At 26.5% G+C, this 132,944-nt stretch overlaps 22 protein-coding genes across 23 annotated transcripts; 16 read left to right on the forward strand and 6 right to left on the reverse strand.

The window, feature by feature from the left end:
- Positions 1-31,173: 31,173 nt before the first annotated feature.
- OCT59_011267 (uncharacterized protein) lies at positions 31,174-31,978 on the forward strand (the record flags this gene model as incomplete). The annotated part of the gene is made up of 3 exons (XM_025311213.2): positions 31,174-31,282; positions 31,369-31,570; positions 31,656-31,978. 3 exons carry the CDS (start codon positions 31,174-31,176, stop codon positions 31,690-31,692), a joined length of 348 nt encoding a protein of 115 aa, XP_025173752.1. The 3' UTR covers positions 31,693-31,978.
- Positions 31,979-33,488: 1,510 nt separating this feature from the next.
- OCT59_011268 (uncharacterized protein) lies at positions 33,489-36,024 on the forward strand. The gene has a single exon (XM_025319451.2). It carries the CDS (start codon positions 33,735-33,737, stop codon positions 35,478-35,480), a length of 1,746 nt encoding a protein of 581 aa, XP_025173753.1. The 5' UTR covers positions 33,489-33,734; the 3' UTR covers positions 35,481-36,024.
- A 5,690-nt stretch (positions 36,025-41,714) lies between these two features.
- Positions 41,715-43,710, forward strand: OCT59_011269 (uncharacterized protein; the record flags this gene model as incomplete). The annotated part of the gene is made up of 8 exons (XM_066136390.1): positions 41,715-41,959; positions 42,044-42,075; positions 42,455-42,832; positions 42,916-43,023; positions 43,098-43,148; positions 43,237-43,379; positions 43,453-43,474; positions 43,574-43,710. The coding sequence occupies 8 exons, from the start codon at positions 41,715-41,717 to the stop codon at positions 43,708-43,710; spliced, it is 1,116 nt and encodes a 371-aa protein (XP_066001014.1).
- A 6,763-nt stretch (positions 43,711-50,473) lies between these two features.
- On the forward strand, positions 50,474-51,602 carry OCT59_011270 (uncharacterized protein; the record flags this gene model as incomplete). The annotated part of the gene is made up of 3 exons (XM_066136391.1): positions 50,474-50,837; positions 51,054-51,298; positions 51,375-51,602. The coding sequence occupies 3 exons, from the start codon at positions 50,474-50,476 to the stop codon at positions 51,600-51,602; spliced, it is 837 nt and encodes a 278-aa protein (XP_066001015.1).
- A 1,055-nt stretch (positions 51,603-52,657) lies between these two features.
- On the forward strand, positions 52,658-54,994 carry OCT59_011271 (uncharacterized protein). 2 transcript variants are annotated; one of them, XM_066136392.1, is made up of 6 exons: positions 52,658-53,101; positions 53,189-53,316; positions 53,413-53,642; positions 53,707-54,206; positions 54,282-54,618; positions 54,687-54,990. In XM_066136392.1, exons 3-6 carry the CDS (start codon positions 53,453-53,455, stop codon positions 54,884-54,886), a joined length of 1,227 nt encoding a protein of 408 aa, XP_066001016.1. In that variant the 5' UTR covers positions 52,658-53,101; positions 53,189-53,316; positions 53,413-53,452; the 3' UTR covers positions 54,887-54,990. The 2 variants fall into 2 exon arrangements, with proteins under 2 accessions (XP_066001016.1, XP_025173757.1); XM_025319453.2 differs by having other exon boundaries at positions 52,662-53,101; positions 53,390-53,642; positions 54,267-54,618; positions 54,687-54,994.
- Positions 54,995-55,999: 1,005 nt separating this feature from the next.
- Positions 56,000-61,441, forward strand: OCT59_011272 (uncharacterized protein; the record flags this gene model as incomplete). Its single annotated transcript, XM_025309441.2, has 7 exons — positions 56,000-56,218; positions 56,321-56,396; positions 56,476-56,657; positions 56,742-57,090; positions 57,171-58,697; positions 59,160-60,005; positions 60,402-61,441. The coding sequence occupies 7 exons, from the start codon at positions 56,000-56,002 to the stop codon at positions 61,439-61,441; spliced, it is 4,239 nt and encodes a 1,412-aa protein (XP_025173758.2).
- A 3,789-nt stretch (positions 61,442-65,230) lies between these two features.
- Positions 65,231-67,168, forward strand: OCT59_011273 (uncharacterized protein; the record flags this gene model as incomplete). Its single annotated transcript, XM_025326915.1, has 6 exons — positions 65,231-65,885; positions 65,956-65,996; positions 66,087-66,128; positions 66,200-66,251; positions 66,325-66,525; positions 66,591-67,168. 6 exons carry the CDS (start codon positions 65,231-65,233, stop codon positions 67,166-67,168), a joined length of 1,569 nt encoding a protein of 522 aa, XP_025173759.1.
- A 5,917-nt stretch (positions 67,169-73,085) lies between these two features.
- OCT59_011274 (uncharacterized protein) lies at positions 73,086-74,254 on the reverse strand (the record flags this gene model as incomplete). The annotated part of the gene is made up of 3 exons (XM_066136393.1): positions 73,086-73,466; positions 73,925-74,166; positions 74,236-74,254. 3 exons carry the CDS (start codon positions 74,252-74,254, stop codon positions 73,086-73,088), a joined length of 642 nt encoding a protein of 213 aa, XP_066001017.1.
- Positions 74,255-75,178: 924 nt separating this feature from the next.
- Positions 75,179-76,329, reverse strand: OCT59_011275 (uncharacterized protein; the record flags this gene model as incomplete). Its single annotated transcript, XM_066136394.1, has 4 exons — positions 75,179-75,462; positions 75,910-75,931; positions 76,005-76,240; positions 76,311-76,329. The coding sequence occupies 4 exons, from the start codon at positions 76,327-76,329 to the stop codon at positions 75,179-75,181; spliced, it is 561 nt and encodes a 186-aa protein (XP_066001018.1).
- A 705-nt stretch (positions 76,330-77,034) lies between these two features.
- OCT59_011276 (uncharacterized protein) lies at positions 77,035-77,706 on the forward strand (the record flags this gene model as incomplete). Its single annotated transcript, XM_066136395.1, has 6 exons — positions 77,035-77,045; positions 77,111-77,132; positions 77,218-77,249; positions 77,332-77,437; positions 77,518-77,549; positions 77,685-77,706. The coding sequence occupies 6 exons, from the start codon at positions 77,035-77,037 to the stop codon at positions 77,704-77,706; spliced, it is 225 nt and encodes a 74-aa protein (XP_066001019.1).
- Positions 77,707-79,414: 1,708 nt separating this feature from the next.
- On the forward strand, positions 79,415-80,515 carry OCT59_011277 (uncharacterized protein; the record flags this gene model as incomplete). The annotated part of the gene is made up of 4 exons (XM_066136396.1): positions 79,415-79,517; positions 80,007-80,020; positions 80,105-80,153; positions 80,466-80,515. The coding sequence occupies 4 exons, from the start codon at positions 79,415-79,417 to the stop codon at positions 80,513-80,515; spliced, it is 216 nt and encodes a 71-aa protein (XP_066001020.1).
- Positions 80,516-86,201: 5,686 nt separating this feature from the next.
- OCT59_011278 (uncharacterized protein) lies at positions 86,202-87,429 on the forward strand (the record flags this gene model as incomplete). The annotated part of the gene is made up of 7 exons (XM_025330552.2): positions 86,202-86,253; positions 86,330-86,459; positions 86,528-86,635; positions 86,724-86,831; positions 86,897-87,001; positions 87,070-87,157; positions 87,244-87,429. The coding sequence occupies 7 exons, from the start codon at positions 86,202-86,204 to the stop codon at positions 87,427-87,429; spliced, it is 777 nt and encodes a 258-aa protein (XP_025173765.1).
- Positions 87,430-88,023: 594 nt separating this feature from the next.
- OCT59_011279 (uncharacterized protein) lies at positions 88,024-89,484 on the forward strand (the record flags this gene model as incomplete). The annotated part of the gene is made up of 1 exon (XM_066136397.1): positions 88,024-89,484. One exon carries the CDS (start codon positions 88,024-88,026, stop codon positions 89,482-89,484), a length of 1,461 nt encoding a protein of 486 aa, XP_066001021.1.
- A 4,566-nt stretch (positions 89,485-94,050) lies between these two features.
- Positions 94,051-94,822, forward strand: OCT59_011280 (uncharacterized protein; the record flags this gene model as incomplete). The annotated part of the gene is made up of 5 exons (XM_066136398.1): positions 94,051-94,092; positions 94,199-94,339; positions 94,403-94,423; positions 94,488-94,569; positions 94,710-94,822. The coding sequence occupies 5 exons, from the start codon at positions 94,051-94,053 to the stop codon at positions 94,820-94,822; spliced, it is 399 nt and encodes a 132-aa protein (XP_066001022.1).
- Positions 94,823-97,077: 2,255 nt separating this feature from the next.
- Positions 97,078-97,557, forward strand: OCT59_011281 (uncharacterized protein; the record flags this gene model as incomplete). Its single annotated transcript, XM_066136399.1, has 3 exons — positions 97,078-97,096; positions 97,271-97,293; positions 97,378-97,557. 3 exons carry the CDS (start codon positions 97,078-97,080, stop codon positions 97,555-97,557), a joined length of 222 nt encoding a protein of 73 aa, XP_066001023.1.
- Positions 97,558-98,687: 1,130 nt separating this feature from the next.
- Positions 98,688-99,554, reverse strand: OCT59_011282 (uncharacterized protein; the record flags this gene model as incomplete). The annotated part of the gene is made up of 4 exons (XM_066136400.1): positions 98,688-99,219; positions 99,291-99,315; positions 99,380-99,422; positions 99,486-99,554. 4 exons carry the CDS (start codon positions 99,552-99,554, stop codon positions 99,072-99,074), a joined length of 285 nt encoding a protein of 94 aa, XP_066001024.1. The 3' UTR covers positions 98,688-99,071.
- Positions 99,555-101,499: 1,945 nt separating this feature from the next.
- On the forward strand, positions 101,500-103,250 carry OCT59_011283 (uncharacterized protein; the record flags this gene model as incomplete). The annotated part of the gene is made up of 5 exons (XM_066136401.1): positions 101,500-101,590; positions 101,656-101,807; positions 102,399-102,471; positions 102,540-102,656; positions 102,922-103,250. 5 exons carry the CDS (start codon positions 101,500-101,502, stop codon positions 103,248-103,250), a joined length of 762 nt encoding a protein of 253 aa, XP_066001025.1.
- Positions 103,251-104,915: 1,665 nt separating this feature from the next.
- On the reverse strand, positions 104,916-105,378 carry OCT59_011284 (uncharacterized protein; the record flags this gene model as incomplete). The annotated part of the gene is made up of 3 exons (XM_066136402.1): positions 104,916-104,957; positions 105,031-105,249; positions 105,337-105,378. 3 exons carry the CDS (start codon positions 105,376-105,378, stop codon positions 104,916-104,918), a joined length of 303 nt encoding a protein of 100 aa, XP_066001026.1.
- Positions 105,379-106,509: 1,131 nt separating this feature from the next.
- Positions 106,510-106,999, reverse strand: OCT59_011285 (uncharacterized protein; the record flags this gene model as incomplete). The annotated part of the gene is made up of 3 exons (XM_066136403.1): positions 106,510-106,650; positions 106,734-106,741; positions 106,933-106,999. 3 exons carry the CDS (start codon positions 106,997-106,999, stop codon positions 106,510-106,512), a joined length of 216 nt encoding a protein of 71 aa, XP_066001027.1.
- Positions 107,000-112,154: 5,155 nt separating this feature from the next.
- Positions 112,155-113,280, forward strand: OCT59_011286 (uncharacterized protein; the record flags this gene model as incomplete). Its single annotated transcript, XM_025319455.2, has 2 exons — positions 112,155-112,495; positions 112,603-113,280. 2 exons carry the CDS (start codon positions 112,155-112,157, stop codon positions 112,919-112,921), a joined length of 660 nt encoding a protein of 219 aa, XP_025173767.1. The 3' UTR covers positions 112,922-113,280.
- Positions 113,281-114,652: 1,372 nt separating this feature from the next.
- Positions 114,653-115,952, reverse strand: OCT59_011287 (uncharacterized protein). Its single transcript, XM_025332313.2, has 2 exons — positions 115,359-115,952; positions 114,653-115,262 (listed from the first exon to the last, which is right to left on the reverse strand). Exons 1-2 carry the CDS (start codon positions 115,700-115,702, stop codon positions 114,947-114,949), a joined length of 660 nt encoding a protein of 219 aa, XP_025173768.1. The 5' UTR covers positions 115,703-115,952; the 3' UTR covers positions 114,653-114,946.
- A 5,329-nt stretch (positions 115,953-121,281) lies between these two features.
- OCT59_011288 (uncharacterized protein) lies at positions 121,282-123,857 on the forward strand (the record flags this gene model as incomplete). Its single annotated transcript, XM_066136404.1, has 6 exons — positions 121,282-121,966; positions 122,105-122,126; positions 122,202-122,227; positions 122,483-122,496; positions 122,575-122,634; positions 123,375-123,857. The coding sequence occupies 6 exons, from the start codon at positions 121,282-121,284 to the stop codon at positions 123,855-123,857; spliced, it is 1,290 nt and encodes a 429-aa protein (XP_066001028.1).
- Between the last annotated feature and the right edge of the window lie 9,087 nt (positions 123,858-132,944).

A 132,944-nucleotide genomic window follows, 5' to 3' on the forward strand; every position in this document is an offset into this window, starting at 1 on the left:
ATGGCAAAAATTTGGTTGTTTTATGTATCTAATATTAAAAATGAGCTTACTTATGTTGGTCAACAATATACAGTGGACAAAGTGCATGAAATGATTAATGATTCAACATTTTTACAATTTAAAGAGGAGGAAGATGAAATTGATAATAGAAGAAATATTCCTATTTCAGAAATTCCTAATCATGAAGTATGGGTTTTGATTATTGAAGAAATGTTTAATTTAAAAAATGCAGTAAAATGTTTGAATAATAATGGTGAAAATTCAGATAATAGTGATATTAATGATGATGTTAATAAAACTGATGGTGAAAATGAACTAGACGATAGTAAAAATGTAGAAATGGAAAGTAATTATGATGTTAAAGAATTAATTCAACAATATTCACTTGATAATGAATTAGAAGGAGACACTTTATAATCAATTTTATATTAGAAATCATATTTTTTTCACATGCTTATAACTTTTTTGATAATAATATGTTGAAAATTGTGTTACATTTTCTTTGAAATTTATTAAAATTATATATTTACTAAATGTAAAATAAAATAATTATACTATAATTGGCTAGTTTACTAAACCTTAAATACTATGTTGTACTATAAATATATTTCATTATTTCGGATATACATTTAAGTTTCAGAATAAGTTTAGGTTTTGGAATAAATTTATCCTTCAAAAAAAAAAGATGAAATATTTCAGATTGAAAAAAATAGTTTCGCCCGATATTACTACTATATAGGATAGATTTTAATAATAAAGTATTTTGAACATTCAACTGGTGTGACTATATAGTAGAATGTGACTATAACAGAAGTGACTATAGAGGGAGTTGACTGTATAATGTACAATAAAAATAAATATAGTAATAAACTAAAAAATATGTATATAATGTTTTGGTTAATTTTATTTGTTTAGGCTTATTAGGACCCCGGACATCACATATATAACTCACATTTGAGTTTTAGCAAATTCAATCAAAATTAGGTTAAACTCATAATTTTAGATAGAGCAAATTGATTGAAAATTAATTAATAGTCATAATTATGAGTTTTAGCAAATTGTGTTGATTTTACAAAGTCATATTTTATATTTGAGCAAATTGGTACCTTTTTTTGAATTTAACTTATCCTTTTTTTTTAACTATTATTGATAATATTTTTAAAAATATTAGTTTCGGGGTCCGGGTTATATTTTGGCCAAAATTAAGCATAATGCAGGCCAAAACCTGTCTGATTAGTTTCGCAACATTTTTTTTATTTTCAGTTTTTTGCGACTATCTCGGCATTTAGTGATCCGATTCATGCAGATTTTTTTTTAATTTGTAGAGCTCGATGAGGGCTACAAAACAAAAAACAAAAAAATGTTCGCATAAATTGGACCACTGGATGCCGAGATAATCACAAAAAACGTGATTTTTTTTTTGAAATTTAGGCCAATTTGCTAAAAAGTTACACTCATATTTTGAGTTTTAGCAAATTAGTATAGATTTAAAATGTGATAATTTGATTTTTAACAAATTAGGTTTATTTTAGCAGGAGCAAAAAGTGCTAAATTCATGCAGATCAGTTATTATGAGTTATATATGTGATGTCCGGGTTCTGGCTTATTACTAGAGAATTTAGTATCATTTTTTTAATTTGATAATTTTTTTTTATTTTTATTGTATCATTTTTCTATTTAGAATTTAACATAAATTTTTATAATAAATACTTATTTAATGGAAGTTTAAAATATAAAAATGCTTTTTTCATAAAATTAAGATGATTAATACCTTTTTTATTTTATTACTAATTTGCTATTTGTCTTCTAATATTTATTTTTGATTGATTTAATATTAATACTTTTTTTGTTTATCTCTATTTTATTTTATTAGTATTTTCTAGTTTTGCAATTTCTTATTTAAATTCAGCTATTTTTTGGATATTTCATTTTCTTTATATTTTTTTTAATTATCATTATATTATATTTTAAATATTATTATAGCAAATAATAAATATTAAATAATTTGATAATATAAACTTATATAATTATTATAATTATAAAATTATACTTAGGGGAGTTACATATATTACATAATATTCAGTTTAATATAAACTTACTTCCCTACTCCCCCTTGTCAGATTTAATAACCAATCAAATTATAATATTTATAAATTATATAATTTATTAAGTGTAACATAAGATTTTGGTTACTTCCTTCCTCTTTGATAATTACGTAATATCTGTAAGCTCCCTTAAACTATATATCAATTTTGATGATACAGTATTTATTAGTAATCCCGGGCGAAACCGAAATATTTAGTCATGTGACGAAACCGAAATTGTTTCGTCAATGCATTTCAAATTACAAAATTCCAAAATATTTCGTCACATGACTAAACCGAAATTATGACTAAACTGAAAAATATATTTTTAGTTTTTTTTTTTATTTTACAAATAAATTGACATGTTTTCAAACACAATTTAGTAAAATTTATTAAATATTATACATACAATATGATAAAATATTAACAAATAAACACAGCTTTATAACAATATTATTATATTATACACCATAAAATAATCACCCGTTCAGTACAAGACATCTCTCACGATACCATAATCTTTCATTCCATATGAATAAAATTGTACCAATCCTTTTATAGATTTCTATATATCGACACGATGCATTCCATATCTAACTTACCAAACTTACCATCCCTCATAAATTAACTAATCCATTAAATCTAACTATAATCTTTACAAGTAAGGTTGCTTGTCTAAACCTCTTCAAAATCCTACGATTGGTTTCGTCAAAATTTTACTATAGATTTATTATAGTTTTGGCAGAGTTTCGGCAGTTTCGCCATTCTCCAAAGTTTCGCCAGTTTTTTAATATAACTTTAATATAGTTTCAGCAGAATTTCGCTTTTTGGCGAAACGCCATCTTGCCTAAACCCCTAGGTTTCGGCAAGCAACCTTATTTACAAGTCACTCGGCGTACTTTAATGTCCTCGTAACTAAATCTATAATTACTCTAACTACAAAACCTTTCTGAGTAACAATTTCTGCCTTCAGCGTACTTTGAACGTCCTAAAGTTAAACTGTTGTTTAGTAACTGACTACTACTGCGAAATTGTCAGATTATTTCAACTTCCAAGTTAGATAGGTTTAAAAATAGACAAAGAGTTGAAAAAAATTGATCATCTGATCAATATTATATTGGATTATCATGTAGCACAGTTTTGATACGGACTGTAAAACTTTAATTATGATCAAATCAATGATAATCAATAACTGTTAAAATAGAAAAAAACCCACGAGGCACGACCGTACGAGATACCAAATGACTTTATATATTGCCAAAAGTCACGTCAATGTATTACTTTCGCTGTTTTGCTATATTCATAAATGTTCAATATTCTATAAAAAATGGACACTCCAACTGAACAACAAAAGAAGAAAGGTGGTCGTCCTCAAAGTGAAGTATGGAGACATTATGAGAAGAAACCGCTCAAGTCTGCTGGTCATTTTTCGGCCAAATGTAATTATTGTAGGACATATTGGCCTCGTGATCATCCAAATGAGCTAGAAGATCACTTAGCAAACAACTGTAGAAAAGTTCCAGAACTTGTTCATTCGTTCTACTTAGGTGTAGTTTCTGCGCAGAATTTTGGAAGGGAAGATACCTTTTCTTCGCCAGAAAATAGTAAAAAAAGAAAAACTCAGGTGGACCAGCGGGAGTTAACTCATTGGTTTAAGTCAACTAACATAAATTCTCAAAAAAAGGCTTCTATTACTCGTGCTCTTGTGCACACATTTATATGTTGCGGTATTCTGTTCTCAATTATTGAGAATCCATTTTTTATTGAATTTCTCCACGAAATGAGACCAGGATATGAGCCTCCAACAAGCGAATTGCTGAGTAGTTGACTTTTAAATCAAAAAACAGCAAGAATTAATGACAAGATTAAGGAAATCATTAAAAATTCTGAGAATTTAACACTTGGTAAGTTTTGTTATCAAATGAATTTTTAAAAATTTAAAAATTTTAAATTCTAATTGTTTAACTCTTTAAGCACTTGATGGCTGAACAAATCCGAATGGTGTTTCTGTTTATAACTATATAATCCTAACTCCTGATCGAGAACAATACCTTTATGCTCTTTATGACTATTTAGGTGATCATCATACAGGAGATTTTCTTGCAAGCCAAATTACGGATATTATCAAAAAAATTGGCCCTGAAAAAGTTTTTGCATTAGTTACTGATAATGCTGCGAATTGCGTTAAAGCAAGGGAAATTGTTACGAACCAATTTCCAAACATTATTAATTTTTGGTGCATTGTTCATTTCATCAATTTAGTAACCAAACAGATTATGGATATGTTTCAAATTCTATAAAATAATTATGAATTATTGTTAAAAATTCATTTTTTTAACCTTTTTTTTTTAATTTTAGAATATGATTTGGCTAAAATAACGATCAGTAGCTGTAATCAGATTACATCATTCTTTAAACGTTCTCATATAGTAGGAAAATTATTGTCTGATGCTACTACTACATTACAAATCGTAGGAGAAGGGCTTAAAACATACTGTGAAACAAAATGGACTTCTATGTATGAAGTTATAAGTTCCATGTCTCGTTTACGAATAGCACTAGAACATGTGAGTTTATTTCAATATCTATAAATTCTTATTTTGTTATTGTAATATTACTGATTATTAATAATATTTCGTAAAATATTTATAGGTTTTGAAGAATAATCCTAATGAAATCACAAATAAAAGTGTTAGACGAAATATTCGAAGTTCAGAATTTTTCTCAAACGTTGATAAATTAACCAAAGTTTTAAAGCCGATTAAAACTGCAATTATCTTACTTGAAAGTGCTAATGCAAACCTTGCTGATTGCTTTCTTCAATTGATTTTAATAGCAAATACTATTAAAAAATTACCATCTCGAGAAATGGTAGAATTTCATCAACATTGTATCGAATCATTTAACAAATATTGGGACAAGTTTGATTTAAAAATCTATATTTTGGCTTATTTTTTACATCCTGCCTATCGCAGTTAGTAAAATCCTAATTTTTTAATGAAATTATTCATTAAAAAAAATAAATTGATTTTTTTATAAATATTTAATAGCACGTAGATTAAAAGCAGTATATTAGAAAACTATCACTACTATCGCAGCTAAGATTTGGCAAAATAATGGTGGTGACAAGAGGTCATGTAATCGTCTTTTAGCACAAATACGTAATTATGAATTGCAAAAGAGTCTATATAATCAAGAGATTGATAGCCATCTTAAAACACCAATAAGTTGGTGGCTTAAAATCAAAGACAAGTATGATTATCTTCCTGCATTGGCTATAATAGTGTTTTCTATCACTCCACATAGTGCAGAATGCGAAAGAATTTTTTCCACTCTTGGCTGGTTATATGGTACACGACGGCAACGATTAGGACTTTTAAAGGTTGAGGCTATGGCAAAAATTCGGTCATTTTATGTATCTAATATTAAAAATGAGCTTGCTTATGTTGGTCAATAATATACAGAGGACGAAGTGCATGAAATGATTAATGATTCAACATTTTTACAATTTGAAGAGGAGGAAGATGAAATTGATAATAGAAGAAATATTCCTATTTCAGAAATTCCTAATCATGAAGTACGGGTTTTAATTATTGAAGAAATGTTTAATTTAAAAAATGCAGTAAAATGTTTGAATAATGATGGTGAAAATTCGGATGATAGTGATATTAATGATGATGTTAATGAAACTGATGGTGAAGATGAACTAGATGATAGTGAAAATGTAGAAATGGAAAGTAATTATGATGTTAAAGAATTAATTCAACAATATTCACTTGATAATGAATTAGAAGGAGACACTTTATAATCAATTTTATATTAGAAATCGTATTTTTTTCACATGCTTATAACTTTTTTGATAATAATATGTTGAAAATTGTGTTACATTTTCTTTGAAATTTATTAAAATTATACATTTACTAAACGTAAAATAAAATAATTATACTATAATTGGCTAGTTTACTAAACCTTAAATACTATGTTGTACTATAAATACATATTTCGTCATTTCGGATATACATTTAAGTTTCGGAATAAGTTTAGATTTCGGAATAAATTTATCCTTCAAAAAAAAAAGACGAAATATTTCAGATTGAAAAAAATAGTTTCGCCCGGTATCACTAGTATTTATGTAGGACTTAGGACAATTATAATAGAGGTCATATCTGTAATACTAATAAAAATTTGAAAAAAACATAAATTTAGTCATTTTATTATACATTTTTATCCTATAACCTTTATATAATACTAAAATATACTTTTTTATCATATAACATTAATATATATTTACGTTAAAATTTTATTTTTTTATTTATAGTATATCAATATCATATATGTTAATCATCTTTAAAATAAGGTAAATTTAGATATCACCTCTATATAATGTTTAAAATCTAGTAAATCAATAAAATACACACTGTTTTATCAGGTAAAATTTATGCTATATGATGATAACTATATTATTTACAAGATCAAAATCAACATCAATTTTACAACAAAAAAACTATGTGTAAAAATCCAAAAATTTCCAATATTAAAATAAAAATTACAAATCTATTACTAGAGATTAAAAGTAAAAATTGCCATCAAAAATCAAAAATAAGTTTGCTAAAAGATTAAGAATGAAGTTATACCACCAAAAAAGTACAAAATTATTACCAAGGTATGAAATCCAAGTACTTTCCAAGCTGAAATTTGAATTTTCCTAAAAAAAAGAAAGAAAAGAATATTAATAATTATTCAAAATCAAAAAAAAATAAAACAAAAAAAAAAGCTAATTACCAAAGTCTGAGGTTCTATGATTGCAAAATTCATGCCAATTGCCAAGGTCCATAAAAAAAAAAGTAAATTAATAATGTTTTAAAATCAAAAAATGCTAAAATGATAGACATTTATCGCAATTTTAAAATTAATACCAAAGTTCAAGTTAAAATATTCCTAAATAAAAGAAAGAAAATCCATTAATAATATTCTTAAATAAAAAAATAACGTTAAAACAAAAAAGAGAAAAAAACTCAATCCACTTGTAACTTTAAGGTTTTTTGAAGTTTAAGTTCACTCTAAAAAAAAAAGAACATTAGTAAGGTTTATAGACAAAAAAATGCAAAAATAGTAAAAAAAAATTGAGAAATAATACCTTCATACATTCTTCATACTTATAATTTCAAAAATCTGTACCAATATCCAGAATGTTTTGTCATAAAAAAAAGAAAAGGAGAAAGAATATTATATATTTCAAGTAACAAACGTAAAAATAATGAAACTCCCACTATTCCTATTTATGACTTTAGATTTTATACTATTAATACTGGAGGAGAGGAGAAAAAAAAATTTCAAAATAAAATTTTTTCTTCATACGTCACAAAATCAAGATCTCTACCAATGAAAACCCATAATGTAACAAGTAATATTATCACAAGTACGATAAAAAGCAAAATACTAACTGTTAAAATATACATTTTTATAATAAATCTATATATGACCTTGAATTTTTATCTGAAATTTTATACTTTTTTTTACTATAACCTATTTTTGTAATATACTATTTTTGCATATAACATTTTCTTAAAATACTTTACTAAAAATGGCCAATTTTTTGAAATATTTTTATAGATCTAAATACAATGGCTTTCAAAACAATTGTGCAATTATTTTGTAAAATTTTTAAAATATATCAAGATATATTTGAGGTATTTTTGAGATTAAAATATTAAAATAATATCAAAATTAATTATATTATAATAATAAAATAATAACAAAAACATTAAAAAATTATTGTGATATTATTTTGAGTTATTTTTATAGACCTAGATACAATATAATTACAAAATAATAACAAAAATATAATAAAAACATTTTGATGTATTAAATGTATTTTTGTGGTATTTTAAAATTATTACAAAATCATTTCAAAAAATTGGCCATTTTTAGTAAAGTATACATTTTTTTCATATAACCTACTCATTAAAAATACAAAATTTTATACTTATTTTACATATGACCCCTATTATAATTATCCAGGACCCTATTTATATAATAAACTTTTATCCTACTTTACTAAAAATGGCCAATTTTTTGAAATATTTTTATAGACCTAGATACAATGGCTTTCAAAACAATTGTGCAATTATTTTGTAAAATTTTTAAAATATATCAAGATATATTTAAGGTATTTTTGAAATTAAAATATTAAAATAATATCAAAGTTAATTATATTATAATAATAAAATAATAACAAAAACATTAAAAAATTATTGTGATATTATTTTGAGTTATTTTTATAGACCTAGATACAATACAATTACAAAGTAATAGCAAAAATATAATAAAAACATTTTGATGTATTAAATGTATTTTTGTAGTATTTTAAAATTATTACAAAATCATTTCAAAAAATTGGCCATTTTTAGTAAAGTATTATTAATATATTTATGCAATAATTTTCTTATCATTAAGAAATGTGATACAACCGGCAATTTTAACAAATATTGATTATTTCAAGATGTTATATAATTGTTTAATTAATAAATATTACATTTTTTACTTTACTTTTTTTTTTTTTTTTTGCAAGGTAGTGCAATTTGTGAGTTTATTAATTATATAAAAGACAGAAAGTTCAGTTACATGTATAATTAATTTGTTTAAAACTCCAAACCGGTCCCCCATCCATAAGATTGCTCCCGCCCTACCATACCATCACCTTATGAAATTCACCTATATCCTCCCATAGTAGCTATCAGATTATATAGGATCATCATCATCATATGGCTTTAGTAAATGCTTTCACTACCCTCTAAACAAAAAGAAGAACTATATTTGTATTTATATAATTTGAGATTGTTATATGCCTTCCAAATTACCCTATTTCCATTTTTAATAAATTGATTTATATATTGTCTTGTTTTTTCTAAAGCAACTGACCACTGTTCACCACATTTGAAAATTTTTCTTCCCTTCAGGTCCACGGAATAATCCATACAAGGCATAACCCCTGTGGTCAACAAAGTCATTAAGTGTCTGGAATTTACCCCGTCTGATTGGAAAGTTTGCATTCGATTGTTGAATACTCGGGTATAAACTTGTTGCGTCGTACTGTCTTCCATAGCCCTTCCACTCGTTATCTGCCCAGATTAATCATATGTACCATCTTCCACTTGCTGGGTATTTTTACTTTACTTTTTTCATAATTAGACTATTATAATAATATTATTATTTCTATACAAATGCTTAGAATTTTTGTTTTTTTATTATTTAAATTAAATCATTATATCATTTATAATCATTAAAATATTATCAAAATTATAATTTATATTAAAATAACAATAATAATTTTTTTTAAAAAAAATAATTACAAAAAATCATCAAGGAAAAAGAAAAGAAAAGTAGCAAAGAATTAAAAGTTTCTTGCAATTACTTAAAATACCAAAGGTATTTTTTAAGTTATAATTTAGTTTTAATTTTAACATATATACATCATTAAAAAATTACTTTTAAAGTAAATGATAAAAATATTAAAATTTTAAAATAAGAATCATCAAATAAAGATGAATAAAGAAAATAATAAAAATATTAAAAATTTTAAACTTAAAATTAAACTTAGAATTCCTTCTAATTATAAACTAATTTTTTAAAAGAATTTTAAGAAAATAGAAAAAAATATATTCAAATGCAAATTCAAAATAATCACTATAATATTAGTTCTATATGAAAAAGTAGATTTTGAAAGGATGAATTATAGGATTGCAGTAGTTATTTAAATTAAAATTTTTTTTTTTTTTAATAAAGTAAATCTAATTGAATGAACTTTTTAAACACAGATAAAAGTAAATAAATGGGTAATATTTAAAAATTATACTTCTTAAGAATTTTGTAGCCATGTAAAATATTATTTTGCTCACAAGCAATATATAAAATCTATTTGCAAAATTTGCAAAACGTAATTTATTTTTTAATTTCTGCAAATTATATATATAATTCTAGTTTGCATATAGCATAACTTATAATTTAAAATTTTATATTTAAAAACTTAAGATTTTGCAGATACAGTATTAGATATGCAAATTGGATTTATTTTGGCATAAATTGCATGTAACTTTTTGTTATACATTGTGTAAAAAGTATTTAACTTGAATTTCATATATTACTTTAAGTTCAATAATTATACACATTTACTTAATAGTATTTATATATATAATAGACTCAAAATATTGTTGAAGATGAATACAGTCAACTCTCTTTATAGTCACACATTTGGGACAGTCCATATTTGGTGATTATAAAGAGATGTGACTATATAAAAAATTTCTTATATTTGTATATCATAATTCCGGCCAAAAATTAACCTAATTTTAGCCAGAATTATACTTAAAACTTTATTGTATCGTAACTTCGCCAATATTAATCGTAGAGAGATGATCTTACCGCCATTCGATTCGTCTTGATGAGACGGTTCTAATGGTATAAAATACGTCGAAATCCAATCACTAGATTAATTTCCGAAATTAAAAAAATATTAATGGTTTTTGTGTAATAACTCTGTCAATATTGATCCTAGAAAGACGATCTTACTACCATTCGATTCGTCTTGATGAGACGAAACTAATGGTATAAGATACATCGAAATCCAATCACTAGATCAATTTCCGAAATTAAAAAATATTAAATGGTTTTTAAGTAATAACTCCGTCAATATTGATCACAAAGAGATGAGCTTACCACCATTCGATTCGTCTCGATGAGGCGATTCCAACGAGCTATAAATCGTCTTTTTACAATCACTAGGTACCGAGAAATCTAGCAAAATGTTAAATGGCGCAGTAAACGTAAATCAAGAAATATTATAATGCCGATGTTTAACATTTTGTTGAATAACTCGTTAGCCAGTGATCAGAAAAGGATAAAACTACCACCATTCGATTCATCTCAGTGAGACGATTCTAACAAGCTATGATACATCTTTGTACGATTATTAGATGCCAAGTTATTTAATATATTCTTTATATAACTGTGATTATAAACGGTTCTTTTTAATATAAGATTTTTGAGGATAGGTGTGATAGTGACTATAGATAGATTGTGACTATATAGGATAGATTTTAATAATAAAGTGTTTTGAACATTCAACTGGTGTGACTATATAGTAGAATGTGACTATAACGGGAGTGACTATAGAGGGAGTTGACTGTATAGACTTAAATTTTTTCAAAAATTTGAAATTGAGCAATTTATTACTTTACTAAAAATGGCCAATTTTTTGAAATGATTTTGTAATAATTTTAAAATACTACAAAAATACATTTAATACATCAAAATGTTTTTATTATATTTTTGCTATTATTTTGTAATTGTATTGTATCTAGGTCTATAAAAATAATTCAAAATAATATCACAATAATTTTTTAATGTTTTTGTTATTATTTTATTATTATAATATAATTAACTTTGATATTATTTTAATATTTTAATTTCAAAAATACCTTAAATATATCTTGATATATTTTAAAAATTTTACAAAATAATTGCACAATTGTTTTGAAAGCCATTGTATCTAGGTCTATAAAAATATTTCAAAAAATTGGCCATTTTTAGTAAAGTAATATGAGAGTAATTGATTAATATATAAGTTTCTTAAAATATGAAAATAATTTTTTTATTATTAATAAAAAAATTGATAATCCTGATAATAATTATATAGATTTAAATGGTAAAAGTTATATATGTTGCCAAAATTTTTTTTAATTTTGGTTGCAATTCAACTTTAAAATATAATTACTTGTAAATATATTAATAAATTTTTTTTAAATTTTAGATAATTTAAACAGATTTGCAGCAACTTTTAGCAGATTTTAGAAAATTTTGGCATAATCTGCAATCATATGGGTCGATTCAACGCATAAAATAGATTTGGCCAACATTATCAGATATTTTAAGGGAAATTTAGCTAAAATTACGGTATTTTCAGCCAAAATTATGGTATGTCTAATAGGTGGACAACAGGTTTTTAAGGAAACAATAGATGATTATTATTATAACTTTATACCATCTTACCAAAAATAATAATTTTGTATTTGTTACTCTTTACCTTTATTGTTATATAGAAAAAAATACTTCATTGAAATTTTATAACAAAAATTTTAATAAATAACAAATTTACTATTTAATGCATTAAATCAGCCTATATGAATTTTGAATCAGACTTTAAAATTTTAATTATATATTAAATATGAGTTATTCAAAATTCTAAAGTCCTACTGAAATTATATAAATTGATCAAAATTCCTTAAAAGTTCTTTCATAGGTTTTGTAGATCTGAATCAATTTATTTGAAATTAAATTTAGCCAGATCTATAAAATTAGAAGATTTTGTTTTGAAGCATTTATCATGTGATCAAAATAGCTAAAATATTTTAGCAAAATATATAGTGAAAGTGATTAGTAATTATACAAATTAAATAATTTCAAATAAATTTAAAAATTTATATTAAAATAATTGTATAATTTTCATTTAATAAATGTTAGAATTTTAATAATTTACAATAATCATATATTTAAGTTTACAAAATAAAATTTAATTAATTATATAAATATTAAATAAAAAATTATACAATTTGTTTATTAAATATCAAAATAAGATTCTGCTTATTTATAATAAAGGTTACTGTAAAAAATTGGATAATTTTTACTTTACTTTTTTTTTAAATTCTATTATGGGCCAGTGTAAAAAGATTCGTACCTCAACAAAATGCCAATAAAAAAATTTTTTATTATATAAATGTTTATTTATTTATTTAATTTGAATTGATATATATTTGAAAAATATAAAAATATAAGTGTAAGATTAAATTGAGTATTATCAATTTTTTTTTTTTTTAAATGTTGAATCATGTATCATTTTATTAGAATATATTTGGACTATATAATAATCACAACTATTCTGTAAATGATACTTCCACTCTTCCAGCACCTGGCCAGTCCGATCAAACATTAACTATTATATCACAAATAAATTAAGAATAAAATTAAATAATAAAAGTAAACCAAAATAATTAAACCAAAATACTATACTATAAACTAAAAATAAACTATAAAGAAAAATAAAGGAAAAATAAAAGTAAAGTAAAATAAATTTACTAATAAATAATTAATTAAAAAGTTTTTTTTTTTTTTTAAAAAAAATTTTACTCCAGTAATTTTTTGCTTATGTATAATGTAACCTTATTAAACTTCTTCTTTATTGGGATCCAATTCTCATATATGTATTTCTTTATAAAGGTATCCATTGATTTCTTTACCATTGGAATTGCCTTTTGTACTTGATCTACTTTTCTTGTTTGTATATCTTTTGCTTTATCTGAAGGTTAATTTAAGTGGTCTTTTGCTTTATCTGAAGGTTGATTTAAATTGTCTTTTATTTTTGGTTCAGAAGTAATTTTATCTGTTTGAGTAATGCCTTTTCTTTTTTTCCATAAAATGACTTGTTCACATCTTGGTTTCCATAATAAAATGTTAGCCATAAGTATCTGTGCCTCATTAAGAGTTATTTTAAAATCTTTTTGTAATTTTGTTGTTAAATGAGTTTTAACTTTCACTTCCAATGCCAAGTGTTAAAACTTTTGGAATTTTTCTGATTTTGCTGTAATTCCTAATATATCTTGTAATTAAGGTTGCTTGCCGAAACCTTCTTAATAACTGCCGAAACCTATACGGAAAATGCTGAAACTATATTAAATCATATTAAAAATCCTGCCAAAACTTTGCCGAAATGCCGAAACCCCCATTTGCCGAAACTGCCGAAACCCTGCTGAAACTATAGTAAACATATAGTAAAATCTTGCCAAAATTTATCACAGGATTTTGGAGAGGTTTTGGCAAGTAACCTTACTTGTAATACATTTCTAATAAAATCTTCACCTTGGCATTTAATTTGCTTTTGTTTTAAACATATAATTATAGATTCTTCTGTTGTAATCTCCAAAATTTTTTGCCAAATCAATTCATATGCTTGGCATTCAAATAAGTGATTCCAATTTTCCTTTTTGTTACAGTTCATAACACATTTCATCTCCTTATAAAGTTTTGGCTTTCTTAATGCTAGAATGGATCCTAAAGGAAGGATTTTATGAAATAGTTTTGCTATAAAAGTCCACAAATAGTTAGTTTGCATACTAGTGCAGTGAAACCCTTTGCAATAATGGAAAATAAGCCAAGTAATTTTCCAGTCTATCTGATTAACATCTCCATAACATAATTCCTGATTATTTTTTAACAATGACCATTCAGTAGCTTCACCTGTAGCTAATATTTTCAAAATAAATCGTCTAATATTAACTTCAATAGGATTATCTATAAAAACAGGAAAGTAGGATAGTATATTATCAATAAAATCTACATCATTTCTAAAAAGATTATTTCCACATTGTCCTTTTTTTGCCAATTTGTTAGCTATATCATTGCCTATAATGCCACTATGTCCCTTTATTTTAACCAACTTTATGTTTATTGATGCCTCTCTGATTAGCATAATTATTTTAATAATGATCAAGTTATTAGTTTTTTTTAACCATTTTCTAGTTGTTGAATCAAAAGCTGAGTTAATTGAATTAATAGCACCTAAGCTATCTGTATATATAGTTACATTAGAATTTTCTGGTGCTGTTAATAATGCCAAGAAAATAGCTACTATTTCTGCCCTAGTTGATGATGGCCAGAGAGATAGACTTGAATATACTGAATATTCTCCTTCTTCGTTATTTGTATAAAATGCTGCCCCTAAATTTACAATAGTATTATCTACCATATTATATGAGTGATTATTAGTATCTATAATTCGATTAGCTAGTGATCCATCTGTATAATATTCAATGTTTTTCAATAATCTTAACCAATATCGTATATTTGTAAGTTCTTGTCTAAATGTATCTTGTTCTATCCAGCGATTGATCCATGGTCCTAAATTATCTCCATCCAATTTAATTGTAGGTGTTTTTTCCATTTGTTGTATATCGATATTTGTTGTAATATTTTCAAGTCTATTTACTGAATCTATCATATAATACCAGTCAATATGTATAATTGCGCCTGTTGATAATCAAATAAAAATTGGTAAAACTAATGCATTATGTTGAGCTATTGTAATAATCTTTGGACATTTCTGTTTCTGAATAATTGCTTTTTGAGGGTTATCTAAACATATATTAATATTGCATATTTCTATAATTAAACATTTAATTTTCTCCCCATTTTTCTGTATTGTGTTCTTTTCTTTACAAGTCCTATTGATAATTTATTATTTTTATCTTTTATTATCACATACAGATGTTTTTGCTTATCCTCTGATTAGAGCTCCGAACAGGTCAGCCAAATTCAGGTAACCTGACCTGAACTGACCTGAAATTCAGGTCAGGTATGAGATTTTTAAAAAAAATTCAGGTCAGGTATGAAGATTGACCTGACCTGATTGACCTGTTGACCTGAAACTATTGATTCTACTATATAATAAAAGTGAGTTGCAGTATTGCGATTTACTTTTTTATATTGATTTTATATAATAAAAGTGAGTTGCAGTATTGCGATTCACTTTTTTATATAGATTCTATATAAAAAAAGTGAGTTGCGGTATTGCGATTCACTTTTTTATATTGATTTTATATAATAAAAGTGAGTTGCGATATTGCGATTCACTTTTTTATATTGATTTTATATAATAAAAGTGAGTTGCGATATTGCGATTCACTTTTTTATATTAATTCTATATAAAAAAAGTGAATTGCAATACCGCAACTCACTTTTTTTATATAGAATCTATATAAAAAAGTGAATCGCAATACCGCAACTCACTTTTATTATATAAAATCAATATAAAAAAGTGAATCGCAATACCGAAACTCGCTTTTTTATATAGAATTTATATAAAAAAGTGAATCGCAATACCGCAACTCACTTTTTTTATACAAAATCAATATAAAAAAGTGAATTGCAGTATTGGGATTCACTTTTTTATATGATTTTAATATAAAAATGTTGAATCGCAATATTTCGAGAAAAAACGTTGCGAAAACGTTTTTTCATAATATTATATTAAAAAAATGTTTCATAACGTTTTTTTTTGATATTTCAATAATAACGTTGCGAAAACATTTTTTTCATAATGTTATATTAAAAAAAACGTTTTGCAATATTTTTTTTCAATATTTTAATAAAAAATGTTGCAAAAACGATTTTTTTCATAATATTATATTAAAAAAAAAAAGTTTTGTACCGTTTTTTTTCAATACTTTAATAAAAATAGTCCTGAAATTTTTCAGGTTTCAGGTCAGGTCAGGTCAAACAGACAACCTGATATAACCTGACCTGACCTGACCTGAAAAAAAATTTCAGGTCAGGTTTATCAATTAACCTGACCTGACCTGACCCATTCGGAGCTAGGGATTGGAATCGATTCCCATTATTAGAATCGATTCTAAAATCGATTAATCGCGATTAATCGTTTCGCAAATACCGATTTTTTTTTATACTATTTATAATAGGTGTGTTTAAACACATATCACGTGATTACAAAAAATTACAGTGATCGACGAACAAAGTTCCTTTTTTGGAAATTTGTACAACCTTGTGCGATGGAAACTTGAATTTTATTGGGAGATAAAATTTCCTTTTTAGGAAGTTTGTGTTTCGTCACGTGATTCGCGGGCGGAATTATGAATTTGGCCAAAATTAACTATTATGAACAAATAATAATTTACGGTCAAATTAACGAAACTGCGCTGAGATTCCCCAATTCCCTCTGTCATCAATTTACAGAGTTGCCACATCGAACGGGCATTCTCATGGTCGAACGAACGGATAAACGAACGAACGAACAATTAAACGAGCGAACAATTAATCAACAACATAATCAAACAACATAATCAACGAACAACATACAACAACATATAACAACAACATTCTTGGTTCACAAAATAAATAGCGTTAATAATATAAAACGTCGAACAATATAAAATAAAATTTAACTTCTCTAAATTTTCCCCAAATTATATCCACTTTTACCTTTAATTTCAAACTTCGTTAGCTCTCGCTACGAATTATTACTTTTCAAAACATATATTTAATTCATCTTAAAATTTTCATTTATTTAATTAAAATTAATTAAGCGAACATTAATTAAAGTTTAGGGCGAACCTATTACCTTCAATTAATATTAAACTTTACTAACAAATAATTAAATGAAACTTATATTTTTATTGAGTTCTGTGGATGAGAACTATGGAATTATTTTGAATTCCGTTCTCTATATATACAATTTTTATGCTACTTTCTATTCTATCTTTTATGTTCTTTACATATTATCTTTGAACTATCTTTCTAATATACTATCTATATTTTAAATACGCTATCTTTTAATATGCTATCTTATATATTATCTTTTCTATTATTCGAATATTACATCGTAAAGAAATAATTTATAACCCATCTTTTATGGCTGCGCTATCTTTTCTTAAAAATAATCCTTCAAATATTATGTCGTAAAGATATAATCCATCTTTTGTGGCTGTGTTATCTTTTTATATATGTTCTTTTTAATAAGTTATTTTTTATGTTCCATCTTTATACTATCTTTTCATATTATCTTTTATATTATTTTGTGTTCTTTAATCTTTCCGACATTATTTTATATATTCTTTTAATCCATTTTATGTGTTTTGCTTATAATTTATCTTTTGTGGCTTATAATTATTCTTTCTTATTGTTCTTATTGTTAAAGATCGCTAAGCCGCAAATGATCGACTCTATTTATCCTATTGGTTCTTTGTCAATCATTCAATAAATATTACATCATGTAGATCATTACTCTTCTTAAATGTTTATCCTTTTCGGCTAATTATTTATCCATCCACACCAATCCACGATTAATTTGTTTGTTCTTAATACTTGATAATTACATTTGGCGGTTGAATTTTATCATCTTTTTGTGCTTGATATTCGGCCGTTTACATTATCCCCCTCTTCGCTATTTGTGACCTCACAAATAACTTTAAAAGAATCGAACTCGGGTCTCGTTCGTAATAATTCTAATTGAATCGAACTCGGGTCTTATCGAATACCTCTTTAATTGATTTCGCTTCTAAATTTGTTATTTTCGTTATGTGTTCTGTATTTTTAGTTCTGTGCTCTTCTCCATTTCTCCACCTCTTTAAATACTTTTCTCCAACTACTATTGTCATTTTTAACTTTTACTCGACTGTATCTTTTAGTATCTTTGTACACGCCCTGATTTTCTTCAAACATTCTAACCATGTCCAAATATTCATCCTTCTTTAATGTTGGATATGACGATTTTTCCGTTTTCTTTGTTTCTCTTCCAATGTAATTTTTCCAACATACATCACTATCCTTTTCTAAAAATATCACTATTGATTTGTCTATTGTTTCTTTCAGTCTGAATATTTCTTTTTCCATCTCATGATTTCCATGTGGAGTAATTAATCCTCTGTCAAAACTTTTCGTCTTTTGATAATAATATTCACAATATGGTGATTTGTCTAAAATTATTATATCTGTATCTTCGTCATATTCTAGCATTCTTCTGTTTATTTGTTCCACTACTTCTTTTCTGAATTTCCATTCTGTCTCCATCTTTGATTCATAAAATTCATCTTTATCTTTTCTTCTTCTCTTATAAGTGTTGAATCTTACTTTTAATCCTTGCTTTTCCCATTCTTCAATTAAATTTTGTACTATACTTGTCTTTCCTAATCCGTCTACTCCATCGATTATTACTATTTCTGGTTGATCCTCTACTATCTTTAATAACCTACTTAATGCGTCGGCGTTCGTATTTTCTTTTCCCGACCTATGTATTACTTCAAAATTATATTGCTGTAATTCCATCACCCATCTTGCTCTTTTTCCTTTTGGTATCTTTGCATTCATTAATCCTTTTAATGCACTGTGATCTGTTATTACTTTAAATTTTCTATCGATTAAATATTTATGAAAATGTTGAATTCCCCAAACTATTCCTAAACATTCCAATTCTGTTATCGGATAATTTTCTTCTGCTGGTAATAAACTTCTACTTGCATATGCTATTACTACTTCTTTTCCTTTTTCATCTTTTTGACTTAATACTGCACCTAATCCTTTTCCTGATGCATCTGTTATTAATAAAAATTCTTTCTTCCAATCTGGATGTCGCAATATTGGATATTGTATTAACTTTTCTTTTAATTTTTCAAACGCTTCTTGTTGTTCTTTTCCCCAAATGAAAGGTACTCCTTTCTTTCTCAAGTCGCTTATTGGTCTTGCTATCTTTGAAAAATTCTTCACAAATTTTCTGTAATATGAACAAAGTCCTAAAAATGATCTTACTTCTTTCACCGTTGTTGGTGCCTTCATTTCTTTTATCTTTTCTATCTTTTTATCGTCCGGCCTCAATCCATCATTTCCTACTATATGTCCTAAAAATTCTATATTTCTTTCCAAAAATCTACATTTCTTTAATTTTATTATCAAATTATTCTCCTGTAACTTCTTTAATACTTTTTCCACATGTTCCATATGGTCTTTCAAATTTCCTGAATATATCATAATATCGTCAATATATACTACCACAAAATCATTTATGTATTCTTCTAATATTTCATCCATTAATCTTTGAAATGTTGCTGGTGCGTTCGTTAAACCGAATGGCATTACATTATACTCAAATAATCCCTTTGAACATACAAATGCTGTTTTTTCTTTGTCTTCTTCTTTCATTTCTACTTGATTAAATCCTGCTGCTAAATCTATGCTTGAAAACCATTTTGCTTTTCTATATTTGTCTAACAATTCATCCATTTTTGGTAAAGGAAAACTATCCATTATAGTTATCTTGTTTAACTTTCTGTAATCAATACAGAATCTATATTTTCCCGTTTTCTTTCCTGCTAATGTAACCGGTGAACTCCACGGACTTTTTGATTTTCTTATCCTTCCTTGTCTTAATAATTTATCTACTTCTTCGCTTATAAATTTTGCCTTTTCGTCTGTTTCCTTGTATCTTCTTTGTTTTATCGGTTCTACTCCATCTTTTATTTTTATCTCATGTTGCGCCGCTTTTGTTCTCCCTTCTATTTCTTTGTCATATTCCAAAATATCTTGGTATTCTAATAATAATTTTACCATATTTTCCCAAATTGGTTCTTCTACTTTCCCTATACTTAATTTTTGCATAAATTTTTCACTTGGTTCGAGCATCTTTTCCGTCTCTCTCTTCAGAGCCAAGACTCTCTATTTAAAATTCTGGTGCATTTTGAATACCTCTCCCTCATCGTTACTTTCATATTCTTCATCGTCCTCACTCTCTTCGCTTTCATATATTGCTTCTCTTTCATATCCTACTGGGATCGTTATTATTTCTCCCTGTTCTTCTATCCTTAAGGTATGATCTTCGAAATTTATTTTTGCATTATACAGCTTCCATATATCATTTCCCAAAATTAGATCCTCTTCTTCTGAATCTATTACTTCAACTTCTTTTAGTATCTCTAATTCATCTTTGTATCTTAAAGTTATATTTGCTTTTCCTAACGCCGCTATCTTTTGCCCATTTGCTATTGTACATCTAAATTTACTTTTTCCAAATATAGGTATATTCAATCTTCTTCTTAATTTATCTGTTATCACACTTACTGCTGCTCCGGCGTATCTATTATTACGCTCACTAATTGATCTTCAACTTCTAATTCTGTTCTCATTGCTGTAGTTTTCTTCTCTTCATTTTTCATAGTTCCCACCGAGTGTAGTCAATTTTTTTCGTTTATACTTCTTGGTCTATATGTTGCTTCTCTCAATTGTTTATGATACTTAGGATTCCCATTTATTAATTGTCCATATGTTATATTCGCTCTACAATTTTTCACATCCCCTACAATATCATAAGGTGGTATTCCGTCAGTTAATCTTGGTCCATACTCCCTGGGCTTCATTGGTCCTCCTGCTTCTCTCCATTTTCTTAGTCCTTCCGTTGGGTCATAATAAGCTTGCCTTTTATTACTCCATCTCATTCCTTTTGGTCCTATTGGTCTATCCCCATTTTGTTCAGTTCGTTCGGGTATATAATTTGGTGCTGTCATACCAGTTGGTATTTCTCTATCATCCATTCTATTTCCTGCTTCTCTTAATTCTTCCTGTAAATTTCCCTCTTCATTATTATTTTTATATCCCACTATTGGACTCGTCCTTCTTGATTGTCTTCTTCCTTTTACTGCGTCATCCTTTGCGTATAACTCATTATGATAATTTAATTCTCTATCTTCATAATCATCGTAATAGCCTTGTGCATAATATACTTCGTTATATTGTGGATCCTCGTATCCATATTCATCATAATAATATTCTTCTTGATCATCATATTCGTCCATCATATTTACTCTCGCATTCCTTCCTTCGGGACAATTATTCTTGTAATGCCCCATTCTATTACATCCGAAACACGTTGGTACCCTATTCTGGTTTGATTGATAACTATTCCTATTACCATTATTTAATCTCCTTCCCATATTTGGTTGATACCTATCCCTATTATCGTTGTTTAATCTTCTCTCCATATTTGCTACCATTCTTTCTAATTTACTAATTTTCGCCTTCTCTTTAAACATTTCAGCTAATTCGTCCTCATAATTTTCGTTCAATGGTTTTGCGAACATATTTTGTCTATTGTCATCTTTTCCGATATCTATTTTCGTACTAATTGGTGTTCCTATTGCTTTTCTTAAAAATTCGTCTTTTGCACCTTCTTCTCTTACTGCTATTTCTATCGCCCCATTTAAGTTCGCTGGATTCTGTCTTCTAACTTGATATCCTATTGTTGGTTCTAATCCTTCGATGTAAAAATCTACTTGATATTCATCTGCTAATGCATGTCCTCTAGTTGCTATTCTTAATATTTGTCTAAATCTTCTTGTATATTCTTCAACACTTTCATTTGTTCCTTGTCGAGTTTTTCTTAATTCTAGCATTTTCTTTCTTCTAACATCCTCTCTGGTAAATCTTCTTTTTATTCTATGCTTTAAATCATTATCATTATCTGCATCTGCCCAATTCACTAAGTGACCTGCATTTACTTCTTTCATTTCATTATACCATTGCGCTGCTGCTCCTCTTAAATGTGCTGCTGCGTATACCGCTTGTCTTACGCCATTAGCTCCCGCTGCTTTTCCGACTGCTGCAAATGCTACCTCGAATTGTCTAACCCAATCAGTAACATCTTCATCTTCTCTTCCATAAAAGAGTGGTATACTAATTGTTCCTCCTGCTTCATTTCCTGCATTTTCGATCCTATCTATCAAACTTCCTCCTGCTCCTACTGCTGCGTTCAAAGTATTAGCCGGATAGCCTAAAGCGTTCTCTAACGCTCTCTTTAATTGATTCTCAGTTGCCATATTCAATATATTCTCTTGAAATAAATCTTGTAAATTGTAATCAGATAATTCACTTTCGTTGTCAGAATTTTTAATATTTAATGAACTATTCGTATCTGAATTTTGACCTAAGTCGCTATCCCCTCTATTTATAACATTTTCAACTTCATCTTCAAACTCTTCTTCGTTAAAATTTTCAATATCTTCATCCCATCTTTCATCCGGACTTAGTATTTCTCCAATCTTTTCTGAATCATCTGTATTATCTTCTTCTGATTCTTCATTATCGCTTCTTTCGCCACTTTCTTCACTATCTATTATTCCCGCTTGTTCTTTCAACAACTTATCTAATTTTTTCTTCAATTCTTTTTCCGACTCATCTTTATTTTCTTGAAAGATTTCAATGAATTCTTTATCTAAAATTTCTCCATCTGTATATCCCATACTAGTTAATCTCAACAATTCTTCTTCAGTTATTATTGTTCCAATATCTTCAAAAATCTTCTGTAATCTTTTTACCCGATCATCAATTTCATCGATATTTTCTTCTTCACAATCTTTGCATACCATTCCTCTTACTCTAGACATATCATCCATCCATCCTAATCTAAACATATCATTCATCCATCTTATTTCGCATCTTTCGCACCAAGTTGTATTCTGGTTTAACCACTTATGAATTTCTTTTCTTAATTCTTTATCTTCCAAATCTATCATTTCCATATATTCTTCCACAAATTCTTTAGTTACTATTATTCGATTATTTACCCCAAAACTCTTCATTCTTTGAATTTCTGACACATCTATTTCATATCCCAATTTTTCTAAGTTGTTTCTTAATTCTATTAGCTCATCTTGTTCATTCTTCTGCGCTTCTTTAACACATTCCCCACATTCGCTATCCGCTTCGTCCATTTCGCACCTTCTATTACCACATTTTTCACATCTTATTGTTTCTTTTTCTAACCATTCTTTTATCCTCAATTCTTTTTCCCTTTCATCCAATTCCTCTATCTCTTGAATTTTATCCATAAATATTCTCGTTACCAATATATCCATTTCTATCATCAACTTTATTCCTATTTTCCAAATGTACCTCAGTTGATCTTCATCCATAACATTTGACCTTCTTCTTAATTCACTAAATTTCCATGATTTATCTCCTATTATTATCTCTAATTCTTCCTCGGAATCATTTTCCAATTCGTAACTTGCTGGACTATCTTCACTTTCTGAATCTTCTGGTTCTTTTGTAAATCCCCTAGTATCTATAAATATTCTTATTATCTTTTGCATCATATTCTTGTGATATTCGTGAACATTTTCTATGTGTATGTTCTCATATTCTATTTTGGACATTAGTTCCTTTACTTTCTCCTCATTCATAGCTATTCCTTCTTCTTCATATAGTAACTCCCTAAACGTCTCTATTGCTCCTGTCTTTACTCGTAATGGTCCAATTTCTTTTGATGTGATTCTATACCATTGCCAAAATTTCTCAAACCTTCTTTCAACATCCCAATCTTCCAAAATATATTTGTGTTCTATTAATTCAGGATTTCCAATTAATCTATCAAATACTTCATTCCCCAGATTTCTTTCAATACAGTCTCTTACAATTACTAATATAATTGTTCGTAATCCCCTTTCTTTCATTTTTGGTTGTATTCTATATCTTATTGATTCCGTTATTCTATCCATTATGTCTCTACATTTCCCTTTATGTATTGTATCTTCCCTTTCTGAATTATTCATACTTAATAAATCTAATACTCCCTTAATCGTTACGTCATTGTATATTATTATTGCATCTTCAAATTTAAATAACGCGTCCCAAAATTTCTTGAATACTATTGGTTCATTTACTATTGGATAACATAATTCACAATTTAAACATTCATCCAATTCTTCCGTTCCTAATTCGTGTTCCTCTTTATGTGTTCTATATTCGCTTTCCCATTGATGGTACCATTCCATTATATGCTTTAGTTAAATTGCTATGAATATCCATCCAGAATCTCAATCGGATTCCTCTCTCTATATATATATATTTCACTCTTATCATTTCTATTTTTGATCTTCTAAACATTCTTTCATCTTTAAATAGATTACTTCTTTCAATCTTAGATTCCATCTTTCGGTTCTATATATTTACTTCGTCATATTTTACTATTAATTTTTGCTGCGCCTCGAAATTTCAAAAATTTTTCTAAGTCCACAATCTCCTCAGGCTGCGGAGGTTTTTTTACTGCGCCATAAAATTTATCTTTTATCACCAATTTCCCTAATTTCACATGTCACATCTTTTCGTCACCGTGATTCATAGTTTCACTTATCACCTCTTTTTGTCACATCTTTTTGTCACATCTTTTTGTCACCAAGATCCATAATTTCACATATCACAAACTTTATGAAAATTTTGGAGTTTTAAGGTTTGCGAATTTCCAATCTTTCTTATCGTCCACATAAATCCTTCTTACTATATATTCTATATTATATAAATTAATCTATAACACACAAAACGTCGTTCTTTTCAGATAAATGTCTTTCTTTTCAAATACATGTTCTTTTTCAAATAAATATTCTTTTTCAAATAAATGTTCTTCTTTTTTAAATAAATGTCCTTCTTTTCGGATTTTACTCTATTATTAAATACTGCACGTAATGTTCATTATACGGCTCGTTAATGTGTAAATATCCTTCTATTTTTTTTCTTCTTTTAACGGAACATTGTAATGAAAGCGTGAACTAGGACACTACACCAGGAACCCTCATCTGAAATGTAGCCTAGGACCTGTAACAATACAACATATCCGTCTTTTCCTCCTTCGTTGGCCGACTCGTCTCTTAACGGGTGAATCTAATCTTCCGAAATCCAGTTTCAAAAGTCATCAGCTATCCATAAAACTCATCTAAACCAACTTTCTTAAATTGGTGGACCTATACTGGGCTTATCTCTATCTTTTTCCCTTCGGTCAAAGCATGATAGTTTACAGGTTTGTCCCATTTTATCCATCCAATGTTTCTTGATAGTAGGTGTCTTTACAATTTTCATTCCCCGTCCCCAAAGCAATTCACGTGTTATTGAGCTGGGTATCCAGATTTGACGTAACCCATACGTTATAATCTTTAATGTCGAAGAATAAAAATTTTCCAATCTCGAGCATTTATCCAAAATTCAAACTCAGAGGTAACCCATACCACACAGATGAACCCCGGATAATACATTGGTGTTCTCCCATTATTAATCTTTATTTCAAAATTCATCTTTCACTTCCCCATCTCCTTATGAAATTTCTCAGGTACTTTATTCCCGAAAGAAATATTCTTGTGCTTTCTATCAATTAAATGATTACTTGCACAACAACAAACTCCAATCTTTCACCTTTCCAAGTTTTTAACTCGATTAAATCCTTGTTGATTTATTGGTTCCTTTTGAACTCGTCAAAACCTGAAATCTAAAAATAAATTCTAAAAATAAAATATTGATTAATAATACCTATCAGTGACTTACTAACGAAATTAAATTTTCATATTCATTATAATAATAATCATGTGATGATGATCATTTCCTTTCTTGCGAGCATGCACCATATGAGATTCCCCAATTCCCTCTGTCATCAATTTACAGAGTTGCCACATCGAACGGGCATTCTCATGGTCGAACGAACGGATAAACGAACGAACGAACAATTAAACGAGCGAACAATTAATCAACAACATAATCAAACAACATAATCAACGAACAACATACAACAACATATAACAACAACATTCTTGGTTCACAAAATAAATAGCGTTAATAATATAAAACGTCGAACAATATAAAATAAAATTTAACTTCTCTAAATTTTCCCCAAATTATATCCACTTTTACCTTTAATTTCAAACTTCGTTAGCTCTCGCTACGAATTATTACTTTTCAAAACATATATTTAATTCATCTTAAAATTTTCATTTATTTAATTAAAATTAATTAAGCGAACATTAATTAAAGTTTAGGGCGAACCTATTACCTTCAATTAATATTAAACTTTACTAACAAATAATTAAATGAAACTTATATTTTTATTGAGTTCTGTGGATGAGAACTATGGAATTATTTTGAATTCCGTTCTCTATATATACAATTTTTATGCTACTTTCTATTCTATCTTTTATGTTCTTTACATATTATCTTTGAACTATCTTTCTAATATACTATCTATATTTTAAATACGCTATCTTTTAATATGCTATCTTATATATTATCTTTTCTATTATTCGAATATTACATCGTAAAGAAATAATTTATAACCCATCTTTTATGGCTGCGCTATCTTTTCTTAAAAATAATCCTTCAAATATTATGTCGTAAAGATATAATCCATCTTTTGTGGCTGTGTTATCTTTTTATATATGTTCTTTTTAATAAGTTATTTTTTATGTTCCATCTTTATACTATCTTTTCATATTATCTTTTATATTATTTTGTGTTCTTTAATCTTTCCGACATTATTTTATATATTCTTTTAATCCATTTTATGTGTTTTGCTTATAATTTATCTTTTGTGGCTTATAATTATTCTTTCTTATTGTTCTTATTGTTAAAGATCGCTAAGCCGCAAATGATCGACTCTATTTATCCTATTGGTTCTTTGTCAATCATTCAATAAATATTACATCATGTAGATCATTACTCTTCTTAAATGTTTATCCTTTTCGGCTAATTATTTATCCATCCACACCAATCCACGATTAATTTGTTTGTTCTTAATACTTGATAATTACATTTGGCGGTTGAATTTTATCATCTTTTTGTGCTTGATATTCGGCCGTTTACAGCGCCACAATAAGTAGATTCGATTTTTATTCGAGATTCGATTTAAAATCGATTCTTATCGATTTTCGATAGTTTCGATTTTAATCGAATCTTTTCCGATCCCTATTCGGAGCTCTACCTCTGATACTGGCTATAATATATTATCCAGGAAATTAGATATGGAAAATCTGGATATTTCTATTATCGATATTCCCTTGATCCATTGGGTCAACATCTGAAACCATTTGGCTATGCGTCCTTTAGCTGATAAACCTGCAATAAAACGATAACATGCATTGTTGAAAGTCCTATGCCTCTATTTCTCTGTCTAGTGTTTCGGTAAAATTCTTCCATTGTAAATTATTTATTTTACTGATGTCCACTATGCGATTATTCTGATGTCTATCATCTACATTTAAATCCCGTATCTGATCTGGGACACAATGCTGGAAGTTATTTTTAATAAATCCTGATATATTTACCATTGTTGAAATAATGCTATGATGGCTATTTGTGATCATCTGTGATGAGTGCACCGAAAATTCTACTGGAATAACATCGGCCTCATGTGTGATCCAGATTTGATCAATTCTTGATCTCGAGATAGGTTTTGACTTATCTTTATTTTTATCTCACTTCTCATGTGTGAATAGCTCTGTATCCGGATAAAGAGCTCGGCAAACGTCATAAAGTCCCAGTTACGCTAACTGTATCAGAAATTGTGATCCTGGTTGTTCAGTACTAGGCGAGTGGTCTATTTTATTGTCAATTGTATCGTTAAAGTCACCTAATACAACGTGTAATACTACGGTGTTGTGAATTGATCGGTTATGTCCTTCTATAGCCATTTTCAATTCGTCAATCAAGTTTTTCCTCATATCTTGATTGTTAGGAGCGGCATATATCGACCAGATCCATATTTCTCTCTGTATAAATAAAAATTTAACTATTATGATATATGGAGATATACGTTCTACTGCATAGTAATGTTTCATCCATCTGACATGAATACAAGTGCCGTTCCTGATCCTTTGGTTTTTTGATCTCGTTCACTGAATATTATCGAGTACACCTTTGACTTAATATCCTGATTTATAAAGTATTCCTGTCAATAGTCTATATTAGTTTCTGATATAGCCATAATATCGATGTTATTGTCTTCGATAAATTCCAACAGACTGTGAAGTTTTTGTATAGATGGAGTACTAGCTATCCCATCTATATTATGTGCTGCTATATGCAAATCTAAATACATCGAATCCTTCGTCTTTTGATTATTTAGATTCCCTTTAGTAAATTTTAATCTTTGTCTTGCTAAGAATACATTAATGTTTTCTTCGTTTGTCAAAGACTCGACTATTTCCTCTAAATTGTCTGGATCTTTTTAGAAATCCCCTTTTCATACGCTAATTCAGTTGTTTCTAGGTGTGTATTTCCTGTATTTGTTTTACTATTTGTCTTATTTTTGTTTTGTATTTGTTGTGATTGTTTATTACTCACGTACTGTATGAAGGATGACACGTTGTTGTTCTGATTATTTTTGAGAAGAATGCTCAGGACTTGGCATTGTTCTCTTACTTTCAGTCTTTCTCCGTGTGTAACTCTATTGTTTATCATTTTGTGTAACCTTCATTTTTGTTTTTTATTTAGGCCAGCTAAAGAAAACCCCCGTGATAATCGCATTACAATAATTTAATATATAAAAATAATTAAATTATTTATATTTATATTTAGATATACAGTTCACCCTCTCCATAATGAATTTTTATATAGTAAATAACTTGCTATAATGAAGAAAAGTTCAGATACAGATTTTTTTTATATATCCCTGATCAAAATTATTGAATTTTATATTTTGTAAAATAATTTATTAATTTTTTCTTTATGTATAGAAAAAATCAAAAATTTCATAATTATATTTTCTAGTTAAATACCAGTAAATTAAGAATACATCTATGATTTATATTAATAGAATTATGAATTAAGTTTCTATTGTAATTTATTGGAATTAAAATACAGTTTGAAATTTTCTTGCAAATATATATTACAAAATAAATTGCACTTGAAAAAAAATACAGTATCAGGTCTTATTCTATATATATTATAATAATTATCAAAAGATTATATATAAAAAAACTATTGTTAAAAATAAGTTTTAGTTAAATATTAATTAAAAATTATATTAAAAAATACTTACATTTCCAGTAAAATACTTTTGAATATTTTTTGGATATATATTAACTATCATTTCTTATAATTTTTAATAGTTTTGTAACAAACTAAAATATCAGCATTATTCATTGTATTAATTCCCTATAAAAAGTATTTATATTTAAAATATAATTAAAAACTTTTTAAAATATATTTAAAATATACTTAAAATATATTTAATTTAAAAATTGCGAAATACTTATAATATACTTAAAATGTATTTAAAATTATCTTAAAATATATTTCTAATATATTTAATTTTTGCCCAAATACTTAAATTAAAATTTAAGTTCATTATAGATATATTTTTTACATACTTAAAATATTCTTATAATATATTTCATAATATATTTTAAGTATATTTTAAGTATGTAAAAAATATACTTATAATAATCTTATAATATACTTAAATTTTAATTTAAATATAATTTAAATATATTTTAAGTATATGGGCAAAAATTAAATATATTAGACATATATTTTAAGATAATTTTAAGTATATTTTAGATATATTAAAAATATATTATAAGTATTTTGCAATTTTTAAATTAAGTATATTTTAAATATATTTTAAGTATATTTTAAGTATAATACTTTTTATAGGGATTCAGCTTGTATCATATGATGCATCTAATTTCTAATAGATAATAGTTATAAATTTATTATGTATTAATATTATTGCATAGTATATATTAATTACTTTTTTTTATTCTCTTTTTTTGTTAAGCAGACTTTCTTTCTGGAATTATTGAATTATATAATTCTTCAAAAAATTCTTTTAATGATGGTTTAGCATTTTCAAGCATAGCTTAAAACTTTTTTAAATCTAATTCAAGTTTTATATTTTTTTTTTTTCTACTTTTCATATAATATTTTAGTTATTAATATAATCTTATCACTAAATGACATTGGTTTTATATGATTAACAATTCATTTAAAAAGTGTACCAAAAATCAGCCAATTCTGTACCTGATTGAAATCTGATTAGCTAAAAAATTTTTATTATATATAATAATTAATATTATATAATTATCTTAGCTTCTAATAATTCAATTTGAACAAACTTTTTTTTGTTTTGTAAAACTAAATTTTTAAAGCTAAATGAGAGCCATAATTAAAAAGAAGTTTATTAAAATTGGATCACTAGAAGTCAAATAATTACATTATAATAATTATAATATATATAATAATTATTAGTAATTTAGTATCATACAATTATTTTAGCTTCTAGTGATTCAATTTGAACAAACTTTTTTTTTGTTTTATAAAGCTATATTTGTAAACTTAAATGAGAGCTATAAATTAAAAAAAAAGTTTTTAAAAATGAATAGTTAATACAAATTTTTTATTTTTTATTTTATTATTTTTAAAAAAAAAACCAAAAATACATTTATTATATAATGCGATTTGATTGGTTGATAATTATGACAAAAATCATATGATCTTACAATTCAAAATGACCAAATGACCTATGATCGTCAGCCAACACTGCTATATAAAATATATTGCATAAATCACGTAATTCACATGATCTGCCCTTTTATATAATTACTGAATCTTTTGATCGGCAATAGTCCATCATTTTACTTTTTTTTTTAATAAATAAAGGATTTTTTTTTAAAAAAAAAATTCCACGCGAAATTATAAAGAATTGAATAGTAATAATAATAATAAAATGAAGTGTTTGTTTCAATTTATTCAACAATTTTTCGTACTGACATTGTATTTTTTGCTTGGATTTATTCTTGCACCTTCTGTTATTATTGTGGAAATTGTTTTAAGATGTAAAAAAAAAATCAATTTTTTCTTTGTGAACTTTATTTAGTAATGAATGAATTTCTATTCTGAAACGAATATTTTTCTTTTAAAGGTAATTGGTGTATCAATAAAGTAAATAAATCACGTCAAGAGATTATCGAAACTATTGAAATCTTTGAACAACAACAACAAGAGATAATTGAAGAACATGAATATGATATTGAACAGTGTGATATAATTCAAGATCATATGAATATCAATCATGAGTCACATGAAAAAGTAGAAGAAATAGGGCCAAATTCTAATGAAAATTGGTACGTATATTTATCAACCCTCTTTTTTTTTTAAAAAAAAAACTTAATAATTTTAATAATTTTATTTATTTATTTTTTTTAACAGGATTGAAAAGATGAATGGATTGAATTTAGATGATTAAAGAAATCAAATCTTTGAAAAATAATGTCATTAAGATGACACGAAAAGGAATTATTTCGTTCTTATGATCAGCGATTTGAAGGGATACAAGCCGCAGTAATAAATATTATAACCCCAAACCATTGTTTGCATAATTCTTACATAATGAACATATAATTTTAAACCAATACATATTCGGCTTTTAAAAATATCTGCTTTTTACGAAACTCTTTGTAGATGAATATTTTATAACGAATAAACCTAATAAATGTGCATTATATATTATTCATTATAATTGCTAATCCTTTAAAAATTAAGATCAAGTCTGTGCGAGAATTCTCGTGGATAGTATCGTGGTTAGAACATTTCTTAATTGAGAATAAAAAGTTGATGAAAATGATTAATGACGCAGTAATATGTAGATTAATGCAATGATGATGATATGATATTAATATTAATAAACGGTTTACTATTAAACGCCAATACCTGATTATAATAAAGGATAGATATATGCATAAGTATGGTAAGGTTTGAGAAAATTTTAAAATAAAATTGTAAACAAGAAAGAAATTTTATTGGATATCCACTTTATCCACTTATTCACTTATTCTAAAAAAAAAACAAATAAAAAAAATAATAATTTATAGAAAAAATTGATTGTTGATATTTCTCTCATATAATATTTACGCCGTGCATAAGAAAATTCTGAGAATGGTAGAGCTCTGAAAGAAAAGGAATTTTATAACCGAATGATTATAAAGGAGTACTTAAAAAATATTACAAGAGAAAATTTCTTTTTAGATAATTTTATACTAAGTTAAAATAGTTTAGTATCAATATTCAAATTTAGACGTTAAATTCCATATATAAACATTTCACAAGAGTTCATCATTAAATGTTTTTCCTGAAAGTTTAATTTTCAATGTGTTTATTATTAAAATATGTGACACAAATACCCCTATTGGTTAATAAAGAAACATCATTGTGCGTAAAAATTTATTTTTTTTATTATAATAATAAAACCAATACTTTCTTGAAGGAAAAAAAGAAGTAGTTTTTTTTTTCTTTTTTGAATTTCTTTTTCGGAAATGATTAAACTAAATAATATATTAATATATTAAATAAAATAAATAATTTGTTTCTTTTAATGAAACATTAAAAATAAGGATATGTTTTTATTTATAAATAATAGATAATAATAATATAATATTTTCCCTATTAATAGAAAACAATAAAAACAATAATAATTAAAATTTTCATTAAAACTTACGAAAATATTATTGTATATAAAAGGGAAAAAACAAAGAAAAATTGCTCGATATGATAATAAAACCTTAAAAAGGATGTGCAGGGGTTAAAATTTCATCACCCTTTCACATCACTCCTGCGTACAAAATTGGCGCGAAAATATGTTATTAATTAAAATTATAAGTTCAACGGTAGTGTCACATAAGATACTGCGGAAACTCAAAAAAAATGGCCGAAATCGGACAAAGATAATTTAGTGTGGATGTACGAACACTCTATACTGGCGTATTTGTGCTCTCATCATGTTTAGCTCGTAACCCATGATATTCACCATATGTTTATAGAATAACTAACTCGGTTTATTCCGTATAAAATAATTGTCCTTTTTTTTCAATTCATACTATTATTTTATTTTAATATACAGGTTGTTTGTTTATTGAAACTCTCCCAAAAATAGAGTACATTCTCTTTCGATATTTATTTTTTGATTGAACCACCCAAAATTGGTATCGGAATCAGAAGTACAGATATATATTATATAAAGTAAATGGTGACAGAATAATTCCTTTTGAACTCCACTCAATAATTTCTTTTTTTCTTTCCTCTTGTATAAAAATAATAAAAAAAAAAACAAAAAATTATTTATCTTTTTTTTAAATTTTTTAATGCTTCATCGTTTGAAACGTTATTAGATAGAAGCATAAAAATATATTTTTCTTTAACTCTATATATACAAAAGCATATATACATATATATACATATACACACAAATACACTTTGAATAGAATTTTTATTATTAAAAAAGTCGTTTACATCATGAGTTCTAACCAAAAAAGCATATTAGGATTACCATCAAATTTATCCTTGGACTCACTTCGAGAAATATTAGGATATTTTAAAAATGACCGGGCTACACTTTATTCCTTACTTTTCGTTAACCGACTTTGGTGTAAAATAGTGGTTCCACTATTATGGAGACAACCTTTTGATATGGCTTCATTAGAAAATTATGACCTTATAATTCAGACATACATTTATTGTCTTCCAGAAAAAGAGAAATCTCGGTTTATCCTTGCAGGAATCAAATTACCTCATCATCCAAATCCATTTTTCGATTATCCAACATATTTAAAAAGTTTTGATAGTGAAAAATTTCGACAAGCTTTAAATTCATGGTTAAAGATGAACGTTGTTGAAAGTAGATTTGACCCTTTAAATTTATTATGTAAACCTATTAAAATGTTATTTGGACCAATGGCTAAGGATCGTTATAGTGTAATGCCTAGAAATATTTTATACAAAGCTGTCAATAAATGTATCGAACCAATAGTTCAGGATTACTGCGCCACTCGGCCTAATTTTGATGTTGCTAAGGAGATGACAAGTTTATTATTTAGTGAATGTGATAGGTTAAGAAGTTTGAAAATTTGTTATGATGAGGATAGTTTACCTTTAATGGAAATGATTGACGCTTTATGTATGAAAAATGTTAACGCGCTATGTAATCTGCAAAGTTTTGAATTATGTATTCGTACGACAATGAAAGAAGATTTGGAGAATGATTATGAAATATTAGGAAATCTTTTCTTAACGATGTCAAGATCTGCTACAAATATTCAACATATGAAAATTGATGTTCCTCATATTCATAAATTTCCACCACAAGTTCATATGGCTTTATATAAATTGATTTATTCTCAAAAGAATCTAGTTTCTTATATGTCAAATTATTTTTGGGATTCAAAATATTCAATACATTCAGCATTAAAAAATAGATCATTAAAAAGATTAAATCTCTGGGGTCTAACACATTTTGATGATTCTCTCGTACAAGGTTTATTAAAATGGTCAAATTTAGAAACTTTAGAATTAGTTGGATGTCCAATTTCTCCAATACCATGTGAACTTTCTTGTAATCAATTAAATATTAAGAATTTACAATTGGGTAATGGTTATGGAAATTGTCCTTATATTAAAACAACTTTATTACAAATGTGTAACAAAAATTTACAAAAACTTACTATTGAAGGTGTTACTACAGAAATTGTTGAAGAAATTACTCAACATTGTCCAAATATTACTCATTTATCACTTTGTGCTTATCAAGATATTTCTGAATCTTTACCAAAATTAATTTCAAATCTTCGTAATTTGAAAGTTTTAACTCTTGGACATCATGAGAAATTTCTTTTCAATCATTCAACTATAGAACAATTTGTACAATCAATCCCTAATTCTTTAAGATCTTTATGTTTAAATTTCAACATTTCTTTTGATTTTTTGAAAATCCTTTTAGAAAATAGTCAAACAAATCTTTATAAATTAGAATTACATCAATCAAAAACTTATCCTGATGATTTTATAAATTTCCTAATTGATTATACAAAAAATCAAACACAAATTAAGTTATATATCCCTCCCGAACATTCTCCTACCCCTAAAAAGAAATCTCGTAATTCCATTCTTTTAGAAGTTGCTTCCATTGATGTATTAAAGAATGCTAGTAAGCACTTTAATATTTATTATAAACAAGATAATAGAAATTTTTATAATCTTTGGTAAAAAACCATTATTATATAAACAGGTTTATTTTGTTTATTAATTAATTTCATTTATTTACTTTATATTCCCTTATATATACATTTATTTATTTATTTAGGGTTTGGTTTATTATAATTTTTTAACGCATATATATTTTAATACACATGCAAAAAAAATATTTACACTTTTACAATATTAGAAATTTAGTAGAATTTTTATTTCCTTCTCGAACATTTTGTCCCTTATAAAAAAAAAAAGGGTTGAAGGATTTAGTTTTGATTGGTTAAGGATGTTTGTTGTATTTAATGCTGTGAACGTAATATCTTTGTTTCAAATAACAATGTATAATTTTCATCGTATTTTTTTTTACAAAAAAAATTTTTTTTACTTTATTTTATAATATCACTTTTTCTTCTTATTTTTTTTTATTTTCTTTTCTTTCAATTATTGCTCTTATTTTTTATTATTATTTATTTACTTACTTTTATTATCCATTTCTGTAAATATTTTCAGCATCTTCCCCCCCCCCCTCCCTTTAAATATTCTTATATATATATATTATTTTATTTTTGTTCTTTCATCTTTTTCTCTTTTCCCAATTTTTCTTTTTTGTAGTATTGAACCTTTTTTTTTTAACAAAAAATAATTCAAAATTGTAAAAAAAAAATCATTTTGTGAAAAAAAAATAAAAAAAAATAAACGTCAGGTATATTTAAAATATATTTATCATGTGACTACAAATATTTTTTGTAATTTTTAAGGCGAGGAATTAAAGAACAATCATGAGAGTGGTTTATATACGATAATTTGACTTTGGAAATGGATTTAATGAAAAGAATGAGTAATGTTTATAAAGTGAGTATTTTGATATTTTTGTATATGTTACTCCAAAATGATGCATATCATATATTCATTCTTCTTTCCTTTCCTTTAATAAGTTACAGGCTTTGAATTTTATGAATAAATTCATTATTATTGAAGGAGTGAAGTGAGAAGAACATTTGATTATACGTGCAAATTAATATTTGTTAGCGACTTGGGCGCTTAGCGTGTAAGCAGTAAATCACTGCATCGTTAAAAGTGATAAGTGAATCAAAAGCGTAAGTATTTATAAATCAGTGCATCGCTAAAAGTATTAAAGTAATGATTATCGTGAAGTGAATCAAAAGCGTAAGTATTTTTTATTGACATTAAATTTATCTGTTAATTTGTTTTTTTTTTTATAAATTCGTCATTATTTAATAACAGAACGATCTAACGATATCTGATATATTTTTGTATTGTAGGTATTTAAGTAAGGGTTTTAGGGTTTCATTTGTTTCAGTTGAATAATTATTGTGCGTCATACGTCAATCATGTCATGGCAGCGTGTGATTAACCCCGTAAAGTTTTATCAATTTCGTTATAAAAGATAAGGATCGAAAGATATATTAAACGCGCAAAAAAAAAAAATTATAGAGATTTGATCCCCCAATAGTTTTGCAAAATTCAAATTTTACTGAAAATTATCAAGTCTTACCAATGTAACCGTAGGTGTATAACAAAAAATTTTCAAGTTTTGTTTGCGTTTGTGTTTACTGCGGCATTTAAAATTTTAACGTCATCTTGTTAAATACTCGTGATCATAAACTTTAAATATGACTTTGTGTTCTTTGTGTTTTTGTTATGCATCATGATTTATTACTTTCACCCCCAAAATACAAATAAATAATCACATCTGGGTATTTTTTTAAAGTTTTTTAATATTTCTTATTGTATTTAATTTATATGTATAATCATTGATTGAATGAACAATACTAAAAATAAAAAAGTTTTTTTTAAATCAGTTGTTATTGGCGAAAAAGATAAATATGATAAAACTTGATAGAATCTTGTGGCTTTATTTATTTTTTCCTCATTTACAAAGAAAAAAACCAAATTCGTATGGAAACAAGTTTTTTTTGTTGTCGCAACGAACGGGGTTTCTCTTGTGCGGGATTACCCGAGTAATGAAAAATATAATATCTCGTTTTGATTTGGTATAGTATTATATTATTCAAGTTGAAATATATACTGTACAATAATAATATGGTATAATTAATATATACAGTATCTTCTTTTAGATAAATTAAATATTAAAATATCAGTAATTTACATATCAACTTTTTTACACCAATAATATTGACGATTAAATCGTACTTCCAAATCTTTTTCAAGGTGTTTTTCGATTTCTTTTTCCATATTCTTTAAATCGTTATGTTTTTCAATCCATTGTAATTTATCTTTATTAGTTTTAATTGAATTATATTCTTTCTCTGCTTTTTCGATATCCTTTGTCCAAAAAATACTCTCTTCTAGAATTTTTGTATTTGACCGGAGGATATGAGATCGATGGGATCGCGGGAATACAATCGAGAATTTCCATAGGGAAATTTCCACGTTTTTTATAATTTAATAATAATATTTTGAGAGAACAAACAACAAAAACTACACTTAAAAAATATCTTTGATTTAAAAAAAAATTTCTACAATTTTTTTTCTAATTTTTTTTTTTTATAAAAAAAATCTAATCCTTTAAAAAAACCCCAAAATGGAAAAACCATCAGTCACTTATCAATCTGTTGATTATCTCGGTTTAATTCTCTGTAACTAAAGAATAAAAAAAAAAATTTAAAAATTTAAAAATTTTGAATTTTAAAAATATTTTTTTATATAATAAAAAATCTTCTTTTAATTTACCCAATAATTCTTTCATAAATACAATTTTCACAAGCAAAAAACTTGAAAATTCCAATAAATTCCAATATCAATCATAAAATATGATCTTTCATATTCTCTACAATATTCACAAGTTTTTTGATAATACTCTTAACCAAATATATCTTTGTTCATTAATGAATTTTGGTGGTTGTTAATGTTATTTTTGGATAATATAATAAACGAGATTTTTCTTCATATTTCTTGTGTATATTCTGAAGTGAATGACCATAAAATATTTCTAAATTTTCGACAAACTAATGAAAGTACGTATAATGATTCTGGTGATATTATTTCACAAATTTTAATAAAGATTTCTGTAGGAAGAGTATTTAATGTTGATGGTATATAATTTGGTATATAATTTTTATTTCATGAATTTTTGTTTCTTTATCATTTTTGATAGATTCCACTTTATAATAATTTTTTTATTGTTTCAAGTCAGAATAATTTGGTATTTTTAATAATATAAAATATCTATTAAGGACTATTTTGTCAGTTTTTATATATGTGATTACGTCTGCGACTGCGGTTTTATTGAACTGCGGTTAACTGGACTGTTACTTTGTTGCTTGATCTACCGCAGTTTTGCGGTTTGCCCACTCAAAATCGCGTTGCACAACAAACAATGTGAATATATTAATATAGTTCTATTTGAACCTCAAAAAATCAATTTGAAACTGGTATTAAATCAGTATTTTCGGTAAAACTTTCGAATCTTTAGTTTGGTCTACAAAAATATCTTAGTTTCATAAGTTTTACCCTATCAGCCCAAACCCATGGCGTCAATATATCGTAATAATTGTTATCTTATCCTGTGATTAAAAATAAGGTTTCCTATCTAATGTTTCGCCAAAATCTAAAAAACTTTTGTGAAAGGTTTCACCAAAATTTTTAAACTACCGAAACCTGGAAACTTGGCGAAATCAAAAATCTATTCATGTTAAAAAAAAATTCTGCGTCAGAATTTGGCAATTGCAACTATCCTGATTAATAAAATTAATACATAATAATAAAAAGATCGGTTGTTTATTTATTTATTATTTAATTTTATTTATTGAATGAAGAACAATTCAAATTTGGAAATAAATTTAAGTTTAAATAAGTAAACTAAACCACGTAGAATAAAATGCTAACTATGTACATTATAGAGATTGTTTCCCCCGTATTTAGTGCAATATACCACCTGTCGTTAAAAATATGGAGACATAGTCATAAAATAAAAAAGGCCATTGTAAATAAGAAATTTGACGTGATAATTAAATATATCACGTGATTTTATTTTTTTTCATGTGACACAATTTTATATAATGTTAATAATAGGAAGAAACTTAAAGGGTTCGGGTCAATTATTCTGGACCAGGTTTATTATCCTAGACCTATAACCTAATTTGGAAAAGCCATATACAGAGGTGGGAGCAAATCACATGACTTTGAAAAAAATTGTTTTCATAAAATAAAACTTTTTACCATATATTCAACAATTTTAAACACACATTTTAAATGCATTTTTGCCTGCTCTGCAAGTTTACTTAGAGCGCAGAGTAGGGTTTTGAATGCTGTTTTTGATTTATTTGACTTTTTCAATTTTGTTATCCATTTTTAGATATGATCGGCAAAGTTTCGTTCATTCATATGTAAAGTCAAAAACAATATTCAAAATCCACTTTTTTTCCTTAAGTAAACTTGCAAAGCAGATAATAATCTAATTAAAATTACACTGAATCATATGATTTACCCCGCTTTAGACGACCTCCATATACAGTAAGTAATTGTAATAAAGTTATTGGTTATTTTTATAATAAAAATTACACATAAAAGTTTACATACAGTACAAAAGTCTTTTGCAGTATTTTTTTCAGAATAAAGTTTTTCCTAAAAGTTTTTCCATATATCATATAAAATATAAGAGCCACAGTATGATTAAAGACTTGACCTCTTCCCAAACTTATCAACCTCAAGTTTGCGATAATTTTAAAAATCATAATGAGTTTGTTAATAAAATTAAAAGTTATACATGTAATCTTAGTTTTGTTATTAGACTTGGAAAAGTTGAATATATAAATACTACCAAAAATAAAGAACAAGAAAATATAACAAAACAACTTTAAAAAAGAATATTATTATGCTTTAGAGCTGGTTATTCTGAGCCAAAGGAATATATTTTAAATAATGATAACTCAAATATCAAAAAACGAAATTGAAAATCTCAACGTTGTAACTGTTCTTTTTATATTTGTACTTCTTTGAATAGTTCCAATAGTTTATAGTATATTATTAACATGAATCTTACTCATAATCATCAAATGGTTGATGAATACGGAATACCATCAATTTTTTATATCAAATGAACAAAGTATTTCTAATGATGTTAAGCAACAAATTGCATTATTACGTCATGCTAGTGTAGATGTTTTAACTATATATGCAATTTTAAAAAAAAAGTTTGATGATTGTGTTACATGGGTATATAATGATATTTATAATTTTATTTATCAGTTAGAAGGTACTGGTTCAGAAAAGAAAGAATTTGATGCTGAAGAGTTTATTAAAATATTAGAGCAATTTAAATATAATAATGACAAATTTTTTATTACATAAATATTAATATATAATAATACACAAAGATTAGAGTGTGTAATTTGGATGTTTTCTGAACAATGTATTAATTATAGTAGGTTTAATAATATAGTGATATTTGACAATACATCTAAAACAAATTGCTTTCAAAACCATTTGGTATTTTTACAGGAGTAAATACTATGGACATAATATATGTTTTGCTGGTATGTTGATAATTGATAAAACAGAAGATAATTTTATTTGGGTATTTACCAAATTTCTTGAAATGGTTAATCAGCATGCACTGTTAATTATTTTTATTGATGATGATTGTGCAATGGCTAATGCCTAATGCTTACACAAAAGTTTTGTGACTATTAAATACAAAGCATCGCTTATATCAATAGTAAGGTTGCTTGTCTAAACCTCTTCAAAATTCTATGATTAGTTTCGTCAAAATTTTACTATAGATTTATTATAGTTTCAGCAGAGTTTCGGCAGTTTCAGCATTTATAATAAGTTTTGGCAGTTTCAGCATTTATAATAAGTTTTGGCAGTTTCACCTTTTTTCAAAGTTTCGCCAGTTTTTTAATATAATTTTAATATAGTTTTGGCAGAATTTCACTTTTTGGCGAAACGCCATCTTGCCTAAACCCTTAGGTTTCGGCAAGAAACCTTAATCAATAGCATTTAATGAAAAATGTTATGAAAAATTTATTTGCAAAACTTGATAATAAATGGACATCATTTATAAATAACCTTTATAAATATCTTAGAAAAATAGATATTTCAAAATTTCTTTCTCAATGGGATATGATTAAAACATCTTATTCATGCATCAACTTATTTATCACAAATGGAAAAAACAAAAAAAAAGTGGGCAGCTTACTTTAATTGTAATATATTTATAGCTAATATGACTACTACCACACAACGTGAAAGTTTATGAATAATATAATGAAAGGTTACTTAGATGCAAGTACATCTTTAATGACATTTATTACTGCATTTCAATCAGCATTAGACATGCAAATAAAAAAAACTGAATTTTATGTATATCAACAAGATAATTTTAATATTTTATATTTAACTACAAGTCTATTTAAATGTCAAACTGTATTAATATTAACTACTTATTTACTTAAAAGAATACAAGAACAACTAATGCAATCTTTCATATATAACTGTGAAAATATTTCAAGGTATTATACTGTATATTTATTTTTTTAAATATACAATTATTGTAATTATATTTTATAATGATAAATTTATTTATATTTATACAGTCAAGAAAATAATGCTGAATTAATTTTTTCAAGTTAAAAGATTTAAAAAAAAAATAAATAAAAGAATTGTAAAATACAATTCTAATTCTAATTGTTTTACATATTCTTGTGGATATACTCAATTTTCAGGTTTTATATGCCAACATATTTTTCGTACTGCAGTGCAATTAAATTTGAAAGAGCTTTCAACTAATTTTTTTTATGAACGATAAAAAAAAAATCTAAGTGAAAAAAATCTTATTAATACTTATATCTGTTTTTCAACTTTACAACAATTATTTAACAATCAATCTAATAATGATCAAGATCAGAATCATCAATATATGCTTATACAATTATTACAAAAAATATAACGATTTATAATACAAAATCCTATAATATCTAAAACTTTATATGTTTCTTTCAATAAAGCATTTACTTCTGAAGTTGAAAATCCAAATAAAGTACAATCCAAAGTACAATCCAACACTTTAAATATTATACCAACAGTAAAAAATCCTTTAGTAATTCGTAAAAAGGGTCATCTATCTAATAAGAGAATTAAAAGTGCAGGAGAATTAACTAACAAATCTAATAATAAAAAAAAGAAAAAAGCTGATGAAAATGCTAATTATAATATGTCAAAAAACCTTAGTTTTGATAATTGTAAACTAATTTACATAATGCAAAATATACAACCATTATATAAAATTCAAAATCTCATAACACTTTCACAACATTGTACTTTACTTTCTTTTCAAGTTTCACATTTTAATAAATCTGATTTTCTTTCTAATAAATTAAATTTAAGTAAGTATATATTTAAATGTTCATACATCTGATCCTTTATATTAATGGTTTGTATATCATTATTTAAAAATCATTAAATTAAGAAAATGATCAAGACAAAAATATTAAATGTTCTTATTGTGGTGAAACTTTACCAAATCTATTACCATCAAAAGTTTCAGAGTATTTAAATGATATCTTAATGGAAAAAAGTAAGTATTACAATATTTTAAATAAAATTCCCTTTAATAAAATGATTAACTTAATTTTCTGAGTTATATAACAGAATCGACTCATACAATAGTTGAACAATATGAGTTTTGTCTAGTTTATAAAGGTGAAGAAACAATCATTTCCTGTGGAATTGAAAAAGGATATCCATTATATATAGATTTTGCAAAGCTATATATTTAATTGAATTACAGAATTGAAATCAGATTTGCTGAAAATTATAAAAAGTCAATGTTATAGTAAATTTTGTATAGATGCAGTTAAAAGAATTCAAGAAATAGGTAAATCAAAAGTGGATCATCCATTATATCAAATCAATTATTTTGAATCTTTTCAAGTAAGTCTAAAATTGGCATTTTTTGTTTAAGATTATTAATTTAATTTTAATAAATTTTATTTGCAATTTTTAGCCTGAATATTATAGGCCTAAAGGTTTAGAAGTTATCTCAAAGAATTTAATTAAAATGTTTATTTAACCTAAAATATTAACCAAAAATCTTTGTGTCTCACAATTCTCATTACAGTATTTAGTCCAAGTTTTGGTATCTAAAACTGTAATTAGGCTTATTGCAGAAGATCTTGGAGGTATTTTTTTAGATATGGCAAAAAATGTTATAAATGATAGTATTGAATTTGGATTTTATATTCATAAAGATAGTAATACATAATTTTACTTGTAATTAGTATGTTTAATTGATGCATTATATTTTACTAAATATATTTTCTTTATTACACTATTTTCAAATACATCAAGTAAATAATTAATATAAAAAATATTCAAGAAAAAATTAAAGAACCAACTCACAACTCAAGAGGAGAATAAGTTAATTAAAAGTGTTATATCCCAACAATTTACAACAGCACTAAGAAATTTAACATATGTAAATAAATAGTATAATCCACAAAATTCCTTTAATATTTATTTAAAATACCTTTTAAATCTTAAAAGAAAAATATTTTATTAAGCAGTATTTGTCTTCTTTTATTGCGTCATCTATAAACTATAAAGTCCAAAATTTTAAATGTAGATTTTCACATGACATGATACTATTTATATGTGACTTCAGTAACAAAAAATTGCATGTGTATTTTTTAATTTTATTCAAATTTATTTAACCCAATATATCCATTTTATCTTTACACAACTAACAATCAGCATTTAGACAATTTCTTCATAAGCCTTATTCAATTAAAACTTGTTTCATTACCTTAAGCTCTCTATTTTCATTTACCATCGATTGGTGCTGATTGTTTAATCCAAAAACTGTATCTCTCATTTTTATTTGCTTGCCATTAGGTTTTAACTTTAAGTTTATTTTATTTACAGTTAACTCCCTCTATAGTCACTCCCGTTATAGTCACATTCTACTATATAGTTACACTAGTTGAATGTTCAAAACACTTTATTATTAAAATCTATCCTATATAGTCACAATCTATCTATAGTCACTATACCTATCCTCAAAAATCTTATATTAAAAAGAACCGTTTATAATCACAGTTAAATAAAGAATATATTAAATAACTTGGCATCTAATAATCGTACAAAGATGTATCATAGCTTGTTAGAATCGTCTCACTGAGACGAATCGAATGGTGGTAGTTTTATCCTTTTCCTTTGCAAGTGTTTACGGCCAGACCACCCATTGCCTCTTATGAGACTAATCTCAGGTCTGTGTCCTATCATCTTCAATGGGCAACCATTAAACCGAGTACTTAATTCCTCAGGTAACAGCACCACTATAGAAGACATCCCCCATCGGGCCATTTAGGCTGATCGCTGAGGTACACGCCGCCTACTCATCCTATACCCATTGCATGATACTGATACTCAATTTATTTAACGACCTTTAGAGAGCATCTACTTTCATGGAGGACTTTTGACAGGTAACATCAACCATCTAGTACTCTTCCATACCACCATTTTAGGTACTAAGTCTCACTCAAAGGCCACTACAGCCCGCGATTACCTAGCACCGATAGTACAGTTGTTTACCCCAAGTGGTATACTTTTGTAGTGACCACTCGGACAGGAAGTAGCAGGCATCTGTCCAGGATCACCCCTTATGGTGGGTATCAACCACTGGAGGATCACCAACCAGGACCCAAGGAGTAGGGAATCGAACCCCATAGCCACGCTACCTGTTCTGCGCACGAACACCTTGGTTGGCCTAAGACCTAACAGAAGGTCTAACTACCACTAAGACATTGCACCCTCAGCTTTACCATCTAGGACGACCATCTAGCCATTACTGACCCCAAGCGGTATCGTAGGGGAGGACCTTCGGACGGGAAGTCCCTCCGCGGTATAGTAGTGACCTCGAGGACAGAGCTGCGCACATGCCAATGGCCTCATAGGGAACGTTAGAAGGACACCATGACCCTTAGTTGAAATGTGCGGCCTAACCGTACACACTAATTCACCATGATGCAGTCCAACTACACTAATCATGTACCGACGCGCTATTGGTTGTACTTGTTGTAGAACGTACTGCAGTAAAATTCTTTTTATTTCCGTGGTCATAGGAATCGAACCTGCAACCTCACCATACTCAGGCTTAATGAGGGTCTCAGTGACTAACCACCGAGATAGGGTGACCAACCCTAGTTTTATCCTTTTCTTTGCAAGTGTTTACGGCCAGACCACCCATTGCCTCTTACGGACTAATCTCGGGCTCGTGTCCTATCATCTTCAATGGGCAACCATTATACCGAGTACTTAATTCCTCAGGTAACAGCACCACTATAGAAGACATCCCCCATCGGGCCATTTTAGGCTGATCTGAAGCTAGGTACACGCCGCCTACTCATCCTATACCCATTGCATGATACTGATACTCAATTTATTTAACGACTTTTAGAGAGCATCTACTTTCATGGAGGACTTTCGACAGGTAACATCAACCATCTAGTACCCTTCCATACCACCATTTTAGGTAAGTTTTATCCTTTTCTGATCACTGGCTGACGAGTTATTCAACAAAATGTTAAACATCGGCATTATAATATTTCTTGATTTACGTTTACTGCGCCATTTAACATTTTACTAGATTTCTCGGTACCTAGTGATTGTAAAAAGACGATTTATAGCTCGTTGGAATCGCCTCATCGGGACGAATCGAATGGTGGTAAGCTCATCTCTCTGTGATCAATATTGACAGAGTTATTACTTAAAAACCATTTAATATTTTTTAATTTCGGAAATTGATCTAGTGATTGGATTTCGATGTATTTTATACCATTAGATTCGTCTCATCAAGACGAATCGAATGGTAGTAAGATCGTCTTTCTAGGATCAATTTTGGCAGAGTTATTACACAAAAACCATTAATATTTTTTTAATTTCGGAAATTAATCTAGTGATTGGATTTCGACGTATATTATACCATTAAAATTGTCTCATCAAGACGAATCGAATGGCGGTAAGATCATCTCTCTACGATTAATATTGGCGAAGTTACGATACAATAAATTTTTAAGTATAATTCTGACTAAAATTATGTTAATTTTTGGCCAGAATTATGATATACAAATATAAGAAATTTTTTATATAGTCACATCTCTTTATAATCACCAAATATGGACTGTCCCAAATGTGTGACTATAAAGAGAGTTGACTGTACTACAAGAGCATTAGGTTTAAATGCTGCATGATTTGAGCTATTATTAAATGCAAATAATGCAATACAATTGGGATTGGAAAAAAGGGTTTTATTAATTAGGTATTCACTTGTCCAATATTCTTCATGATTTTTGCCTAGTTGGAGATATATGTATGCATAGAAGTAGACTCTAATGAAAAATGTAAATCCGGTCATCTGGTCAAATCACATGATTTATGCAGATCATTTTCTTTTTAGGTCTAATATTACATGAATTTCCAAAATTGGTGAGATTAATTTTTAGAAAAAATATTTTTTGTAGAATAGTATCACTTAAAAAGAAAATAATCTGCATACCCATGATTAATATCACGTAATTAGATAAAATAACAGATTGAATGAATGATCAGACTCTACTTTACATTAATATCATTTTGATATTGATTCAATATCAATTTAATATCAATGCGATATCAAAATAAAATATTATTATTTTAATATTAAAATAATATCGAAATAGTATCAAAATGATATCAAAATGATAATAGAAATGACATTGAAATAAGATGTCATTTTGATGTCATTTTAATTATCATTTTGATATCATTTTAATATTAATTTAATATCAATATAATATCAAAATAATAATACTTTATTTTGATATCACATTAATATTAAATTAATATTGAAATAATATCAAAATAATATCAAAATAATACAGTTAAGATAAATTTAATAATATCAATTCTATATTAATTAAAAATATTAAGTTTCTGTAAAGTACCTTTATCAGAATACTTCTTTACTACTAGGTATAAAAGGATTTTCTTAATGCTATTGTATATTTAATTTAAATCATCTACATTCCTTTAACAAAAATTTACTAACCATTATTAAACATTCATTTTCTTTTTTGCATAATGGTAATTCTTCTGATTTTGTCTATACATTCCATTTTTCATTATTAAGGATTATCTCTTTATTATCAGATTCAAGTATTAGTGATATTTGTTCTATAGTTTTACCTTTATATTTTGCCATATACTTTTTATAATTATAGATTAGAATTTTTAATATTCAGCAACATCAGGATGTTTATGATCATCATAATAAATATCTTAATATTTTTTTTTTTTTTTAAATGTTGAATTATGTATCATTTTATTAGAATATATTTGGACTATATAATAATCACAACTATTCTGTAAATGATACTTCCAGCACCTGGCCAGTCCGATCAAACATTAACTATTATATCACAAATAAATTAAAAATAAAATTAAATAATAAAAGTAAACCAAAATAATTAAACCAAAATACTATACTATAAACCAAAATTAAATTAGAAAGAAAAATAAAGGAAAAATAAAAGTAAAGTAAAATAAATTTACTAATAAATAATTAATTAAAAAGTTTTTTTTTTTTTTTTAAAAAAAAAATTACTCCAGTAATTTTTTGCTTATGTATAATGTAACCTTATCAAACTTCTTAACTTGGGTTATCGAATCTCATATATGTATTTCTTTATAAAGGTATCCATTGATTTTTTTACCATTGGAATTGCCTTTTGTATTCGATCTGCTAATAAACATCTTAATATTTAAATAATAAGGTTATTTTTTTGTATATAATGTGTTAATTAATCTTTTTACTTTACTTTTGTGATTGAAAGGTATAAATAAGAATATTTAACTATCATGTTGCAGTTTTTATGCTGATAGTTTTTTTTTATTATTCCAGAATTTGCAAGCAATTTTTGCTTAATAAATTCCTTAAATTCAATAGACGCTTACTTCCAATAGAGGTCACCCACAAAGCCTAAGGTAAAAATTACATAGAAAAATCAAAAAAACTGGTTGAATTTATAAGGTAAAATTCTTTATAAATTAAAAAAGCAAATGTAATTTTATGATAAGTTTTTTTTATGTAATTATTAAGTATATGGTAAAATTAAATAGGATTTTAAAATGTAATTTGTAATTATAAGGTAAAATTTATGATAATATGATTTTGTAAAATTTATTAGTATATACTATTTTTAACATAAAGTTTATTGTACAGATACGTAAAATTTCATTACATAAACATGTAAAATTTATTATATTATTTTTAGCATAAGTTTATTACATAGACACATAAAATTTCATTACACAAATATGTAAAATTTATTATACTATTTTTAGTATAAGTTTATTACATAAATGCAAATGTATATGACCTATATTATATAACATATATCATGTTATATAAGAACATAGCATCTGATCGTATAAGAATGATACATTTGCTACACAGACATGTAAAATTTCATTACACAAACATGTAAAATTTTATTACATAAACACGTAAAATTTTATTATACAGACATGTACAGTTTCATTATATAAATACATAAAATTTTATTACACAGACATGTAAAATTTCATTATACAGATACATACAATTTTATTACATAAAACACATAAAATTAAAAAAATAAATATGTAAAAAAGAATTTTAAAGGTGGAATAAATTAGTTATTTTTTTAAAATTTTTTTTTTGTTAAAAAATAATATATATATTTGTAACTATTGATTAATTTTGAACTTATTTTAAATAGGAACTTTTTTACTTTTTTTTTAAATAATTATACAGTAAAATTTGATAAACTGGATTTATCAGTTTCACTAAAAATATTTGGTTTATCGGAATATCCAGTATAGCGAAAAATTTTTGATATATTGGAAATCTATTATATTGAATTTTTTTAAAGAATTCATGCTAATAAAATTAATATACATTATATTTTATATAAGTAATATATAACTTTGGACGGAATTAAGATTTTTATAATTCTGGCCAAAATTAAGATTTACCGCATTACGTTACTTAAATTTTATTGGTTAATGATCACGTGATCTGGTTTATCGAATCATTTTTACTATAGCTTGTTAGAAAATTGATCCGTTATTGAATATCAATTTTTTTATGAATAATAAAAAAAATAATTATACAATTAGGTTGGCAATTTCATCATTAAAAAATAATATACCATGTAATCAAGTTAATTGTAATCATGCTTGGTATTATGAAGATTTGCCAGATAATACTGGCTTTAAAAGAATTACACCTTGTTCAATATAAGTTCATGGAGCTCCATTGCTATGATTGATAAACATAAACCATCTAAATTGGATGTTGATGGTTTATTGTCTGGAACTATACTTTGTTAGTTCCATATAATGCAGAATTTTGGTGAAAATCTTAAAAATTGGAACATTAATCAATCTTTATGGTATGATTAATTTATTTAATTTAATTAATTTAATTAATGATTTTAATAATGTAAATATTATTTTGTTATAGTTATCCTATTGCACTTGGATTTAAATTAATAGGAAGATGTTGACACTCATGTTGTTCAAAGGAAAATGCAATGTCTATGACAAATTTGTTTAATGCATTTATTGATAGCTTAGAGATGAATAATGAAAAAAAAGAAAAAAATTAAAAATGATGTTAGAAATAATTGGATGTGTGAGGAATGGTGTATGCAATTTATTAATGCTGGCAGATTACCAGTTAATAACGAACCACAAACAATTATACAAAGAGAATTAATCAGACTATTGAAGCTACATACTACTCTGGTAAACAATCAGTATTAACATTTGTTGAACGCTTATATGGAGTAACCTTAATGCGCGAAAATATCATGGAACAAAACACTGGTAGAGTAATTTATGAAGCAGGGCTAATTACAACTTTCAATGCACAATCTATAGAACAGGTTGGTTATACTTTTATTTTTTATTTATTTAAAAACTAATAGTGAGATCTTACTGCAAAAATGACACAAGACATGCTTAGAAGACTAAATTTTAGTAGATTGTACTTTTTATTAGGCATGGTAGAGATATCCGATCATGATAATCACTATTATGTAAAGAAAGGTTCAAATAACGATGTAGTGTATTCACCATATGATCATCAACCACTAAATTCTGAGAATATTATTATGGAAAAATTAGATCCATTATTTAAGCAATTAATTAATAATCATAATGTTCGAGAGCATCATGGTTATTATATTACAAATATTTTAACTGGAGAATGTCTTAATTGTTTTGATTTTATCTGGAATGGATCATTTCGTGATGTGTGCAAGCATTGCCATACTGCAAGAATTTATGCAACATCACTTCAGGGTTATGGTGATGATATAATAAAAGATACGAAAGAAAAACTAATAGCATATTTTAAAAACAATCAGAGAATTTTACCACCAGAACTTAAGAATTACAACATTTAGTACTGAAGTGGCTTTTTTAGAAATTGTTAAAGAATATAATGAAAAGGGTATGCAAATGTTTTAGTGTTTAAAAATCATTATTTTAATAATTACATATTTCTTTATCATTACTTTATAGGAAATGTGATTTTTTATAATATAATTGATCAAGAATATAAAGTTATAATTGATCCTTTTCGTCCAAGTGAATTGCAACAAATAAATTTGAATTCTTTACCAGGAGCTCCTCCAAAATCTGCTGCAAAACCCCGCAAACCAAGTAAAATACTTCGAGAAAATAATACAGCATTAAATTTGAATACGCCATCTATTCAAAAACGAAAAACTGATCAGATTCGTAAAGCCAAACGTGGTAACAAAAGTGTAAATATCATTTGCTTATTTGTTAATTAATTTTAATTTGGTTTAATGTAATAAACAAAGTTTTATTATTTAATAGCAGAAAGTAAACGCCTCAAATGAACTGGATTTGAATATTTCTAACTTTTCAATGATTCCTTTTACTAATCCTCCTACATATTCAACCACACATTATCCTTCAATTTATAACTCAACAACTCATTTCTCTAATACACATAATACATATTTCTTCCAACTTCACATTTTCCTTCAATTTTTAATTCATATTTTCCTTCAACTTATCAACAAAATGCGCTCCCTCATTTAGATTACAATTCTGCTACATACCCTTCCTCATCTCATACTTTTGCATGCCCAGTTTTGATTAATAACCCTTCTATATGTTCATACTAGCAGCACAAATGAAAATGCTTATCCTTATTCTTATCATTCAAATACACAACCTTATTTTGATAATTCTACGAATTGATACTTTTTACTTTTCATAATAAAATCATATCCGATATAGCTTCTTTACTTTAGTACTAATTTCAAAACTAAGTACCCTCGATTTAACAAAGTACCTGCTTATTATAAATTTATAATAAAAATGTAAAGTAGGAAATATAAATAAATAAAGTTTGCTTTGATAAAAAAAAAATTTTCATAATTATAATTTATGAGAAATTTTTATTAAAAAAGTCGTGTACGTTTTAATCTATCAAGAAGTATACTAAAATTCTGTGTTACGTTTTAACCTATCAAGAAACATGCATATTTAGGTTTCACAGCGATCTCTATCAAGAAGTATACCTCTGACCTATCAAGATCGATATTTTTGCATCATTAAAAGACTTTTCTCACTCCCAACCAATAGAAGCAGGATCTACTAGCTAAATAATTTCAATGACGTCTTTATACTGCGCATAAACTACTCCGATTTGTTCTTTCTATTGTGATAAGTATTAGTTCTTCATGCGCTTAAACATCCCTCCATTATTATCCTCCTATACAAGTTCTCATTCAAGATCTTTCAAAAAAGAATAGGTTTTATAGTTCACCACCATGTGAGGAGAAATGAACGTACGCATTTTTTCAGTCAGTTGACATTAATATGAAATATGTTCATCGACCAATAAATTTTGGGCTATCTGAATCAGTCCAATCATTTTCTGTATCACCGTCTTATCGTTTATTAGTAACGTTTATTAGTAATGACTAGGTAACGGGATCCGTTGTAATGTCCGAAGCACTCGTTTAAAATCCGCGTCAGGCGCGCCGAAAATCTGATAATCTGATCACGTGATAATAATCAACAATACATCTTATTGGTTAATCACGCGTGCGGACAGACATACAATGTGTCTAACCGTTAATGTCCTCGGACAATTACTCCCTTTTCAAATTGTTACCTTTTTTTCGTTCGTGTCTAGGCACAAAAATCAATTGCTATGGTTGACATTTCTCTTAACTGTCTTCACATTCAAGAAGGTTATGAAAATTATGAATTTACTCTTATTACCAACACAGAAAATTCTGTCGAAAAATTTAAAAAGGATATTAAAGAGAAAAGTACAGGGGCAGAGGAGGATATTTTCAACGATATTGAGGCCGATCAGTTAACGCTTTGGCAGGTACGGGTTGACTATAGTGAAGAAAAAGAATTTTCGAGCTTTACCTCAGATAGCAAGAATTTAAAAAAGCTTGAAGGAATTATTGGTGATTACTGGACGGAGCAACCTCCTAAAGAGTTTGTTCATGTCATTGTCTTCGTTCCATATTTAACCATTTTACGAATGCTGGATAGTCTAACGATATTGAGTCAAGGTAGGTCTAGCTGACCGCTTTTTAATCATATAGTTGTAATTCAAGCGAGATATATTATAAAGTTCAATAAAATCATTATTTCTGTAGCTGTGGCTTTTGAAGATTACACAAACATATCTCTACAACAGCTTTATAACGAACAATCTATCAAACAAGGAAATATATTGTTTTACAATAGAACTTACAAAGATGTAGAATTTGCACACAAATGCAAGGTTTGCACTCTTATTATAAAACGTTATAACAAGTTCTTTCTATATTTGGCTGAACATAATTTTTTTGGATCAGATTAAAGATATTTACAATATTAGGAAACTCTCGGTCATTTTTACTTTTGCCGACAATAAGGAAATGTTAATGTCATTTGATAGTTTAACTGAGCTCGAACTGTATATTCTCAAATCGAATGATCGTTTTAAAAACATCAAACGGGCTACTGGAAGTGCCTATAATTGGTTTTTCATCATAGATAAGGATGTGAATAAAGGAAGCATTACTGAATTAAGAAAACAATATGTTAAAAACAAAATAAATCCGACAGGTTAGTACGTTAGAATATTTGAAATATTAACGAATCAGAATTATCTTCTAATATATAATAATAGACATAGAAAAAGAAGAAAAAGAGGAAGCGGAAAACAAAAAAAAGATAAATATGGATCCGGTGAAGCTTGGTGACCGTGTTATTTTCCCAGTCAGAGACTCTATTCGATTTAAATTGCTTAATAAGGCTAAAAATGAGCTTCTGAAGAGATATGATAAGAAAATTCCATTTTTTTGTGTAATTGAAGCATTAGTAGATGATAAGGAAGTTCTTGTTGCCTTCGTGGATCAACCAGAAGGGACACCTGTCCACTTACCAGCTGAATTTGAGAGTTTTCCTGTGTTGATTTCATATGAAGCTCTTGAATTATTCCATCGTTCATATCACAAAGACCTTATACCTGGCATAAGTATCGGTAAACAAGATGAATCATTAAATGCAATTACACTTGGTGCTTTATTTCAAAATACTGCAGTATCCAATAAAACATTTATATTAACTGCAAAGCATAGCGTGGGAAAGGAGGATGAAAAAGTGGTTCAACCGGAAACACTCGATGAGGTTTGATATGTTGTGATTTTTTTACTATTAATATTTTTTGTTGACAGTTTTAATTATAAGGTTAACGCAACTAAGGCCACAAGGTACAATTTTATTGGAGCTGATTCGGCTTGTCATTATCTTGATTATGCTTTTTGTGAAGTTGTGAAGGACCGAGAAATCCCAGAATCACCAAACGTTCCATTTGGACAACATATTCAAATTCGTAGTATCAAGACTTCTGTAAATAATAGTGATGAATTTGTATATGTTAAGAAGGTTGGAAGAACAACTTTCCTCAGAGAAGGGTTAATACAAGATATGTGGGTGCCTTTTTATCCTCCTATTGTCAAAAGGAAGGGTAGAAAAGAACCTAAAGAAAGAAGTCAGAGATTTGCATTGCTAGTTTTTGGTATTAATAAACAAACATTTTGTAAGTTGACGGATTTCATATTAGCATTCTATTTTGTTTTCCTTATTCATATTTTAATCTATTTACAGCTGAACGTGGGGACTCCGGTGCAGCAGTATTTGATGATGATGGTAAATTATGGGGGATCGTTATTGCGGGAATGCGTAGAGTATCTTATGTAATCCCGATTCATTTGATTTTGGATGATGTTAAAGAAAGATTTAATGTGATATTCACTTTAAAAAATGAACCGGAGGAAAAAGAGCCGGAGGAAAAAGAACTGAATTGATGTTCTCAAAAAGACAAAGCTTTTATTTTAATTTTAATACTATTCGTGTTTTGTACAAGTTGATCAACGGAAATAAAACATTATTCCAAAGATAGTGATAATACTGTATGTGATTAGCTTGTACATGTAATTTGAATGGGCTAGTTGATAAAAATTTACTGTTTCATCTAAGGATCTGTAAATCATAAATTCTAATCGTCCAATTTCCATTTTTGTTTCATTTTAACGATGCCCTATCTTACGATCCGCAAAGCTGTGTAAATCAGGGGAAAATACTTATTACTCTTGGTCAGGTTTATTAATAGATCCTTTTAAAAACAAAAAGCTTCTGCAGTATAGATGACGTCTATATTTTTGCACGGCAAAAAGGTGATCCAAGTCCAGTAATCTTAGCAATGTTCAAACATTCAAAATAAAAAATATCATGTGATTTTCCTCACGGCCCGTAAGCGAAATTTGCCAAGAAAAAATTTTATTAATACATGCGAAAATAAATACAAGATCGGGACTTAGCCCGTGATACATGACGATTTTTTTCTATGCTAAAACTTATTTATCTGACTTTCCGGTAAGGTTGCTTGATAACCTAGGCTTTTTTATTACTCTCTCTTTACTTTGAGAAGCTGTACCTCCTCCAATAACCATGCAATATGTCCGAGAACTTACCTCCCATGTTTTCATTATCATATACAACAATTACAGGCTTCGATAGTTTGAATCTTAGCCTGTCCTGATTGTTAAGCGAACATTCCATAAAATACCATTCTTTTGCATCTGTGATGATCCCAAAAGTCTACCCATAAACACACTTTCCTCCAGTCCTCCTCTCTTTTGCCATGATAGCGTCCTTTAGGAATTTCCACTATCAAATATTGATATCATGTGCAAGTAAGTTTCTCTTGTGACATGTAAATGCCAAACAACAGTATGTGAGTACACTGAAAAGTGTGAAGAATTTTATTGCTGTGTGATCAGCATGGATCTCCATTTATTTATACATCCCAAGTCTTGTATTGCATAAATGGGTTATATCGCGATTTATAGTGATTATCTAGTTTAAAAAGATTCAATGATCGGGTTACTTTTTCTTCCTTCAAAATTCTATTAAAAAAAATGGTAGATTTAAATAGTAAATATATTGATTGGTTAGAAAAATCAATTGTAAATGAACATATAAAATATTATGATTATAAAGATTTCCATGATATAAAACCAATAGGAAGTGGTGCGTCTGGAAGCATTTGTCGTACCAATTGGAAGAATATTGATACGATTTTCGCTCTAAAATCTTTTTATAATCAGAGATCAACTCTTAAAGAAATTGTTAATGAGGTATATTATTATTTTTATTAATATAATATGTATGCATATATATAATTTTTAAGCTTTTTAATTGTGTTTCATGTCTTAATTATCCATTTATTGTATTTGCAGTTAAAATTACATCGGCATGTTCATTTTCATGCAAATATAATAAAATTTTATGGAGTTACATTTAAGGAGCAAACTGGTAAAAAAAAGAGAGATGAAATCGTTTTATCTATTTAAAATAATCCAACTATTAAAAATATATATATATTTGATTTCAGACGCAATTAATCAAATGAATAATTACTCTTTGGTTTTGGAATATGCTGATAATGGGACATTAAAGACATACCTAGATGAACATTTTAATGAACTTGAATGGAATAATAAATTTGATTTTGCATTACAATTGGCAAATGCTGTGTTGTGTTTACATGAATGTGATATTATTCATCGAGATTTGGTAATATATTTTAGATTTGTTTTTTATTAATATTTATTTCTATATAGTATAAATAGTATAAAATAAACTTTTTTTTTTTTGTAGCATGCAAGTAATATACTTGTTCATCAGAAAAGAATCAAGTTGGCAGATTTTGGATTATCAAAAAAGATTGCTGAAGCATCAAATAACACAGTGGAAATATTTGGTGTTATACCTTACGTTGATCCAAAAAGCTTTAATAATCAAAATAATCAAAGTCAACATTATAAATTAAATAAAAAATCCGATATATATAGTATTGGAGTTATTATGTGGCAAATTTCAAGTGGACGTAAACCATTTTATGATGAAGCTGTAAATTATGATTTGAGTTTAGCATTAGCTATAAAGGGAGGAAAAAGAGAGGAAATTATTGACGGTACGCCTATTGAGTATATTAATATATATACAAGTAAGTTATTCGTTAAATTATTATGATATATTTAGCGTCTTTTCTAAAGAAATTATAAACCAAATACTTATTTAAATTAGAATGTTGGGAGGGAGAACCAGACAATCGACCTGATATACAAGAAATTGTTTCGGGTCTTAGGGCAATTAATTCAACAGGAAATAATATCTTTATGAACAGTATGAAGGAAAGTCATGGCATTTTACCAGCATATGATTCTAATTCAAGCAGCAAATTAACTTCAGATATAAATAATAGCCTAGTTATAGACAATATTGTTTATAGTACCATTATAGAATCTAATGATACGAGCGTACCTGATATAAATGATGTAGCTGTCGATAAGTTAATTAATGCCGTTATTGAAAGACATAATGTAGAAATTATTAACGATCAATTCAAACAATTAATTGATCAAGAAATACAAGAAATACTGGAAATACTACGATCAAATCATTATGTTGATATTGATGAGTTAAGACGCATTGGAGGTAAAAACTTTGAGGAAAACTTCAAACAATTAATTGATCAAGAAATATTGGAAATACTGCAATTAAATCATAATGTTGATTATAATAAGTTAATGGATATCATCATTGAAAGACACAGCGGGGATATTGTCATTGATGAATTCAAACAATTTATTGATCAAGAAATATTGCAATTAAATCAATATGTTGATGAACTCATAAAATGGCTTATTATGAACCAAGTTAAGGTACAATATATTTGGTTTTTAGGATTATTGTATTATTATAATTTTAATACAGAACAACAACATTTTAGCAAAGCATTTCAATTATTTTTAAAGGCATCAGAGGATAATTACTCATTAGCTCAAGTTTATCTTGCTAAATGCTATGATGATGGTACCGGAATAGAGAAAAATAGATATTTGACATTTAAATGGTTTCAAAAATCCGTAGAAAATGAGAGTATTATTGGAAAATACTATTTAGGATATTGTTATGAATATGGTATTGGTATCGAAAATGATGTAAATAAATCATTTCATTGGTATAGTGAAGCAGCCAAAAATGAAAATAAGGCGGCACAGTATAATTTGGCTAGATATTATGAAAATGGAATTTTTATTGAAAAAGATGAAACTAAAGCATTCGAACTTTATAAGAGATCAGCTGAGCATGGATACCTAGATGCAAGATATAAAATTGCGTATTTTTATAATAATGGAATTGGAACAAAGGTTGATAAAGAAAAAGCATTTAAATTGTTTTATGAGGTAGCTGAAAAAGGAAATGAATTTGCGCAAAATAATCTTGGGATTTTATATGAAAGAGGTGAAGGTATTCAAAAGGACTTAGAGAGAGCTTTTTTTTGGTATAATAAAGCAGCCAACAATAAAAATAGAGCGGCACAATATAATTTGGGTAGATATTATGAGAATGGAATTATTGTTGAAAAAGATGAAGTTAAGGCATTTGGATTATATAAGGAATTAGCTATTCAAGGGTATATAAATGCACAATATAGAGTAGCGTATTGTTATGATAATGGAGTTGGAACAAATGTTAATAAAGAAAAGGCTTTTTTTTGGTATAATGAAGCAGCAGAAAATGGACATGATTTAGCACAATATAACTTAGGTATATTTTATGAATATGGAATACATGTTGAAAAGGATGAGTATGAAGCATTTGAATTATATAAGAAATCAGCTAAACAGGGATATTTAAACGCACAATATAAAGTTGCATACTATTACGATAATGGAATTCCCGGAGTTAATATTAATAAAGAAAAAGCCTTTTTTTGGTATGATAAAGCAGCGGAAAATGGAAATGAAATAGCGCAATATAATTTAGGCATATTTTATGAATATGGAATAAATGTTACAAAAGATAAAAAAGATGAAATCAAAGCATTTGAATTATATGAAAAATCAGCCAAACAGGGATATCTAAATGCACAATATAGAGTTGCATATTGCTATGATAAAGGAATTGGAGTTGATACTAATAAAGAAAAAGCGTTCATATTATACAAAAAAGCAGCAGAAAAAGAACATAGTTATGCGCAAAATAATCTTGGAATTTTGTATTTAAAAGGTGAAGGAATTGAAAAAGATCTGAACGAAGCAATTTATTGGTATAATAAAGCAGCAGAAAATGGAAACGAAATAGCACAATATAATTTGGGCAAATATTATGAAAGTGGAATAGGTATTAAAAAGGATGAAGTTAAAGCATTTGAATTTTATAAGAAATCAGCCGAACGAGGTTATTTGAATGCACAATATAAAATTGCATACTATTATAATGAAGGAATTGGAACCACGGTTAATAAAGAAAGGGCATTTGAATTATTTAAAGAAATAGCTGAAAAAGAAAATAAATTTGCACAAGATAAATTTGGAATTATATGCGAAAAAGATGAGGAAACCGAGAAGAATTTAGAAATAGCATTTTATTGGTATAATAAAGCGGCAGACAGTGGAAATGAAATAGCACAATATAATTTAGGCATATTTTATGAGCATGGAACAAATGTTGAAAAAGATGAAGTTAAAGCATTTAAATTATATGAAAAATCAGCTGAACATGAGTACTTAAATGCACAATATAGAGTTGCGCACTGTTATGATGAAGGAATTGGAACTAATATTAATAAAGAAAAGGCTTTTTTTTGGTATAATAAAGCAGCAAACAATGGAAATGAAATAGCACAATACAATCTAGGTATATTTTATGAGTATGGAGTACATATTAAAAAGGATGAAGTTAAAGCATTTGAGTTATATATGAAATCAGCTATACAAAGTTATTCAAATGCACAATATAAAGTTGCATATTGTTATGATAAAGGAATTGGAATTTATATTAATAAAGAAGAAGCTTTTTATTGGTATAATGTAGCAGCGAAAAATGGAAATGAAATAGCACAATATAATTTAGGTATGTTTTACGAACATGGAATTAGTACCGAAAAAGATGAAATCAAAGCGTTTGAGTTATATAAGAAATCGGCTAGGCAAGGATATTTAAATGCACAGTATAAAATTGCATATTTTTATGATAATGGAATCGGAACTAATGTTAATAAAGAAAAAGCCTTTTTTTGGTATGATAAAGCAGCAGAAAATGGAAGTGAAATCGCACAATATAACTTAGGTATAATTTATGAATATGGAATAAATGGTGAAATAAATAAATTTAAGGCATTTAAATTTTATAAGGAATCGGCTAAAAAAGGATATCTAGATGCACAATATAAAGTTGCATATTGCTTTGATAAAGGAATTGGAACTAATATTAATAAAGAAAAAGCATTTATATTATACCAAATGGCAGCTGATAAAGAACATAGTTTTGCTCAAAATAATCTTGGAGTATTATATTTGAAAGGTGAAGGAATCAAAAAAGATTTAAAGAAAGCCATTTATTGGTATACAAAAGCAGCAGAGAATGGGAGCGAAGTAGCGCAATATAACTTGGGTGATTCTTATGAATATGGGACAATTGCTGAAAAAAATGAAGTTAAAGCATTTAAATTTTATAAAGAATCGGCCAAACAAGGGTATGTAAATGCACAATATAAAGCTGCATATTGTTTTGATAAAGGAATTGGAACTAATGTTAATAAAGAAAAAGCATTTATATTATACCAAATAGCAGCTGATAAAGAACATAGTTTCGCTCAAAATAATCTTGGAATATTATATTTGAAAGGTGAAGGAACCAAAAAAGATTTAGAGAAAGCTATTTATTGGTTTACAAAAGCAGCAGAAAATGGAAACGAAGTTGCACAATACAACTTAGGTGAGTGCTTTGAGTACGGGATTGGTATTGAAAAGAATTATCATAGAGCATTTTACTTTTATAATAAATCAGTTGAAAATGGATACGTAAAAGCAAATTTTCAACTTGGATATTTTTACATAAATGGGATCGGAATAGAGGTAAATAAAGAAAAAGGATTAAAATTATATAACAGAGCGGCTAATAAAGATGACGACTTCTTTTATAAAAGTGATGATGATAGACCAATAAATGATGATTTAGATATAGTTCATTATTGGTATTGTAAAGCATCAGGAAATGATAATAAAGTCGCATTATATAAACTAGGTGAAATATATGAATTAGGAAGGGGGATTCAAAAAAATGATTATAGAGCATTTCATTTTTATGAGAAGTCAGCTAACCAAAAGTTAATAGTAGCTCAATGTAAACTTGGATACTGTTACGAGCATGGAATTGGAACTAATATTGATAAAGGGAAAGCATTTGATTTATACAAGATAGCTGCCGAAACTAAGGTTACTAATGCACAAAAAAGTTTTGAATCATTATGTGAACAAGGGGAAATAATATCTAATTCTTCGGCATAAAAAGTTGAATGAATAAGTCTTAATAATTAATTATAAATGATTCTTGATACTAATATATTTTGTCAAATTAATATTTATTAAATTAATCTTATTTAATAATCAATTGCAACTTATTTAACAATAATATAAGCAATTTTAAATAAATTTTTTATTGTAGCTAATGAATTCTATTATGACAAACTTCGCAGTTAAGAACGAACGTGAAAAAAAATTTATAATAATGATACAACTTATTCCTTTCCGCGTGATAATACTGACGTTAATTTAATTAAATGGCTATTTAGGAATTAACTAATGCGAGCATAAATTACGGTCAAATAACCCTATAAAAAAAATTCTGGAAAAAACTAAAAAACCGAAGAAACTCAGACACATGATCATTTTTCTGAAAAATTTTTTATAGGGTAGCTACTTGGTCACGTTATGTTATTATTAATAACGCTGCTTCTATATCCATTAATTTATGCCATGTGAGGATTCTGAGAAAACGTAAATTCCATATTTTAATTGAATTTGGTACGGTACTAAAATATGATTATTATGTCATGAATATAAAAAATCAATCTTGCCGGTTGAATTAAATTTTTACAAATGCGTTATCTGCACTCAAATATATCGTGGATACCTGAAAATCCACGCATCAAGAAGGAATTTCTTTTCTGTATAAAGTAAATACAAATAATACAAAATTCGAAAAGTGAAAATACTTACAATTCAGTCCATAAGAAAGAAGTCCAATAAGGCGGTAATTTACGTTAAAAAGTTACAAAATTTTACTTATTTTTTTAAATTTTTTGCGCTTAATCGAAATAGTATTCTCAATTTAAGTTTAATTCTATTAAGAGTTGCCTCTTTTTTAATTTTCTAATATAGCAGATAGTATTTTTCCATCAATTCTTTCATAAAAACTTTAATATCTGGAAAATTTTATTCATATTTAACTGCGATCACGTGTCCAGCTTTTTAAATTTCTTTGCTTTAATTTTGTAAAATGATCAGTAAATGTTGCTATAAACTTTCACAATGAATTGCTTGATAAAACGATGTTTTTAAAATTTGATACCAACGTCGGTTATATGAAATCACGTGATTGCGTTTGATGGTACATGGTATAGTATATAACTTTTGGAATTACTGCTGTACAAGTAATGACTGCAAAACGTAGGTGTCATAACTTTTTCAGATAACTTTTTCAGATATCTTTGTGATTTATTATTGGTGGTGGTGGTGCTTGCACTGTTAGTACTTAGTGGTAGTGAAAGAATAATACGGGAATACTTAATTTTGTTTGTTTTTAATAAGCTTAATTTTGTATTTTGTCTTTTGGAACATCCATGAAAGCAGGCCAAGCCTTAAATGCTCTTGGTAAATAACAGGCAAGCCGATTCCATTAGGGGATTAGATTAGTAATAATAATTTAGATTCATAAGTTATGTGTAAAGTTTTACAATCTCAGACTTTGTCTATAATACAAAGATAAAAATAAAAATAAAATATTTTTAATATAAAATTTTTCTTTCATACTTCCTCCCTTTCTATCTCTCTTTCTACTCTTTTTTAAGTCCTTCTCTCTCCCACTTATTCTCTCTCTCGTACCTTATATAACTTAAAGTATATATTACAACATGAATCGATATTAAATTAAATTTATTTAATATATCTATCCACTATTAATTTATCGACATTAATTTGTTCGGTTAAAAATTTCTAAAGTTTCTATTAACAGTACATCATTATAAGTTACAACAACTATATACATTTATTTGATTTACTATCCCTTCGTCTAAACTTTTGCAAGCAAATTTGCCTGCAAAGGTCTACATTCTACAGACGAAGGAATACTATCATTATTTTACAAGAATTTTTAGGACAAATCCCGTTACTATCCAAATGCATAAATTCACGTGATACCTGAACAATTAATAAAATGTAAGGACCGTTCATTTTACAACCTTAAAATAGGAAATAAATTTAAATTTACTGTAAATGACGATAAATTTATGTTTTTCTTTTTCTAATTTTTTTTTTTAAAAAAAAATCCTTTATTGAACAAATTGAATCAAAAGACTTAGGGTTGTACCTAAATACAATCCGAATTAACAGCCAGATACATCTTTTGGAAAATCACGTAACGCGAAAAAACCTATCAAGAAATTTAATTGTTGAAATATTTATCCCTTGCTCTCCGCAATGAAGAAAAATAAATTAATTTAATTTGTCCTAACATTATCTTAATTTAAATGATCGATTTCGCATATCTTAGTTTATAAACATACTAGTTATAAAGAACCTCCTATGATTTTTTGTTTCCACCTTATCGTGACATATTATATACTCATATAATTAAATTGAAATATTTCTCTATTTTCTATAATATTCTTGTTAACAAAAAAAAAATTTGTTTTGTATGTGATATCTAGGGATGGGGACGACTCGCTCGGTTCGGTTCGGTTCCGAACCGATACTATTGAAAAAATCGAGTCAAACCGAAAACCTGTTTGGTTTACTTCAAGTACATATCAAAATTTATCAAACCCGATTTGGAACCGATGTACCAAACCGAATGGACGAACCGACTCAAGTCGTTCGACCCGAACTTTTTCCATCCCTAATGATATCTCGTAGCAAGATGTAAGTTGTTATAAAACATAAGAAATTACCAAGGCTCATCGCAATCAAATATTTTTAAACAAAACGTTAATTTTGATAGTAAGAAGATATAGTTCTTTTCGACACCAAGATATACAACTGAACAATATAATATTTATACTACTGAAATATTTAAAATGTTAATTTTGTTACAAGGTTACAAGGATAATACATCATGCTCAAAAATTAAAAAGTTAAAGAACAAAGATTTCTTTATTGCACTGCGTTACGTAATCGGGTATAGTACAATTTTGGTCGTGTTACAGCGGATATAGATATCGATCCTAGCGATTGATACACAAATCGTTAATGTAGATGTAATGTTTGGGTAACGTGTGACATTGCGACAATATAATTTTTGCTTAGTATAATAGATATTTGATATTTATGATCCACAATGTAACCGAATAAATAAATGATTTGATTGCACTATAATTATAGGAGGCACTTAATTGAAGTAAAGAAAAATCTCTAAAGAATAAACTATTGAAAGTGCATGATGAATTGGTGATTATATTTATAATGAAATAAATATATTTTTAATTGCCAATAAGGTTAAACTGGGTGTATAAATAATATCATACAATTTCAATTTATTTAAAAATTCCAAATTATGAAAATTTAAATATTTAAGAAAATTAACTTCTACTATGTTGTAACTTATCTAAAACTAGATAACGGGAACTGTTGAAGCGTCCGAAACATTATAGTTAATCGACTTTATAAAAATATATAACGTAAAGATTCAAATTTTTTTTATATATTTTTAAATAAAGAAATGCGTGTTACCAAAAAAAAAAATTGATTTTTTTTTCCGTTTTTAAAAAAAATAAACAAATCAGTACCTTGGATGTTACACGACAGCAGAGGTACACCTAAACGGCTAAACGCGCACGCGTGCTGAAAGACAGAAATATGGAAGTTTCCTACGCACACGCTCTGGCAATAGTCCTAGTAAGACATTTCGATCGTACAATTTTTGTTCTATTTTTTTTTTCTGACTTTCTAATTTGAGAACCATTTCAAAAATGGAATGTAACACAATTGTAATAAATTTAAATATGTAATTCACTCGAAATGTGTTTTTTTTTATTCGAAGCCTCATCTTTTTTAAACTTATTTAAATAAGAAAGGGCAATAATGTCACAAAAGAATTTGATGTATGTTACATTATGGCTTTTAGTTCAATTATTAGTAGTTGAAATAAATTGTCAAATGTCTGCCCCCTATAAGCCGAAGACACGAGAGAAACATACTGCAACGCTTATTGACAATAAATTATATATTTTAAGTGGCCGTGAGAATAATCGTATTGATGTTGGAAAAGATTTTTTTTATCTTGAAATACCTGACAAATTTAATACTCAAAATTTAATATGGAAAGATTTATCAAATATTGATATTCTTCCTCCACATTATGGTGCTGCGGCTGTAAAAGGTGGTGTAGATAATAATACGTTAATCTTATACGGAGGAACCAATGATACTGGTGCAATGGATTTGGTTTATACTTATAGTTTGCAAAGTAATTCATGGAGTATTCCAAAAATAACCGGTGATGACAATCTTATTACTATTAGAAAGGAAAGCTTATCTGGAATTGTAGACAATAAGGGGAAAATGTATTTATGGGCTGGAAGTGACGATGTTAGTAAAAAGTTTCATTATGTAAATAATATGCTTATTTTAGATACAATAAATCTTAACATGGGAAAGGGAAGTTCAATTGGAGCACCATCTGGAAGGTCCTTATATGGTGCCACTTTATTGTCTGATAATACCATAATATATATGGGTAAGCAAATTATTCTGTAATTGTTATGACTTATGATTCTAATATTATATAATAAACTACTCTTATTTAGGTGGTCATACTGATATTGAACAACTATTAACATTGAATCCGGTAAATTATCGTAGCTAATTTTGCAAAAACTTGTAATACATACATATATATATTTTTTATATAAACTAATGAATAATATTATTTATATAGGTCTATTTATATAATACAATTAATGATAGTTGGAGCACAAAAGTAAGTTGATATAAATTATTTAATTAAATATGGGACAATTTACAATCAAATGTTTTCTTTAATAAATATAGACAACTTCAGGAAAAATACCTTCTGGTAGGGTTGGTCTTTCTGTTGTTCCTGGTATGTATTTGAAAAAGAATATAATAATGTTAAAGCATTTCATATTAAATATAATGAAATTTCGTTTTAATAGGATTGGATGATAAAAGAGTAATAATTTTTGGGGGTACTCCATTTACTACGGATTATGCTGATCTTACACCCGAAGATTCAATTTATGAATTAAGTTTAGATAATTTTGAATGGAGGATTCCAAAAACTTCTGGACAAATTCCGAAAAGTCGGATGTTTCATAAAGCGAATGTAATTGGAAAATATATGGTTATATCGTTTGGTAATTAAAATTTTTAAGATAGGATCATTTAAATTAGCGTAACTAAAATATTTTATTTTCAATAGGAAGGGGTCCATCACTTGAAAGTGATATTTTATTACTTGATATTAGTAATAATGATGAATATATATGGACGAATGAATTTGATTCTTCTTCACTACCTACTTCACCTGCTCCCCCACCATCATCAGATACAACATCAAAGCCAAAAGTACCATCTTCAGAACCACCATCAACATCATCGTCATCAGGCGTAGTACCACCTTCATCATCATCACGAACTGTTATGATTGGTGCAATTGTAGGATCTTTATTCGGTGGTGCTGCATTATCCTTTATAGGTTTTTTTTTATATAAATGGAATAAAAATAGAAATGCTAGAAATTACTATAATAATGATGAATATCACGGGCACGAAATAGTGCAACCACCCAACGATACAACTAATCATCAGCCAAGAAGTGCTCCATCTTCGGACCATCAGCCAAGAGGTACTCCAGCTTCGATAATTATCAAGGGTGGACAGAAATCTGCTAATGATAAAAAGTTAACATTACGAGAACTTCAACAAGAGATTCAAGATTTAAAACAAATAATTACACAAGGCAATAAACAATCTACTAGTTCTATAAGAAATAATTAAATTTTATATCAAAAAGTATTTTAGGTTAAATTACTAAGAAATTAATTTTAATAATTACATGTTTTAACAATTTAAATTAATTTTTTAAAATATCAAACTTTAAGGGTAGACGTTACTCTTTAGATTATTCATCAACAAGAAAATTTATTATGTTTTTTTTAAACTAAAAGTGCGTCTCAATTTTATTAAAAATCTATAAATGTAAGCGTTACAAGAATAATTAAACAACATATTTGTCATTCAATGAAAGCGTATAATAGATTTCTGTATCTATTATAAAATGGTATTTTAAAGTTAATTTTGGTCAGTTGATATTATATATATATATCGATATACAGTATATATTTCTTTAGCAAAAAATCTTTGATTTAGCCAAAAAAATTAACTCCAGCCATAATTTAGAATAACTATTTTAACCTGTTAACCAATTAAGTGATTTTATCTAATGATTTCAAAATCAGTTTCTTATTTTATTAGCATTTGGAGATTGCTTTGGAGTCAGAACTGTATGTAATCGAATCGATTCTCTAAAATCGATTACTATGTAGTTTCAACTTTCCAAATTTTAGAATTTTTTTTTTTAAGTTAAAATTGTAACGATTTTTGATTTACTTACATATTTAAAACTTTGAGTTTGAGAATTCGTAACTGCAATTGACATGTCTCTGGGCCGCATTATATAATCTGACCGGAATTGTGGTCAAAATAGTTTTAACCGGTTAAAAGATTAAATTACATGGTTTAATTAGCTGTTATTTTAAGTTCTACTCTGTCCTACCCTAGTCCACCACACCACCCTGTCAATTATAGGACTGCCGAATAACATCACATGTTTGCCGTTATATATTATTTTAACCAGGATATTATTAAATTTTTCATATTTAACGGGAATGATAGCAAAGACTTGATGCTATTATATTATTTGCCTAATATCATACATTAAAATAAATCGTTAAATCTTTAAACTTCTAAAGAAATATTAAAGTAATAAAATTTAACTGCCCCGTCGCAGTTATCCCATATTTATTAAATAACCTTTAAAAAAAAAGATTTCGTATTATGTTTGTTTGTGAGTAACTTCAAATTGTCTATTTATTACTATTTAAATATCACTTATTTACGTTAAATAAAAGACGATAACAGAAAATAAGAATGATAATTTGCAGTCAAGGATTTCTGAAAAGGTGAGATCACAAAAGAAAATGTACTATGAAGGTAAAAAATTTTATCCGTAATTTCTGTAAAAACTCCGTGAATATGATACATTCACGAAATAAATAATAGCTATTAATAAGAAAAAATGTATAATAATAATTTTTTTGATACATGTACCGTAGACTATGATACACCTCACTCATGATATGTTAACGTCGATGATATCAAAAATACGATTCGTGAAACTGTGACTGATGATGGGGGACAAAATGCGAATGTCAAAATCCCGAAAATTGACCAGCATTAAAAATAATGCCGGCCGGTTCAGGATTTTCGGGATTTTGACATTCGGAGTTTGTGGTTAGTTTTATAAGTTTTATGAATTATTTCGGCCACTTTTCAGCCACGTTATACGATAGATCCATAATAAAGGATTTTATAATCATTCTTCCACTTCTCCTTTTATAAATAATTAACGTTAAATCATTCTTCCAATATATAAAAGTTTTTATATTTATTATATTCTTAATGTTAAAAAAATATAATTAAAAATATGGGTCATTAAGTTAAACTGTGTCAAATCGCACGTCCGAAATGTGTGACAGGTTAGGCCGATCACGGTGACAGATAACGGGTTACAAATAAGTTTTGGACCACTAAAAAAATTCTAACCCTCAGATAATAACTCGTGGCTGCACGTGATCAGGGACGCGTAAAGATCACTCCTTCCTATTATAGTTGTAATCGACACTAACCTGTCACACATTTCGGACAGGCTGTCAAATCCAATAATGACGGATTCTTATCAAAAAAGATCTGCAAAGGGTTAATAAGACATTATGAACCCGTCTAGTATAATTGATCCGAAAATCCCATTGACCACATGCTAATTGACGATCACATTTTGAATCAAATTTAGAAAAAGTTTTGAAGATAAACGCTTGTTATGTCGGAGTGATCATGTAAGTAAAATAATTTGCAGATTACTAAATACAATAAAAAAATATAAATAAGCCTCTGAAGGAGTTTTTATACAACAAAATAATAATAATAATAATAATAATAATAATAATAATTAAGAATATGATGATTTTTAAACCACTTGAAAATCTAGAATTTAATGATTATGTTTTATTGATATGTACAGTATTAATGACATATGTGGCACACTATTATTACAACTATTTTACTCGTGTCAATCCCTTACCCGGTCCTTTCCCATTCCCATTAATTGGTAATGTGCCTCAAATTTATTTGTTATTTTATGGAGATGCACAAATGTTTTATGATTATTGTTACGAGAAATATGGTAACATACATGAGATTTATGATTGTGACCGATCTATAATTTTATGTCGAAGAGAATATCTTGAAAATTTTTTATCTCTTTCGGAAAAAAACGCGCATTGGATGAGATTTAACAATAGCATAAAACCAGAAGAATTTGGAACTAAAGGAAAAGGAATATTGTTCAATAATAATTTTAAATCATGGGTATTTAATCGTCAATTTTTTTCACAAGCCATTCTATCACCGAAATTTACCGATGAAGCTATTGATTGGATAAACAAACTTTTCGATGAATTAGAAAGTTATTGGAATAAATTATTTCTTGAAGAAATTATTAAAGAAAATAAAGTTCAATTGGATTTTTCTGGATGGTTTAATAATTTCACAAATGATATAATTATTAGCTTGTTAACCGGTGAAAAATATTATTCAATGGCGGCTTATTTTACTACACTTAGTGATGAAAAATCTCAATCAGCAATGATTAATGATTCTGTGAAATTAGCTCAAGCACTTCGTAAACAACTTTTGGGGGTATCATTTTTTCTATTCATTCCTTCTTTCTTACGAAATTATATTCCATTTTTTAAAAATAAAGCAAATGATATACTTAATAACATGGGATTTCTTAATCAAAGACTGGATGCAATTATTAAGAGACGTAGAAATGAAATTGATAATACATCATTGGATGAATCCTTACCGCATGATATGTTGACATCGATGATTATCAAAAATACACCACGTGATGATAATTATTTCGAAACTGGTGAAGCCAACAGATCTATGACTGATAGTGAAATTCGCGTTAATTTACTTGAAGGAATTATTACTGGAACTCATAAGATAAGAGAAATCCTAATTTTAGGCTTTTTTTACACTGTTAATTTTTAACTTGATATTATATTTAACTTCCCTTGTTAGTCTGCGAATATGTTTTTATTCATTGTCTATTATATTGCACATAATCCAGAAGTGAAAAAGAAAATGGTAGAAGAAATTGATAGTATATTTCAAGGTGATAAAATGCGACCAATTACTAAAGATGATTATTATAGTTTAAAATATTGTGAAGCAATTGTAAAAGAAGTAGCTCGTATTCTCCCAGTAATGCATATATGTGCAAGATGTATTGATAAACCCGATGAAATAGCAGGATATCAATGGCCAGCTGACACACCATTTCTAATTAATATTAAAGCTATTCATAATAATGAAGATTATTGGGAAGAACCTAATAAATTTAACCCTGATAGATGGATGGACGAAAATTTTGAACCAAAGAAGAATTCTTTTATCATGTTTGGTGGAGGACTAAGATTATGCCCAGGAAATAAGCTTACAATGATTGAATTAGTTTGTTTGATAGCTTTATTATTCAGAAAATATGAAATTAATTTAGTAGATATGGACTTTCCTAAAACTATGGGTATCGGTGTTACAGTTTTTTGTGTCGAATTTTTAGTTGAAATTAAACCAAGAAATTGACTTTCTTACATTTAAAGGATATACTATTATCTTTATTATCTAAGTATTTGTTATTACTACGTAGGTATATAATGTATTATATTATGGTTACAATCGTATGAAGTTTTCCGATTGGCCATTTCCTGAACTGGATCATTTCCCGAAACTCCAATTTTTATAATATTGATTCGGGGAATCGGACTTCAGGAAAATTAAGATTTAGGGAATTGGCATTCGAGAAATTGGAGTTCCAGAAATGATCCAGTTCGGGAAATGAGTATCCAACAAATTGATTTTTGGAAATGATATATTTGTGAAATGACATTCGAGAAAAGGTCCGATTTTATAATTTAATATGTCGCATCGCCATGTAATGATATATATGTAGTGGATAGTAGGGATATTTTATGGGTCTTTATAAATAATTTAAACAAAAACGCTGACAATGCTTGTTTACTTAAATTTTGTTATACTGTATATGCCTAAGGTTTCGCAAAATTGGAAATGTACGTAACGAACAAATATCAAGCACATTAATTTACAAATGTACACTTGAATACGTCAAGAAACCCTACTAGCTCATCAACATACTCACGTGTCAAAACATATATCCCGCTTACGGACCGTTTCCCGCAGCTAACGTGGCCGGTTGATCACGTGTTCGTATATAACTCTGTATAACTCTGGCCAAACCAGTCAGGCAAATGGGAATCATCCGTCGGGAATCGTGCCGGCCATAGTATGATACAAATGGCCTTGTAACTGCCACGTCTATAACTCAAATTTTTATTATAACAACATTATTTCAAAAGCTTGTATAATAATCAGAAAATTATTTGCATATAATCTGGATTCTCTAAATAATAAAATCGATAGAAAAAGTAACTTTTTTCACGTAAAAAGAGGGGGATACTATACGGGGTAATATTTAATCTAAATGACGTAATGCGTCAGGATATTTTATGCAATTTATGCAATAATGTATAGCTCCATTACACGTTTTGTGCATTAACATTTATGAACGATCTATAGGCTAAACCAGAATATGTGACAGGGATGATAAATGAAGGAGAATCTTTGGGAATAAAAAGATCCGGAATAAATTATGCGGAACCAAATCTTCGCAGGTTGGTGGATTTCATTTTTAACTATAGATAATTAATTTATTTGTAATGACCAAAAACAGCGTGATGCATAGTAATTTTATTTAATACTTGACCAATAAAAAAATTTTTTGTTAATAAATTTTTGTATTATAATTGTTAAATGTTCATCAAGTGTACTATATGATTTAAAAAAAAAAAGAATATCATATTTGGTTAAGTCTTAAATTACCTTTTAAATTTATTAATTTTAATAAGTTTAGTAATGTTACCAATGTATATTTTAATAGTATCACATTAAAAGGAGTATATTTCCAAATTTTCACACTTATTCATTGCACTATAGACAAAATATTACTATTTACCAGCATTATATATTATTTGTGTAAAATGAATTTATAATTTTACATATATCGTATTATGTTACACGTAATTTTTTTATTCGTGATTTATTCTATATTATTCAAATGGTGCCAATGACAAAGAAATCAAGACTAGTGTTGTTTGGGAACATACCGATTTGCTTCTATAATAGATGCAAGTTAACCCTCATACAAGAAACTCCTATACTATAGCGCCCTCCAATATGAAAGTTGTCTATTCAATCCAAAATTAGCCTGCGCTGATATTCTCTATTTTCTCATATACTACTATGGATCGACATCCGACAACGTAATTTTTTTTTTTCACACGGATATTTGTTTTGAATTAAATTGATGGTACCCAACGTTTCACGAATCACTTTAGCTGCGTAACCTAATTTTCTTCATGATAATTTTTTTTTTATCATAATTGCCACATTTCGATAATTACATTACATAATGCCCTATAACTAATGTATACAATAATGCCTTATTCTAAAAATAAACCGATACTAAATTTTTCTATCTAACCTATACTAGCTAACAATCGTCCTTTGAAAATTTTCTCGATAATCTCTCTTTTGTTTCACTTACACTTTTATTACCTATTTTATTGGTATCTTGATCTTCTACTCTTGAAGGAAGTCGTTCCGTGAATTCTTTGTCTGGCAAACTAAATTCTTTAACTCGTTCTTCTAATTTATTACGCTCGTTTGTTGAATTCCACTCTTCCCTGGAAATTCCCCAATTCTTTAATTGCTCGTCCGTTATCGAAAGTCGATCATCAGATACTTGATTTCTTTTCTCCAATTTATTTATCTTTTTGTGATTATCCAAGCATCCTCCGATCTTCTTGACTATTAAATACGCAAAGAGTACCCATTTTCTATTTAAATTTAACACTTTACCGAAGGAGCCTTTCTTAATAAATTTATTTATGTATTAATTTGATCTGAGACGTCGTTGCATCTCTCGGAAACCAACGGAAAAATAAACTTTATCTTTTAAATATACCTATCAAGTATATTTTCGCTCATTTCTTTATGATAATTAAACAATTTAAAAGTTTATCCGTTTTGTTAAGAGACAACTTTAACGCGCTTTTAAGCAAAAAACCAGCTTTGTTTTTTAATTGAAAGAATGTAACTAGTAACACGAGAATCGAGCTATATTTTAATTGATTTAAAATATATTTGATTTCATTGTTTTTATCGTTTTACACAATTACTATTAGCCTATCAATAACATGACTCTCGCGTCCCTAGTCTTTTCTATAGAATCCACGGAAAAAACGAATGAACATATTCTATTAAGCAATAAATATTGGTAAACCTTCATAATAGTAAAAAAAATATAATATATATATTTTAATAACATACTTTTCCTGTTTTTCTATATTCTGCTTTACCCTCAGCTTGCGCCCTTTTTAATACATTTAAATAAAACGTTTTTTGTTCGTCGGTAAGAGTTTCATAGACGGCCATTTCTTCTTTAGTCAGAAAACTTAAGAACTTCTTAAGTTGTTTAGGAGTTAGAAATGGTGGTTCTTCAATAAATCTGTTATTGTTCTTTGACCCACTTTGTTCAGGACCAATCAATTCTCCCGCAACGGGAGGTGAAGCTAATAAGAATATATTATTAATGATCAAATTTTGACAACCTTAATCCTGCCCTAAATTTGATAACTTACATTGCGAGTTTTTAGACATTAAATCTTTTGTTTTTACGAAAAATAAATAATTTTCTTAAAGATTGAGATACTATATGAAAGATTATTTAAATATTGTTTATTTTAACAACGAATCTGTTCCTTAAGACCCCCTTTAAAAAAAAAAGTGAATATTCTATATATTGTTTGTATAACAGGTTTTGATCAGGCAGATAAAGACATTCTATTTTTATGATTTTTATGACACAATTTTACCAAAATCAATCGCCTTTGTTTAAAAAAATATCACAATCTCGGGATTATTAATTGTGTATCAAATTGGGGTTTTATACTATGACGACAATCTTTCAGCCATTAAATATTATAATTAATACATGATTTTTTTAAAAAAATTAAAAATATCGAATTGTTACTAAAAATTGACTCATCGCCAATCGAGTGAAGGTTGACACATGATTATTAACGCCAATTCGCCGTTTTCAAAATGGTATTGGCAAATAAGATTTGAATCCCGGCTCCCACTTGTGAATAATTTAGATACTCTTTTCGACTACAACCATCAAAATAAAGGTAAATAATCCTTCACTTTAGGTCTTCACTTAAGGCATAAGCATTTGGATAAAGATAATGAAATGATAATTATTAATAATAAAATTTTGCCGCCATTTAATAATAATGTCATTTTAAAATATCCGACAAAAATTCTGTTTGACCCATTAACCGGCAGAATTGTCAAAAAAAATCATTCATAATAATTTTTTATATGATACTTTACAATAAGTTTGATTTAATTAATTGATGGTACACTTCTTTAGCTGTGTAACCTAATTTCTTTATGATAATTTTTTTTTTCATAATTGCCGCAATACATTTCGATAATAACTAATGTTAAACGGTAAGACGAATACTAAATTTTTCTATCTAACCTAAACTAGCTAACAATCGTCCTTGAAATTTTTCTCTATCATCTCTCTTTTGTTTCACTTACACTTTTATTACCTATTTTATTGATATCTTGATCTTCTACTCTTGAAGGAAGTCGTTCCGTGAATTCTTTGTCTGGCAAACTAAATTCTTTAACTCGTTCTTCTAATTTATTACGCTCGTTTGTTGAATTCCACTCTTCTCTGGAAATTCCCCAATTCTTTAATTCGTCCGTTATCGAAAGTCGATCATCAGATACTTGACTTCTTTTTTCCAATTTATCTATCTTTTTGTGATTATCCAAGCATCCTCCGGTCTTCTTGACTATTAAAATACGCAAAGAGTACCCATTTTCTATTTAAATTTAACACTTTACTGAGGGAGCCTTTCTTAATAAATTTATTTATGTATTAATTTGATCTGAGACGTCGTTGCATCTCCCGGAAACCAACGGAAAAACAAACTTTATCTTTTAAATATACCGACGGTTGAATAAGTATATTTTACCTCATTTCTTTATGATAATTAAACCATTTAAAAGTTTATCCGTTTTGTTAAGAGACAACTTTAACGCGCTTTTAAGCAAAAAACCAGCTTTATTTTTTAATTGAAAGAATGTAACTAGTAACACGATAATCGAGTTATATTTTAATTTGATTTAAAATAAAGATAAAATATATTTGATTTCACTGTTTTTATCGTTTTACACAATTACTATTAACCTATCAATAACATGACTCTCGCGTCCCTAGTCTTTTCTATAGAATCTACGGAAAAAACGAATGAACATATTCTATTAAGCAATAAATATTAGTAAACCTTCATAATAGTAAAAAAAATATAATATATATATATTAATAACATACTTTTCCTGTTTTTCTATATTCTGCTTTACCCTCAGCTTGCGCCCTTTTTAATACATTTAAATAAAACGTTTTTTGTTCGTCGGTAAGAGTTTCATAGACGGCCATTTCTTCTTTAGTCAGAAAACTTAAGAACTTCTTAACTTGTTTAGGAGTTAGAAATGGTGGTTCTTCAATAAATCTGTTATTAGACCCACTTTGTTCAGCACCAATCAATTCTCCCGCAACGGGAGGTGAAGCTAATAAGAATATATTATTAATGATCAAAATTTTGACAACCTTAATCCTGCCCTAAATTTGATAACTTACATTGCGAGTTTTTAGACATTAAATCTTTTGTTTTTACGAAAAAATAAATAATTTTCTTAAAGATTGAGATACTATATATGAAAGATTATTTAAATATTGTTTATTTTAACAACAAATCTATTCCTTAAAAACCTAACTTTAAATCAAAAAAAAAAAGTGAATATTCTACTATATATTGTTTATATAACAGGTTTTGATCAGGCGCCTTTGTTTAAAAAATATCACAATCTCGGGATTATTAATTGTGTATTAAATTAATATGCGCGAGGTTTTATACTATGACACCATTAAATATTACAATTATGTAATTATGCAACATATGATTTTTTAAATTAAAAATATCGAATTGTTTACTCATTGCCAATCATTATTGAAGGTTGATTATCGCGTATACGCAGCGTCGATCATTTGATGATAAAAACCCTTGAAATTAGCAAATAAGATTTGAATCCCAGCTCCCCCTTGTAAATATATTTTAACTCTGCTTCCGCAAATATATATACTTTTTCGACTATAACCATCAAAATAAAGGTAAATAATCCTCCACTTTAGGTCTTCGCTTAAGGCATAAGGCATTTGGATAAAGAAGTGTAAAGATCTCTTAAAGTTGAATAGCTATTAGTACATTTAGCTTTCATTTTTGGATTTTGCTATTGTCTTAGCTTTATATCAAAGTACAAATTATTTTATGAACCACCGGGTCGTAATAAAATACTAACCTGTGATGATACGAAGGTATTTATTTATAAATAAGAGGATAACCATATTTTTATTTGTTACTAATTTTGTTATCAATTTAGATCTTACGGAGATTTAGTCAAAGTAGACTTATTTAGACGAACTAGTAGGAGAACTTGAGTTACAGACGGAAACTTTATATCATTCCTAATTCTTTTGGGGTCTTTAGTATATTGTGGGATTACTGATTAGTATAAAAAAGTAAGTTACAAATTATATAAATTATGTATTCTGTATTTCTATTATTAAATTTTTGATTTCTAATATATTTACAATTATACAGTTACATCGAGCAGCTTAAGAATGAAACGAGCTTCTTAGGAGCACGTTTATTGCAAAAATTGGGCTTGAACAGCTTATATTTTTGGATTAAGCTTCTAAAGATGAACGTACTTTATCTCATAGATATCGTTGTTCTTTAAAAAATGCTTCTGCGATTTAAAAAAATGTATTTGTGCGTGGAATAAAGTACAATATTACTACCTGCTTTGTTTTTACAAGGTATTGGTGCTGTGAATGGTAGTTGCACAAAAAAATTTAAGGAATTATATTATTTCAAATATGAAATTTTCGATTATGTATCTTTATTATATTATTTTTGTTTACTCATATTTTTTCTTTATTCGTATCTTGCAGAACAAAGTGTTCTTGTGCTTGATCATCATGATCAGGATCTTATAGAATACATTGGGGCCATGTTGAATTTTACCCCATTTCCCTGATTTTAGATTTCGATCATTCATGTAATGATCCCAAACATCCTCTTTTAGTAGCATATTCTTAAATTATTTCACAATTGGCTGCGAATTTTTTCAAGAATTCAATTTATATGTAATATAATCATGCTAGATTTAGATAAATAAATTTTAAAATAAAATTGTTTACTTTAAAAATTTGTATAATTTACGCGATCTAATAAAATTTTTAATCATTTCACAAAAATCATGTACATTACCAATTATAGAAATACAGATTATTTTGCATATATAATACGAATACGTTGCTAGTACATAATATTGCTATAAACACTAAATAATAGTAGAGTTCTAAATGATTTGCGCACCCAATTTTTTTTTTTACCCCCAATTGATCGATTTCGCTGTAAGACAATGAAATTTGATCCACAGTAATCTGTTCAACTTCAAATATGCTTTTAAGTTGCGCAAATTCTCAAGTATTATCTGATTAGTATAAACTTCATCAAGAGATGGAAATGCTTGTTTTGGTGAAGATAATAGTAAACTTGAAGAATTACCTACATTGGAATTTTGTACAAAGAAACCATTTAAGGTGTAATAGCAAAAAATATTGGTGTTGCATTAGGACTAGAGTTCGAAATTATAGACGTGGACCATTTTGGTAGAATTACTTTTAGTACCGTTAAATCGTGAAAAGGTAAATCTGGTGGTTGGGTATTATCTGTAGTACTTATAATCTAAAAATAAAATAAAATAATTTAAATTTAATAAGTTACTTTGTTGACAATAAAATAATATAATTAATAGAAAAATAAAAATTACAATTTCTTTCGCCCAACATTGAAAATGCATTGTTTTTTATGTCTTCCATCATAGACAAAACACGATGCATTATGTTGGCTGCATTCGTATTGTCCCTTAATTCACAAATTATCCTTCTTCTTGCAAAATAGTAGGAAATTATTCAATTTTGGAATCAAAATTTTCTTTTGTGTAATTTGATGTTATCGTTTTCTTATTCTTCAGAAGCAGACATTTCCTAGAAAGATAAGTATAAGCATAATAATTCAGAGTTTATTTTACACAATAAATAACTTTACCTTTCGCTTTTGTTTTTTCTCCTTCTTCAAAGATACTAAAATAACCATATTTTCTTTTCATCTTCTAACCAGAGAGAAATTTTTATAATCTTATAAATCAACTAATTGTGCTCCAACTCCTGTAGATTCTTCTGGTTTAAATGAAACCAAATAATCTGAAGGTATGATCCCTTTGTCACCAGTTAGTTTTCCAACATAATGGTGAACATCAGCAAGAATATCATCTATTGATGATACTTCTATTTCTAACTATTTAGATTGTGATGCTGAACCGGTAGAAGGTTTAATTATCAAATTGAGAGATGACTCAGATTTTTCACTTGGCTCATCAAATTCAGTTAAGTCAATATTATTTCCATTTGATGTATCAAAATCATCTTCATTTGAATTATCCAAATTAGTTTCACTTGAATTAGTTTCACACTTTCACTTGAATTAATTGTATTAATACTTTTCTTTGAAAGGCGCTATTGCAGGAAGGGTAAAAGAAAATTTAAAAATACATTTTTGGTCACCTAAAAAATTTATAATTTGCGTTTTATTCAAAGACGCGTTTTAATTTGATACAATGACTCTTAAACAATACCTTATAGGCACTTACCTTGGTTGCACTGTGGAAGTGAACTTAGTATTCGGAAGAGTGTATTTATGTGATAGAACAGTAAAGCCTGGTAAAGCCAACTGAACTGATAAAGTATTTCAACGCCTAATATTTGCCGTGGTGCGATCATGTGATGTTGATCATTCCGGTATCGATGTACAAATATCGTGAAAAGTAGGTATGCGTGACCTCCAACTTTGGAGTCGGAAAAAACCTCACGAGATTTATTGAATTCACGTTAAAAGTTACAGACTTAACAAGAACGCTAAGGGCCAGAATTTGTTAATTGAGTACTTCGAGAAATATGATTATAATATGCATTAGAAACTCAATTTTCATACGAAAAAACTTTAATTTGTCTCGTCCGAAGCGTCAAAGAAGTAGGAAATCGTTGCATCTACGGAACGGTTGTCGAAAAAACCCAATTCAATTCAAAGGGCGTCGGAGAAAATAAATCGAAGAAGTCTCCTTCCTCCAAAAGAACGTTTCCAAGTCTGGTAGTAAGAAGAAAGGAACACGATACTATGTAGATCCTCTTGACAAGACTGAAGTAAATAAGGAGTAGCGAAGATTGTATGTATTTCTTTTTTTATGTATATAGTTATTTTTTTTTATTTTATTCGTTTCTTCAAATGTCATTTTTCCCTTACGCTTTAGTTGGTAGCTTTACCCCTAACTCATATACAGTGTGTTAAGAAAAATTGCGGTTAGTATATTTCTTATAATTTATATTTTTATTTCATAGAATGAATCTAAATCTATAAAACATTTGTCGTGATTTGACTGATTTCTGAGAAATTCCATGATCGGGCATCATGATTTTTGTAAGCTATACTATAACTTGTCAAAATTTTATCAAATTTGAATTACTGGTTGTCAAGATATTCATTCTACTTGTGAACTAATTAAAATTTTCGATGATTTTTTTAAAAATTTAAACTTTAAAAAAAATATGTATACACAAATTAATTTACAAAAATTTGATGAATTTTAACCGCAATTTGTTTATTTTTCATAGGTAATTTTTGGTTACATGGGTCGATTGGGTCGTGCTCTGCAAAGGTTTAACCAACGATTAGGTAGACCATCACCAAAGTGTGGCTTAGGCGGAATGTTTCAAGTTTCGACTTTATTGTATCTATTGGGACTGTACTTGGTGATTACCATTATACATAAATAAATAAATAAAATGTACCAATTTTTTTATTTAATATTTTGATAATAAAGCATTAAAGAACTCTATGCCTACGCTGATTCAAGGGAATGCGTTTATAAAATCTTATTTTAAACCCCAACTAAAGAAAATAGTAATAGTGCAGAATGACCAATAATATGGAGATATATATTTGGAGTATTAGTTATCGTCAGATATGCTATTGCAAATAAATGTATAAATCTGTAAAGATTTTTAAAGAAGTGTTTTTTTAGAGAGAGAAATTTTGACCCATTCCACAGACTTCCAATTCTCCTGGCAATATACGTTTATCCAATGACTATCAGCACAGTACTCTGGATTATCATTAGGAAGACCAGGATGTCGAATGTTAATGAGGCAAAATTATGCTGATGGTTCTCGTAATTTGCTTTTTTCTGACATCGATGACAAGAAACCAATGCAGAAACGTGACCACAAATCTTTCTCGCAGCAGGTATGTCGAGAAAGTTTGAGGAAGTGTATGCTGCTTCTCTAGTTTTTTTTATAGAATGAACAAAAAAAAACGAGAAAAAAGAGCAATAAAATATAAGTAAACTTTAATAATAGTAAATATAAAAAAAAAATATATATATTTTTAATAACATACTTCTTTTTTTTTCTATCTTTGTTCACAGTATCAGTTTCACTTTTCTTGCTGTAATTAGAAAAAGTTTTTTTTGTTCGTTGTTAAGAACTTTATAGAAGTTTCTCTCAACTTCAGTCAAGTCCATTAAAAGCTGGATATGTTATTAATGATCAAAAGTTTGACAACCTTAATCCTGACGATATGTTAAACATTTTAAATTTTTCATGAAAAAATAATTTTTGGAATTTTTGGAATTTTTACAAAAAATAAACAATTTTCTTAAAGATTGAGATACTATATATATATATTTATCGACAATGAATTTGTTCCTTAATAATTAGAGAACCCCTTTAAATCAAAAAAACAATGTGAATATCAAAGATCTTTTTTTTAACAACGAATCTGTTCCTTTATAAACTAGAGAGACCTCCTTTAAATCAAATAAAACAATTTGAATATATTATTTGTATAACATTTGTTGTATTTATGACACAATTTTATCAAAATATTTATAGAGACAATTGATGATTTTATTTCATTAAATATCAAATTAATATGCATGTAACACCCTTGTTTAGAAATAATTACTTATTATGGTTATTTTTTAAGCTGATTTGTGTATTATCATCATTAAAATTTCTTATTTCTGGATAGTGTACTATTATTATTTGTCCATATCTATATGAATAGAATCACCATTTATATTATCTTTGTTAGTTTTTGCGCACGCCAGATCCAGGGTTACACCGGGTAAGGAGCAGTAGAAGCAGAAAGTAAAGAGGAGTTTATCGATTATACTAACATGAAAAAAACGAAACTTGTACCAATCGGCTTCTGAGGGACATAGAAAAGAGGGATAACAACTGAACATACGTAAGAAGATGAAGTTTAATAAGAAAGGTTATAAGTAAGAGTAGTTTTACGTTTATACATTTAGTAGTCCTTAGTTATTTTTCAGATTCAATAGAAATAGATATAGATAGCTTTTGTAAATAATTAGATTAGTTATAAAGATTAAGATTATGGTATTTCTATTGATCTGTAAATTTTTTTTATTTATTAATAAAGAAATGCTTTACTAATTAAAAAAATATTATTTTCGCTAGATTCATCTTTATAAAATCAATCTTAGACTTGTAACTAAGATGTATTAGTAATGTAGATAATATTGAAAAGATATGCAAAACATAATGTTTAAATTTCTTGATACATACAACTGAGTAATCTTGATAGGTTTATTTTTTAGGAGCAGAGTTTGAAAAGCAATAGTAGACTTTTTTTGCCTTTAAGGGTTTTAACGCATTACATGGTTTTCCTTTTTTTTTAATTTTGATTTTAAAAATATCTAGCGATTCAGAACTTTACCCACGAGTCCCAAATGCAATTTTAAGATGCATCCTTTAGTTTGTAATATTTATCACGTGACTTATAGGCGTACGTAAGTACGTTGGCCTTGCAGTCATCAGATAGCGATTTTATAAATATTTGTATTTGCTAAACGCGTTGATCACGTTTTTACTGTAGTATAATTTAATAATTATTATAATTATTTACAATTTATTTTAAAAGCTTTTGATAAAAATTTTAAAGTAACATCGTAATTAATTGTCAATCAGCTTAAAATACTTTTGATTGGCTAATCTTATTATATCAAAAATGTTTCGAAGGTTTTGTTTCAGATATAGGCTCTTAAAAGTTGAAACACTTCGACCTTGAAATTGGTTTCACTATAATTTAATTGAATCAATTTTTTTTTTTTAGCGAAATAGATTTTTATTTTTTTTAGAAAATTGTTTTATTAATAACAACATTAAAGCTACTGTAAATAAAAAAAAGACTTATTATTCTAATAATCACTTTGTCAAATCATATATATGCCCTATACGTAGTATCCTTTTTCATGGTTTATGGCATTATATACTATTGATTTCTCAAATGTTTATTTCATGTAATTTATGCAAATAATAAAATACACCCATAACAAAAAATGACTGTATGGTTGAATAAATTTATTAAAATTGTCTCCAAATGGAACAAATCCGAGTATAAAGTGGTCTTTAAATTGTTTTCTCATATTAAATGGCATGTTCTCCAAATTGTAAGTAACAAATATTATTTAAAGATGTGAAAATTGAGTAAAGTTCACTTCCAAACCTAAGATATTTAGTCCTCATTTTCTCATATTTATTTCTAATCATTTTACTATCAAGTGTTGGTATTCATATATTCTCTAGGCCGCTATTTAATTGTGCTTCTCAAATTCTTTGGCCTGTTTCCGCTTTTAGTTTAACTTTCTGTTTTTTTTATTAGTAGCCAATAGTCACAATTATTCCACCTTTGTTTTTTAATTAAAAATCACATGAACAAATTCACATCTTGATGTTCCATCTTAACCAAATAAATTCCTCATTTGTTGCAGTAGTATAATTTCTAGTAATGGCTTAAATTCTGAATTCAAATTATAGTTGGTCAGTTTGTTTCTTTGAATATTTTCCATATTTGATCATCATAAATATCAATTACTCATGTACAAAATTCATCTGATAGTTCCTCAAAAAAATGTATATCATAATTGTTTGGAGAATCTATCAGATATTCTTGTAGATTATCTAAGGCAGATAAAATTGGTTCTATATGAATTGTTAATCCAGTCTTTTTTTGAATTTGTGTTAGAATATATATGTTGGATTTCTTGCTAAATATCAGATGAAAAATCATATCACCATCAAGAATGGTAGAATTTGTGACTGGATGCTCCTTCATTACTCATTATAATCAAAATCATAAGAAGATAGTTTATATTCAAAATTTCTATACAGATTTCATATTTGTTGAACCCGTGTTTTGTAGTGTTGGTTACCATAAATAGGTGAAAAGACTAAAGGTCAAGTAATTATAATGCTATCTTTTAGGTAACCACAATAGCGTAGTTTCAGTCAATTTATAATTTACATTTATAATCTTATAACTACTATGGTTGTAATTCAAAATATAATAATTATTGCTTATGGCAACCATAGAAGATATTCAAGTATACGTACTTTTTATTTACTGAAATATCATTGGTACAACAAATTATTGCCATCAGTTGGATGATGGTAAGTAAATTAAACTTGTTCAAGAATTCCAGTAATTCATTAATAATCAGACTGGGATAATAATTAATATCATGTAATGCACTATATTCTTTGCTCTTTTATGGTATAGAGTAAATTCATAAAGAAAATTAAAGATTCTCAGTCTAACATCAATCAGAGTTATGAACCTTTCAATAATTTTTTTCAATTCTTGACTCACTGATGACGTATTTTCCTTCTACATAGAGATTGGAATTGTCAATAAATCTTCTTTATTCTTTGGCTATGAATTGGAGTTGTGAAAATAAGTGCTGATAAGCCCGACGATGCAGAATTAAAGTTCGAACGGCATCATCTGGCCATTGAATAAAAAAATTTCGGAGATTTGCATTACGCGTTCTCGTATATTTTAACAGTTCTTTTACATATTCTTTGATATCAGTAAGCGGTATACTATAAGAAAAAGATATTAAATTAAAGCTACATTACAGATAAAAATACAGACAAAAAATGAAATGACAGCTGTTAAAAAAATAAAAATATTCATTTCATGTTCAGTACTCACTTACCAATGCCTCTATGATAACGTGAATGTGTTTTTTTAACAGGATAAGTATTTGGTATTATTGGCAAATATGAAGATTTTCTATATCATCTGTAAGATCCAGCATGTCTGTTCTTTGAGTAGCTTAATAATTTGGCATAATTCTGTATGGGTTCTATTCATTTCGCAAATTTAAATAAAAATTTGTGCGATTTACTTATTCCATTGGGAATGTATAGGGCAAACGCGATGTCTTCTAATTAAGGTTTCAGTAGCGTCATCAAGCCGCTGTACAACAAAAAGCAGGGAATCTTCCTCGCAATGTTGCCATAAAAAAAAATTTCAATCTTTTAAAAAATTGTCTTTTGTTTGTTTTGTGTTCGTTAAAAAATTTCTTCCATATTTTTTTTTTTAAAAAAAAATAATTCGTTTATCGTTTGTTAAAAAAGTTTTTTTCTTTCTTTCACGTTCTAATTCGGCAAAAGTAAAACAATAGCATGATCCCTGCATATCACAAAGGTTGATGGTTGATTAGTGAATTTTCGAAATTCTTTCAATTATTTAAAGTAGCCTCCTAAAAAAAAAAAATTATTATTACACAAATTTTTTAAATAATTGAAATTTCTTCCTTCGTAAATCGTTGATAATTAATCCTTTCTATCTAATAATGGAGAAAATTCAAGAGTGATATGCAGGGGCCACACTATTTTAACAACAAACAATTAACAAACGCAAATGGTTTACAATTTATTTTAATTAGTACATCTTGATTAATGCCTTATTTAGTGTAATAGTGATGCCGACTTAATTGACAGTATTATAATTAAAGCAAAAAATTCAACGTTGTTGAGATTTTTTTTACACATGTTTGAGTTTTTTTTTTTTTTTAGAAAAATGAGCACTTTACCGGAGGTTTTCTTAAAAAAAAATTTTTTATAGGGTTTCACGATGATAAATTTAACAATAAAAAATTTTTAATTTGTATTACAAAGAGATTTTTACCTGTATTTTGGTTTTATCCTATAAATGAAAACAAAATTCGTATTGTATGACGTAATAGTTATTTCACGGGGAACTGTGGATATCAATGATGCATAATATACTTGATTTGAATAATAATGATAGACTTTTATTCTTTAACTAGGAATCGTGGGATAAAAAAAGTTAATTTTATTTATAGCTTTTAACAATTGTAACATAATAAATGTTAAAACAATTTTAACATTTGATTTCATTTAAGTCGTCATTACTAATTCCTTCTCAACAAAGTAAAAAAAAAAACTTATAAATAAATTTCAAACTATCAAAAAGTTAGAATTTTTTTTTTTCAAGCATCACTGTCATCAAAGCCAATGTCGTACGTTATAGAAGTAAACCAAGGAAATTACGAACAAGAAACGCCTAGTAAGTATGAGCCATTTTAATAACTACTGTACAATGTTCGAACGTGTTGTTGTATTAATTTTCCCTGCAAAAAAAGACTTTGGAAGTATTGCCAAAGACTACCATGATGCATGCGAAATTTACAATTCCTGTTTGATTACCACCGAATATGGAGATTCTATTTTGGACCCAAAGAAATGCAATGCTATAAACTTTGATCCAATAAAGTAAGCGAATTAATTAACATTATATACCTTTTTCACGTTATTATTTATTAACGTTACCCTTTCTACAGAACAGCTAGAGAGCAATATGATAGAATTTTGTTAATCGATGAATTATTTAATAAAATTAAAAAGGAAAAGGGAGCCCGTGCTGTAAGTGAAGAATGGTTTGCTGCTTTGTAAGTTTTGCACAATAAATTTACAAAAGTGAAATCGTAGGCTCATACAAAATACTGATGTTCACCTTGTTTTGTATATATATATTAGACCGGAACAATTTAAACCTGCCAATTATTATGCTTGCTTGAGTACCGACGAAAAGGGAAAATCATATCTGGACCCAGAGAAATGCAAAAAAAATTTTGATCCAATAAAGTAAAAAGATTCGCTTTATACTTTATACCTTTATTACTTTATTAACGTCACTTTTTTTCTTACAGGTATGATTTGGAAAAATACGATAGGGCGTTAGACAATATTTATTTTAATGATATAAAAAAAGAAAATGCACCTCATAGTGCTGGTAAAGAATGGTTTGTTCCTTTGTAAGTATTTATAAAATGAAAATTATAAGCTTATAAGAATGCTCATTTCACCTTGTTTTATTAATTAGGCCAGAGCGATTCAAGTCTAAATGTGAACTTAATCCGGACATTTTTATTCCAAAGAGCCAAAGAGTTGTTGATGAACCAACAAAAAATGTATTTATTTTAATTAACGCAAAATGATGGAAATGTTTTGATATGGATATATTGTTAACTTTTTTTTCAATTTATGACAAATGCAGCTTTTATTGGAAAAAGGAATCGAACTTTTTGGCCATCAAATCAAACTAATTAATATTAACTCACCCGTTGAGGTTGTAGAAATAAAAATAACACAAGATAACATTCTATTAGTAGTCGAGGAAGAATTAGATAAGGGAATGTTGCGTTATGAAGTTGATTGTGAGATTGATATGGTTCCCCTTTAAATGTTTGCATTTTATTCTTTATAAAATTGAACATTATTTGTTCAATTTCTAACGATTTATATTAATAAATAACGTCAACTCGAGTAATAAATCTATCCAATTTTTCGACATTTACTTTAATATATGATTTTTAGCCTACAATTAAAAGAGCTCGACCGAGTAAAAAGACAATAACTCGTATAATTTTTCGACACGTACAAAATTTAATTCATACTCATGATTTAACTGTACGTCTGTACCCGTGTAACGACCGAGCGAAAAGTTCTCATGATTTAACTGTTCCCGTGTAACGATCAACTTATTCTAAATAATTATAGCTAGCTGGAGGCAAGTTCAGCATGCGGTTAGTTTATTACCATATTAAGGAATTAAATTTCTTATAAATAATAGTTGGTAGGCAAATTATTACCAAATTTAGTATAATATGGTAACATTAATACGTAAGTTAATTAACCATAAATAGTTTAACTTGTTCACACAGACGTAAATTTAAATGCAACGATTCGTCGTTGCTTATTTCAAATTTTCTTTTTTTCCCATCATTTTTAACGATAACTTTTTTTAAAAATATTAAAAATATCGTAATAATATAAAATGCCACAACTTCTTGCAGATTGTCTTAATGAAATTTTAAAATATTTAAAAGAAGATAGAATTAGTTTATATTCATGCTTATTAGTTAATCGACTTTGGTGTGAAATTTCCGTGAGAATTTTATGGAAAAGTATTTGGAATTATAATAATAAAACTTATTATACAATAATTTCATGTCTTCCAAATGAATCAAAAGAAATTTTATATAATAATGAAATTATTATTTCAAATTCAATATTAAAATCTCCAATGTTTAATTATGCAGCATTTTGTAAAGTTTTATCAATCAATCAAATTAATTATCGAGTTGGATTATTTCTTAAAAAACAACAACCAAATATTTCAACACAAAATTTAAATAAGAAAGTACAAATATTATTACAAGAAATATTTAAATTATATATGAAAGAAATTACTTCATTAAAAGAATTATCATTCTTACAATTAACAAATATAACATTTTATAAATATCCTGGAGCAAAAGAATGTTTAAAGAATTTAACAGAATTATATTGTCGATCAGATATTAATAATGAATTTTTTTATCAATTATCAAAAATAAGTAATAAAATTCAATATTTTACAATAGATTTTAAAAAAACGATCATATCAAATGGATTAACAGAATTAATTTCAGTTCAACAAAAATTGAAATATTTAGATATAATATTATCATATGGTAGTAATAAAACAAGTAAAGATTTAACAGATATAATTACTTTATTAAAAAAATTTCCTAATACTTTAAATAAATTAATACTTGATGGAGGAATACATTTTATACCATTATCATTTATAACCAAATTCACCAATTTAAAAGAACTTTTCTTATTATTTTATTCTAATAAAACATTTGAAGATTTTAAAATATTACAATATGTTAAATTTTCAAAATTACAAATTTTAAAGATTCAATATGCAAGTCCAAATTATGAATTATTAATAAATTTCTTGGAAATTAATGGAAATAATTTAAAAGAATTTTATATAGGAGATATTATAGGTGAAAGTAATAATTCATTAAATTTAGCAATAGCAAATTATTGTTCAAATCTTATCAAACTTTCCACTGGATTTAAAAATGATGAATTGGAAACGTTAAAAGAAGTTTTTATTGGATGTCAAAATTTAGAAAGTATTAAAATTTGGGTTGGAGGATTATTTTTAAATGAAAAAAAGGCGATGGAAATGATTATAAAATATTCACCTAAAAGTGTTTATGAAATAAAATTAAATTATTTAGATTGTATGAAATCAAAATTACTTCCGGAAGAATTAGAATCATTTTTTATAAATTGGAAAAATCGTACATCAAAAAAATCACTTTCTTTGATGGTTATTAATAATGGTATAGATGTGAATGAAGTAAATATTGAAAATACTAAAATAATTGAAAAATATATTAGATTAGGAGTTATTAAAAAATTCAAAATTACAGGTTTTTATGATGAAACATTTTAATATGTATTGTAATTGGTTAATTGGTATAAATAAAATATTAACTTTTGTTATATGGTAAATAATATGTTTTACATGATTTCTATAAATTGTTTAAAAATATGAAATAAAAGCTAAATAATAATCTATGAGTAATTTATTTAACAAAAGTATAGATATTAAGTCATTTAAGAGTTTAATATGGTTTATCACTTATATCATTTATTAATAATATAATTCTTCACTTTCACGTTTGTAAAGTCCCAAGTATATCCATTTGTGTAATCTCCTCAATCTTTAACAAATGATTGATACTTCTTTTATGCGTGGTATCTTCGTTCGTTTTTATAACAATTATACTCACTTACCCCACCCCTACTTTCTTGATAACTGAGTCGCAAATATATGAGGAGGAATGTGAACATGGACATTTTTACATCACAGAAGTTGACGAATAACGTCGCTTGATTGTACAAATTCTGTTATATATTTTGTAAATTGTAATTTACATTCAGTAAATTTTACAAGCAGACTTCTCCTTTAGCCAATTAGGTATTTTCATTTCGTTTGAGGTCTGTTGCCTTTGAAAAAGACGCTATGGTCGTCACCTAAGCAACCAGTATACAAATTGCTGCGATCATGTGACCCCAAAAGCGCAGCATAATTTATGTCGTCAAGTTTTGCCAATTTTTAATGACTTTAATATGGGTTTGTCATGTTTTGCCCTTACATCTTTGCTAAACCTCCAGGTGTACTAGCAGTCTTGCTGTAATTATTCAAATGTGTACTTTAATGCTTTCAAGCTTTTGCAAGAATTATGCAAATTAAAAATCCAAATCTATGAAAAAATACACATGTATTGGATGATATTTATTATGTATTACTTGCTTTATTAAAAAAAATTTTTGGCCTTCTTATAATTTTTTTATGAAAAAAACATGTCATCTAAAAGTTCTGACCGTTTTTTCTTAATAATTAATTACAAGTTTTAACAATTTTTTTTTATAAATTTATATCAACAATATAATTTTATTGTATTGGTTCGTGGATTTTGTTATCAATAATGTTATAAGGAAATTATAAATATATATGAGAAAATTCATAGTTGTAAATTATATTCTATTCCCTTTTTCATATATATCTTTTTATCCTAATTCCTTTTAATTTATTAAAAATTATATGTTCATATTCTGGTTCACTTAATTTGTATATATAATTATGAATTTTATTTATTTGTTATATAAATGAACTAATGAAGTTTTAAGTTTTTATAACTATATTATGTAAAGTATTGTTTATATATTATCTAATATTAAATATCTTTCATTTCTATTTTAGAAGTATGATATTTTTCAGATGACATTTATAATGTTAATTAAATAGTGTTTAAATTTTTTTATTAAATTATGATATATAATACAATAAACAGAATTTCAATATTGTCATTTTTCTTAATAATTACAAATATGATAATTTGAAATAATAAGAGTATAAATACTTCATATTCGAGAGTATCCCCCTTCACTTGAGTACTTAGAGTGGTGGGTGTAGACATATTTTTTGTGTGGTAGTGCTAGTTAACATTTTGTAATTTAGATGATGTAACAGAATTTCAATATTGTCATTTTTCTTAATAATTACAAATATGATAATTTGAAATAATAAGTGTATAAAATGTATTGGAATTTGGAAATCAAAAAAATGATGTCCAATAATAAGAGAATTATTTTGCATTTAGGACATAATAATTCAATATTAACTTTAAAAGTGTATATCTATTTATAATATTATCTAATCATAATATTTATCAAAATAAATCGGTAAAGTGCTTATTTTTATGAGCGAGGAATCCGAGTAGTGAAGCACTCGATGATTTGGTTGTGAAAATTTTTCAGTTTAAAATTTATACTAGTGAAGCTAGAAGCCATTTAGAAAAAACTCGTAAGTCTTTAATTGACTTTCGAAATAAATTCAACCAAAATATTCTAAATTTAGTGGAAAGTATTTGTATAAATAATTCTTTTACCAATAATTTTAAATAGTATTATCAGGTAAAAGTTGAAAAATACTAATAGGATTTTTAAATTCTATACAATCCCAATTTTGATAATCTTTTAAAGAATTTTGGAAAAAAATTCAATATACTTGTTTTTTCCAGAGAATTTTTAGTATTGGATTTTGTTTTGTAAAACTCACTCATTGAAAGAGGGTAGAGGATTTTTGATGAGTGGAATACTTGATTATTAGGGATAGTGATATTAATGAACCATGGTGACGTGTGTAGTAAATACATTTTAGAGTTAGGATTGGGTAAGGTAAGGTTCATTAAGTTGATGGAGTATAAATTAAATAGAGTATAAAATTAAATGGAGTGTAAAATTCAGTACACTAAATGGAGTGTAAAATTCAGTGCACTGAATGGAATGGAGTGTAAATGGAATAAGTAATAGAATTTGTGTTAAGTTTCAAAGGAATCAAATAATTTGTAACGAATTGTTTTTAGAATTATAATAACGAATAATGTGAGATAAAGAATAATATTATTGGAAACTAGAATTTTGCGGAGATGATCAATATTTTTTTGAGAAAAAGTTTTATTCAATAAAGATTTATATTTAAAATAAATAATAGCAAAAAGTAAGAGAAAATATGAGCGTAGATTACCTGTATAAATATCTTTTTATTTTACTCTAAGCCTTATAAGCCTTGTGAAATTTGCACAGCCTCACAAATGACGCGTACTTATGTTATCAACAAATACCGGTGACAATACCAAACAACGCCGAGATTAACAGCAAACAGATTAATCTGATTGAAGAAGCCGTCACCAAAGATTACAAGCTGATTCTGGAAAATAAAAAAAAATTCGAAACAATATTTAGCATTGTATTAATTTTTTTTTTAAACTTGTGAAATATAATGCGTACTTACAATAAGATTAATACTAACGAAATCTGGGTCGGAGAAAAATATGGGTGATGGTGGTACTCCTCGAAATGATCTAAAAGGTAACTTTTATAGAAGACGTAAGAATTGTTATCGTGATCTGGTAATTTATTTGAATATATTATTCATTAATATACATTTTTCATTCGCAACACATTTATTTAAATATATTTTTGGGGAATTTTACCTGATTTTAAGCCAAAATGAGTTAAATATGATTATTTGTCGGACTTCGGCGTAAAGAAACTTCGTTATTATTTATTTATTAAATAATATCACAAAAAAAAATGTACATATACTGTATATATCAAATAATTGTATTTTTTCGCTAAACTAAATAAAGAAAAAAAAAATACTTTCAATCTAATTTTTCGACTAAAAAATATATTATTAATGTCCCCGCAGCTAGCGCCGTTCTTGCCTTTAATCATATTTTCTTTGTTTCATATTGTTTGTTTTTCGTGTAACTCTTTAATAAGCCTATTGTACGCTATTACTCCTGAAAATCACGTATTTGTGCTTATAAACATGCAATATCCGCAGTATGCACGCATAAAAGATAAGAATTTTATTGGCATGAACTTAAAATTAATGGAAATTTATTCATCGACCAAAATAATAATTAAATGTCAAATTAAGGAAAGGAAAAGATCCGCATTTTAGATGCTTACAATGATGATTAAGTACTACTACGATATCATTAGTCGTAAAATCATAATGGTTTATGATTTGGAAGAAAATTTTTTTCTTGAAACTTAACTTTCTGTAATCTAATGTTCTAATGTTTTTTGTACATTTTGTATATTAATAGATTTTTTAATATTTTTAACTTTTCTAGTTACAAACTTTATGTTTTTTTTTTCTATACCATAAAGCCTTAGCTCTTACGGTCTTGCCTTACCCTAGTATACCCCTGAAATGTATAATACGTATACGCGAATTTTTATGGAGTTAACGTTAACGAAAAATTTTTATCGAAATTTTAAAATTTTCCTACTTGAAATCTCTTCAGCTTTATTACTTATTACATTATCATTATTTGGTATTTTACATAAAAAAAATCTGTTTCAAATAGTATGAAAACTTTATCAATTTTTTCAGATATAAGCAATGAGGTAATGATATGTTTTCAGAAAAAGGATCTCATTACAAGTCTTTATCGTATTGCGTAGAATTATCAGTTATTCAGCTTCATTTCTCTCGTTAGAGATTTCGTTGTATTTTTTTATTTTTTTTATTTTTCTTTCTTTGTTGGACATTGCGAATTTTTTGGATTATAGATTTCCAGTGTCGATTTTGTATGTAATGAAAAAAATTGTTCATTCAATCTTTTAAATAAATTTTTTGGTAATATTTTCTATTTAATTTCAGTGTTACAACAAATGATAATTGAAATAATAAGTCACATTACACAATTTTTATGTTAAACAACGTAGTGTATATAATATATACAGTAAATTCCAAATATTTAATAAATTTGTATTTAATTGATGTTACGTTTTCGTTCATATTTTAGTGAGTTTAATATCAAGTTGGATTTCTTTTATAAAAGAGCATTATTTAAGGAATGAAAATCGGGTATCGAAGGAGTGGGAGCTCTATCTTGAAGGAACAAAAATATTTTTTAGGATCTCTAACAAAAAAATGAGTGGATTAGCAAACGATCGATTATCTGCAAAAGGTACTGTACATTAAGATAGTGTTTCATTTGGAATCAATTATTTTAATTCTTTTGTTAAATACCGTATGTAAAATTAATCATTTATTATGTCTGATATTAGCAATCCTTTAGATTGGTCCCAAGATTTTCAGTTTCTTCGTTTATTATACTCCACTTATTGGTTATGAACTTGTCTATATGGCCGCAATTATTGATATTATTTGCCATGCTTCACCAACCTGGGACGAAGTCATATGGGCGAAGAAAGAGGCGGTAATATTGATATACTGTTACACAAAACAAGCGTGGAATATAATTTATTTTTATTTTAAACAGAAAAGAATATACAGAAGACAGGTCATTGAAATACAAAAAAAAATACCTTATAAAACGTAAAAATTCTACCTATCTAAGCTAAAAGCTAATTCTATGGAACCCTGGTGAGCCAGCTGAGCTGTCCTTCACGATCAAACCTTATAACCTTGGCATATTTGAGGATGGAGGTAGAGAGAGGATGAAGATAATTAATATTTTGAAAGATCGATCGCGAGTAGGGGATTCTGTTATTGATTTTCTAAAGTCAACCTCGACTCCAATGCGCGTTTTGAGATTTCGAGACGCGATAAAAATTTTTTTACATAAGATGCCGAACTTTTACGCCGAACACCTCCTCCTAACAACGAATCAACATCTACAATTTCGGAGGCAACAGTCTCGTCACGTGCAGAGACGGTTATTTATATCACTTCTAAATAGTTTAAAGAGTAACTTTCATTGCAGAATCTTCACTGTGATTCCTATTTTTCTGGCGTGTTTTTTTTTGATTTTCTGTGATAAAAAGTTGTGATTGTTCAAGTATCCTCTTCCATTCAATCTAGAATTTCTGCCAAAAAATCTCCACTCCTACTCACTTAAGGCAACCTCTCTTTGTCATAGACGATGTTCGATATAGTCCCAATGGATAAATCAAAGGGCGAGAAGAGTTCTCTTAAGTTAAAAGACATCAGAGTCAGGATTTCTAATACCTGGATGATGTGAGTGGGCTGATTTTGTACGTCGATGAGTATTGGGTTTTCTATTGACGTATTATGTTCGCTAGAGATTTTGGCTGCTTTCTGATGTGCAATGATTAACTTTCTTGGTTATATCTTTGATATAATTTCGAGTTCCGGTTGCGCTTTAACCAGATTAACTGGAATGTAAAAAATTTTTGAAAAATTCAGTAAAAGTTATTTACATTGTGATAATTTTGTCACGTACCTAGGGCAACTAATACACCAAAGTTTATCCTGCACGTGACTTTTTGGCCGGAGTTATGGTAATATACCGTAAAATTCTAAATTCCTAGATTACTGTACTAAGTAAAAAATAGAGGATTACCGAAAAGATTGACCTCAGGAATCAGGATATTTTGTAGAGGAGAGTGAGACAAAGGTAGTCACGTGATTTACGGGACGGCTGGTCATTCTTTAAATCCGATGTGATGGGTCACGAATTGCGGAATTATGAAAAATGGGGTCGCCAATGAAATAACAAAATAGGTAAGGTCCGCTATGCGCATTTTTTGGAGCCTGAATTACATAATGTCAGTCGACTACTTTGGCTCATTCTACACGACTTTCATGGGTATTACCGTATTATTATTTTCTATACACTCGTGTAAAATGCAGAATATATTATAGAATAAGTTGTTAAAATAGATTATAGCGCGTTCTTAACCTAACCTTATTCTGAGAACTTTTCTATGTATCTTCTATAATACTTGATGGGAGTCATGTTTTATGGTGAAGTTTAAGTTGTTAAAATAGGCCATAGAAGAACTTAATGCGCCCCAACATCAAACATAACTCAGTATTAGACAATAGAAGGATGTATTTATGCGGAATGCGTAAAATAAAAATTCTATATATTTGTTATAAATTATAATTTTTAAATTGATCATGAAATTTTATCAATTTTTCTAATTTTCCAAGTTATCTACAAGCTTCTATAAGTATATATATATATACATTATATTAATTTCTTATAAAAGGAAAAGAACTAGATAAAGATTATATAAATTGCAAGGTAAAGATCCTAAAAAAATCAAAATTTGGTGCAAACTTAAATCCCAATTTATTTATCCTTGAATTGATATCAAAAATAATTATTTTAAAAATCCATCAAGGTAATAATATCTATAGAAGGAGATATCTATAAATAAAGTTTTCTAATTAACAAATTTATATTATATAGATTATAAGACTTACTTTACAACGCGAAGATAAATCAAGATTAAAATTACAACTATAACTTGAAACAAATTTCATTTGTATCCTTATTTCATCAATTAAAAATCTATAATATGGTTCCCTATAATATCTTCGCCGCACGCCAGATCCAGGGTTACACCGGGTAAGCCCGGTAAGGAGCAGCAGAAGCAGAAAGTACTGGACCGGAGGTTATGTCTATAGATTCCAGTGACAAGAAGGATTTTGGTTTGGGTAAACCAGGTAACAAAAAAGTTAGTAGAGAGGAATTTATCGATTATACTAACACGAACGAAACTTGTACCAATCGGATTCTGAAGGACATATAATAACATACGGAAGAAGATGAAGATTAATAAGAAAAGTTGTAGGTATAGGGGATAGAGTAGTTTTACGTTTGCACATTTAGTAGTCCTTAGTTATTTTCAGATTCAATAGAAATAGTCAAATAGGTATAGAAAGTTCTTATAAATAGTTAAATTAGTTATAAAGATAATTTTCTCGTAAGATTATTATTTTTAGACTTTTTCGATTTATTTTCCCCGACGCCCTTTGAATAGGATTGGGTTTTTTCGACAACCGTTCCGAAGATGCAACGATTTCCTTCTTTGACGCTTCGGACGAAACTGCAGAGACAAATTAAAGTTTTTTCGTATGAAAATTGAGTTTCTAATGCATACTATAAATCATGCTTCTCGAAGTACCCAACTAACAAATTCTGGCCTTCAGCGTTCTTGATAAGTCTGTAACTTTTAGCGTGAAATGAATTCAATAAAATTTTGTGAGTTTTTCCCGACTCCAAAGTTTGGAACACCTACTTTTCAGATACCGGAATGATCGACATCACATGATCGCTCACGCGTCCACGCTCAAATATTAGGCGTTGAAACAGTATGACCTGGCTTTACCAGGCTTTGCTGTTTTATCACATAAACACACTCTTCCAAATACTAAGTTCACTTCCACAGTGCAACCGAGGTAAGTGCCTATGAGGTATTGTTTAAGAGTCATTGTATCAAATTAAAACGCGTCTTTGAATAAACGCAATTATAAATTTTTTAGGTGACCAAGAATGTATACTTTTGTCCTGCCTTGGATAATTCAAATGAAGATAATTTTGATACATCAAATGGAAATAGCATTGACTTAACTGAACTTGATGAGCCAAGTGAAAAATCTGAGTTTATATCTCTCAATTTGATAATTAAACCTTCTACCGGTTCAGCATCACAATCTAAATAGTTAGAAATAGAGGTATCATCAATAGATAGTATTCTTGCTGATGTTCACCATTATGTTGGAAAACTAACTGGTGACAAAGGGATCATACCTTCAGATTATTTGTTTTCATTTAAACCAGAAAAATCTACAGGAGTTGGAACACAATTAGTTGATTTACAAGATTATAAAATTTCTCTCTGGTTACAAGAAATTGTTAGATAAAAAGAAAATATGGTTATTTTAGTATCTTTGAAGGAGAAGAAAAAAAAGCGAAAGGTAAAGTTATTTATTGTGTAAAATAAACTCTGAATTATTGTGCTTATACTTATTTTTCTAGGAAATGACTGATTCTGAAGAATAAGAAAATAAGAAACGATAACATCAAATTACACAAAAGAAAATTTTGATTTTAAAATTGAATAATTTTCTATAATTTTGCAAGAAGAAGGGTGAATTACGGTAAGGGACAATACGAATGAGCCAACATAATGCATCGTGTTTTGTTTATGATGGAAGACATAAAAAACAATGTTGAGCGAAAGAAATTGTAATTTTTATATTTATAATTATATTATTTTATTGTCAACAAAGTAACTTATTAAATTATTTTATTTTATTTTTAGATTATAAGTACTACAGATAATACCCAACCACCAGCTTTACCTTTTTCACGATTTAACGGTACTTAAAGTAATTCTACTAAAATGGTCCACATCTATAATTTCGAACTCTAGTCCTAATGCAACACCAATATTTTTTGCTATTACATCTCAAATGGTTTCTTTTGTACAAAATTCCAATGTAGGTAACTCTTCAAGTTTACTATTATCTTCACCAAAACAAGCAATTCCATCTCTTGATGAATTTTTTACTAATCAGATAGTACTAGAGAATTTGTGCAACTTTAAAGCATATTTGATGACGAACAGATTACTGTGGATAAAATTTCATTGTCTTATAGCGAAATCGATCAATTGGGGATAAAAAAAAAATTGGGTGCGCAAAGCATTTAGAACTCTACTATTATTTAGTGTTTATAGCAATATTATGTACTAGCAACGTATTAGTATTATATATGCAAATAATCTGTAAATCTATATGTGAATGATTTTTGTGAAATAATTAGAAATTTTATTAGATCGCGTAAATTATACAATTTTTAAAGTAAACAATTTTATTTTTTAAATTTCTCTATCTAAATCTAGCATGATTATATTACATATAAATTGAATCCTTGAAAAAATTCGCAGCCACTTGTGAAATAATTTGAGAACATGCTACTAAAAGAGGATGTTTGGGATCATTACATGAATGATCGAAATTTCTTTATAAAAACGATTTTTAATAACAGGAAAACAAGTTTCAATAGGATTAAAATCAGGGAAATGGGGATTCTATAAGATCCTGATCATGATGATCAAGCACAAGAACACTTTGTTCTGCAGGATATGAATTCATTTGAGGTACCTAGCATAAAAAAGAGTAAACAGTAAAGATACACAATCGAAAATTTCATATTTGAAATAATATATTCCTTAAATTTTTTTGTGCAACTGCCATTCACAACACCAATAAAGTACGTTTATCTTTAGCTTAATCCAAAAATATAAGCTGTTCAAGCCCAATTTTTGCAATAAACGTGCTTCTAAGAAGCTCGTTTCGTTCTTAAACTGCTCAATGTAACTGTATAATTGTAAATATATTAGAAAACAAAAATTTAATAATAGAAATACAGAATATAATTTGTAACTTACTTTTTTATACTAATCCCACAATATACTAAAGACCCCCCAAAGAATTAGGATTGATATAAAGTTTCCGTCTGTAACTCAAGTTCTCCTACTAGTTCGTCTAAATAAGTCTACTTTGACTAAATCTCGTAAGATCTAAATTGATTACAAAATTAGTAACAAATAAAATATAGTTATCCTCTTATTTATAATAAATACCTTTATATCATCACAGGTTAGTATTTTATTACGACCCGGTGGTTCATAAAATAATTTGTACATTGACATAAAGCTAAGACAAAAGCAAAATCCAAAAATGAAAGCTAAATGTACTAATAGCTATTCAACTTTAGATCTTTACACTGCTTTGTCCAAATAAGCGAAGACCTAAAGTGGAGGATTATTTACCTTTATTTTGATAGTTATAGTCGAAAAAAGTATCTAAATTGTTATATATTAGCGGAAGCAGAGTTAAAATATATTTACAAGGGGGAGCTGGAATTCAAATCTTATTTGCTAATTTCAAGGGTTTTTATTATCAAATGATCGACACTGCATATACCAATAATTATCACTTGATAAATTATGATTGGCAATGATATTTTTAATTTTAAAATTCTTATGTTGCGTATCATATTTTTTTAAACAAAGGCGATTGATCTGCCTAGTTATTGTTTTTTTTTTGATTTAAAAAAGGGGGGGGGGTCTCTTTAGTTTTTAAGAACAGATTCGTTGTTAAAATGAACAATATTTAAATAATCTTTCGTATATAGTATCTCAATATCTTTAAGAAAATTATTTATTTTTTCGTAAAAACAAAAGATTTAATGTCTAAAAACTCGCAATGTAAATTATCAAATTTATGGCAAGATTAAGGTTGTCAAAATTTTGATCATTAATAATATATTCTTATTAGCTTCACCTCCCGTTGCGGGAGAATTGGTTGATGCTGAACAAAGTGGGTCTAAAAAAACGATAACAAAATTATTGAAGAACCACCATTTCTAACTCCTAAACAAGTTAAGAAGTTCTTAAGTTTTCTGACTAAAGAAGAAATGGCCGTCTATGAAACTCTAACCGACGAACAAAAAACGTTTTATTTAAATGTATTAAAAAGGCGCAAGCTGAGAGTAAAGAAGAATATAGAAAAACAGGAAAAGTATGATATTAAAATATATATATTATATCTTTTTACCATTATGAGGGTTTACTAATATTTTATTGCTTAATAGAATATGTTCATTCGTTTTTTCCGTGGATTCTATAATCTATAGAAAAGATTAGGGACGCGAGAGTCATGTTATTGATAGGCTAATAGTAATTGTGTAAAACGATAAAAACAATGAAATCAAATATATTTTATTTTTATTTTAAATTAAATTAAATTATAGCTCGATTATCGTGTTACTAGTTACATTCTTTCAATTAAAAAATAAAGCTGGTTTTTTGCTTAAAAGCGCGTTAAAGTTGTCTCTTAACAAAACGGATAAACTTTTAAATTGTTTAATTATCCTAATTATCCTAAAGAAATGAGCGAAAATATACTTAATATACTTATTCAGTAACGACGAAGAAGAAAAGTTTACGAAAGACCGTCGGTATATTCAGATAAATTTGAAAGATAAAGTTTATTTTTCCGTTGGTTTCCGGGAGATGCAACGACGTCTCAGATCAAATTAATACATAAATAAATTTATTAAGAAAGGCTTCTTCGGTAAAGTGTTGAATTTAAATAGAAAATGGGTACTCTTTGCGTATTTTAATAGTCAATAAGACCGGAGGATGCTTGGATAATCACAAAAAGATAGATAAATTGGAAAAAAGAAGTCAAATATCTGATCGACTTTCGATAACGGACGAGCAATTAAAGAATTGAGGAATTTCCAGAGAAGAGTGGAATTCAACAAACGAGCATAATAAATTAGAAGAACGAGTTAAAGAATTTAGTTTACTAGACAAAGAATTCACGGAACGACTTCCTTCAAGAGTAGAAGATCAAAATACAAGTAATAAAAGTGTAAGTGATGCAAAAGATAGAGATGACCAAGAAAAATTTCTCAAAGACGATTGTTAGCTAATTTAGGTTAGATAGAAAAATTTAGTATCGGTTTATTTTTAGAATAAGGCATTATTGTATACATTAAATGTTTTGATTTTATTTTTTTATCTATCCTGGGTATCATTTTCTTTCAAACCCGGATTTACAACCCGGTTTCATTTTTTTTTCAAGCATATGTTAATATCACCTATACTCAGATGGGAGAAGACTAGGACCTCATCGGCGTATGACACCATTTATTACACGCAAAATTATGTCAGAAAAGGTTAGAACATTAGGAGATCGTGTAAAAGCGAATTCATATAGGCTTTATCGCAAAATACTGATCAGCTGATTGGAAAATATGTAGCAAAATTAATATACAGAAAGAAGGGATAGAAATCTATGGTGATTTTGTACCATTTTGCAAGAATCCGAGTAGCTCTGAAACAGAATCATCCAGTTCATCCGAATCTACCCGGCTCCATAAGCTTGAAAAGAAGGTTAGGGGGTTGGAAATTGTTACAGTAAAACATGATGTAGACGTACTAGACTCCGGAGTAGTGATCATCAGTCCGGAGCGCTAGTCCGACGCTCGATACATGTTCGGCCATTTAAATGATTTATGAAATCATTTTTCATTATTTGTCAATTGGTCATTCTCAAAGATCAATTAATTTCGTGTGTAATATAAAATTTAAATGTATAAAATTACTAACAATTATTTAATTATAAATATTACAACTTTATGACCAAGGTCATTTGTCATTTGAGTATGCGATGTACAATGACGTAATGTACTATATATATATATCGTAAGGCAGTTCTGTGTGACGAAAAATACTATATAAGCCGAAAATGACTATCACTTTAATCTGTCTTGTTATGGGTAATACAGCCGCGAGAGCTTTCTGTGTTAAAATAAGTAGAGACGAACCTATTAGCGAGCTCAAGTACGCTATAAAGGCTAAAAAACAAAATGGATTTGCTAGTGTAGACGTAGACAAGCTAAAACTGTGGAAAGTACAAATCCCTGACGAACGTAGCGAGCTCTTGAGAAATCTCACACTCAATGACGGTGACGAACTACTTAGATTTCGGAGTACTTCCCTGACTTGTCTGCTGAAGAGTGTATTCATGTCATCGTAAAATCGCCAAAATCGCCACGTAAGTGTGGTACAATATGAAATTTTTCGTCATTTACCCTCGTAATATTAACACGTATTCGTTTCTAGTTCTCAGCTTGGAAGAAGTTTTATCGTGTATTCCGCCACCTGCCAGATATCCTTATGACACTAGAACCTCAATTAGCTCAAACAGAGTGGCTGGCGCTTGGCCTTCAAGAATAACACGTTGGGAGGAATTTTTAACAGAAGTAAATCAGTACAATTTCGTTGAACATGAGGAATTTGAGAGGCCACAATTTTTAAAGGTGTAGAAGTGGTCGTTGATTCTAATGTCAAGACTGCTATGGAGGTCAATATATTTGGTGTATTGAACGCAGCTATGAAAAAATACAAGTTTGCGAAGCATTCGAACTTCCCAAATGACACTAATATTGGTCCCTTTAAACCAGACTTCACTTCCCGTCTTAAGATTGACAATACTTTAATGAAGCTAATCTTGGCAATCGAAATCAAGAGAAAATCGTTGTAGAGAGTTTTGAGAGTTTCAGTAAAGAAGACCTGGAAAGTCAGAGTTTTAGTGGACCTTTACATGATGTAATTGAGCAAGTGTACAATTACATGTCGGCATTACAACTTCAATACGGGATACTTTCAACCTATGATTATCACTGGTTCTTTTACCGACCAAAAAATAATAATACAGCGCTACACATTTCACATCCTCTTAAGCGTGATTCAACCGATCCACCGGTGCTTAAGGCATACGCATATCTAGCTCAGTTAGCAGAGAGAGATCCCACATCCCCCATCATAATTTAATTAATCATAATGGGAGTCAAAATTTACCATTCAAAGCTTCGAGAATATCCAGATCCCCCGAAGTATGGGCAGTGGCTCAAATGTGTCATCCATATTTTCTGGCAATCAGGAAACAAGGCAACAAGATAATGATGAAATTATGGAACAGGATTTTGACTTTTCGGCAAACCGGAGGGACGTACCGATGTGAATTCTATGGACAAACTTGGTGTGTTGTGGATATTATGGGGCGGGATGGGCTATGTTATGGGTACAACGATAGTTGGCACTATGTTGAGTTTCCATAAGATAAAGCAACAGCAAAAAAGTAAGGCTCTCGAGGCATTAAAAATAATTCATAGTCATAACATTCTTCACAATGATATCCGAGAAGAAAATATCTTAGTTAACGAAAAAGGTGATATATATATTATTGACTTTGGGATGTCAGTTGTAACTGATAAAAAGAAGCTGTTTCGTCAAGAAGAATTTGAATTATCCCGTTTATTAAATCGTTATATGTAGTTAATATTTGCTATGTAAAATTCACAAATCATTAGCTAGTTTTTTGTTAACATCCTATATTACACGATCGATTATATACAATATATAATTAATAAGTAACTATTTGCTATATTAAATTAAGCAAAAGCAAATAAACGTAATTTTTAAATGTCATTTAATAATGTGCAGTTAAATTTATAACGAGTTCTGGATTCGAGCGACGCACTAAGCGAATAAGCGAATAAATGGTTATAGTAACTGACCACCAATAAACATCTTATACAGTATACCGTAAAAATTCTAAATTCCTAGATTACTGTACTAAGTGAAAAAAATAGAGGATTACTGAAAAGATACTTTGTAGAGGAGAGTGCGATAAAAATAGTCACGTGATTTACGGGACTGCTGGTCATTCGGCAATAAGTTTTCGGATTCTGGATTCGATAAATCGTGATGGGTTACAAATTGGATTATGAAAAATGGGGTCACCATCTCCAATGAAATAACAAAATGGGTAAGGTCCGCTATGCGCATCTGAATTATGTCAGTTGCCAGCCAGCATTGGTAAATATCAAACTACTTTGGCTCATTCTACACTTTTCATGGGTATTACCGTATTATTATTTTCTATACACTCGTGTAAAATGCAGAATATATTGTATTATATAGTATAATTTCTTTATAAGAAAAATTCAAAGTTTCTTAGAATAAGTTGTTAAATAGATTGTAATACGTTCCTAACCTAACCTTAAACTTCACCATAAACTCATCAAACAACGGTAAAATACATAGAAAATTTCTCAGAATAAGTTGTTAAATCGACTGTAGAAGAATTTAATGCGTTCTTAACCTAACCCTAAACTCCACCATCAAAACATAACTCCGTACCAGACAATAGAAGGATACATTTTATACAAATGCGTAAAATAAAAAGTTCTATATATTGTTATAAATTATAATTTTTAAATTAATTATGAAATTTTATCAATTTTTTAATTCTCCAAGTTAATCTACAAGCTGATAATTGTTCTACATTTATATCATTAAAAAAATATACAAGTAAATTTTAAAAGCAATAAAATTGAAAAGAATTGCAAGGTAAAGATCCTCAAAAAATCAAGATTTGAAGCAAATCTAAATCCTAATTTATTTATCCTTGAATTGATATCAAAAATAATAATTTTAAAAATCCATCAAGGTAATAATATCTATAGAAGGAGATATCTATAAATAAAAGTTCTAAATAATATTAATTTTCTAATTAACAAATTTATATTATATAGATTTATAGACTTACTTTATAACGCGAAGATAAATCAAGATTAAAATTACAACGATAATTTGGAACAAATTTCATTTGTATCCTTATTTCATCATTTAAAAATCCATGATATGGTTCCCTATAATGATTTGATTTTAATTTTTTATTTATATGATAATTGAATAATTTTTTTTCTCTAATAAGAATATCATTATCTTCATTTATTTCATCATATTTTCTCTTCTTATATGTTGACTATTTTTTTATAATTTACTTTTTATTAGATAAAATTTTGTAAATAGAACATTTTATATCTTCCTTAAATCTGATTACTTTGCTTACTTGCTGTATTTTTGCATCACTTTTATCATTGATCGTTTCCATTAACGTGATATTTTTGTATGAATGTATGAAGGAATGCAACATTCACGTTCACGTTATAATGCAAACGAGTAGACGATTTTGAACAATTTCGCCAATAATTTTGAGTAATTATCATAGTTGAAGGTATTTTTAAACTTTATAATTGTCGTAATTTTTAATGAATAATATAAGTATAAAAAAGTATCGCATGTATGAATAATACGAGTATAAAAAAAGTATCGCATATAACTTTAAATATTTATCGTATGAATAATACGATTATATAAAAGTATCGCATATAACTTTTGATCCAATAAAATTTTGTCGTAGTTTTAATGAGTAATATGAGTATAAAAAAAATATCGCATACAACTTTGAATATTTGTCATATGAATAATATGATCCAATAAAATTTTGTCATAGTTTTAATGAGTAATATGAGTATAAAAAAATATCTCATATAACTTTGAATATTTGTCGTATGAATAATGAGTATAAAAAATATCGCATATAACTTTTGATCCAATGATATCTCTTATGAATAATATGAATATAAGAAAAAAATAAAATTTCATATTTAATTTTAATATATGTAATACAAATTTATAAAAATAATTTTTTATTATTACATAAATTTAAAGTAATAGTAATCAAATTTTATTAATAAATTTCTTTTATTTGCACAGTACATCATTTTATACATTTATACATTTATACATAATTTATTGTAAATTCAAGCGTTAAACAACTAAGAAGTCAGTACAAATTTTAGATAATTCAAGAATAATTTTAAGAAACTTTTATATAGGTATGTATATAATAGTTTCTGACTCCCATAAAAAATAATACATTCTAGCTTCGACTTCCCGTGAAACCGACTTCCCGTAAAACCGACTTCCCGTAAAAATAATACATTCTAACTATTTCTGAAAAAAAATAATACATTTTTAATTATAGGTACCATCGGCTATGGCACGACTGCGATGCGAGATTAATAACGGCTTATGCCGTATGTCGTAATGCAATGTCGTCATTTTTTTTAAGGTTACAGCATTTTAAATAATTTCGACATATGATACTTATGATACTTGTAACGCCGATGCCATTTATTGTTGCCGTAATTCAAAAAAATCTAGACAGTACCTATTAAATTTAATCAGAGTTTTCATTTATTAAGTCATGTAAACTAGAGACTTGATTGGAGTCCGGATTGAAACTTTGACAATAAAATTTTATAGGCCTGGACCCGGATTTTATATGTTCCGGGTCGAACGCAAGGTAGCTCATGCAAATCTTTAAAGTAAATCAATTCGATACATATTAACATTAATTCAAAAGCATATTTAATATCACCTCAATTAAAACTAGCTTACAACCTCATCACCTATTACAAGTAATTATATCCTAAGGAAAGAAAGTAATAAAAGTAGTAAATCAGCCATTTTTTTTTTAAACAAAAGATCAACCTAACCTTAATTTCGGTAAGAATCACGTGAGAAATGATAATTTTAGCCCGGAAATTATGAAAATTTCGGAACAAAAATTATAAAATGACATCATCAAATAGATATTCACTTTCTCCTTTAATTGGATTTCCTATTTCCAATGTTAGAATTGGTCTTTGATGTCTACCTGTTACCATAAAAAAATTCGTAAAAAAAAAAGAGAAGCAATTATCTAATTATTAACTAATTAAATTTCAATATATATTTATAATTATTTATAATTAGTATTTTTTCTTTTTAGGTTTAAATGATATCATCTCATTAAAATTACTTTGTGAAAAATTGATCATCAAAAAAAAAAATATAAAAAAAAAATAACTTCTTTTTTTAAACCAAAAAAAAAAATCGAAATTTACATCATTTAACCAATCTTATAACAATATTTTAAAAACAATGTTTCAATATTTCAATATTTTTAAAATGATTTTCATTATTTAAATCATTATATCTAATTTTATGCATAAAATAAAAATGAATTTTGAGAGGTTCCTTATTTAAAATTACACAACATGAAAGAAATTTCCAATAATATGATTTTTGAAGATTTCCAATTCGCATAATAATATATATATTATATATATCGATCAAACCTAAAAATAAAAATAATAATAATAATAATAATAATAATAATTTTAAATTGTTTTATTATTAAATTTATTTATTTAACAATTGAAAAAATTATTATTATATTTATTACAATTACAATTGTTTGAAAAAATATGTATATCATAACTTTATAAGGAAAAAAAATAAAAATTCAAACCTTTATTAGGAAAAAAACTTTTAAAAAAAATTCAAAAACTTTATTAAATTTCCTTTATTACTAAAAAAATTAAAAAGAGTTTATTTGTGCATTATTTTGAAGGATTTTCAAGGTTTGATTTACTTTATTTTATGATTTACTTTTAGAAAAAAAATAAAAATTTTGATCGACCCTTAAAAAAAAAATTTTTTTGGCAGATGATTGATAACTTTCCACATGTATGGTAAATACAATTTTTAAAGTACAGTACATCATCATCATTAATGATCACAGAATGAAACGCATAAATTAACTACCGATCTAAACTTTGCTTAGTTTAGAAATTTATTTATGAATTCATATTTCACAGCCATAATGAAGTCACGAATTATATACAAGCCATAAATGATAAGAGCTTATCATTTTTCATAAAAGCCACATTAACATTGATGATTTGATGGCTTGTTATTTTGCTACGCAAAGAATGAAGCCTCGACTGAATAGGTATGAATTCCAATATTTATAAAAAAAAAATTTGATAACAAAAAAACTTGTTTAATTTACAAAAGAACGATATAAAACAAAAATTCCTTATTTATTTATAATTCGATCATTTTTATTATTATTTTTATTTAGATCATCTTCCAACAAAGGAAATTAATATAACAATAAAATAGTAATTTTTCGCGTTTTTCGTGTCAAAAAAAAAAACGCTTTTTTTTAAAAAAAAATGGCTTGGAAACTACGGAAAATTACTGGCTTGGATAAATCATTTTTGAACAAGTTTCTTAATAAAAAATGGCTCGGCGGGATAACTATTAAATAAACAATAAGCCGTTGAAAAAGGCGATATTGAAATAAAAAAAAACGTTTAAATCTTTTAATGTGCCTCGTTTAATCCATTTGCGTGGCGCAGTAAATTATTATCCCGTTTGAAAGAGTGGCTCTATAAAAAAAAAAACGTGTCGATTAAAAAAGTTTTATTATTACACTATTACTAGTATGGTATAAGATCATACTTGAATGAATTCAAGGCTTAATTTCATTAAATCTTGTTAACGAATTCATAAATAATTATGGGCAAGATTATAATACATATTACTAAGCCTTACTATCATATTCTCACGAGCCAAACCTTAAGCCTTCTCGATCTCACGAGCCATCTAAGCCTTTTTAATTATGTGAAATAAAAAATACATATATAATATAATATAATATAATGTAACTTAAATACTTTTAATTTGTGTAAGTAATAGTAAACAAGATATAATATGATCGAGATTCAATCGAAGAATTCGGAGCAATCATTTCAAACCAATAATAAAACAAACCGATTAATTAACAAAAGTTTTACATATTATAAGTAAGCAATCGTGGCTTGGAAAAAATGAACAAAAATTAAATTACATGAGTGGCTTAATAAATGATCGAGATAATAAATAACTCAAAAATGTATAAAATGTCTAAGCAGAAAAAAAAAAATAAAAATTTATTCTTGGTAAAATTAAATTTAACCAGAAATTAAATTCCAGAACTATCAAGTAAACGAAATTTTTTATTGGCTCAAAAAAATATGGCTTGTATATAATCGTTAGTGGCTTATTATTTATTTAATTCAAATTTATTCATGGCTTATGCCAAGCCAACAAATGAGATAAATTTGGAAATTGTTTTGAATGATATGATCGAGATCAATCGAAAAAGTGTGGATGAATAATAAAAAAGGTGAGTTAAAAAAAAAAACGAGTTAAAATCACTTAAATGGAATTTGGCTTAGGGAAAAGAAAAGCTCAGACACGTGTGGCTTCCATTTGGGTTATAATGGGGCGGCTTTTTTGAATAAAATGTGATATCTTTCTAGTTAAGTCACATTTCATGAATCATTTGACATCATTACCGTAATTCGTTAACCTATATAATAATAATTAACTTTATTAAGAATTGTATAATATATATAACGGATTAGAAGGGCCTATTACTAAAATGTAGATCAATTCGGGGGAAAGCAGGTTTCAAACTAAATTAGTATTAAATCACGGGTAAATCTTATCGATCATCATCAAATTAAATCTAATAACGGAGAAGTTTAAATGGTTTCGGGATTAATTTCTTGTAAACCAAAGGTAGTTTAGAAACTTTAAAAATTTATCTTTGATTCTTTTGATTGAAATTATTGAAATTGACTTTTTTGAGAGTACAAAAGAAATTCAAATTTAAACTAATGATAAAGAATAAAAGAATTGATCCCCACATTATAAACAATGTAAAAATGCAGACCAAAATCCAGGTAGATGGGAACTTTAACATAATAGGAAATTGACTAACAAAAATCGTTTCATAATTTCGAATTTATTCTCGCTTTGGTTAAAAAATCATGACGATAAAAAAAATTAATTGAAGATCTTTTTTTTAATATGATCATATAAAGTTAGTTATTATGTATGCGGCTTTCAGGCTACATTGGCTACATTGCGTGAGAAGAAAAAAAAAAAATTAATTTAGTGAAAAAAAAAAAAAAGCCTCAATTTAAAAAAAAAAAAAAAAAAAAAAAGTCTCAGAATTTTTCATTTAATTACTTATTTTTGATTCGTTCCGTTTCTATAGAATTTTTTATTTATTTTATTTTTATTTTTTTCTCCTTCCCCTTAATTTTATAATAATATGTGTTTGCCTTAAAGGTAAATATATTGTTTCTAACTTTGTTTTTCATTGTTACATTAATTAACCAATCATGATAAATGCGGTATAATGCATAATTATATGTGGAGTTTATCGATAATAATAATAATTAAATATCGATTGGGATAACAAGAAAAATTCAACCAATTTGACGAAATTAAATAACAAATACAAATCCATTATTGGTAACAAAAAAAAGATACAAAAGATATAAAAAAATTAGAAAATCATAAAAAATTAGAAAAAAAAAATTAGAAAATTATAAAAATTCTAAAAATTATAAATAATATAAAAACGTAACCATGACAATACTAAAAAATTGAATTGCACGTGAATGATATGCAATCATTTTAAAGGGTTTTGGGCTGCGACATTACAGACATTATAGTACAGACATTAGTACAGACATTAGTACAGACATTTAGTACAGCAGACATTACAAGATAATACATATTATATTACAATATATATAATATATATGTAATATATATATATAATATATTATTATATTTTACCTAGTTTAAGATAACTTATGATTTACTCATGATTTACAATTCTATTAATGAGGCAAAGTATCAAAGTAGGCTTTTTTTTTATACAGTGATGCGCTTTCATTATACATATTTACTTTTTTAGGTTTCCTTGTTTATATAAATGTAATGCCATTTGATCTTCTAAGTAGTTTTAGTTAAAATTATATAACAGTTGCATATATAGTGAACAAAGGGCCTTTTGTTTTAAAAAATTCCTCGGTATTTTTTTTTTTATTATAAACATAAATAAATGTAAATATTTTTCTTTACTCCAAATTTTTCTTACAAATAGTTTACAAAATTAAACACCTGATACTCCCGATTATTCTTCTTAACCGGAATTTTTTTCCTTCTTTTTCACTTCCGCCGAATTTTTGGAATTTATAATTCACTTTTTATATACACATACATGCCATAAATATCGAATAATATCACTTTACTTGTAAATATTAAGTAAAAACCTGCAAAGAAAAAAAAAAGTATAATTTTTATATGCAAAGAGAAAAAAAAATTTTTTTTTCATTAAACTAGTTTTTTTTTTTATACAGTTGTTCGTATAATATAGCCACAATATGACTATAAATGGAAAAGAATATTTGATCATCTCTCCGTTCTTGGTAAAGCCCTGATTTTTTTTTTTTGAAAGTTGAGCCTTAAAACAAAAAAAAAGCATAAATACGTATAAATATAAAATAATATATATATATATATATATATATAATTATATCATATATATATATACACACTTATATACTTTAATAAAAAAAAATTTTTTTTTTCTAATATATTTTGTGAAAAAAAAAAATCGGCCTTTTTTTTTCCTTTTTAACGAAATCCTAGTCACAGGTTTTTTTTTTAAACAAAAAAAAAAATTTTTTTTTTTTGTTATATATATATATATAATTTCCTTTGTTTTTTTTTTTAATTAAAAAATTTATATTTTTTTTTCTTATCCTCTTTGTTTATTCTCGTCCTTCTTCTTTAAAACTCGTTATTTCAGATAAAATAAAAGATTCATTGTTAAGATCAATAATAAAGAGAGCATATATTCAACATTATCTTTTCTTTCATAAATAATAATTATATATACCTCTTTTAAAAAAAATTTTTTTTTTTCTCGGAACAAAAACTTTCTCGTTTACATTTTTTTTTTGAAAATTATCAACCGTGGCGTTCATAACATTTTTTCTTCAACGTATAATCCCCCTTCAAAAAAAAGTACCGAAACCTCCTCCTAACTCTGCATCAACAACGCCGAGAACATCACGTCGTTTTTCATCATCATCAGCTTCTTCTTTCCTCTTCTCTCATAAAAAACATCACAATCATCACATAATAATGGCAACAACCTTACCTAATGAAATACTAGTAGAAATATGTAGTCATTTACATCCTTCTGATCTATACAATTTATCACTAGTATGTAAACGTTTTCGAAATCTTTTATGGAACAAAACAAGTGAATCAGCACAATTAATTTGGCGTACATCGAGATTAAATTTCGTTCCTCACTTGTCACTTCCTTGTCCTGAAGGAATGAGCGAGCAACGATATATATGGTTGATGTTATTACTGGATAAATGTATGTTTTGTGATGAAAAGGATAAATGGAAATTAGCAATGCATTGGGAATTTAAAATGTATTGTTGTAATAAATGTTTGGCTCAGAGAACTGTTAGGTATGTATTTAGGTTTTTTTTTTTTACTTTTTACTATTATTACCTAAAATTACAATTATTAATTAATTAATCTTTATTTTTTTTTTCTCTCTCTTTCCTTATTAAAGTCGTGATACGTTAATAAAAGAATGGGAAATCTCAGAACATATATTAACGTGTATTGTTCCATTAGCACCAAATGCACAGCGACCACAATTATTTTTAATGAGACAAGTTAAACAAACATTAAAAGAATACAACAAATTATCAATAAGCAAAAAAGAAAATTGGATAAAAAGAAAACAGAAAGAGATTGATGAATTGAAAAACGCAAATAATGAATATCGTAAACAACATGATTTTGGAAGATATGATTATAACGAAAGATTAGAAAGGATATTTAGGACTTTACATATGAGCACAGAATATCCTTATCGAAAAAGGTGATTAGACATTTGGGTTGGTGGTTTTGGTTGGTGTTATTATGGGTGATATGGATTATCAGATTATCAAGGACTTTATATGACTTTATTGTTGATGTATTATAATAATTAATATGTATAATAGTTTCATTTTATTATCTTTTTTTTTTTTACTTTGAAAAAGTACTTTTTCTTTCTTTCTTTCTTCTTCTTCTTAAACCGATAGTTTTTAATTTTTACAAAAAAAAAACAAACATTTTTCTTTGAAGGGTAAAGGATTTTACGTATGAGAGAGTTCTTATTACACATTCGATGATTTTATCAAGTGTTTTCTATGAAACGAACAATTATTATAAACATTTTTTTTTTTTTTTTTTTTACTTCAAAAATGAGAATGATTGATATATGAGAATTGAATGAGAATGATGATGTGATATTTTGATGTGATATTTTGATGTAAATAATAATCGTAATGACTTTGATTAAGATCTTTAGTTAAATTTTAATAACAAAGAGATTAATAAGTATTAGTATTAAAAAAAAGTAACAAAAAATTATATAAAAAAATTTCTTCCAAGATTTTTCCAAGATTGATGAACAAGATTGATGAAAAAAAAAATTTTTATCGTTTTTTTTTATTTTTATTGATTTTTATTGATTTTTTTTTTGATGATTCAAGAAAAATAAAATAATATATATTAAATTGAAAACAATTAACGGGATACACAAACGTTCTTTGCATCAAATTGCATTTGTGGGGGAAATACTTTCACAGATATCGATTGCATTACATGAAAATTATCCGATACTTTTTGTCCTCCCTAAACTGATGACAATTTGTTTCTTTAAACCTCTTTTTTTTTTTATAATACATTGTGTAATCTTACAAATACATCATTATCTTACAAAAATATTTTTTTTTTTTTATGTGGCAAAGCTTTTAAAAGATTTCACTCATTAATAAATAAAGCCTTCAACATAATTACGAAATTTTTTGTAATTTAGACACGTTAAATTAATTCTTTGATATATTTTTTGAGGCTTTAATTTTTTTTGATTGTGGTAAAAAAAAATAAAATGAAATTTAATGGCTGGTGAATAATTGGCTTAGTTAAAAAATTATCCTTATTTTTACGTGTTCTACAAACATTTTAATAAGTAATCGCTTATGAACTTTTTGCTATTGTGAACTGCGCCAAATTGCGTAGTAATTGCGTAGTAATGGCGTCTGTTCTTTATATTTGTTTGATTCTTTATACGCCACATTTGAAGGATTTATTGTCCTGCGCATGACTACGCTTCTACGCTGACTACGCTTTATTTTTTTTTGTGCGCAGGTTTTGCGCAGGGAAAAGGAAAGTGAAAAAATTAAATTATTAATTTATCATCAATTATTATTATTTGAATCATGAAATATGAAATTCGGCGTCATCAACTCAACTGCGGGTTATTATTTTATTTATTTGCAATAATAAGATTTTTGTTTGCAATAAAAATTTACTAATTTTATAAGCCATTTCGTTGCAAAGTTGAGCCAGTTAAGCCACCACATACATGAAAGCCTCTAAACTTTATGGCTTAATCGCATGTGCCCATTGGTTTGTTTAATCGCTTAGAAACAATGAAAACAATGTAACAATTAGAAAACAATGCAATAAATAAAGATTTGAATTCAATTAAAATATCTAGATTTTTTTTTTTGTGTTAAATATCTGATCAATATCTGATCAATATACGATCAATATACGATCAATATACGATCAAAATGTAAATTTATTTTTTTATGATCATGATCAATGATCATGATCGATGTGAAGAATCATAAAAAAAAAACCATACAATTATTTGATTACATTAATTATCTAAATAATTCAATTAATTTTAATTAATTACTATAAAAAAGAAAAAGAAAATAAAATAAAAAATGAATTAAAAAAATCAAAAATTATTTTCATCGATAAAAAAAAAAATTACGGTAAATAATTAAAATAATCTAATAATTAATCTATTTTAATTTCTTCACCTCGCCCTAATCTTTCTCTTCATATTCTTAATATACTCTATTATTAGAATAAAAATCATGTAATTTTCTTAATAACCTTTCTAATCTTTCGGTATGATCATATCTAACTTGATCATGTAAAGTATTATATTGTTCATTTTCTATATTTAATTTAATGATTTTATCTTGTCGTTCTTTAATCCAAGTTTTCTTATCCTTTTCATAATTATATTGTTTTAATAAATTTTCAACATCTTTCATTAAATATAATGGTGGATCTCTTGGATTAGGATTTTTTTGTAATTGTGATAAACAAGCAAACAATTCTTCAGGAAAATTATATTTATGTAACAATGTTAATTTACTAAAAAAAAAGAAGAGGAACATTTAAATAAAAATTTTTCATTTCAAATTAAAAAAAAAGATTCATTTCAAATAAAAAGATTGTTAAATTACTTACCAAATAGTTCTTTCGTTCAAACATTTGAAACAACAATACATTCTAAATTCCCAATGCATTGTTAATTCAAATTTATCCGTTTGATCACAAAACATACATTTATTCGATAATAACATTAACCAAATAAATTCTTGTTCACTCATTTTTTCTGGTGGATCAACGTTTAAATTAAGAATAAATTTTTTCCTTGAACTTTTCCAAATTAATTGTGTTGTGGTACTAGTTTTATCCCATAATAATGATCTATAACGTTTACATACCATTGTAAGATTATATAAATCTGATGGATGTAAATAATCACATATTTCTATTAATATTTCAAATGGAATTGTTGTAAAAGACATTATATCAGGAACAAATTGATGATTTATGGATGGAGAAAGTGGTGGTGAAGGTGAAGGTGAAGAATTTGAATTTAATTTTTGATATTGATGTTTATGAAGAGGGAAAGAAGAGGATTGATAACGGCTTGAATTTTTGCTGCGCCGTACAGCTGAACCAAAAGGTTCAAAACAACTACAACGCAATTTGATTAGAAACAGATTTAACTCCTTTTATTAAAAAAGCGTAAAAGCGAACCTTTTTTTTTTTTTTTTTTATATTTTAAAAAAAAGAAGAAAATAGAAAACTTAAATGGTCAAGTTAGTATATCTTTTAAGGGTTTATAAAAACATTGTCCTCCTTTTAAATAAAAAAAAAAATAATTTTTTTTCTTCTATTTGTTTATTTAAAAAGAATAAGATTTGATAACTTAAATTAGCTCCTATAATATACGGAAAAGAAAATTTGAAGAGAAAGGATGAATGAAAATAGTAAACATTAATCAAAATATATATGTAAATACTTTTATTAATGACCGAGTGTACACTGTTCCACAACACGTGCGATGATGATCACTTTGGAACACGGAATCTTGTCTTTTTATAGTATAGATTACAAATATTTACGTAAAGGAATAGTGAGATTGACATAATATTATTTTATTAAAAGTGGGGGTATAGGAACCAAACTTAGGTAGAATAAGTCAATCCTTTGTAAAATGTATAGTTTAAATCTTTAAAAATGTTGATTTACGTAATTTCGCATTAACTATGAATATATCTAGTAGATATGATTCTTATATAAGTAACATTCATTAAACTATTTTAAACTATTACAAAAAGAATGTCATTTATAAATAATGATGAAAATGATGAAATCATTAAATATTAACAAAAAATTTTTAAGAGTTAAACATAAACATTAAAAGAAATAATAAATAATAATGATTTAATCAATTTTAGTAAATGTAAATATTGTAAATATGTACATTTTAAACAACGTACATATGTTTTAGTAATAATAATAAATTATAATAATTAAAAAAATATTACCTAGTTTTAACTAGGTTTTAACTAGGTTTTACATACATGAGAATAATGAGATCTCCTGATTTTCAAATACTTCAAATAACGTGATTTTAAAAAATGGGCCAATCCAGCCCATTCCTAAAATTAGAAAATTGGTTATATATTTGGGCGTTGGGCGTTGTTTTGAATGTTTCGTTTAAGGTTACACGGCCTTTATTACCCGACCATAACCGAAACTATGAAATTTACAGTTTATACATGGGGCTATATAACCCATATTACGACTTTTTAAGATAATGATTGACAATCTGAAGAATTCTAAAATTAATTACGATAACGGAACGGACATTGTACATGGTGCATTCGGAATATGGTCATATGATCCGTAATCAACCGGCCGGTGCCCACCTTTAACATCTCATAAAAATAATTAATAAAAAAAAGATAAGATTATTATTTATATTCTTAAATTTAAACTTTTAATTATACTGTAGATTTCTTATTAAATATTATTTTATATCTTTTTTTCCAGGGTATATTATTTTGCATTAATAATTTTGCTATTTAGTATAAATTTATAAATAAAAAAATCTGATTTTTATGACTATTTCTTAAATGGGTTTTGATAATTGGTTTTTGCAAAATTTTTACTTAATTATTCAATTACAGTATAAGGTTATTTTAAATAGTTCAAATTATTCTATTATGATTTACATTTTAATTATAAAATAATTATATAAAATGAAATAATAACTAAATTAGTTTTTATTAAAATTTTATTAAGCCATTTTATTATATACTATTAGTAAGATAAAAATGTTAATTTCAATTTTTAACAAAAATTTTTAATTAAATAAACCTATTAATTTTTTTTTTTTACTTACAGTACATTTAAAAGCTTTATTAGAACAAGAACAGAAAGTACAAATAAATATACTATAAAACTATCATTATTTTAATATTATTAGCAATTAAACTATTTATTATCTCATATCAGAAACTCCACATATACACTGTTAGTTGAAAACTCTACCTAGAGAAGTAAGCTTTATGTGAAATAATTCTTTCTTAAAGAAAATCCCTTCCTTCTGATCTATGGCTGTAACATATGGGCAGATTTGATTCACGGGATAAAATTGCTTTATTGCCTTATTGGTCCTTTTGCGTAATACTAAACTGATCAGCAAACACAAGATTTCACATTAGGTGAGTTGTAGATCAATTAAAAAATTTTTTTTGAACTTGCTAACATTAAAAAAAAAATATTTTTTAAAAAAACTGTGTTTTATAAACCCATCCGACATAATTACAACCCATCTGACTTAAGGTATGTCAGTCTGTGAATTGTATGAATATTTAGTGCTAGAGTTTTTTTTTTATTTTTTTGGCTAATTTTCTATTTCTTTTTTTTTCTTTTTACCTTTTAGATCTAAGAAGTTTTTTAAAATAATATTGTTCTAAATTCTCCTTTTTTTGCTTATATAAGTTCATTTGAGAAAACTTATTGTAAAGATATTTTAAAAGTGAATTTTTGAAAAGAGTTTGAATATCTTTATAATTTCACTATTTTTTTGTCATAATAAGTATTAAGCATTCAAAATGTTTTATTTTTCTTATTATACTTAAATTTAAAGTATTATAAATACTGTAATAGATTAAATTTATAATTTAAAAATCAATTTTTTAGTTTTAACTTGAGACTCATATATTATTTGTATATTTTTTAAAATTAAAAATTAAATTAAAAAGAAGCAAAAGTAAAAAAAAACATTTTATTGGAGTGGTTCAATGTTATCATATAATGTTACACTGATCTACATATCATAAATCTGGCCAAAATTATATTAATTCTGGCCAAAATTAAAATTATATCAAAATTGTATTTTTTTTTAATCACACATCTTTATAGATATTATGCAATGCATCTTTAATTTTACTGTGCCTACATAATGCAAAAGAGATTCCTTAATGTACAGTAAGGGTATATAATATTAAAGTACGAACTGACTGAAATTAATGTTAATACTATCATATACAAGTACATAATTCCTAAATTTAGGCCAGTTCATATATTAATATTGTACATCCTTACTGTATGTTAAGAATGCTCAATGCAAAAATTCAGTATATTTAAGTGATGAAAAAAATCTACTGATATAAGTAGTCTGTAAGTATTCCAAATGAAAGACTTACTGAAAATTGCAAAATAAATCTAAACTATAAAAAAAGAAAATAAAAGGGTAAAACAATAAAGTTAAGGTAAAAAAAAGAAAAAAAATTAATAAAATTAATATAATTTGAATGTAAAGTAATCAATATAGTATTTCATTTATTCTACTCATAGTTCTTCAAATTTGAGCAGCTTTTTTTCCATCAATTTTCAAGTCTTCTTAGTAATAACTATATTTTTATTAATAAAATCAACTAGCTAGTATTATCCAAGTTTTTTTCCATTATTTATAATATTTTATTTCTTTTAAAAAACTTGCCTTCCTGCTTCTTGTCATCTAAATTTTGTTTTTGTGAATCCTTATGAGTCAAATTTTGATTTTACTTCTAATTTCAACTATTTTTTAATGATCTATTTTAACTATTAGATAGTTATAAAGAAAAGTACTTAGTCCAAATACTTTCATATTCTTGCAAAATAATCAAAGTATCAGTGACTTTATTTAACTTTTGAAGTACATAATCAACTTGCAAGTATTTTTTTTTGAATTACTTTAAATGCTTTACAAGTATAGGTGAAAAAAGATATTAGATAAATCAAGTAATAATAAATACAGTGAATATAATAAAGGTTATTATTATTATAATAAAAAATACAAAAGAAAAGTCTTACCAATGATGAGTCCTATAATTTTTCCAATAATCACCTAAAAATGCATATATAATCCAATTATATGAATATAAGACATAAGATTGCATAATATAGAATTTTTTTTTTTTAAATTATATAAATAATTTAGCCAATTATATATATCATGCATAATAAGACATTATTGATCCATGTAAATTATATTCACAAAATATAATATATATATTATGTGTATATATATAATTTGATAAAAGTTTATTTTAAATTATATATAAACCTTTCCAAAAAATTTTAAAAGTCTTATCAGTTTCTTTTTTAATATTTATTTTTTAACTTATAAAATAATAAAAAATGTCTAATAATATCATCAAGTTTTATTTAAATAAATATTAACAAACTTTCTAATGAAAAAACTGACTTACATATTTTTTTACTTGGCAGAAATATAACTGAAATAAAAGAAGTTATTAAATATAAAAAAGAAAGTTGAATTCTTGAAAAAATATGTTAAAAAAGGTAGTCAAATATAAGTGTTATTAATAATTACAATTTTTTGTTTAATAACTAACTTTACTTTTGATCTCTTTAGTCTTTTAATTTAATTTAAATGAACATCAAGATAAACTTTTGTGTTGTAATAATTGGTTAACTTGAACATAACATATTAACCTTTTTGAAAGCAATTTACATTAGGTTATATTTTTTTTTTTGCTTTAGTTTAAATAAGTTCTAAAGTAAAAATCACTAATGTATTCTCAAAGTATTAAGAGTATATAATAATAGATTCAACCCTTTTTTTTATATAAATACTAATTAAAGGTTTCCATTTATTATTCTGCTAGAATTGCTTTATAAAAAACTAAAATCTTTACTTAGTTTTAGCAATTTGAAGTAGAATTACCAATTGGATAAATTCTTGTATGATTTTTTAAAAGAAATCTTAAAATGCATTATAAGATAATAAGTGTTTAGATGAAAACTTAAAGTTAAAAAATAGACTTGAAAACTTATGAATATTTCACATTAATTATAAAAATAGAATTAGTCTAATGTCAAGTAAAGATCTATTTGAAGTGATTAGTGCATAAATGTTAAAACAACTACTTGATGTAAAACTTTTAACAGTTATTAATCATTATAATCATAAGAAGTTTTTAAACTGAACTTATTATTAAATATTATGATTTAGAATTAAATAATGCAATTGTCATTATAATTATTAATAGTTTATAAAATATTATAGATGATATCAAATAAAGAATCCATATTTTATAGAACATAACAAGTATTACAGATCTTTACTAGAGAATACTTTTTTAATTATATATTGCAGTGATGTTAAATGACATTGTCATTTGACCAAATTTCAAATGACCTTAAATGACATTGAAATGATATAAGAAATTATGTCATTTAAAAAAAATGTCATTTGCAAATGACAAATGACAAAATGACATATGTCATTTCTAAGTGACAATATCATTTATGATTGTCATTATGATGATTAATCTATTTAGTGGCACATTTCATAATAACTTGTTGATCGAAACTCCAAAAAGCATAACTTAAAATTGATGATATCCAAAAATGGAATGACAAGTGTGTGATATTTATTTAATCTGGAAATTTAACAATTTATTATTATTTGTTTGTTAAATCTAAGATTTATCGATCTTTTTTGTGATTCTCGCGTTTCGTCATTATTTTTCATAACAAATTTCTTATTTCAATATATACGAGTTTGTATAAAATTAAAATGAAAGAAAAGCATAATTTTCGTGAATTTTTTTATTTATGTACACCAGATAATCCTAAAGCAAATAAAAAAGCAGTGTGTTTTTCTTGTATAAGAAAACATACTTTACCTATTGCTATTTCTAAACCTGAATGTTTCGTATCTAATAAAGCATTATTATGCCGTAATCATCTGAAAAAATGTGAAAATTTTGCTCATGAATATCATGAGAGTGAAAGAGAAGAAATTTTATCACGTAAAGTACCTGAAGATGAGAAAAAAAATAAAACACAAGCAATAATAAATGAAAGTGAGATGGAAACTGATAAATCTACAACTGCTGCACCATCTAATTCAATTATTAAACAATCAACCTTATCAGGATATGTATCCCGGCCATTTTCTAAGAAAGACATTCCTCATTTTGAAAATCTGGTATTACTAATGATGGTATCAAATGGTTTATCATTTACATTTCTGGAAAATAAAGAAACACAAGAAGTTTTTAGATTTATTGCTCCAGCATTGAAACTTCCAGGACGTCATGCCATCAGTAATCGTATTCTTTCTAAATCTGCAAACCAACTATCTATATCAATTGTAGAGCAGGCAAAAGGTGATGCAATTGGTGTTACTGCAGCTTTTGACGGCTGGACAAATGTTAAACAAGAACATCTTTTTGGGGTTGTACTTATTACTTCATCTGGTAAAACACTAATTTGGGGAGCTAAGGATATTAGTGATCAACGATCTAAAACTGAAGATGTTAAAATGTTAATTAAAAATTTGATGAATAATGCCGAATTGAAACAAATAAAAATCAATTGTTTTGTTTCTGATTCAGCTGGAGAATATGCTGCAGCAAGGTGAGTACAATTTTATATTATATATTTTATGGTATAGAATATTATTAATAAAATCTTAATTTTTTGCTTTTTTAGACGTCAATTAAGAGTAGAATATCCAAGTAAGGTATTTTTACCTTGTATGGCCCATCAGATGAATTTGGTTGTAGGAGATATTTTTAAAGAATCACTTCAATACAAGCAAGTATCAAAAAATGCAGTTCGTATTGTTAGTTATTTTCACTCCTCTCCTTATTTCACTGGATTGTTAAGAAATGAACAAACTTCATGCTATGGTCAAACAATAGCATTGATAACTCCAGGGGAAACACACTGGAATAGTTACTACTTTTGTTTTCACAGTATTTTAAAAACAGAAGCAGCATTAAAGGTGAGAATTATAATTTTGGCAAGTTGCTCAATAAATCAATAAATAAAATTTTTATACCTGTTTTATTAATTTTTTTAGACTTTAATAACAAAATGCTCTCCTGAACGTATTGGAACTCCAAGTACTTCTCGAGCTGGAGTATCTCGTCAACGTTATAGAACTAATTCAAATAATGAAAACAAATGTCTCCCTTCAGACATAATTGAAATTATTAATGATCCAGAATTTTGGATCCAACTATTTGAACTTCAAAATTTATTATTACCAATATGCAGCGCATTAAATAAATTACAAAAGGATATTGCGCGCCTATATGAAATTGCACACTGCTTTGGTTGGATAATTAAAATATTTTCTTCTCACAAAAACGTAGAATTTGGTAATTGCATGATAGCAAGATTAGAATCACGCTGGGCACAGTGGGAACAGCCATTACTATTACTTTCAATTGTTCTTCATCCAAAATATCGAGTTTCAAAATTTAATTCTTCTGCTAAAAATATTTCTTATACACATTTTGGACAATGGCTTATATATTACTATCAAGCATGGTTTAATGAAACACCAAAAAGAATCCTTCGTGATTATTTATCATATCAACGTGAGCTTTTTCCTTTTAATTCTGAAACTTATAATCAGTTTGAAGAAAATATTATTGATTTCTGGGAATCTGCCAAAGGATTGGCACCTGAACTCTCAAAATTAGCTTTACATCTTTTTGGGATCTGCGTTAATGCAGCTTCAGTGGAACGTCTTTGGTCAAATATGGGTTTTTTACATTCAACCCGCTGAAATAAATTACATGTAAGTGTATTTTACCAAAATTTATATTATGCAAAATCACATTAACAAAAGATTATACATTTTTAATTTTGTAGCATAAGAAAGTTTTGGCTATGGCTCAATTGCGAAGTGATATATTATGTAAAAGAAAACGTGATGATATAGAAATTTCTGAACGACAATATAAACGATTACATATTGCTGAACCAATCCAAGAATACCAATCAGATGAAGAAGACACAAATGATAATGAGTTCACATTTAATGCTTTTAACGATAGTGATACTGAAGAACTAGAAGAAACTTCTGTTATTGATGAATGTAATGTTAATGATACCTTTGAAAAAACTAATAATAGTGATAATATTAATTCTGAACAATGGACTAAAATAATTGAAGATTGGATTAAAATGGTTAATGCAGAAATTAATATAAATAATACAGAAGTTATAGGCGAAGAAACATATGAATTTAAAATAGGTGGACAAAGTATTCATCCAGCAGATAATCCATTGGCTAAATGGAAGTTACTTGATTTGTTTAATGAGACTTTAGAAGCTCCAGTTAATATGTTTTAATAATAAATTGTGAATTTGTGATTAAGTAATTTTTACTTTTATTAAATAATACGCTATAATAAAGATTTATTATATTAAATAATTTTGGCCGGCATTACAGCTCACATGACATAATTTCAAATGACATAATATTGTCATTTACTCACTGAAATGACATAATGATACGTGACATGTCACTAATGTCATTTGTGTCATTTAATATCACTTCACAACACTGATATATTGTATAGCAACAACTTGTAGATTTATAGAAAATTTTTTAGCAGATACACAGCAAAATAAATATATTTATTAATTGCATCTCTGATTCCTCCAGTTATTAATAATTAAGATGTATTTAAAATGAATAATTCCATTATAAATCTTCTTATTTTAGATTGTAATAGACACAGATTGGCACTTAAAATTCTAGCAAATATTTTAAAAATAATTAATAATATTAATAATTGCAATATCAGTAACTTGATAAAACATATCACAGATAGAACACTGTTCAACTGGTATGATTATCAGTTGGAATATATTTGTCAATTTGTATTATTAATATATATGTAAATAAAAAGTTACTGGTAATTATTACATATTTATTTGCAATGCTAAAAATCAGATTACGAAGATTCAGTTAATCAAATTAATCAATTATAGTTTATATGCTAAATGATAATCTTTTTTAACTTTATAATATAAGCTTTAAAAATAGTTTAATTTTTTGTAGATATTGGCTTTTTGGATTGGTAAGTTTGAAAGTTTTGTTTCAAAATTTTATTTATTTTAGTTTTTTTTAAAAATTTAATTTTTTCTAATATTTTTTATTTCTTTTTTTAGGTATTAATTTTAACCCTTCATTTTGGATTGGTAAGTTTCAAAAGTTTTGAACTCAAACTTTTTAAAACTTTATTTTTTTAAAAAAAACTTTTTTCTCTTTTTTTAGGTATTAGCTTTAACTCTTTATGTTAGATTGGTAAATTTTAAAAGTTTTATTCTTTCAAAAACTGTTTTTTTTAAAAAAATATTTTTTTAATATTTTTTTTATTTTTTTTTAGATATTGGCTTTGATCCTTTATTTTGGATCGGTAATAACGTTTTTGAGTTTTAGATTTTTGAATTTTATTATTAAATGAGTTAAATTTTGGGCAGCAATACTAGTATTAATGTATAGATAAAACAAATGAGTTAATAACTAGATAAAGAAGTACATGATCTTGTTAAAAAAAATATTAGAACAACAAGATTACAAAAGAAATTATAGTGCATAATAAAAATTCCAAATTCTTAAAAAATTCAATAAATATTAAATAGTATTTTATTTTACTATAATACATCTAATTTAATCAGATTTGATCTGAATTTAATTGATCTGTAATTTAGATTCAAATCAAAAAAATTTTAATCTAAATAGATTAGATTAGCTTCAAATTAAAGATGTTAGCTATAATTCAAAAATTTTTAAAAAATAATTAAGACTAACATCTTTACTTCAGATCAAATCTAATCATACCAATTGTCAAATTAGATTCAGATTAAATCTAAATCTAAATCTGTTCAAATTAGTTCTGGCTAAAACTCTGAATGGTTTAGTTCAGTTCTATTTTTCAGTTCTTTTCTGATTGATCAGAATCCATTTTGTGCAATAACTCGCCATTTAGTGATCGTAGAAATCTGATCAATAGTTCGTTAGAATCATCTCATCAAGATGGTTCAAATAGTATCAAAAACATTCTTCTAGCCTTGATAGATGGCGAGTTATTTTTTGAAAAATTGGCAAAATTAACTCTTCATCTGTCGATGCTAGAAGTATACTTGTGTCCGAAATTATTTTAGTATTACGGAAATACGTAATTATGTAATTCTGTAATTATTAAGTAATTCATTAGAAAAACTCCGTATTCCGTAATTAATTTCGTATTACGAAAATATTTGGCCAGAATTAGCTTAATTTTGGCCGATTTATATATAAAAACTTTAATAAATAATAACTCGGCACCCAGTGATCTGTTTTGGATGATCTTACTACCATTTGATTCGTCTCGATAAGGCGATTCTAATGGTAGTAAGATCATTTAAATCCAATCACTAGATCGCGCTCCGATACCAATAACTTTTAAATATTTATAGCATAATAGTTCCGTCAATTTCAATGCTAGAAAGATGATCTTACCGCCATTAGAATCGTCTCGTCATGACGAATCGAATGGTGGTAAATTCATTCAAATCTAATCACTAGATCGTGCTCCGACACCAAAATTCATTAAATGTTTATAGTAAATTAACTCCATCAATATCGGTGCTATAGAAATGAAACACATATCATTAGATTCGCCTCGATGAGACGAATCGAATAGTAGTAAGATCATCGAAATCCGATCACTAGATCCCGAGATATTCGCAATTTCACACTATTATACAAATTTTGGAATTTCGGAATACGTAATTAATTACAATTTCATAATTTCGGATTTCGGATTTGCCAATTGAATTTTGGAAACAACTATAGCTAGAAGGATGATTTTGGTACCATTTGAATCGTCTTGACAAAATGATTCCAATGAGCTATTGATCAGGTTTTTACGATCACTGAATAGTGAACTATTGTGCAAAATAGATTCTGATCAATCAGAAAAAAACTGAAAAATGGAACCATTCAGAACTTTAGTTCTGACAGATCTGATTTAACTAAATTTCAGATTTGGCTTTTGTGACTTTCATTTCAGATTATAGCTCTATTTAATATATCTTATCAGATTCCTTTTTTATTGCAGTTTTTTTCATTTCATTTTTATTACTTTTTATTTTTTTTGTTTAATTAATATCAGTATTTTTAAAAATTAAAAAAGTATTTTTTTCATTTTTCTTTTCCTTTATCAGTATTAAAAAAGAAAATATTATTTATTTTTTTTTATTTTAACCCTTCAACTTTTTTATTTAAAAAAAAATTTTATTTTTTATTATTCTATTTATTCCATTTTTAATATCAGTATTTTTTTTTAAAAAAACTTTTTTTTTTATTTTTCTTTACTTTTACTAATATTAAAAATATATATATTTTTTTTCATTTTTCCTTTTATTTTTTTTTAAAAAAAACAATTTTTAAATTTGCTTTATTTTATTTTTTCTCATTTTTAAAAAAAAATTATTTTTTTTTCATTTTAATTCTTCATTTTTTAAATTTTTATTTTATTAGTATTCTTAAAAAATATATATATATATGTTTATTTTTCCTTTACAGTTCCTTTTCATTTATTAAAAAACTTTTTTAAATAAAAAATATATATTTTTTTGATTTTTTTTTATTTCTTAAAAAAAAATTTAAATTTTATTTTTTCCTTTTGCAATTTCCTTTATAATCCATTTATTAAAAATTTTAAAAAAATTATTTTTTTTTATTTTTTTTTCATTTTAAAAATATATATATATATATATATTTTTTCATTTTTTTCTTTATTTTTAAAAAAAATTTTTTTTTTCAGATTGATTTTATTCTGTCTTTTCTTATTTTTTAATTTTTTTTTTATTTTAATCTTCCATTTTAAAAAAAATGTTTTTTATTTCATCAATATTTTTAATATATACTAATAGGGTTTAAAATTTGTGCGCACCTGCGCATGTGCACACCCCCATGGATATATTATATATAAAAGTCAAAAATGACATTCTAAACCCTTCATGGCTCATTAAGTAAAGTTGTAGAATAGGCAAAAATACGCATAGTAAATAAATTATTAAGGCTCTATAATATGTACGTAAGAGTTGCAGCATGAATATTTAAAAAAATCGGGATTTTACTAAAGTCACGTGATAAATAATGATCAACAAATTTACTATATAAAAATTACCAAAAATGGAGGGGTGCGCACATGCGCGGGTGCGCACAAATTTTATTTCCATACTAATATATATATATTAATCTTTTAAACTGTAAGAACTAAAATTAATTTTAAAAATTTTAGAATTTTTAAAATATTTTAAGATCTAGTAATCATAGAAAGATGAAATTATATTTGTTAGATTCCTCTTATTAAGGCGCATTTAATGGTAATAAAATCATAACTCTAAAATTAATAAATAACACAGGTCGAAAAGTAAAAAATTGGGCATCAATCAGTCACCAATCAGGCAGTTTGCTAACTTTTGATCCAGTGATCAGAAAAGGATGAAATATAGCTCATTGGAATCGTATCAACAAGACAAATCTAATGGTAGTAAAATTGCATTTCTAGGATTAATAGTTAATAAAAAATTAAATAAAATATAAATGATATATTTTTATTTTTAATTTTACTTAATTTCTCATCAAGTATTAATGCTAGAAATGTGATTTTACTACCATTAGATTTGTCTTGTTGAGACGATTCCAATAAGCTATATTTCATCCTTTTCTGATTACTGGATCAAAATTTAGTAAACTGCCTGATTGGTGATGGTATTTAGTGAAAATGCCAATCAGTTACCAATCAGTCACTAATTGGTGACCGACTGGTGACTGATTGATGCCTGATTTTTCACTTTTTGACCTGTGTAAAAAGTTATATTAATTTATAAATTTTTAGATTTTATAAATTATCCTATTACATATAGGGATGCCAACAGTCAGTTCAGTTCAGTTTCGGTTTTAAAACTGCAGTTTTCAGCTAAAACCGAACTGACCGCAAAACTGACCGATAAGCAAAATTGAATGAACTAGTGTCAGAAAGTGTTGATTATAACTATATTTAACAATGTTCTTTAAAGTTATAACTTTTTTTTACAATAATAATGTCAATTTTGCAATTCTTTCAGTAGAACGAAAAATCATGTGATCGATGTGTAAAAGATAAATTTTCTTATTATTTCAAAAATAAGAATGCTATATATAAACATCAAATTCATAATTTTTAATAGTATTCTCAATAAAATCAATAAAAAGAAACATTTTTTTTTTTGAAATATATGATTAACCAATCAGTTTTTTTGTCAGTTTTTTTATATATAAAACCAATGGTTAACCAGTAGATCTAAGACTAAAACTGAACTGTAACTGAACTGGTAAAAACTGGTTATGATCAGTTATAACCAAACTTTGGCATCTCTAATCACATATATAATATTTGTAGAAGGACATTTTTATTTCTATCAAATTCTTTTCATTAAAATGCGTCAAATAGTGGTAATTTTATATTTCTAGGGTTAATGAATAAAAAAATATTTCAATTTAAATTTAGCTACTATTTGTTATAATTTGTCAATCAATTTATTTTTAAAAAATCATTAATCAAATTGAACTTTTTTTTTGATTTTTACTTAGAAAATACTATAAAATTTATTATAAAAATATTGGTTTATATAATAAAATATTTTAAGGTATTTAAAAGTATCTTTAATTAAAAAACAAAATTGCAGGCAAATTTGGCTGCAAAACAGTTTAAGGGATAGTTTCTTTCTATTCATTAAAAATTTTTTTTTAAAAAAAAATATATTTTTTTTCAGGTTTTCTTTATTTCTTAAAAAAAAAGTTTTTTTTTTCTTTTATTTTAATTATTTTAATTTTAATTTTATTTTCTTTTGCAGTTTTTTCTATTTATTAAAAAGTTTTAAAAAAAAATTTTTTTATTTTTGTTTTTTTTCCTCTTATTAGTATTTTTTTTTAAAAAATATTTTTTATATTTTTATCTTTTTTAAAAAAATTTTTTTTTTATTTTTTTTCTCATATTATTAAAAAAAAGATTTTGCTTTTTTTTTGTTTTGACCTGTTATTTTTTTTTTAAAAAAAATTATTTTTTTAATTTTTTTCTTATTAGTATATATATTTTTTTTTACTTTCAATTTTTTTTACTTTATAACTTTATTTTAAGAAAAACTGTTTTTTCTACTCTAATATTTAATAATAAAATTTTGTCCCTACTTCCTATTTTATCTGAATAATTTGAAAAGACAAGTTAGTATATTTAATTACTTTTCTTTTCATTTCCCTTTATTAACTTTATTTTTTTTAAGATTTTATTTGAATAATTTAATAAGAACAAGATTTTATTTAAGTGGTAAGTTATTACATTTCATTCTATTTCTTCATTCTTTTTTTTATTTACTTTAAATATATTTTTAATTGCTTATTTAAAGATATTATAGATTCAAATAATGGTAAAAGTCAATATACTTCAAATAATAAAGTAGATTATCAAAAGCTATAATTTCAAAAAGGTTAAATGATATAAGTTTAGGAAGTTATATTTATAAAAAAACTAGTTATAATTACTGCAAGTCTGCAATAAAATATATATATATTCTGCTAGTACAAGATCCAAAAATATATATATAAGAGTCAGATAGCAAGAAATTTTTTTATTATAAATTGTATACAGAGACTTTTTATATGAGTAATATATATAATTGATATCTGATATTAAAAATCCTGCAAAAATACACAAATAAAATTTCAGACATTAAGTTATTAATTATTTAATTAATTTATTTTATTATGATTTATAAAACCAAATACTAATATAAAAAAATAAAATTTATTTTAATTTACTATTTTTTCAATAATATTTTTCTATAATTTCACTTTTTAATTTTTAGAAATTTCTTTCAATTAATATTAAATATTACAATGCGGTTAACATATATATAGTAAATATATATAGTAAGATTAGTTAAATTTAAGTCAAAAATATGTAAACTAATTTTATATATAAAAATTTTAATAAAAAATATGTAATCTTAATGATTTAACTATAAATAAAAAATTCTTAAATTGTATGCAAATTAAAACTTTATTCTGTTTAATTTTACTATAATAGTAATGCATTTGTATACCCTACTCCAGTGTTGGATTTTAGACTGGTTTTTTTAATTGGATAATTTTAAACTGTTCAAAATCAGTTTTGAATATAGTTTTAGAAATAGTTTTAAACAGTTTAAAACTATTTAAAAATTCTAATATTTATCAACTGAAACTAAAAATAAAATATAAATATAATGTTAGAATGTTAAAAAAGTAAATATTTAATTAAAAATTAATGTAAAATCAAATAATATTAAAAATAATATTTAAAAAAGTAATATTAAAATTAATATTTAAAAATTTTTAAAGTAATTTAATAATTAAACTTAGAGCTCTTAATGAATTAGATCAAACTGGATTAAAAGGCAACTTGTACTTAATTTAAAAAATTGAGCTAATTCGAGTTGAGTTAAAATTATAAAATTTTGCAATCTAATCTAACTCAAAACTCAAATTGATTTTACCAATTTCAATTTATTGCTGTTTTCTAATTACTGTGATCTAGCATTTTTTAATAAAAAAAAAATTTTTTGAAAATAAAAATTTTATTGCATTTTCAAATAAAAGAAGTATGATTATAAGCTAAAAATTATAATTTTAAGAAAAAATTTTCAATCTTTAAATAAGTTTGCTTATAAATAACTTTTTTAAAAACGATTTGTTACACAAAATTTAAAAAGTTACTTATAAGTAAACTTATTTAAAAATTGAAAATTTTTTCTTAAAATTATAATTTTTAGCTTATAATCATACTTCCTTTATTTGAAAATGCAATAAAATTTTTATTTTCACATGTTTTCTCAAAAATTTTTTTTTTATTAAATAATGCTAGATCACAGTAATTAGAAAACAGCAATAAAACAAATTATATAATGAGTTGAATCAAATTTAATTTGGTTAAACTTGCATATTTTATCCAATTTTCTTTATATTTATATATTCAGTTTATAATTTTTTTATTTTTGTATATACACATTGATTATATAAATCATATATTATATAAAAAAAAATAAAAAATAAATTGAAATTATTTTTTCAATTCCATTTTCCACTAAGACTTTAAGTACATGTAAACATAGATTATTTTAGCTGAAAGACTGTATTTCTTTTGACTTATAAAATCAGTACCATCTGAAAATTGCTCTTTCAATTGATATATTAGTTGTTAAAATAAATTTAAATTTAAATTTAAATTTAAAATTTTAAAATTTAAACAATATGTTATTACTAGAAATCACAAGATAATTACAGGTCATTGCTATCAAGTGTGATTAGGATTTGTTCACCTATTGTTAAAATTTAAAAAAATTTAAATTGTAAAATTTATTAATAAAATTGTTTAATTAGCATACCTTTTACTATTATAATACAGTAGTTTACATATGTTATGCATCACTTTGAATATTAATTTTAATTACATGTATTTGGCAAAAATAACTCACCATTTATCGATACTAGAAAGATGATTTTGGTACCATTCAAACTATCTTGATAAGATAATTCCAATAAACTATTGGTTGGATTTCTATAATCACTGGATGGTGAGTTATTGCACAAAACAGATTTTGACTAATCAGAAATGAACTGAAAAATGGAACCAAACTGAATCATTTGGAGCTTTAGACCTGACTTGTTCAGAGTTTTACCTTAATATTCTTTAATAATATAATGGGTCTGAAGCATTTACAGCCCTTTGCTTTGCTCTGAACAATCAATCTTTTGCATTCTTCTTCAACAACTTTAAATAAATTAACTAGAATATGCATTTTGCAAGGAACTTTGTCCCCATTATTTAATTTTCTGTATTGAAAGTTGAAATCAAATCTATGAGTTGCATTTTACTGGCATTTGTAAAATATTCTAACAGAAAACCAACCTTCTGGCAATTTAATTTTTCTGCTTGATTTTTTTTGATAGCAATTTTATGAATTGTCTATTGACAAAAATTTCGTAAAATCACTTTTCTTGAATATCCATTACATCATTGTTAGTACAACTATAAATGAGAAGATATTAACTATAATATTATAGGATACATCTTTAAAGTAGTTCAAATACTCACAAAAATATATTATTCTTTTCTGATTCCTTATATTTCATAAGAAGTAGAATAAATTTGCCAAGATACCATTCAATGAAAATGATTGAGTATTACGATATGCAAAAAAATTAGTTAAAATAATTCATCAAATACTTTAGATTCATCTAGACCTGCTAAGTTTTTAGCAGATCATTATTAGAATATTTCATTGATTGATAATTCTTGGCTGTATGTATTTCTAGAAATTTGATGAGGAGTGTGGTCTATTGTACCCAAAACTATTAACTTT

Source organism: Rhizophagus irregularis, chromosome 19 (assembly GCF_026210795.1).
Source record: "Rhizophagus irregularis chromosome 19, complete sequence".
In the NCBI taxonomy this organism is placed as follows: Eukaryota; Fungi; Glomeromycota; class Glomeromycetes; order Glomerales; family Glomeraceae; genus Rhizophagus; species Rhizophagus irregularis.

Coding starts and splice junctions, on each gene's coding strand:
- OCT59_011287 (XM_025332313.2), bottom strand. CDS start 115,702: ATGTCTTTTACAACAATTCCATTTGAAATATTAATAGAAATATGTGAT. Junction 115,263..115,358: donor TTGAACGAAAGAACTATTTG/GTAAGTAATTTA, acceptor CTTTTTTTTTAG/TAAATTAACATTGTTACATA.
- OCT59_011271 (XM_025319453.2), top strand. CDS start 52,726: ATGGTTGACATTTCTCTTAACTGTCTTCACATTCAAGAAGGTTATGAA. Junction 53,643..53,706: donor AAACAAAATAAATCCGACAG/GTTAGTACGTTA, acceptor ATATAATAATAG/ACATAGAAAAAGAAGAAAAA. Junction 54,619..54,686: donor TATTAATAAACAAACATTTT/GTAAGTTGACGG, acceptor ATCTATTTACAG/CTGAACGTGGGGACTCCGGT.
- OCT59_011268 (XM_025319451.2), top strand. CDS start 33,735: ATGAGTTCTAACCAAAAAAGCATATTAGGATTACCATCAAATTTATCC.